At 39.9% G+C, this 144179-nt stretch overlaps 2 protein-coding genes across 3 annotated transcripts in view; both read right to left on the bottom strand.

Moving 5' to 3' along the window:
• Nucleotides 1-4461, bottom strand: part of LOC102793862 (histone deacetylase 2) — an 11048-nt gene extending 6587 nt beyond the window's left edge. Inside the window, exons 1-7 of the mRNA XM_006796239.3 lie at nt 4298-4461; nt 2769-2881; nt 2559-2676; nt 2312-2386; nt 1086-1224; nt 803-944; nt 458-550 (exon numbers count right to left, since the gene is read on the bottom strand). Coding sequence (XP_006796302.1) covers nt 458-550; nt 803-944; nt 1086-1224; nt 2312-2386; nt 2559-2676; nt 2769-2881; nt 4298-4352 — 735 coding nt within the window. The 5' untranslated portion in view covers nt 4353-4461. The remainder of the gene's footprint in view (nt 1-457; nt 551-802; nt 945-1085; nt 1225-2311; nt 2387-2558; nt 2677-2768; nt 2882-4297) is intronic.
• Nucleotides 4462-5939: 1478 nt separating this feature from the next.
• On the bottom strand, nt 5940-120527 carry LOC102794156 (heparan sulfate glucosamine 3-O-sulfotransferase 5). Of its 2 annotated transcripts, XM_006796241.3 has the most exons (5): nt 120145-120527; nt 115213-115279; nt 67885-67960; nt 12349-12490; nt 5940-8090 (listed from the first exon to the last, which is right to left on the bottom strand). In XM_006796241.3, exons 4-5 carry the CDS (start codon nt 12453-12455, stop codon nt 7160-7162), a joined length of 1038 nt encoding a protein of 345 aa, XP_006796304.1. In that variant the 5' UTR covers nt 12456-12490; nt 67885-67960; nt 115213-115279; nt 120145-120527; the 3' UTR covers nt 5940-7159. The 2 variants fall into 2 exon arrangements, with proteins under 2 accessions (XP_006796304.1, XP_006796303.1); XM_006796240.3 differs by lacking the exon at nt 115213-115279.
• Nucleotides 120528-144179: the final 23652 nt, after the last annotated feature.

A 144179-nucleotide genomic window follows, 5' to 3' on the forward strand; every position in this document is an offset into this window, starting at 1 on the left:
AATTTAAATGGCTAAAATACCTCCTCAAAATGTCTTGAAGTTCTCTAGAGGCCTGGTAGTGTGATTCAGGTGTGATCCAGGGTGATATCTAAAACCTGTAGGACACTGGCACTTGAGGCCTGGAGTTGCCTAACACTGGTCTAGATTGACAGATTCATGGCGTTTCCCAACAACAATCTGCCACCTGGTGGCAGATGGCAGCATTGGGCATCAATTAAAATTTTAACAAGTATAACAATTAGACTAGCAAGTCTGGTACTGACTAGTGACGACAGCAACGAGTAGTCAGCTGGGCAACTAGTTGTGGACATCCCTAAATTATATATATATTACTATTTAATCATTTCCTTCTGGATCAGACTTTTAGACCATTTGGGAAGAGCGAACAAACGAAGTGCTGTGACTTTTAAAGGGTCAGTTATATTTGCAGTGGAAAACAAGCGTTTGTGGAACTCACAGGCTTGAAGATTTGCTCATATGACTCGTCATCTATGCCATCCCGCATTGGGAAGTTGACAGCGTAATATTTGCCTTTTCCAGCTCCAATATCCTAAAGGTAAAAAAGACAAAAAAGTGCATACTGAATAATCTCCAAGTATAGACTCCTCAGCAGTGTACAAATGCATGTGTTAGCTGCACCAAATTAACAAAGCCCTTATATCTTTCCATGAACAAAAACAAAAAATAAATACTCACACAAATGCAAAACTATCCTATGATATCATCATACAGAGTTTTGCTGTTTTCAATTAAGAAATTATGACTTCTTAGTAACCAGCTGAAGGAAGAGTGTAAGGCTCACCCGAAGGTCACCAGTTCCAGGGAAGTACTCCCCATATTTATGGAAGGACACAGTCATAACTCTGTCTGTTGTGTAGAAGGCCTCCTCCACTCCATCTCCATGGTGGATGTCTATGTCGATGTACAGCACCCTCTGGTGGTACCTGATAAAGAGGGCCACAGACAGAGCTCGGATGAGTACAAACACTGCATAGAAACAATGCTGTGAGAAATGGGTCTTTCACCTGCTTTCATTTAATGAAATTTTATATGTAGATGGGAAACAAAGCGGGAAATATTCTCACTTGAGCAGCTCCAGGATGGCCAGCACAATGTCATTGACGTAACAGAACCCTGAGGCCTCCGATTTCTTTGCATGGTGGAGTCCTCCTGCCCAATTCACTGCAATGTCTGTCTGCTGTCGGTTCAGCTTCACTGAGCCAGCTGTACACAACAGGAAACATGTTTGATTATGCGGTTTGTAAAGAAACTGATATATATCTGATGAGTTAATCAATAAGTCACTTAGTCTAACTTTGTTGTCATAACCGGAAAAATGTTTAGTCAAGGCTGGCACTGAAACAGCTGGACGACTGAAAGCCAAGAACTTGTTCCTGTAACTGTGCTCTCCGGGAACAGGTGACAATAAAAAGAATTTGCTGCCTCAGTCTAATGACCACTGCACTGACTTCTCAAGGATTTGACTGACAGGTATGAGGTCCTACATGAGCAATTACAGCTTTCTGTCTGTTCTTTTATAGAGGACTATTTATAAAAATGGTTGGTGCTAACTATACAGATCATGTTTCATTCTACTCTGGTTGGTGACTTGTCAACAAACACAGTGCTTGTAACTTGTACCACAAAGCAGGGTTTGGGGTTTAGTGAGGGAACTTCAGGAGTCCCACCAAATCCTCAGGATTACAAAGGTGGTTCACAAAGCTACACAAGACAAGATTAGGATTCATTTTTGTAGGGGATTCAATCCTGACCTCTTATTCCAAAGACAGTCATGTAGACATGACTGAGAACCACAAGACTTTTTAGATACAAATAATTGTCTTATTCTGTTAAATTGGCAGTGTCTATTAATGTTACAGATAGGCAGGACTGTTGTTACAGATAGGTCTAATGTTGCTGAAACAAGAGCTCAATGACTTCCTGATATTTCACACAAAATATTGTGAGTGTTGTGAATGTCATCACGTGGTGCATGTTCCTGCTTGTCTGTTGTGGTTCTGTGGGAAGTAGTGTGTCAACTAGCAGAGGCAAAGACAGTACTGTGGGTACTGATACTGCTATAAATGAGTAACTAATCCAATCGTCAGTTTTAGTGTCAGTTAGGATCTGAGTATCTATTTTTTGACAACCCTACTACAGACTATTTAACACCTCCAGAGTTGCAACAGAATGAATAAAACTGTGTCACAGTATATCTTTAACATAAATATTCAGATTGCTTGACTCAACTGACTTATCAAGACCTTTTATATGACCGCTTAGCTTCTGATTCATCATTAGCACGACTTACCAGCTGAACCACCAGCAGACAGTTGGCAGAACTCAAACAAGCCATCGAATACTGGACAGTCCTCCCCAACATTGACTGCAGAGTAAATAAATACATAAATAAATAGGAAACCAAAAAACAGGAAGGTGTTCAAAATTTTGTTTGAGCAGTATGAATGGAAACAGAAGGGCAGAGGAGCTCCTTGTATTCCGTACTTGGAATAGTACACAAAATTCTGTAATGTCCCAAAGAGGACACAATGACTTACACCTCTGCATCTGTTTGCTGAACTCTGACATGTTGTCTGGTCGTATGGATCGGAGGAACTTGATGTAGTCATCACTGTGATATTTTGTCATCTCGTCTGCAGTGGCTTTGTGTGGCCTCTGAAACACAAGACATACAAGCTGGTTGGAAACTACAACAAGGAAGGCCAGAACCTATGGTATGCTTAGTGTCACATGCTTGGAAAACATACATAGACCTCCATCTTCCTGTACAGTCCATAGTTCAGAAGTAAGTTGTGGGTCATCCGTATACGATGTGGTTTCATGGGGTGCCCCTGTCCATAGTAATAATTTCCTATGTCACCTGCAAAGACAAAAGGAACAAGATGAGAAACACATTTCCATCCGATAATAATTATTAATTTAAGCTGCGAATGAAAATGAAAATGGATGCTTTTCAGGTTCTGTCTGAGCAACAAAAGAGATTTTACACTTATTTACACATTCTACAAAAACAGCACATTTTGTACTTTTCATCAAAATTGACAACCTGCCAATTGTGTACTGTGTCCCCCCCCTTCTTAATTCTTGGCTGTTCCTGCTCTAATCCTGACCACAAACAAAAAGACCAAATGAAACCCCCATATGTTAAGGTATTAACTGTTTTACATCTTTGAGGTATTCTGTGGCTGCTAACTTAGCAACTAGCATGACACAAACATAATGCTAGAACAGCAAGTAACAGAAAAGCAAAGGGAAAACCGAGTTTTTCTCAAAACAACAACAACAACAACAGCGGGGAACAACAGCAACATCATTCACGGTGTAATACCATAAGTATAATTCAAGCATTTTTAATGTAACTGAAAAACTATGGATGCTTACCAAGAAGTAGAACACAAGATTGTGCAGGTCAAACAGTGATATTTACTTCAATTTTACCTGCACATGCAGTTATCCTACAATAGCTCACTACACCTCCTTCAGACTATGAATGTACTGCTGATCTCAGTTGCCAATATTATTAAAAGGTATAAAGTTCATGGGGCTGTAGCCACCTTCCCAGGACATGGGTGCAAGAACAAGCAACGTAAAAACAACAATAACACAGCATTTGACTGTTAAATATTCAGATGAAAACTCATTCTAGTTCTAGTACATGTAAACTGAATACAGGGCTATGTGTGAACAAAGTTAGTTTTTACTGCAAGTCTCTGCAAACCTCTGACAAGATACTGTAACTATGTTCCTTGTACACGAGGAATACAAATAAGTGGTTTCTCTTATGAGAGTGTGATGTTGGACAACACGGTGATACGCTCTAATAAGGCCTGAGCACTTAATTGTGTAGCAGTGGCACATTTTGCTTTATTATTTTTACGAATGTAACTCTGACGACGACTCATCAGTTCCTAATCATTTTGATTTAACAGAGGTAACGCGGTGCACAAAGCCCGATCTACGTCTGCAACTATAAGTTATACAATCGTGACAATGAGTGCTTGTGTCGCTAATTCTCAACATCAATTTAACCGAAGCCCTCCTCTTTTCTCTGGCTCGGTTTAAGTAAGGTGATTTTTTTTTAACTTTTACTCATAACAGTTAACACACTTTGCACCGCGGAGACCTTTCAAACGATGGTCATTAGCGCCTACTCGTTAGCTTGCTAGTGTCAAAACAGTATACATTCACCAGCAGCTACACTGACTAGCTGGCTAGCGTTAGCCTGCCAGATGGCTCAGTTTGGGCTGCTCATTCTCACGCTCAGGATGTCCCATACCGTCGTAGTAGTAGCAGACCTTCTTCTTGGTCCCGCCTGTGGTCGTGTAAGCCATTTTAAAAGTACCTCTAGAAATAAAAAGTTGGTTTGAATTTACTTCAGCAGACAGAAGATGGGATGGACGGCATCAACACATAATTACACACGGCGGAAAGTCGCTGAATGGGAGGCGCAACTTCGGCGGGGAGGGGTGGGTCAGACAACTTCGATAGGCCACTTACCCCACCGCGAAGAGTCCCATTCAACCCAGAGGATGGGAAAAGTGGACTCATAAGGATGTGTGAAACATGGTAAAAACGTGCTTCATAAAATTCAGTTCCACTGCTTTATCCGTTACATTCTTTCATTTCTTACTACCATGCAATAGAATTAGATACATTTATGGCTGTAACAAATATGGATTTATTAACTCCATTACCTGAAGTATTGCCCAACAAACCTATATAACAACCTATATAACAACAACAACAAAAAACCCTGGGTTTTTTGTTGTTGTTGTTATTGTTGTTTAGGGGGGGGGGGGGGGGTTGTTTTTGTTTTTCGTCAGTTTTCACCTGGTTTGATATTTATATTTATATTTACCTCTGAGAGTCATTTTTGGGCAATGCCCTGATTTTATTCTGAGCTTTAAAGGGATTTTAAAAGGGTAATACCAAAAAAGCCAGTACAGATTTGCACATGGACAGAGCTGGGGCTGTTAACTTATCAGGTTGTACAAGAGTACTAATCAGTTCCTCCACAGTTATAGTGTTGTTATGGAGCTATATCTGAGTGGAAGACTTATGAGAACCAGACCACATTTTAACAAATCTGATGTCTGAACATTATATATGTATATAGTGAAAGTTGGGGAAATGTCCACTTAAAGAAAATCATGGCAGACAGAATCCTCTCATAGCTTGAGAGTGGTTCCAGATTCTTTGTGCGCCAGTAATCCTGTACAGTATTGTTCAGGTACGAGGCAAACTGTAAATGATGATGAAACATTTTTTACCAAAAACTATTTTGGTAGTCTCTTATTGTGTTCATGCCCCTTAATGTATTGATAGCCATATTGTGAACTTTGGACAGAACTGGGTTAGCTGTTTCTGAACCCTGTTTTCATGCTATGTTATTCTAAAGACAGGGTTATTTTGTTTTGGAACCAAATCAGACGTTAATGAAACTCGAAGTCTGTACTGTAGTAACTGTAGTGTCTAGACCTAGTCTTTGTCGTTTTTAGTGCCTTAATGTAACCAAATGAATTTTTGAAGAATTGATGCCAATGTAGAAATCTCTGATATATATGACTCAAACTTGGGTGTGTAGTGTGTAAATTCTTTGCTCTACTGCCCTTCCATTTTCCAAATGCAGACTTATTTGCTTTAAAAAATATTGATACTGTGTACAAAGCAAGATTAAACATTACATTCAGGGATATGAAAATAATGTAGGGACGCTTGTGTCCAGAAACATGAATCAATAGAACATTTCTTCAGGGAGACACCGATGGTGATTTTGGTTTGTACCCCACTAAGTTTCTTTCTTTCCCCCATTCAGAATTACAACCACGGCGTAAGTCTGCAAGTCAGTTATTTCTGATCTACTACCCTCAAAAAGAATATTAAAATACACCAATACACATGAAATCCTCTCACAAATGTTTACACATTCTATTCATTTAACAACACACTTATGATACAGAATGAATATTTGCACAGAACAGATTTCTTTTTAAAAAAAAAATCAGCATAGAACAAACAGCTGGTTTGACATGAGTCATCAGAGGACACCTTCTTTTCTTCACTAAGTGTTGGTAACCCAATGAGAAAGCAGTAGGGGAAAAGAACAGTATACTTACATTTAAAAACACAAGCTCAAGTCTTAAATGCTTTAAAGGTTTTGGACATGGTGACAGCCAAGCTTGCAACACTTATAACTATTCTGATAAGCCAGTCTGTTCTACAGACTAGGTATTATTTTAAAAACTAAACGAGGCCACCTTCTAAAGCAGCAGTCCCCAACCCCTGGGCCTCGGACCGGTACCGGTCCGTGAGTCGTTTGGCACCAGGCCGCGAGAGTTGAGGCTCAGGTGTGAAATGTATGGTTTTCAGGGTTTTTATCAGTTTTCAGTGTTATTTTGTTATCGTTTTTATCATTAACTCGGTTGTCCTGGGTCTTTTCACGTGTGTTATGAATAAATCTTCTTCTTTTCGGTACCGGTACTAGTTTTATTTTGTTGTATTTATCCGTGACACCTTAAAGGCCGGTCCCTGAAAATATTGTCGCGCATAAACCGGTCCGTGGCACAAAAAAGGTTGGGGACCGCTGTTCTAAAGGACTGATCACAGCAGGCGTTAAATAAAACACAATGAGCAAACACAAAAGTCTACTGTGTTATACCGGCAACTGGATTTTACATGCAGTTTTGGCCAGGTAAACACCACGATAAGGAATGATGAACTTTTTCTGTTCGGTTTTGAAGGTGTTTTTTCATGAAAAAAAGCATCACACTTATAGCTTATCTTAACAGCATGAATGTCAGTGTTTGATAGTCTCTTAAAAATAATCTCTTTAGTTAATCACACAGCTCAATACAGTTTTTTTCTCTACATGGGGAAAACATTGACAGACAAGTGAGTTCATTTGCAAGATCAAGTGCTTTGAACTGCAGCTTTTAGTCAAACCATGAAACTATTTTGTTCTTTTTTTCTTTCACACATTTGAAAACAAATTTACATCAAGTTCCTCTTATATTTGGTCACTCTGTCATCCTGGTATTAAATGCCATCAAAGTGCTACTAATGTCTTTCGAGGTCTCAGAATTTGGCATTTTTAAATAAACACCAATTCAAAGAATCTTATCAGAGGAGTTTGAGCTCATCATGGCCAGTTGAATGTCCTACCAGTGATCTGGTAAAACTTCTGATTGAAGGGATGAAAGAATTTTTGCAGTTTAGTCACTACTGATGGGTCCACCTCCGGATGGGTGCGGCCCTTGCTGCCTGCCAGGCACTTGTTGAAGACAATGTTAAATCGCAGACAATAAAATCCCCTGGTGGCATTGAAGTACAGGTTATACTGGCTGATCCTGGAGGGGAGGTTAAGGAAGCGCTCAACAAGCTGCAGCTCTGGCAGCGGGTCTGTAATAAGGCGATCCCCATCCACAATGTGAAACTGCTCCACGGGAAAGTACTTCAACCAACGCTCCAAATGTTTGGTGTAGATGCTGGTCCGGACTGCTTTGTATTTCGTGTTCACCTCGCAGGTGTTGGTGTCAATGACCAGCTTCTCAAACTTGTGGTAGGTCTTGTTTTTGCGCTCCTTGCCCTCCAGCACTTGGGTATAGTCCGACACAGCTCTGGTGGTAGGCTCGCGCACAATGATCAGCAACTTGATGGAAGAGTTCATCTTGAATATCCGTTCAGGGACTTCCTCTGTGATGAAGTAAGCGGGGCTCTTTTCAATGGTGATCTGATGAGGGAAGGAGAAGGGCATTTTCCCCCTGTACCAGTCGATGCCACGAGCGTAATTTTGGTCATTGTCAAAGAAGTGGATCTCTTGTGAAGCCTTGACAACTGCTGGATGCAGGTTGAGCATTTCCAGCAGGGCACGGGTGCCACCTTTACGCACCCCGATGATAATGGCCTGAGGCAGTTGCTGGACCAGGTTGTGCAGGCGAATTTGCTCTTTGGTGGCATTGCCCTTACGGATTTCATGTAGGAGGCCACGCTTAAACTGCAGAGTGCGGAGAGGAATTTGCTCTGGTTCAGGGGCGGGCAGTCTGCTGTCAACTGGGCAAATGGGCTGTAGCCTGAAACACAGGAAAAGAACGCATTTATCTTATTTTGTATCTCATTCTATAAGCAATTTTATCGCTCATAGAATACATTTATCACTTTAATCTTGACTAAATAAGCTACTTGAATGTAAAACTTATTATTAATGGAACAATTCTCTGAAGCTAATGCAAAGAAACATCCTGAAACATCTATGACCTTCTGAGACCTCTGAAAAGCCTGTGGTATGTTAAGACTAAGGCTTTTGCAGCAGATGTTTAAAGTACTGTGAGTTGCAAGTTAGAGCCACCACAACAGACTCGTCCTAGCACAAGGACACAGCAAGCATAAAGTCACCCACTGGTTTGTCCTGTTTCTGGGGTATTGAACTGAATATTCTCACTCGCTGTGTCCCAATTCAGGGTATGCACGCTTGAAGTACGCATTTCAAGTGCGATCACGTCACCGCCATGCGACGACGGCTGTCCCAATTCGAAGTGTACTTCAAATGCATACTCCAAATGCGCCGTCGATTTCCCCAAATATCAAGCGTGGTCCGGTGCACGCTTCGTGGTCCCATATATCCCACAATTCATAGCGCGGCGGTGGGTGTGGATAATTTTGCCGCAAAATACGGCAGAAGGGAGCTGCCGAAAAGTGAACTGTCAAAAGTAAGTACTGAATATGACGTTACTTATTCATGTGCGAATGTTTAATAACGAAGAACATTAAAACATTGCTGTTGGCCACATGTCGGCAAAGTTGTGTGACATTAGTGATGTTTATACTTTCAGCATTAACTTGGTTTTAAAGCCTCTACTTCTAAATATATATATAGTCGACCTTAATCTTACAGAGAATCTGATGATTTTATGGATAATTAAAGTCAGTCATATATCCACAAACACAACAAGCTGAAAGTCAGTGATATATATATATATATATATATATATATATATATATATATATTATATATATATATATATTAGGGGTGCAACGATACTCGTATCGATATTGAACCGTTCGATACAGTGCTTTCGGTTCGGTACGCATATGTATTGAACAATACAACATTTTTAATTTATTTTATCAACTTTCCTTCTGACGGTGCTGTCTGTGTTGAGCGCTCAGTGGATCTGCGCTCGACAGCGCAGCCTAGGTGGAGTAGTCGAACACAGATTCACTGAGCAGGCAAGCTAGCTAGACAGAAGTTAAGCTCGTTGCAACATGGCAAATTGAACCTCCCCCACCCTCATTCAGATCTGGCGTCTGGAACTATTTTGGTCTTCATGTGACGTATGACCTTGAAGGTAAGCGTGTCATGGACTAAAGTAAAACAGTATGTCAGATGTGCCAGGCAATGCTCAATTACATGAGTGGGAACTAGTGTGTTAGCGCAGTTAGCTCGTTAATGTGTTGACGCTGTCCAGCCCCACACACGGGGCAATCCGCGGTAGCTCGTTAACGGAGATTTGCCGTGTTGTGGCGTTAACCTCATTTCAGATTAAGGCTGACAGCACTAGTGGGAACACAACGAATATGACTGCACATTTACCCCATAGCATCCTAGTGCAAAGACAAGTGGAAGCAGACAAAAACAACAAGCACGCATACAAACTTTACCCGAGTCATTTAGACAGCCGTTAGCACATGATTCTCCTTATGGGGACCTGATATGTTTAATATGCTGCTGAGAATATAGCCCAGAAGAAGCGTATAGTATAGCTTTTATTTTGGAAAGAGACATTTCTCTGTAATAAACTCTCTTTTCCAAAGATGAGTGATTCCTCAATCAGATACAGGGCTCGCAAAATCGCTAGCCCGACGTCCCGGGGCTAGCGATTTTTCCAGTCGGGCTGCCCTGCTCTGCTCGTCGGCCTATCGTAGGAAGGAAAAATATATGTCAATGCTTTTGCATTCTTTCGGAAATGTAGCTGGGTAATTATGTCATTGGCATCGGTGAGCCACTGTCAATATGTGACATATTGAAATCGCGTTTGAATTTGCGCTTGTTTTTTGCTTTCACTTTGCAATCGCGCTAACTGTGTATAGAGAGCGACAGCACTGATTGGTGAGTGATGATAATTTGCGCACCAATTCCTCTGACATCGTCTTATCAATCGTTAGCTTACTATGCAAACAAGACAAGTGAAATCTCCCGCAGCAAGCTTAAACATGTGAGAGGTTGATCGCAGAGAATCGCTGAGTGTTATGTGAGTGCGTGTGTAAAAGCAGCAGGATATATATTTTAGTTCTGCTGAGCCAAATAAGACGGGTCAGGGTGAAGAAGTGACAGCCAAAGAAAAGCTTACCACAAAACGGAAAAGTTATGACAAATCAGACTATGAGGCAAAAAGAAAGTGCAGCTTTATGGTTTCATGGACAAAAGAATTTCTGTGGCTGCAATATGACGAGCTAAATAACCAGGGCTGCACATAAGTGGTCCGCAGGTGCGCATTCGCTGTCAAAATAAAAAACGCGCACAAGATAAGAAGTTGCAACGCGTGTTTGCATACATAAGATTTTCAGGAGGAGGACAGACATTTGTTTAGAACTCTTAAAGATGTCAAAGAAGCTCCTTTAAGCAATTACTTTGGTGTTCCTCCACCTCCAAAGAAATGTCAGGAGTCCGAACCACAAAAGAAGCGCGTATTCTCGGAAAAGTGGTTGCAGGAGGTGAGCTGGCTTCAAACAAATGATGAACGCACAGAGAGGTGGTGCAGAATGTGCCGTGAAAATTTAATAAATGACAAATTAATAAAAAGGCATGAACATTTTTTTGTGTATCGAAAAAATATCGAACCGTGACACCAAAGTATCGAACCGAACCGAACCGTGAATTTTGTGTATCGTTGCACCCCTAATATATATATATATATATATATATATATATATATATATATATATATATATATATATATATGTATCATAATAATCTGACAATACTATAATATTGGCCATATTATATTTACATTACCATAGTGAGATGACTTTAGTCTCATGAACAACATTCACTAATTATTATTTACTAGCTAATCTTTTGACTGTTCAGTACAGAAATGAAGCCCTTGAATCATGTTTTACAGTCCTGTGGTCTCAGCCTCAGATACTCAACTAATCAAAGTGATGTCATGACAAAAATGATTGACCAACAAAACAATTTTCTCCTTCATTTATGTCACACAAAGCTGTATGTAACGTGTCTCGCGGTTAGTATCATGGTTGCTAGGCAACCTGAACAGCGCGACGAAGCATATACCGTCCCATTTCACACGCCTCTCACTTCCGCACTTCTCGTACTTATAGTACGTAGTGCGCGTAGCGCGCGTACTTCAAGCGTGCAGACCCTGAAATTGGACACAGCCATTGTCACCAAAACCCCTTTTTTAAAACAAGGAAGTATAGCGATTTATCAGTCACTGAGTAGTAACCACAAACAGCCATAAACTGCCAAAGCTGCTGCCCCCTGCTGGCCATTATGCAGGTTTAAGGAACTGTCTCCACTTTTTAGACTTGAATGCTGCATTCATATTTTACATACAGTCTGTGTCTAACAGATCCCTCAACTGGTTCATGGTTAGTTCCTCATCAACTATGGTATTCATTTCTTTGGAATGCCATTTCTCTTATGCATAATTGCGAGCACCACATTTTTGTCAATAAAGATGACTACAGTAGTGCATATACCAGATATATGACTTGTTTGTTTTTAGAATAACTGATGGAACTAAGTAGTGTAAAAATTTCACCTCAAGAAATGAAAAATGCAGACGATGGTAAATGCCCAGAACTTATGCAAAAGCATAACAAGGTTGCACAGATTAGACTGAGCATATCAGAGAAGTCAATTGGCTCCAGGTCATTGTTTTTAATATTGATGGGGAAAAGAATTGTATTTTCTTTGAAGACCATCTGAAATTGTTGAAAGGTTTTCTTTTTTCTGTTTTTCAAAGTAAATAGTAGTTGCGCCTCCTTCTCTGGGGAAATGATGCCCAAAGTTGAACCTTTCAGGAAGAATTTCTCTCATTTAATCTAAAGCAGAAAATCTGCCTCAGTCAGGAGAACAACCTCCATTTTAGGATAAAAAATGATTTAAATGTGTACCTGTCAAAGCTACACATTGCCAAGTTGCATGTCTATGAATGCCTAAATACTTCAAGATTTTATAAAATACAGAAATGTTTCTGGAATACACTGTGATTGGTTTAAAAAGTATAGGACACTAAAGTTTGTAATGCAAGTTGCTTTAAATTAAGGCAATGTATGTTTTAAAATATACCCGCCATGACTTACCTATCCAAAGTCCCAACCCTGGCCACGAGATAGAGGACACTTCCGATAGCAAGGCTGCCCAAAACGAAGAGCTTCTGTCTCAGCAATGCCTGCTGTTTGAATAGCATGGCCCTCCATCAATCTTCAGGACTGTGACTTCAGCCTGCAGAGAGCCAAGCACATAAACCACTAATCACCGAGGGAAGAGAGACAGCCTAATGTTTATTAACACACACTCACTCAAGTTTTACAAGTGATTAAGCCGCGCTCACATAAGGCTGAAAAGTGCTGCATTGCCATTAAAGGAAACGCTTGCCCAACCACCACTTTGTTACATTTATTTATTTCAGACAAGTTGAGAATCTGATTTAATGGAATACACTGGCATGCTGAGAAAGATCAGTTACTGCTACGGTTTTAAAAAGTTGGCTTCAGCATTCCAAATGAACAGTTCTGTATGCACAAGTTGCAGTTCATTAATCGATACTTCTTGAGAACGACCACATAACGGTGAATATTCTGAAAGAGGTCCTTCTGTTGAATAACCCGCAGATAACTGCCAGTCCTGCAGTTACCCTGAGGTCTAAATAGCTTTTCAGCAACACTGCACTGCTGTTAAGGTTTTTCTCTTGCTTGATGTGAAGCCAAGAAGCAGCCTTGGAGAGCCTTCTATGTGTTACAATGACAAATTCACATGACTGAACTCAGCTTTTCGATCATGTCGTCAGTTGACCCATTGTTAATCAACAGTGTTTAATTATTGCATCCCGACTGTTACATAATGAATTTATTAAGAAACTGTGACTGTTTTATTTCAACTGTCTCAATAAATAAATAATGTTTCTTAGCTTCTTAGTGTCCTTAATGTCTGTCCTCACTTTAAAACTAAACGTCATATCTCTATTTGTAAAAACATTCAAAGAAAAGTTGAGAAAAAATCCCCCAAAAAGCTTAGTCACATTATGGTGATGCATATTGTACTGTTTACCTTCAAAATTGGAAGAAAATCTCATATTGAGCCAAGAGAGGGCACTCCATCCTTTCAGTGGAGTGCAGAAACACTGGTCTCACTGCCATTTCTGTTTCGCTCTCAGTGTCTGAACCTTTTGTGCGTCTGCAATCTTTGCACAGCATGAGCAGGTAAATTACATTATGAAATAGCAGTTCAATACAGAAGGCAGAGGCATTGTTAAAAAAGGGCCTCTGAAAGTGCAGTCTAATCGAGCCCTTAAAACAGGCCAGCATTCGCGACAGAGCGCTCCCCCAGTGCCTCATGAATAAATACGGATGGCTTTTGACCCCTCTATGACTGGAAAACATTTTGCTCATAATGCCTCATAGTGACTTCTGAATGGAGACCTGCAAAGCAACTGCAATTTCATCAGTCTGACAAAGCAGGAGAATAAAGCCACTTAGCCAAGGGCCAGCCCTGTGGCTGTGGAGTCCCATTTAGAAAATAAATGTTTTTCATTACAGCCTGTATCACTAAAACAAGTGGTACGTCAGTCAATTCCAATGAAGGGGGAAAAAAGTCAGTTTAATACTTTTTTGTGCAGAGACAGACCATTCCAAGTGCCAAGCAATCCACCTTCAGATTGTGTTATTTGTAAAAAACAACAACAAAAAACCCCCAACAAGAACTGAGATTATATTATCAAGGTAATTTTCTTTCCTTTTACTATAAACTGATTTACAATGAGCCTCTTATCTATTATTTGTGTATAATAACAACATTTCAGCATTTCTGCATTCAGTACACTCAGAGGTTTCTGTTTCCCCACCCTCCATATTGCTTGTCTTTTCTTTCTTCTACTTTTGAGTCAGATACTTTCTTTTTGAGAATAGTTTGGTGGTTTCATCCCGTCAAAGAAGAGTGTAAGACAAAGACTATACAATAATTTCAAAATACAAAACACTGGGTCACCTACCCAGGACCGCAACACTGTGTAATTTTTCTTTTTGCATGGTTGTAGAGTTGTGGTTACAGACTTTATTGTCTCGTCCATACACTTACATTTTGAGTTTAATTAATTTGCCAAAAACAGATTAAATACAGTTTCAAGTACTAAAATAATTTACACATTAGTAACACAGAGTGAAACGAGACTATGGAATTCACTTTAAAAATCATAAAAGGGATGAAAGTGTGTCGATATTATCCACTCATGTATCAAAAATATTTAGTTCCCGCAGAGAATATTTTGTCCAATAATCAAAGAGCTAATGAAAATGGTCACCCTGCTCAAAAGCTACACTTGTCTCATAAGCACATGTCTGAAAGCTAGAATATTTAGCAAAGGTCAAATGAGCTCGTTCTAAACTAGGGATGGGTACCGGTATCCGGTGCCATTATGGCACCAGTTCTGACATAAACGGTAGTAACCAGACCGAAAAGCAGCGCACATTTCGGTGCTTTATTTAGGTGCTTTTTTTCCCCTGAGATGTCATACACTTTGGATTCTAGCCAATCATTTTACCTTTCCAAGGATAGCAGGTGGGCCCAGGTACGTACATTCTTTTAGAGCAGAGCTACAGATTAAAAACGCCCAAGGCGAAGCGGCCAAAAGTGTGGCTGTACTTCTCAGCAAAAGATGCAAACTCAGCAGCCTGCAACAAGTGCTTTAAGGTGATACTGTGCAAAGGAGGTAACACCTCGAATCTGATGAAACACCTGACGACGCATAGCATTTTTTTAAAAGACGAGAAATGCACCGTATTTGATAGCTTGCTGCAAGACCTCACACTGAGCACATCTACTGCCGGTGTGGTGCCTGTTATCGGACCGGGAGTTAGCAACATCCCCCAAGAACCCGAAGAGGAGAGTCCTGGCCCCTAGCCATGTCAGTGTAGCAGAAATGATGACGCATGATGACGGCAGCAGCAGCCGTTCTTCTCTGCGTGAGTAGCTTAATGTTGTTCGTGTGTAATTTACATTGAGTACGCTAACCACGTTATTAAATTTATGCATGTAAAGTGAACTAGCAAACAACGTCGTAGTTACATGCGGCTGTCTTGTTGTTTGATGGCAGATACTCCCTTCACCCTGGCCAAAAAGGCTAAAATGACCAAAGAAAAAGTGGAAAACAGCTAAACATGAGAGGTTTTTGGACAAAGTTTGTGTTTTTTCCATTGTTTAAGCGCTGCTTCCAGCCACGAGTGATACCATATATGCCCTATAGTTGCAGAAAAGGCTAATATTGTTATCTTTTTACAATAAAACAGCTAAACATGAGAGGTTTTTGGACAAAGTTTGTGTTTTTTCCATTGTTTAAGCGCTGCTTCCAGCCACGAGTGATACCATATATGCCCTATAGTTGCAGAAAAGGCTAATATTGTTATCTTTTTACAATAAAACAGCTAAACATGAGAGGTCTTTGGACAAAGTTTGTGTTCTCCATTCTTTACGCACCGGTTTGAGCACCGTTTCAAAAGTACCGGTTTGGCACCGGTATTGGATAAAACCTAAAAGATACCCATCCCTATTCTAAACGCTAAAAAAATCAAACCCAATAAATATTAAGATCCAAACTGTTGGAGTGTAGGTCTTTTGACTTGCAAATACATACATGTAGTATCAGCTCTTAGCTGATACTACATTGTACTAATAAATACAGAACATTTACTCCAAGTTAATTATGATTTATTGATAAGCATACACAGCTTTCTGTCACTGAGTTACATCCTGAACACTGGTGGCTCTAGGTATCTGGACCTAACCTTACAGCTACAGAGAGAATTTTTAAAAATATATACATTTTTTTGTTACAGAGCATTGTGTTCTACGTCCTGATCGGCTTTAGACCATTGTCAATCAATCTCCTCCGTGCCATGTCTCCTGTACAGTACAGAATGCGTTCAGCTTGTCAAATTTACATAAATCTTAGATCGCTAGCAGTGTGACTCTGAAGTGCTGTATTGTATGTTTGTAAGTTTTCTCCCCAACATACACAACAATGTCGATGAAATGTTTTGCACCGTCAAAGGGACCTGCTGCAGCACCCAAAAGTCAGAGGAAGATGCTAACCATCAAAAAGTTGGACTTCTGGACATGCTAAAGGAAGGTAGATCCAAGGGATCATTAACACCGCCCAAAAGATCACTGGCTGCCCTCTCCCCACACTGGAAGTTCTACACAACATCCACTGTTTTAAAATGGCCCAAAACATCATAAAAGACACCTCACATCCTGGCCACTCCCTGTTTGAACTGTTGCCCTCAGGCAGACGGTAATGGGCAATCAGCGTAAGGACTAATAGACTCAAACACAGCTGTTATCCAACTGCAATAACACATCTGAATACTACAAAAAAAATGTCCATCACGCCACTCTTGTGTTAATCTATGCACGGTCTGAAGCATGTATGTGGGAATGTATGTGAATGTTTACTGTTACGTCTTATTAGTATTTTAAGTATTCTATCTATTTTATTTATTGAATTTTATTGTTTTATTTATATTTTGATATTGCTAGGGATGATGCAATGATTGGGGACCATTGTTAATTTCGTTGTACCTGTGACAATGACAATGAAGTTTCTGATTCTGATAGATCATAAGGCGCATTATGCGAAACAAAACAGTCAGATAAGGCAAACTTTACTCATTCTTCTTGCTTCCTCTACTTCCATACCATTGATTCATTAATGTTGAATTCTCGCGCAGATTCTGGGTCAGTTTGACCCAGTTTTTTTGAGTTCTCATGTTTTGGTTTGATTTTGGATTTTGTATTATTATTCTGAGTCTTGTGCTTTGTTGAGTGTTATTAGAATTCTATGTTTTTGTTTATTTGTGTTATGGGATTAGTTCTTAGGTTTTCTGTCTAATGTTTAGTGTAGATTTAGTTCTGTGTCTGGTCTGCGTTTTTTGTGTAGTTGTTTCTTGTTTCTTGTTTTATTGTAAATGTCTGCGAGTGCCTGTGCGTGGATCCTCATTTATTTCCCCACACGGCTCACTCCATTCGCCGTGACAGTACAGGCCAGCCAGATTATGGATCCAGCAGCATTCGCTCCACCCAAGGAGCTTCAGGAGGTCATTATCGACTCTGCTTCGAGATTAAATAACCTGTGGCTTGAGCATGAGGGAGAATCATTTCTCTACGCTGTGGAAGCCAGGCTACAGCAGCTTATTTCTGGTCACCCCTGGCTATTGGACTCACTGCACCCGCTTGTACAGGATTTCATTCTCCGTGAACTTCACCTTCACCCCCCGCCACTACCGCTCGCCTGCTCGCCTCAACGGAGGACATGCTGCCCAAACCGCCGGACGTGGAATTACCCGGCCCATCAGAGCCATCTCCGAGAAGGAGGCGACGTTCGATCGCCGTCGGCGCGTCACCCCACAGCCGGATGTCGGGACATGTAAACAGCTGGCTGATGTGAGTGAGAAGAAGTCTGACTCTGGCACAAGGACAATTTTTTCTGATTCAGTCTTCTGTGCAGTAAGTGAGGGAAATGGTGTTTTTCCTGGCTCCCCGATGACTGCTGTAAATGAGACTGGCTTTTTCCCCGTTTTTCCCTGTCACTGTCAAGCACCTCCCGGCTCCAACAGGAGTCCAGCTTCTCTCGTGGACGCCGAGCTGGGGTGAGTGAGAAAGACTCTGTTCCTCCGCCTTTTATGTCAGGGATTACACAGACTGTTGTCACCAAGGCATTATGAACCCCAGAGCTCCTGTTCTGAGAATACTGTTTGTTTGTTTCATCCTCATCGTTAGGTGTGTTGGAGAACACTTTCAGCCCTCTGAGGACTGCATCCCACTGTCGCTGCCTGCATCCCACTGTCGCTGCCTGCTCCAAGCCAATGTGCTGCTCAGCTCCAGCCAGTGTCCACACTGCCAGAGGTCTCCGTACCTGCTGGTTCAGTGACTGTCTCCGCTGGAGGGTCCAGGAGGCCCATTCAGCCGCCTGTCTCTGCTGGAGGGCCCGAGGGGCCCGTGCAGCATCAAGCCACGTCAGCTGGGGGTTCTGGAGAACCCAGCCAGCATTGTGTCAAGTTAGCTGGGGGTTCAGGAGAACCCAGCCAGCATCAAGTCTCGTCAACTGGGGGTTCAGGAGAGCATAGCCAGCATCAAGCTACATTAGCTGGGGGTTCAGGAGAGCCTGGCTAGCATCAAACTACATCAGCTGGGGGTTCTGGAGAGCCTGGCCAGCATCAAGCTATGTCAGCTGGAGGTTCTGGAGGACCCAGCCAGCACATCCTCGTGTCCACTGACGGCTCTGGGGAGCCTGTTCAGCCACCACCTGCTCCACCACCTACAACTTCCACACTGTCGCCTGCAGCGTCACCACCTACAACTTCCACACCGTCGCCTGCACCGTCACCACCTGCACCGTCACCACCTGCACCGTCACCACCTGCACCGTCACCACCTGCAACCTCCACACCGTCGCCTGCAGCGTCTGGTTCTGCAGCTACCACGCTGCCGTCTGGTTCCGCAGCTGCCACGCTGCCATCTGGTCCTGCCTCATCTGGTCCTGCCTCGTCTGGTCCTGCAGTTGCCACACCGCCGTCTGATCCAGCCCGGCCTGTACCACCTCGCTTTCGCCGGCCTCTTTCCAGGCCTCTAGTTGGACGTCGAGGGCAGCCTCCTGAATGAGTTTGTTGCCGCCGCTGGCTTAACGGCCAGCCTCCGGACCTGCTCTGTCGCCGCCACTGCCTTCCACGTAGCCAGCCTCCGGATCTGTTCTGTCGCCACCGCTGGCTTCACGGTCGGTCTCTTGACCTGCTCTGTTGCCGCCACTGCCTTCCGCATGGCCAGCCTCCTGATTTTTTTTTTTTTTTGCGAGAGTGTCTCATGACAATGACGTAAGCAAGTGCAACGTTCATGGCAACAGCTGTGTGCAGATCAAAAATGGATAATATAACGAGTGCGGGAGAGAGTATGAGCGTGCAGCGTTTAAGGCGTGGAAGTACTGACCTTACTTCGAGTTTGATTCCGTAAAAAGTGACAAAAACATTAGCGTCCACTGCTCACTGCGTGGGAAGAAAACTTTTCACAGCAAAAAAACCCCTAAATGTCCGAGCAAGCACCAAATACGCTGCCGCTGGAATGTGAAATTCACAGAGAAACTGCTGTATCCTTCCACTGACCGCTGCGGCACACTTGCACCAGGGCAAACCTCCGCCTGCCCCACTCCTGCTATACAGGTGAAAATAGAGCAACACGACCGCTGAATCTTTGATTTTATTTATTTTCTGCTGTGTTTTACGTGCATCTATTTGAAAGAGTGTAAACACAAAAAATTATTTTATTTTGTATGCTGAAATATGCAGAAAAAAAGGTTTAAATGTTAAACAAATTTCTTCCAGTCAGAGAATGTTGCATATAATTTAATGTTTGCTTGATGCATAAAGTTAAAAGATTAAAACTAATAAAACAAGTTTTAAAAAGAGACCTTCTCATTTGATTACATTTTATATGATGGATTATGCAGAAAAAGTAGAATTGGGCTGAAAGATCTATTGCTTTACTACCTATTTAGAGGATAAATCATGTTTTAAAAAGTAACTAAGTAACTAATTACTTTTGAAAATAAGTAATCAGTAAAGTAACGGGATTACTTTTTGGGGAAGTAATCAATAATTAGTTACTGATTACTTTTTTCAAGTAACTTGACCAACACTGGCTGCCACAAACGATTATTTTGATTGCCGACTAGTCACAGATTATTGTTGCGATTAGTCGACTAATCAGATTATGCATCCATTAGACATAAAACGTACAGCTTATCTTTAAGTGTTAAGGTATGTGCTAACTAGAAATAAAGAGCAGATGATAGTTTATTAAACTTTTAATGAAATTTCCTGAACTCAGCCGTCGGTTGTGTCCAAATTCATGGGCTGCATCCTCTACGTGGGCTGGGTCCTCAGAAGGTCCGGTAGGCCGGAAGTAAACGGCTGTGAAATTGGACTTCAGATTAGCTTTCAGATTTGTGTCACCGCTGTCTCGGTGGAGTTTAATAAACTCAGCTGTCTGCTCCTTGCTATCTAAAATATAACAGGACACTGGTGTAAATTCTCGGCCATCTCACACTTCTGTGTAATCAGTTTTCTGTTTGACGTTTATTCAACTGTGTGAAAACAAAGGAGGAACCCACCTGGAGGATTAATAAAGTTTTATTTTATCTATATCTAATCTAATAACTTTAATCTCAGCCAAACCGATTTACTCACGAACAAATAAAACACTAAAAGTTTTAGGTTATCTAAGTGACTTATATATTACGTTTAACCTGAGTAGCGAAAGACCGCGGTGATCTGAAAATGATGTGCTGGGAGTTTGTCGTTCTCGGCAGCTCTACTGACCCTTGAGCTCCCGGCTAGCTATCAAGCTGGTGGATAACAGACGTCTCCGAAAACGTTGGAGCACTTTTGCAAATATGTAATATCTTGATAAACCGAGCAGATATTTGAAGTTTACACAGCTACATTCTTGCCTGAAAATATGTTAAAAGTTTATTTTGTGACCCAGAAAGAGTAATAAGTGTAATATTAAAAAAAAGGAAAAGCACCTGCCACCATTGTTGGAAACGGAAATTGGCTGGGCCGCGCTATGAATCCTGGATAGGTTGGGCCACAAATGTTTTACACCAGACCCATCCTTCAAATCTGTGGAAAAGGAGTGTTACTACCCGATCCGTACTGGAAACCCGATCGGTACCACGCATGCGCCACTGTCCCAGAAACGATGTGGGCTTCATAGATAATTGGCAAACCTTCTGGAGGAAACCTGGTCTTGTTAGGAGAGATGGCATCCATCCCACTTTGGATGGAGCAGCTCTCATTTCTAGAAATATCGACAAATTTATTAAACCCCTCAAAACATGACTATCCAGAGTTGGGACCAGGAAGCAGAGTTGCAGTCTTACACGCCTCTCTGCAGCTTCTCTCCTCCTGCTACCCCCCCAAAAACCCATCTCCATAGAGACTGTGTCTGCTTCCAAAAAGACAAAAAACAAACTAAAAACCAGCAACAAACAACTTAAACATTTACAAAGAAAGAACAATACAGTATCCACATCTGAACCAAAGAGTAAAACAGTGAAATGTGGATTATTAAATATTAGGTCTCTCTCCTCCAAGTCTCTGTTAGTACATGACTTAATAATTGATCAACAAATTGATTTACTCTGCCTTACAGAAACCTGGTTGCAGCAGGATGATTATGTTAGTTTAAATGAATCAACACCCCCGAGTCATTCTAACTACCAGAAATCTCGAAGCACAGGTCGAGGGGGCGGTGTGGCAGCAATTTTTCACACCAGTCTATTAATTAATGAAAGACCAAGACAGACTGTTAATTCATTTGAAAGCCTGATGCTTAGCATTGTCCACCCCAGCTGTGAAACTCAGAAACCAGTCTTACTTGTTATCATCTATCGTCCACCTGGGCCTTACACAGAGTTTCTGTCTGATTTCTCAGACTTTATATCTAATTTAGTTCTGAGCTCAGATAAAATAATTATTGTGGGTGATTTTAACATCCATGTTGATGCTAAAAATGACAGCCTCAACATGGCATTTAATCTGTTGTTAGACTCAATTGGTTTCTCTCAAAATGTAACAGAACCCACCCACCACTTTAATCACACTCTAGATCTTGTTTTAACATATGGCATAGAAACTGAACATTTAACAGTGTTTCCTGAAAACCCTCTCCTGTCTGATCATTTCTTGATAACATTTACATTTACAATAATTGATTACGCAGCAGTGGAGAGTGGACTTTATCAAAGTAGATGTCTTTCTGAAAGCGCTGTAACTAAGTTTAAGAATATAATCCAGCCACTGTTATCATCGTCAATGCCCTGTACCAACACAGAGCAGAGCAGCTATCTGAACGCTACCCCAACAGAGGTCGATTATCTTGTTAATAATTTCACCTCCTCACTACGTACGACTCTGGATACTGTAGCTCCAGTGAAAACTAAGGTCTCTAATCAGAAGTACCTGACCCCGTGGTATAATTCTCAAACACGTACCCTAAAGCAGTTGACTCGTAATCTGGAGAGGAAATGGCATGTCACAAATTTAGAGGATCATCATTTAGCCTGGAGAAATAGTTTGTTGCTTTATAAGAAAGCCCTCCGCAAAGCCAGAACAGCTTACTACTCATCACTGATTGAAGAAAATAAGAACAACCCCAGGTTTCTCTTCAGCACTGTAGCCAGGCTGACAAAAAGTCAGAGCTCTTTTGAGCCAACCATCCCTTTAACGTTAACTAGTGATGACTTCATGAACTTCTTCACAAATAAAATTTTCATCATTAGAGAAAAAATTACCAATAATCATCCCACAGATGTAATATTATCTATAGCTACTCTTAGTACCATTGATGTTAAGTTAGACTCTTTTTCTCCAATTAATCTTTCTGAGTTAACTTCAGTAATTACTTCCTCCAAACCATCAACGTGTCTTTTAGACCCCATTCCTACAAAACTGCTCAAAGAAGTCCTGCCATTGATTAATTCTTCGATCTTATATATGATCAACCTATCTCTAATAATCGGCTATGTACCACAGGCCTTCAAGGTGGCTGCAGTTAAACCTTTACTCAAAAAGCCATCTCTAGACCCAGCAGTCTTAGCTAATTATAGGCCAATCTCCAACCTTCCTTTCATATCAAAAATCCTTGAAAGAGTAGTTGTCAAACAGCTAACAGATCATCTGCAGAGGAATGGTTTATTTGAAGATTTTCAGTCAGGTTTCAGAGTTCATCACAGCACAGAAACAGCTTTAGTGAAGGTTACAAATGATCTTCTTATGGCCTCTGACAGTGGACTCATCTCTGTGCTTGTCCTTCTTGACCTTAGTGCAGCATTCGATACTGTCGACCATAATATCCTATTAGAGCGATTAGAACATGCTGTAGGTATTACAGGTATTGCACTGCAGTGGTTTGTATCATATCTATCTAATAGACTCCAATTTGTGCATGTAAATGGAGAGTCCTCTTCACACACTGAGGTTAATTATGGAGTTCCACAGGGTTCAGTGCTAGGACCAATTCTGTTTACATTATACATGCTTCCCTTAGGCAGCATCATTAGAAGACATAGCATACATTTTCACTGCTATGCAGATGGCACCCAGCTCTATCTGTCCATGAAGCCAGATAACACACACCAATTAGTTAAACTGCAGGAATGTCTTAAAGACATAAAGACTTGGATGGCCACTAACTTTCTGCTTCTTAACTCAGATAAAACTGAGGTCATTGTAATCGGCGCTGAAAAGCTTAGAAATATGGTATCTAACCAGATTCTTACTCTGGATGGCATTACCTTGGCCTCCAGTAACACTGTGAGGAACCTTGGAGTCATTTTTGACCAGGATATGTCCTTCAACGCACATATTAAACAAATATGTAAGACTGCGTTCTTCCATTTGCGCAACATCTCTAAAATTAGAAATATCCTGTCTCAGAGTGACGCTGAAAAACTAGTTCATGCATTTATTACTTCCAGGCTGGACTACTGCAATTCATTATTATCAGGATGTCCAAAAAACTCACTGAAAAGCCTTCAGCTAATCCAAAATGCTGCAGCAAGAGTACTGACAGGGACTAGAAAGAGAGAGCATATTTCTCCTGTTTTGGCTTCCCTTCATTGGCTTCCTGTTAAATCCAGAATTGAATTCAAAATCCTGCTCCTCACATACAAGGTCTTAAATAATCAGGCCCCATCTTATCTTAATGACCTTGTAGTACCATATTACCCTATTTGAGCACTTCGCTCCCACTCTGCAGGCCTACTTGTTGTTCCTAGAGTATTTAAAAGTAGAATGGGAGGGAGAGCCTTCAGTTTTCAGGCCCCTCTTCTGTGGAACCAGCTTCCAGTTTGGATTCGGGAGACAGACACTATCTCTACTTTTAAGATTAGGCTTAAAACTTTCCTTTTTGCTAAAGCATATAGTTAGGGCTGGACCAGGTGACCCTGAATCCTCCCTTAGTTATGCTGCAATAGATGTAGGCTGCCGGGGGATTCCCATGATGCATTGAGTTTTTCCTTTCCAGTCACCTTTCTCACTCACTATGTGTTAACAGACCTCTCTGTATTGAATCATATCTGTTATTAATCTCTGTCTCTCTTCCACAGCATGTCTTTTATCCTGTCTTCCTTCTCTCACCCCAACCGGTCGCAGCAGATGGCCGCCCCTCCCTGAGCCTGGTTCTGCCGGAGGTTTCTTCCTGTTAAAAGGGAGTTTTTCCTTCCCACTGTCGCCAAAGTGCTTGCTCATAGGGGGTCATATGATTGTTGGGCTTTTCTCTGTATCTATGAAGCGCCTTGAGGCGACATTTGTTGTGATTTGGCGCTATATAAATAAAATTGAATTGAATTGAATTGAATCCTGTCAAAGCTGCACAATGGCGTTTCAATTCGAACCTTTTGTCAGATGAAAATTTTGTAAAGTTTATTCAGGATGAAATACGCTTTTACTTGCCACCAACTCTTCCCCAGAGACTTCCAGCCTTGTCGTATGGGATGCCTTTAAGAGGCCAGATTATTGCTTATTCAGCAAGAATTAAAAAAAACAAAACAGTCCACCCATGAAAGAAATAAGTTAATGCAACAAATTAATGAGATCGATGAACAGTATGCTCTCAGAGAAATATTTAAAAAGCGTGTAGAACTTAAAACAAGACTTGACCTACTCACAACGTACTCCACTGAACGTTTACTCTTACATGACAAATCCAAATTTTATATGCATGGTGACAAACCTGATAAATTACTGGCGAGCCTTCTAAAAGGTTCTAGGCAAGGCAAAGTATTCTTAAAATTCGACAACAAGATGGCAACATAGTCAAAGATCACAAAAAAATTAATGAAGTGTTCAGGGATTTTTACTCACAGCTTTACACCTCAGAGTTCCAAACTGACTGCAATGCAATTAATGAGTTCTTAGCTAAACTTGACATTCCTGAAATTCCACCAGAACTTAAAACAAGGCTGGATGAACCCATCTCTCAGTTAGAAGTTTCCTTGGCTATAACTTCAATGCAATCTGGCAAGTGTCCAGGTCCGGATGGCTTTCCGTCAGAATTTTTCTCTTCATTACTGTCCACACAGCTTAGTGCAACCCTCGCGGACTACATCAGACAAGTATCTCTTCCTCAGTCATTCTATGAAGCCTGTATTACACTTATTACAAAGAAGAGAAAAGATCCATTGGAATGTGCCTCCTATAGACCCATTTCTCTATTGAACACAGACGCTAAAATATTAGCCAAGATACTTGCCCGTAGACTAGAAATAGTTCTTCCAAAAATTATTTCAAAAGACTAGACAGGCTTCATTAAAGGTCGTCATTCATATTTTAACATAAGGAGGCTATTTAACATAGTTTACTCCAGCTCTACAGACTCTGTTGAATGTGTAGTCTGTCTTGACGCTGAAAAGGCCTTTGATCGAATTGAGTTCGATTATCTCATTGCAGTCCTTGATAGATTTGCCTTTGGAGCAAAATTTACTTCATGGATTAAATTACTCTATTCTCAACCATCTGCTACAATACGAACTAACCCCCAATTGTCAAAACCTTTCAAACTTCACAGAGGCACATGCCAGGGATGTCCTCTCAGCCCCCTGCTTTTTGATCTGCCATAGAACACCTTGCCATTGCGTTCCGCAGTTGCAAAGAGGTACACAGCATTTGGAGAAACAATACAGAACACAAGGTCTCGCTCTATGCAGATGATCTCTTGCTTTTTATTTCTAAGCCCTTAGCCTCACTATCATCTGCATTGAATCTGCTTAGTCAAGTTGGTCAGATTTCAGGGTATAAACTGAACCTTAATAAAAGTGAGCTCTTCCCGCTAAGTAGCAAAGCAAGTATGTTAGACTTCACCAGCTTGCCCTTCAGAGTTGAAAGGAAAAAAATTACATATTTGGGAGTCACAGTGACAAAAAAACATAAAAACCTTTTCAAAGAAAATGTGAGTGCATTGCTGAACCAAGTGAAGCAGTCCCTCACCCACTGGACACCACTTTCTAAGTCTCTGGTAGGACGTATCAATTCAATTAAAATGACCATTCTACCCAATTTTTTATACCTTTTTCAGGCCTTACCCATTTTCATTCCCAACACTTTTTTCAATGAGCTGGACTCTGTCATCATCTTATTTATGGCAGGGTAAACGCCCAAGGCTTGATAAGATGCATCTTCAAAAATGTCTGTGAAGGTTCTCAGTCATCCAGGTCATCGTAGTCAAAGGAGCTTGCAAAGAAAAGCATCTGGGTTTCTTTAAGTTAAAGACCATCTTCAAAAATTTAAAATTGAGGGTGGGTTTGCACTTCCCAACTTTCATTGTTTTTATTGGGCTACTAACATACAATGTTTGGTGTTCTGGTACTTTTACCAGAATCGGAGTGGTTGTCCTGACTGGGTGACTATGGAACTCCATCCCCAACCCTGTAGTGGTGCACTCATTAAAAATATGGGGCCAGTTTAGGAAATACTTTAAACTCTGTGACTTCTCCCTTCTCAGCCCCAATGCATCTAACCATCTCTTTAAACCTTCTATCCAGGATGGTGGGTTTGTGGAGTGGCACAGAAGTGGGATAACTTGCTTTAAGGACCTATTCATAGCCAACAAACTAGCATCATTTGAACAACTTGCTAATAAACATAGTCTTCCACCATCACACTTTTTCAGATACTTGCAAGTCAAGCACTTTATTTGTTCCCAGACCTCAGACTCAAGCCCTTCACCAGAGCCTACACTATTAGAAACTATCCTACAACTCAATCCAACCAGTAGAGGGCTGATTTCCTTGCTTTACAATAAAATGTTAAATTTGACACATCCCTCTTCATCCAAGCTCAAGACACAGTGGGAAGAAGTCTTAAACATGACAATCTCTGATAAAACATGGGCCTCTATACTCAAACATGTCAACACAACATCATTATGTGCCCGCCACTGTTTAATCCAGTTCAAAGTGGTGCATAGAGCCCATTTCTCAAAATCCAGACTATCCCGTATCTATCCTGAAATCACTCCATATTGTGACAGATGCAAAACTGCTGAAGCCTCACTGATCCACATGTACTGGTCTTCTCCCAATCTCTTTCAGTTCTGGACAGACGTTTTTCATACCCTGTCCAGGATTCTCAGTGTGACGCTGGCCCCCGGCCCCTTTCTTGCTCTGTTTGGCATCAGTGGGAATGAGGTGCTTCGACTGGCCTCTAAAAAACAGGCATTATCATTCTGTTCCCTGTTGGCCAGGAGGGCAATCCTACTGAGGTAGTGGGATGCTGCCCCTCCCACTCACAAACAGTGGTTATATGACCTCATGGCATGTCTAAAACTGGAAAAGATAAGACACTCACTCCAGAACTCCACTGGGAAATTTCAAAGCATGTGGGGTCCCTTCTTTGATGCATTTCAAAATCTATAAGAATTTTTCAGCAAACTCTTATGTCAGGTGTGGAAATACAGTGTGCAGGTCTAGGGCAGTGACCTGGGTGGGAATAAATGGGATTATTTTGCAGGGATTATGTTACTTTGGGATATATCATACATATGTTTATATTTTTCTTTCTTCTCTTTCTTTCCCTTTTTTTTCTTTTTTCCTTTTATTTCACAGCTGAAGATACATTTCTGAACTCATTTCACAGCCTAAATGTACTACTTAACCCGAATGTACATATCATCTGTAACCCTTTTCTTTTCTTTCTGTTTATATGTATAGTATATGTTTATATTTATATGTATAAAAGGAAAACCTCTTAATAAAAAGACATTGTTTAAAAAAATGTGCTAACTACATTCTAAAGGAAATGCTACATCAGCCATAAAAACCCTGCATTTCAGACTGATGCTAGAAAAACTCTGAGGATTGAGTCAGTCCTAACCTTCACCTGCATGTCTACAAGCAAGCTGAGAACTCGCATTGGTGAAGTAAACTGCCAATCCGTAGCTTCAAAGATTAACTCTTCAAATTCCAGCCAATAAAATCACATTTCTTCAAATGCTCCAACATAGCTGTTACCAATCAAATCTCATCAACCACTAAACATCAGTCATGCCCATCATCAAGTCCTGAAATGACATCTAAGTAAACACTGATGAAACTAAAATGATATACAAGTACAATTCACTTTACTGTGATGTCGAATGAGTGGCTACATAAGCAATCACTTCCGTCTTGGGTTTTTTCAAACTGGGCATTAAATGGTTAGCATTCCAGCTGTAGTATCTGAATAAATGCAGTGCAACTGCCTGACACTTTCAAAGCTCAACTTTTCTCAGTTCTTCACCTAAGGATATAGTCTTATTAGGTTGGAGACAATTTCATTTCCTTTCAAAGACCAGAAACCAGGCCTGAGACACTCACAGTCAGTTGATGTGGTCAAACCCACATTGGTGCATCAAGACGCAGATTCTGCAGTAGACCATGCAGAATCCCCACATCAGATGTGACTCTCTACGCCACAGGTGGGACAAATTTATAAATAAATTATATATAATTTTTTACATTTATCAACAAACAGTTGCAGCTAGTTTATTTAATTCGTCACCAGCATTCGACCAAAAGCAGAGCAAATTGATTTCTAAAAAACGAGTGGTTCATTCTGAAACAGTGTGTGACAGTTCAGATAATGAACGGCTACACACCCATCCCTTGTCCATGTCTATATAACTATAATTATTATATGTTCCAGTAAACAGGTAAAAAATAACTTGTGTCAGGGTCCAAATATATATGGACCTAACTGTATGTGTCGGTCAAATGCTGATTGCTTGACAAGTAGAACGGGGAAAGATGGGAAGACAGTGAAAGTTCATCAAAAAAATTGTGTTCAAAAAATTGTTAAATTTTTTAAAAATATTTTTAATTTATTTTTACTTTAGCTCTTTGTAGTTTGCAGCTTTTCACATATGTAATGGTATTTAACATATGTGGGTAAAAAAATTAAAAAGACAAAACAAACTGCAACCCCCCACGAGCGCGCGCTGGAGGGAAGCAGAAAAAAATCTGTCATAAAAGTAGGCTGGTTTTTATTACAGTGTATATTTATCCTTTCTTTAAACTGACAGCATGTTGTACTGATGCATTCTGACCTTATTTTGTATTGAACACTGAAGTTAAGCAGCACAGATGATCAAATAGGAAATACAGTTAAATGGTTGATTTAAAGCCGACAGGTTAAACCTTTGGTGTTGTTGTGTCTGTTGTCAGCATCTGAAGAGAAATGAAAGAGACTGAGAGTACTGCACATATTCATTTAACTAATCCTAATTCTAACAAACATTCAAGCATTAGTCTAAGATACTAACATAGTCCCATTAATAGCTTTAATGGGACTATGCTATTAACATAGTCCCATTAATAGCTTTATTTTGACAGATATGTTTTGTAATAGAGCCTATTAAGGGAAGTAAAAGGAAAAAGACGCATTAATGTTGTCCTGTGTGTGCACTGCTGGGAAAAGTCAAGAAGTTGTTGTTCTTCTATTTCAGTAAAATCCCATTTTTTTTTGCAAAGTAGGAATATGTGGGGCTCAGCTCTAAACACTGTGAGATAACACTACACTCGCTGATTTGATCCATCCAGCTCTGCCAGTTATGCACTTGTTCTGACAACCTCTCCACCTCTCATTCCAAATAAACTCTCCTAGTGGGAACTATCATTCATTTATTAGGTGTAAAAAAAAGACCTGCTTTTCATTGTTAAATTTAGCACAGTTTACCATGAACTGATTGCCACAAAGCTTTGAGTTTCATTATTTGACTGGACTTATCAGTACAGATTGACTGATTTTACCATGCCACGTGTCTGTGTAAATTTGATGGCCCTTTGATTGGTTGCAGTCAGTCCTTGTTGGACCATGACAGGTAATCTCCCACCTGAGGAGGTGCATACGGGACCCCAAACTTCCGTGTGACCAGTTGTTCGCTGTCACTGCTTGCAATCGGTCCCAGACATTAAAAAATTCAATGCAATCGTTAATTTTTTTCTTTGTTGCAAAGACGTTGCTCTCCTACTTTTCTTCTACTGTTACTGAGTCCTTAAGCAGGACAAGCAAAATGAAGCAATTATTCCACAATTGAGACCCATTCAAACTGAATTAGAGGCGGGAACACTGAAGCCTTAAATATAGGTGGCAACCTCACACATATTCATTCTTGCCGACAACTTGGCCGACTTGGATTGTAGCTTGTAACAACATTCTTTTTGTGTGGTAAGAAAACTTACTGCAAGCTTAAGGTCCACACCAACCAAAACCAGAACTGATGTGCTGCCATACTGAGCACACCACAGGAAAGTGGAAATAGTGTCTGTTCATAAAAATGAGGAACTACATGGAGATCCAGCTGATGACTGTCACATTAAAGAATTGAGCAATGCATTTATTAATATTTTAATATATGCCAGCAAACTCATCCTTGGAGACACAATGCTACAGTGCGCCAACTGTGCTTGTATCTTCAAGTGAACTTCAAAGAAGTATAACATTATTATAACACTATTTGTTTGTGTGCACAACAGAGTGTAATATCTGCTTAAGAATTAGAATTTATTTTCATCACATGTTAAATGTTGTAAGCATTTTGGCCTCACTGTCATGATAGGCTGTGTGACAGGCAGGCAGAAAAAGTGGACAACAGCAGGACTCAAACAGGGAGATTGAACTCAAAGCGCAGCTTTATTACTGGAAAAAAACCCCTCAAAATAAGACTCACAAAAAAAGAGCACAAAAACTCTGAACAGAGGAGCTGGAATTCTGGGCCACTGGAACACGACAGACACACAGCATGTAAAGGGTACAATGCAACAGAGAGCAAAGGAAAACACAGGGCTTATGTACACAGGGGAGTAATCAGGGAATGGGAAACAGGAGGGAGACACAGCTGGGAGACATTAGCCTAATGAGACAGGGGACGTAAAACTGAATACACTGACGTAAGACATGGACCTTCAAATTAAAACAGGAAACAAGAAAACAATTTACAAAATGCGGACTTGACACTGAGAGACACACTGAAGGAATAATAATAATAATCAAAATTAGCACAACTAAAGAATCAGAGCCTAAGTCATAAAAGACAAAAGTACCAAAATAAAAAAAACAAACAGAAAATGCTAGGTCAAAATGACCCAGAACTGTGACACTCGCAGATTTGCTGTTATTAAATTTCCATTTTTTTATGTAGATGTGAATCTAAACTTAACACTTCTTTCAAAAGTATTCTGGAAAAAAATTAAAGGAAAATCAGTTTTAATTTTTCTATTATCTTTTTATTTCTAAAAGGCACTAATTTAATAACTCAGTTCAAACCCTTGTGCTATTGCATATTTACAGTCTGTTGAAGCATATAAATATAATTCCTGTGGCAATTTAAAAGACTGCTAGCTGAAAGATGTGTGTTATTCATGGGGACGGAGATGGCAAACATCTAGTTTGAACAGATCACCATCCTCTATCGCTTTTTTTACTCGGATCACCCTGCTTTCCTGCTAAAGGACTGTGCCTTTTCTTCAGCTCTTCACTGTTTTGACTGACATGTGTCATTGGTGATCCATCATGCATGAGCTCACAGCATTACTGCACTAACCCTGACCCTAAGAAGCTGAAGAAACTCTAATAGAAAACCCTTAAAAAACACACACGTACACTGAGCGATTAGAAGAAAGCTGACTGGCCTATTTTTGTGTAATTAAAACACTGAAGAGCATTGCTGTTTACAGCCCAGATAACAAGTATAATTAATTTCCAAATACCAGAATGTGGAATTAAAAAAAGTGCCTATTTAGGATGTCATTGCAGAAAAAACAAAAAAAACGTGCTTACTTATAAAGGCCCTTGCTGTGCTGTGCTAATATTCTGCACTCTGTTCTCATTTTTGCAGGAGCACAGAAAGGCAATCGTAAAAATAGACCACAGCAGCTGAGCTCTTATTAGAATCCTTCCTTTTCTGTTTATTCTTTGTATTACTGAAACACTCCTGTTAGGTGAAGAACAGCACTCCCTTTAGTGTACCTGTCTCACACATTCACTACAAACTGTGGGGCTCTGAGACTGACTCAGAAGGATGGCAGCAGCAATAACAGCTGGATGGTGTGATGGAAGAGTATTCATGGGGACGTGCTAAGATCTATCAAGTCAATGTCATTTTCTCCACTTTACATAATACTCTGAGGCTCTACCCTTTTATTTTGGTGTTTCAACAGGGAAAGGACTGTGTAGACAGATGGAGAGGACATTAGTTACTTGACAAACAGTGGGACTGTTTTCATGTTCAAGGTATAAAAACCTTTTCCAATACAGTTTTTCTTTTGTTATCCTCATCTACATAAAAAAACTCTCTGTTATTGTTGTAGCTGAGTTCAGTATCAGTCTAAAAACAATAGTAATAAATAAGTCCCACTTACAGTCATAGTAAAAAGACAGCACACTCCATCTCATTTCCAAAGTTTTCTGTATCAGGAAATACTAAAACGTCATCCGGTTCTTCTTCGATCTTAAAATATTTAAACACAACCAGACGGACAACCAAACATGACATATTACACCACGCTATTCTTTATTTAACAGACACTAAGCCAAAATACAGAAGCAATGTGTGAAAAACTACGCTACATAACTTAGGACCTTGTAGAACCACCTTTAGCAGCAATAGCATTCAGTAATAACCTCTATAGCTTTATCATTATCTCAAATATTTGTTTTTTAATTTTTCTAATTCTCCTGTCATTTAACAAGCAAACTGAAGTCTATAGAGTCTGAAATGTAGATCTAGGATTGTTTGCATTTTCTCTGAGCACTGCATGGTCTGACCTTGGGGGGAATTTGCTGGGATATCCATACCTGTAAAAATTGGCAAATGTCTTGAATGTTTTCCACTTGTGAATAATCTTTCTCACTGTAGAATGATGGACTTTTGAAAATGGCCACATAACCCTTCCCAAATTAATTTGGGAAGGGTTATGTGGCCATTAACTAATTAATAATTAATTTATTTAAAGTGTCCACAGATGTCAGGACAGACCAGAGTGGTGTTGTTAAATGGTTCTGTATTATTGGGAAAGGCCCATTTCTATTGAGAAAACAAACCAGTACTTTCACTTTCCTGCATTTTTTTTAAACCTGTTAAGCATTTCATTACTTAACCTCTTAAGCCCCAACGCCCCCTGATACGGGGGCAAAAAGCAGGAGATCAGGTAGGCTTGGGGCTTAAGAGGTTAACTTAATTTTTACACAAAAGTGTAAAGACATAATTCCATTTATCTTTTCTGAGAACCACAAATGCAAAAGTTTACCAGTGATTTTAAAAAAATACTATTTAAAGGTAGCCGTACATCCATACTCCCCTCAGGTTTTCCATCAGCCAATTCCCCCTACTATTAAGCAGCCATCCAGTTCTCAAATACTTTGGTAAAATTGAAATGAATTTACAATAATAAATTATGTTCAATGAGTGGGCTCACTGAGTAGTTACTTTAGAATATGAAAACGGTGACAGTGCTAATACTTAAGACAATTACCAGAAGTAAATTTCCATTTCTTTGGTGGTGAAAATAATTTCTCCAAAATTAAATGAAGACAGGCAGCAGCAGCAGCAGCAGCAGCAGCCGTGTGTTGCTGTAGTACAGTCAGCTGAGGACATTGTGAGGAAAGAAGAGAGAGGGCAGAGCATTGATGAATTATTCACCACTGTGTGCTTTATTATTGTTATAGATCTTTGCCTTATGCACAAGGGAATGATTCTGCTGTTCAGCTTTGAGCTCCGCCCTCCTCCGACCTCAAGTCTACTCTTTCAAACCAGACGCCCATTTTGTGATATTACACTTACATTATTTATCACCCGTCGCTGCAGAAGCCGTTGTCTCCAACTCTACGCTGCCAGCATCTTATCCTCATTGTGATATGTGTATTTTAGAAGAAGCTTCAAGGCATGGAAATACACACAGGCTCATGAATGCATTTGCATATGTGCCAATATGCTCTGGAAAATATAATCGGCCTGCACCATCTCTGAATTCCTCTATCTGAAACAGAATAACTTGGAGAGTGTATTCATCTTTAAGAACACACACACACACACATCGTACAGTACACACCAGTCGACCAGTACACTGGACAGAACTCTTATAATCTGATACATTTAAAAAACGTTTCCCAAGTTAACCAAAGTATGTTTCTACTGCAGGGAGAGTAGCATCTAAATTAACTTCAAGGGTAATGATTTTATAACTGAAAACGTCACCGTTCAGGGGTTATTACTTTTAACTAATACCAAAATCGGTAAGTAACTATGGATATGCGAAATGTAAAAAAACAACTGAATGTTCCTGATTTTTTCATTATTTGCACATATGTCACAATGTTTCAGATCATCAAACAAATTTCATATATATATTCAAATTACTTCAAAACTACTTGAAAGAGTTGTTTCCAAACAGCTCAGTTTCAGTCAGGATTTAGAGTGCATCTTAGCACAGAAACCGAACTAGTGATGTCAGTGCAGCATTTGCAGAATTTAGATGATACCCAGGTTTAATATCCAGCTTTTGCTTTTGTTTTTTTTCTCTTTTATTTCCCACGAAGCCAGATAATACAAATCAACTATTTAATACAACAGTACTGTGGTTAATCCTTACCAATTCTTAAACTCTGGCTATCTCAAAAGTTTGCCTTTTGTCCTTTCACCTTCTTGCTCATATGGGATCAAATGACTGTTGAGGTTGAGGTGAACTATTACTATGTTACAGTTGAGGATATCTGGGACAAATATACTGCAGAGTGCAGAGAAGTGCTATGCTATCAGAATTCAGGAATTTCTTTAAGCATTCCAGATGATGCATCCCATATGGCTTCATAGAAACTGGCTGAGTGAATGGGATTTGTGGGAAGGTGTTCTCAAAAACCAATATTTCACAGTTTTGATGTCCTCATATGATGATAACCTGGATATTCTGACGAGTATAACTGTTGGGTCAAACACAGTCAATGGTGAGTTTTGCTATTCGACTATAAAGAGAGAATGAGATATGCCGATTTTAAAGCAAAGCATGAAACTAACATCAGTGAAATTTGTTAAAAATTAAGATATTGAGAGAAATTCTTAGATTGGCCAGTGGCTTTAGGTTGAGATCCTAGGTGAAACTGTCCATCACTGACAGAGGAGATAGTTCTAATTTGCTTGAGTTTCTGACAATAATCTAACAGTTGTTCGAAATCCTAAACCTGATTTGCTCTGTTGGCTGCATGCTCTCCAGCTGTGAGAAAAGTCAACCTTGGATGTAAACCCTTGGACAGCTGCAATGCTGGTGTTCATCTTTGAACATAAGCTGCTAATTATCAAACTTCAGATCAAGGTTTGACGTGGCAGGGGAGGAGTATAGCTGGACTGCTGTGTGACTGTCAAACAAGACAGCAATCATAAACATTGAGCTGCAAGACAAACAGGAGAAGAAGCTACAAAATGATCTCTGGCATGCCAGTGGTGTGACCATCTCTGACTAAACACTCAAGCAGACATCCTGAAGGTCATCTGAGATCCCAACGTCCTCTAGTGGGCCGTGTGTTCACTGCCCGGCACACTGGAACCCAATTGGAATTTGAATAGTAGGTCCACCACTGGTGCCCCGTGCTTTTTAAAGATGAGTGCAGGTTCACCCTGAGCACCTATGACAGATATGAAAAGATCTGTAGAAGCCGTGGAGAATGTAATGCTGCCTGTAACATTGTTCACCATGTTTGATGGTGGGGCAGTGATGGTCTGGAAATGCATATCAATGAGGGACCCACAGATCTCTACAGGTTATTGGGATGAAATCCTTGGACCCACTCTCAGATCCTATACTGGTGCATAGTTTATGTAAGACACCACTGTTGAATTGTCCATCCTGACTAAGACTGAACCCATCAGAAGGAGAAGATTTTGAAGCATGATGAGATGGACAGAATGCATCATTCTGCATGTTTAACATTCATTGTGTGGCAGTCTTTAAAATTGTGTTTGGACTGTACCTGGTGAGTAGATCATCTTTAAGCCTTTCTACCTGAAATCTTTCCTTTTCAAAAAATCCAAACCCTTTCCTTTTGTGTCCAGCAAAACCAAACAAGAATTCCACCAATCATCTAAGTCTTTATTTTCAACTTGCTTTTCTGTGATTTAGAGATGATGATGACAGATCAGCAAAGCTGGTCCACAAACATTCACTTAAAAAACAGTGGAAGTGCAAGAATTGATAATGTGTACACACTGTCAGTTGACACCTACAAGGGTCTAGTTCAGCCTCCACACCGAGGTAGCATGAGAAGCTTACCTGTTTGTTCAACAGCGAAAAATTCCCCTCAATTAAAAAAAAAGGCAAACTTGAAGTGTGCTTACGTTTTTACTCCCAAAGACTCCCCTTCTTCCTTTTCATTTGTACCCCTACTGGCAATCCTCAGGAATACCTTGCACACGTGTTGGTCGCATAAATGTCCCATTTAATCCTGAGATTAAATTATTATAAAGAATATTAATCATACCACTGGTTTAAAACTGGGCTAAATATCACCATATTGTAATAATGTAATCATGTATTGTAATCATTCTAATCATGCTACCTGAGATCTGAACCCTACAGTGTTTTTAGTGGGGTTTATAATGAAATAAGCATATGAAAGAACTGTCTCAAGAATTGGAACTTTACTGTACAGGAAAGGTTAAATCTTGGTTGTTAAGTTTATCAAGGTGCTTTTCTGTTTTTAGTTTCTAGAACCTATTAATCTTGAGGCTGACTAGCACGTGCCAGATTTCATCCTTTACTAAGCTTGAGTAGCAGGCTTGTGACTGCCTTGTATTTTGAGGCTGACATGCGAGCATGCTTCACGTCACATCTTTGCCTATATCACTGTACTTGACAAGTAACATGGTTAAGTGAGTCTGTTTTTATCATTTGAGCCAAGTGCACTGTGATTTGTGAGTGGAGGGCATATAAGGAATATCCAGAAGTGTGTGTGTGTGTGTGTGTTACTAAAGGGCTCTGGATTCTCTCTGTCTCTGGGGAAACCTACATCGCATAAGATACAAACACCTGCTAGCTGAGAGGTCTCAACAGCATCTGTGTACCTGCTGATGCTGAACAACCCCCTGAGAGGAGAGGCTGTGTCCTAACAACTGTCCACCTTCTGGTTTCGAAAGGACTAATGAGCTGTTAGTGGATGGTTTGGGTGATTTGCTGGGTTCTTTTATTAACTCCACAGCTTGAATAATTTTGTCGGTTCATAGGTTGGGTAGCTTTGATCAAATATTGGGTCAAAATTATACCCAAATGGTTGGGCTGAAGACAAGCTTACAAGAAGCCACATCATTCTTCACAAAAGACCATTTTCAATTAGACTGTGACCTGATCAGATATCACTGAACCTCTCCTCTAATATGAAATAAAACATGGTAAGTAAAAAGGGTTATTCTAGAATTTTACCTGCTCAGTAAAGGCTTTTTAACAGATAACACCAGCTAGCTTGTGATGAAGAAAGCTATATTTATTTCTATTTAAAAAGCCTGATGTCATATTTTAAAGTTATAACTTGAAATGAGACTTAATTTGCTTTGTTTGACAAAATATTCAGAGATCACTGTATCTAGAACAAAGAAAGTATAAGATTTGGTGTTGCTATGCAGCATTTGATAAAAAAAAAAAAGGGTAAAACAAATAAAGAAAAGAAAAAGGAGCACAGTTTAAACTATTTATTTAATTTAATTATTTAATTTATCCTAAATGATCTATGTTGGTAACCTAACATCTTTTCGTTTTAAAAGTTAAGTCAAGGATAATCAATCTCATTAAAAAAACGAATAGTTATGTCTATAACTTCTGTTCCCTGAAGGAGAGGAACGAGGTACAACACATAAGTATGGGATATCACGCCCCCGCGTGTCCTGGCTGAAGAAACCTTTATTCACGCCTTTAAGGCAGATGATGTGTGATGACACATGCGCGGCCCCGCCTGCACATATAGCCGCTGTCATCACAGTCATCCCCCAGTTCGATAGCTGCTCTTCACCGAGCCAAACTGCTCAGTGGGGCCACCTTGTGTTGTACCTCGTTCCTCTCCTTCAGGGAACAGAAGTTATAGACATAACTATTCGTTCCCTTTCAGTCAATTCACTTGGTACAACACATAAGTATGGGACATATATACACGCCCCGCAGAGCAGCCACCGAACCGGAATCGGACCACCACATCCTTAGTGAGTGGTAGACCCAGCAGAAAGGACAGCATGAGCCACCGAAGGGGCTATAACGTCCAACCGATAAAACCGCGCAAAAGTGTGCGGTGATGCCCAACTAGCTGCCGCACAAATATCAGCTACAGGCACTGCTTTAAAAAGAGCCCATGAGGTTGCCATCGCCCTGGTGGAATGAGCTCTCACCCCGTGGGGCAAAAAAAGACCTCTGGTGCCGTATACCAGTGAGATAGCTTCTATAATCCAGTGGGACAGCTTCTGTTTGGACAGAGCTCTACCTCTATTTGGATTAGCGAAGCAGACAAACAGCTGGTCACATAAATGCACATTCTGAGTGCGCTCAATGTAGGTGCGTAGCACATGCACTGGACAAAGAGAATGCATCCTCCTCTGCTCCTCAGATGCAAAAGGAGGGGAGCAGAAACTCAGCAACTCAAACTCCATTGAGCTATAAGATGCAGGCATGATCTGGGGAAAATAGGCAGCATTTGGACGCAATACGACCTTGTGGCCATCAGGAAAGAACTGTGTGCAGGAGGGATGCACAGACAGCGCATAAAGGTCACCCACTCGCTTTGCCGAAGCCAAAGTGAAAAGTAATGCAGTCTTATATTAAAGAAATTTCATAACCACAGACTCAATAGGTACAAACAGGGGGGCTACAAAGAGCCTCCAGCACCAAAGACAAGTCCCAAGCAGGGACACTGGACTTAAGCACGGGCCTCAGCCGGCGAACCCCTTTCAGAAAACGTATGTCGAGGGGATGTGCACCTAGTGTCACCCCGTCAAAGCCAATATGACAAGCAGATATAGCTGCTAAATAAACCTTAATTGTCGAAAATGAAAGGCCCTTATCCAGCAGCTCCTGCAGGAATGTCAAAACATCCACAATAGAGCACTGAAATGGGAGAGTGTGGCGGTCCTGGCACCATTGCTCGAAGGCTCGCCATTTGTAAGCATACAAGCTTCTAGTAGATGAGTCCCTAGCGCACTGAATCACACTAGGTGGCAAACTCTTAGCAATCAAGTTTAACCTCTCAGCAGGTAAGCATGAAGGCGCCACAGATCTGGGCGCGGATGAAACACTTCTCCTGAGAGAGGAGATCCCTGCGGAGAGGAGGCTGCCAAGGACTCGCTGCTAGCAGGCTGATTATCTCTGCATACCACGACCTTGTGGGCCACCAAGGGGCCACTAGAATCAGAGAGAGGGAATGCCGACGCACTCTATCTAGAACTGGAGATATCATTTCCACTGGGGGAAATGCATACAGGAGCACGTCTGGCCATTGGTGCGCTAGCGCGTCCAAGCCCAAGGGTGGATCATGGTTGATTATGGAGAAGAACAAGGGGCAGTGAGTATTTACCCTGGAAGCAAAAAGATCTAGTTGCGCCTTGCCAAATAGATCCCAAATCTGAGCCACTATTAAGGGTGCAACCCCCATTCTCTCACCAGAGGACCCCCCCGGAGAGAAGGTCCGGCCCCAGGTTCAGGTGGCCCGGGACATGGTGGCTCTTAGAGACAGAAAATGAACACTGCACCGTAACAGCTGTTTTCACCATGGTTGATGGTGGACCAGTGATGGTCTGGAGATGCATATCAATGGAGCGACGCACAGATCTCTACAGGTTATTGGGATGAAATCCTTGGACCCACTCTCAGATCCTATACTGCTGCATAGTTTATGTAAGACACCACTGTTGAATTGTCCGTCCTGACTAAGACATGCTCCCCCTCCAGGACTGGACCGAAATGCTTTAGAGCTAAGAACACTGCTAACAGCTGTAAGTGGTTGATGTGCGGCTGGCGCTGGGCTGCGGACCAGATCCCCCTCACTGATGCACCCTCGCACAGCGCTCCCCACCCTCTTAGGGAAGCATCTGGTACACCACCTTGCGAAACAACACCCTCCCAATCCGAGAGCCCTGATGCAGCAGCCTGGGCTTCCTCCAAGGACAGAGAGCTAGCATGCAAGACGGGGTTACCGGCAGCCTCCTCCGGAGGTGACGCGATGCACACAAATGGTGAGAGAGAGTCCAGCGTTGAAACGCTCTCATTTTTAACAGTCCAAGTGGCACTACGGCGATCATAGATGCTATCATGCCCAACAAGCTTAATATCGTCTGGAAACGCAGTCTGCGTCCCAGCTGAAACTGAGCGAGGCAGCAATGAAACGCGGCTACTCTGTGCTCCGACAAATGTGCACGGCTGGAAAGCGAGCATGTTTCCAAACCGAGGAAAGAAATCTGCTGACTCGGGATTAGTGAGCTCTTTTGAAAGTTCACAGAGAACCCCAGTGTCTGAATGTGTGACAGAACCAGCGACAGCTGTGTCTCTGCCTGCTCTCTGGAGCAAGCTACGAGGGCCCAGTCGTCCAGGTAGGCTAAGATGCGGATGCCTCTCTCTCTGAGGGGCGCTAGCGCTGCCTTGGCACATTTCGTAAAGGTGTGAGGAGCGAGCGACAGCCCGAACGGCAGCACTAGGTATTCGTAGGCTACGCCCTCGAATGTAAACCTCAGAAACTGCCTGTGTTTCGGGTGTATAGCCACATGAAAATAAGCATCTGTTAGATCGATTGTTGCAAACCAATCTCCCGGGCCGACTGCATTCAAGAGCTGTCTGAGTGTTAGCATCTTAAACCTGTACGTTCGTAGATACGTGTTCAAGACTCGCAGGTCGAGGATGGGACGAAGCCCTCCCCCTTTTTTCGGAACAAAAAAATAACGGCTGTACCAGCCTTTGTCTGTCTCTGAAGCGGGAACCACTCGCATTGCTCTTTTCTGCAATAGCACCTTTATTTCCCCTCTGAGTATCATGGCCGCTTCGGTGTTGACAGTCGTGTTTACGACTCTTTGGAAACTAGGCGGCTTGACCCGGAACTGCAACCGGTAACCCAGCGCGCCACTGAGGGAAGTGAGCAGCCAGCCGGCTGACCTGCAGCACCGTTGGCGGGGCGTTGTCGCCCCCCAGTGTGTTTGCAGGGGACTGCATCACCTGCCTAACCTGGCTCATTCTGCCTGCAGGCTGAGCATTTGTGATTGTTTGAGAATGAACAACACTCTTTATTGATTGTAACATGGAAACATGTACATTCATACATTTTGTTGGAGGCACCTTTTCTGGGGCACAACAATGAAAAACAGCTGGAACACTCGATGTGGTCACCTGAACATTTAACACACCTGAACGGGGAGTTACCTGAGGCATTGTTGTGTGCAGGGGTTTTGTGCTTGGGAGACAGTGTTAGGAAAGTGCAGCGCCTTCTGGGGCTGACAACCTGAACAGAACTTAAGCGGCACCTCTTGGGCGGCAACGGAGGGGTAAAAGCGGCGTCTCCCTGCTGCTGGACCCCTTCTCCACTCGAAACCACAGCTAGGGGGGCTGAGGCTTCTTCCTCCTGGGAGTCGGGTCCCGCCGGGGGCCCGAGGGTGGGCCTTTTTTTCTCCAGGCTGACTGGCGTGGCACTCGGGCCGGAGGATGTGCTCTCGCTGGCGGCACACCCACTTCAGCGGTGGGCCCCAGTCGGCAGAGGAACGGCGGGCCTGTGAGAGCTAGCTGCGGGCTTGGGCTTGGGCTGACGTCTGGGGATGATGTTGCGCAGAACTTCCATCTGCTTCTTCCTGAGATCAAATCTAGCCTGAATGGCTTCAACTGAATGTCCGAATAACCCAGCCGCCGACACTGGTGCGTCCAGATATACAGCTCTGTCCCTATCCGGGACGTCAGAGAGGGTCAGCCACAGGTGCCTCTGCGCCACTACTGTCGAAGCCATCCCTCTGCCCAGGGAGAGTGCTGCACAGATGACAGAGCTTATGGCGCGAGCAGTGCCGGCCTGAGCCTGATAAATCTTCTCCAGCTGCAAAGCAGAGAATCTGCAGTGCTTGGACGGCAGAGTTGCCGACACCATGGTTATGGGACGGGGCCAGATAAGCAGCCAGAGATGGCTCCATAGGGGGTGGGTTAGCTAAGCCAGCCCCCTTGGCGCCGTCCAATTCCATGTACTGTCCATAGCCGGGCACAGGGTAGACAGAGGTTTGTCCCATGACGCTGTTAGCTCGCAGAGAAAGTCTGGGAACATGGGAAGGCAGTTTTTGGCCGTTGCGGGCTCCGGTGGGAAGAAAAACCTGCGAACCGTGATGGCTTCTGAGCTGGCGGAGGAGAGGGCCAGTCCACCTGCAGCTTCTCAGCAGCATGGCGAAACAGGGAGAAAAGAGAGGTGTCATCGTGGCCGACTGGCGCAGCAGTGGCGGCACATTGGGCCGATAATGAGCTCTCCTGCTCATCCTCCGACAAACCATGGATGTCCAGGCCGATGTCCAGCATGTCATCGTCTTCCTGGGGAGCACTGGTGGGCTTCAGCCTGGGTTGAAGCCCACCTGCACTCCTGCATGGTTCCGGCTCGTCATCTGCTAATTTTTGCAGTCCATTAGCGCTCCGCGGGCAGCCTACACACCAACTGCTCAGTGGAGGCTAACACCAACAGGGGCAGTTAAGCTAAGTTCAAGTCGGCAGACAACGGAGCTAACTAGCAGTAGCTAGCTAGCCCAACTCAGCAGAGGTGTTCTCAGCGAGGTGAAGAGCGTAAGAACTGAGGGATGACTGTGATGACAGCGGCTATATGTGCAGGCAGGGCCGTGCACGTGTCATCACACGTCATCTGCCTTAAAGGCGTGAATAAAGGTTTCTTCAGTCAGGACACGTGAGGGTGTGATATCCCATACTTATGTGTTGTACCGAGTGAATAATAATAATAATACTAAAATTTTATTTTTTTATTTTTTGTTTTTTATTTTTTTATATTTTTAGCACCTTTCAAGACAGAATCACAAAGTGCTGCACATAAGATTACAAGTCATAAAAAGATTTTAAAAAGAGAAAATAAAACAGGCAAAAAATTAACCAAAAGCAGTTTTAAAAAGGTGAGTTTTGAGTTGTTTTTTAAAAACAGCTACTGAGTCCACAGTTCTTAATGTTTGGGGGAGAGAGTTACACAGTCTAGGGGCCACAGTGGCAAAAGCTCTATCACCCTTAGTTCTCCTCTTAGTATTTTTGATAGCAAGTAAGCCCTGATCAGATGACCTCAAGGACCTGCTAGGGACATAGGGCTGTAGCAGATCAAAGATGTAGGCTTGTGCCAGTCCGTGCACAGCTCTGTAGGTCAAGACCAGGATCTTAAAATTGACTCTAAATTTAACAGGAAGCCAGTGTAACTGAGATAACAACGGTGTCACATGTGAGTACTTGGAGGATTTTGTCAAAAGCCTAGCTGCAGTGTTTTGCACAACCTGCAGACGATCCAAAGAACCTTTGCTTAGACACATAAACAGCGAATTACAATAATCCAATCGTGAGGAAATAAATGCATGTATAGCAATCTCCAGCTCAGAGCGAGATAAAATAGGGCTTAGCTTAGCCACATTTCTTAAATGATAAAAACAAGATCAAACCAGAGATTTCACATGCCCATCCAATGTGAGAGTCGAGTCAAAAGTGACACCTAAATTCCTGATAGAGGATTTAACATAGAGTGAGAGAGGACCAAGGGCTTTCACTATCTGCGATAAAAATCTATCAGGGGCGCATACGAGGACTTCGGTTTTCCCCTCGTTGAGTTGGAGGAAATTTGCAGCCATCCAACATTTGATCAAATCTAAGCAATCATTCAGATGCTGAAGCTTAGATAATTACTCGGGCTTAAAAGAAACGTGCAACTGAATATCATCAGCATAACAGTGATATGAAATGTCCTCAAAAGAGCCCATTATATGCTGGAGGGGGAGAAGATATATTAAAAACAATAAAGGCCCCAAAACTGAACCTTGAGGGACACCATAAGTAAGGTAGAGGATGACCTAAAATTGGAGACTGCCACAGAAAAGGATCGGTGATGGAGATATGAGGAGAACCACTCCAAGGCAGTTCCAGATACACCAACCCAATTTTTCAGCCTTTCAATGAGGATGTGGTGGTCAACTGTGTTGAAAGCTGATGTGAGGTCCAACATGAGTAGAACAGAGCATTTTCCTGCATCATTATTCATCAAGATATCACTAGAGACCCTAAGAAGAGCTGTCTCTGTGGAGTGAAATCGACAAAAACCAGACTGAAACTTATTGTAAATGCCATGTTTATCTAGAGCTGCCATAAGTTGCTTAGCCACAACCTTTTCTAGAAGCTTAGCAATTAACGGTAATTTAGAGATAGGTCTGTAGCTGCTCCAAAGAGAGGGGTCTAGCTGAGGTTTTTTTTAAAAGTGGGAGAATAGCAGTGTTTTTAAAATAAACCAGAACTATACCAGATGCCAGTGAAGAGTTGATTAAAGTGAGCACACATGGGCCAGTAGACTGGAAGACATTTTTGAATAATGATGCAGGTACAATGTCAAATGAACAGAAGGATGCTTTCACTGAATTCACAAGTTTTACCAGCTCAGGTAGTGAAACAGGAGAGAAAGTATCCAAGATAATGGGCCGAGATGGGGTAGAGATCGAGATAACAGGTGCTGAATGTGAAAAATTCATTCTCACGTTATGAATTTTTGCAAGCAGAAAAGAAAGAAAATTTTCACAAAATAGGGGCCGCAGGTAGAGCAGAAGTAACAATGTCACTAATGGTGTTGAATAGCACCTTAGGATTGCCTCTGCTCTTTGTAACCAAGTGTGAGAAATGGGCAGCCCTCACATCTCTGATCGCATTATTAAAAGAAGCTAAAAGGTCCTTAAGATAGAGGAGGTGCACATTTAGATGAGTTTTCCTCCACCTGCGCTCCGCTTTACGACAATCACGTTTTAGACAACGAATACTGTCATTTAGCCAAGGAGGAGATTTGGAGGCAGAAACACTCCTCGACTTAACAGGACAAATTTCATCTAAAATAGAAAGGCAGTAATCATTAAAAAGACTGGTTGAGAAATCAACACTATTTTGAGGAGGTAGCTGTAAGTTAAAAGCATCCACAAATTTCTCCGCTGTGGAGTAGTTTAAGATGCGAGAGCTAACCATCCGTCTAACGGGGGACAAAGGCTCATTAAAAGACAAATTAAAAACAATAACATAGTGATCAGAAATAAAAATGTCCTCAGAGCAAATAAAATCAATATTTAAACCCAAAGTAAAAACAAGGTCCAGTGTGTGACCTTTGCTGTGTGTACGACCGGACACATGCTGAGCAAAATGAAAAGAATCCATAATGTTCATAAAGTCTCTGGTGAATGGGTTGGAGTCATCATCAACGTGTATGTTAAAGTCCCCAACTATAAGCACCCTAGACAGCTTCATAGTAGCGGATAAGAAGTCACTGAGCTCCGATAAAAATAACCTGTTATATCCAGGTGGACGATACACCACAGCACAGTAGAAAGGATCCTTGTTACCAATTTTAAGCAGCTGCAGCTCAAACGAACAAAAAAGTCCAGTTTTCACGGAGCGGCAGGAGAAACGGTCCTCGAAAGCCACGGCAAGCCCACCACCCCGACCAGATAACCGAGGCTGGGTAATAAAAGTATAGCCATCCGGGCAGAGTTCAATAAGTGACGAGTAGTCTACATCCCGCTGCCAGGTCTCAGCCAGGAATAAAAAATCCATTTTTTTAGATAATATAAAATAATTCAACAAGAATGATTTATTAGACAGAGATCGAGCGTTACAAAGCGCCATATTCAGTGAGCTAGAAGCCTCATTATTTGCAGAGGCTCGAGTTAAGGGACGTCAGGGCATCGATCACTAGACATCCCTGCGCTTAGCTAGCTTGCTAGTAATCAAAATGTGATGGCGACAGCGACACATGTGAGTTTATACTGCCAATACACCACCAATATTTAGCCACCATCTTTGATCCTCACTAAATAAACTACCTTTGTGGGTGGCAGAACCTGGATATCTGTCATTGTTGATCAACAGTGGTATTTGATCAATGGGATTTGATCAGTGGTCATGACAGTTTGCATATTAATGATCAAGGAACTGACCTCACAGCCCATTGTTCATTCAGTAAGCTGGTTTCAGTCATTGTGCAAATGTACTATTTATAAGATTGGGGAAACCTGCAGTCAGCTGAGACTGAAGAAATCACTTGGATGAGTGACGAAACCCTTTTGGGGTTCATGTTATTTAAATATCACTAAAGTTACTGTCACCATACAAGATCACCCAGTCACACATAGTCAGAGCATTTTTATCTAACACTCACACACTACATCGTATGCATCGCTGGAAACTTGGTGTTCAGAATCTTGCCCGAGGGTTAGGATTAGTTAGTTAGGTACTTTGACACATGGCCTAGTGGAGCCAGGGATCAATCCACTAATTATCTGGTTGGTAGATTCTACAACCTAAGCCACAGCCACTGAAAAACACCCCAGCACCATCCGCACTAAAAAAAACCTTGTGATGACATTCATACCTGGACTAGCAAAGGCCTCAGGGGATCGAGTAGTGACAATAAGGTGGGAGGACGAGGTTAAAGCTGAGTAATGTGTAAGTGATGAGAGTCTGAGTCATGACAACACTGCAGGGACTGCTGAGATATCTCCCTGCTGAATGACCAGCTTGTGCCATTCACCTTCTTGGCAATCAACTCAGTCTCTGATTGGTTTATCTTGAGTTGAAATGCAGCAACCTTGGGGGCATCCTAACCGTGCAGTTTCAGTCAGGCATCAGCAGTGAATGCTTTATGTGTATGCCCTTCGACAAACCGGGTCTGACAGCCTGCGTGAACATCCTGGGGATTGTTGAAGATGAGGTGAGGGAGGGAAGGTGGGGGAAGCAGAGGTAGCTGTAGGTGTAGGGGCAGCCCTGCAGTGAAGCTGACATGTGCACAGAGCTAATTGGCCATGCAGCACTTATGCAAAAGCCTTTTAACTGTTTCCAGCCATCAAGCACCCTCTGATTTACTCTGACAGACCCTCTGCTCCACTTTGCATAAAGACGCGTAGGTGTTTAAAATTTCATCTGTCTCTCTCAGCAGAGGCCTATCATCACTGTCCAGGATTATTTCTCCATCAGGCTGTCAGCAAGAAGCACAGCTCAGCAGGACATTAACCCTTTCAGCTCATCCACTCAGTTCATCCATCACATTTCTTTGTTTTACACAAGAACATAATCAAAAAATTTTGCAGCTGCTATGAATCATCTAAACATTGGCACAATCTAAATATGCTGATCAGAAGGAGTATATTGGTCCCCAGTGAACTCATCATCACCCACCTGTCTCCCCAGTTGATTGCTTGGCACAGTGCACCATTCACAGGGCATCAATAAATTATCTGACAAAGGAGAACTTGAGATGTAATATATATCAGGCTCTTAAAGCCAGGATGTCTCCAATACAGAATATACTTCAGTTTCAGGTGGTCTTTTATAGAGATCTCATCACTAACAGCACCATACTTAAGTTAATTGCTATTAATTTAGCAACACTGCTAAAGAAAGGTCAGAACAAGAAAGAATTTTGCCTGTTTTAATAAACATCCAGGAATTTTTGCTTTTTAGAACATTTTAGATCCTTTTCCAGCATAGCCAACAAAGTACTCATGTACAGATATTACTGTTTATAAGAAATAACAAGCAAAGACTCAATGTCATGACTAAAGGTTTTTAAAGCAGTGGGCTTCATCCTGCAGTTTGTTGTGTCAAAAACCGCTTTAAGGCTCTTGTCACTGTCTGCTGCCCTGCCAGGAGAAAGTTCCAAAGTCAGTGCTGGGTAACAAGACTGTGGTTTACATCCAATTTGAACATTTTATTTTATTTGGTAAATTATATATAGCACTTTTCTACTCTCCCAGAGCACTTTATACAACAACATGCTCATCAGCTAACATTCACACTCAGATGCATCGCAGAGCAACTTAGGGTTAATATCTTGGTATGCAGACAGGGATCGAACCACCAACCTTCCAAATAGTAGATGACCTGCTCTATCTTCTGAACTACAGCCACCTTTTTATGTCCACTTGTTTCATCAATGTTTTTCTTTTGCTTTTACTCGACTTGTTTTATTGTAGATTAAAACTGTGGTTTGTATGTATGGATTGATTGATTTTTTGGCATTTTTTATTTAATTTTTCTAAATATATTTTAGATTGGGCATCTGACAAGGATGCCTCCTGGGCGCCTCCTGGGTAAGCTGTTCCGGGCATGCCCCACCGGGAGGAGGTCCCAGGGCAGACCCAGGACACGCTGGAGAGATTATATCCCTCGGCTGGCCTGGGAACGCCTTGGCGTTCCCCCGGATAAGCTAGAAGAGGTGGCTGGAGAGGGAAGTCTGGGCTTCTCTGCTTAAGCTGCTGCCCCCGCGACCTGGCCCTGGATAAAGTGGAAGAAGATGGATGGAAGGATGGAAATATATTTTGCAGTATCTCATTCCCCTGCCTTACACACATAGTTAACCCAATGCAGTTCATTCTGGGCCAGGAAAAACCTTGATCTATAAGAGAAAATGACGATTAGTTAGAAAATTTCCCAAAGTGAGGACACCTATAACAGTTTAAAGGCCCACATGTATAAAAACACGTTTTGCATAATTTTGTTCAGCCAACATTGAGTAATTAAAATGCATAAATAGGATATTGTTAGTTGTTTGTTAATAGTAACGTTTTGACAATTAATTACATTGGGTGAAGATGAGCTGGTCTGTTACTCTAAAATAAAAGGAAACCTAACTATGCATAGTTATAAGTGGATTGTCAGATTTTCCCTGTTTTTACACGGATGAGACAAAAATGCTGATTACGTCAGTGCAACTCATAGATAGCTGTCATGTTCATATTTAAAAACATTTGCGCTGTTGTTCATGTCAATACTTAGATAAACATGTTTCCATGTTGAATTGACTCTGTCCCTATCACATTCTGTCATCATCGCATCATCATCGTCTAACATTAGTCATGCATTGTTTGGTTGCTGGGATTTTTCCTGGGTCAATCCACCTGTGTAAACTGGTTTGCCACATAATACGGAGTCAGTTTCACCATTTCTATACCTTTGTATTTTCACTAATTCATAATTATCCACAGTTACTGTTCTCTTCTTGATCTGAGGGCTACATTTGAAGCCCCGTAGCTGAACAATAGTTCAGTCAGGATAACTACAGTGAACAAAAAGACATTTATTTGCTACTGCAGTAACTTATAATGCAGTAACTCTTCTCTGTGAGAGGGTACACTACCTTACTACTCTCATCTACATACATGAAATTCATTAGTTAAAAAAAGTAGAACTGATACAAGGGGGGGGAGCTTAGAATTGTAAATGAACTTGGTTATCCTGGGCTCGCTTTGTACTCTACATTTAAAAGCCACAATAAAACGTTGCTGTAAAATTTCACTCACAGAATTTTAAATAGATTAACCCTGGAGAACCCAGAGCCAACCCCATTGGTTTACTAGGGAAACATTGGGGTCAAGCTAAAATGTTTCTATAACTGGTTAAACAACACTTCAGCAGTGGTAATCAAGACTTTAACAATAGTGAATCAGATCAGTTATAACTAATTATTGTTTGATTTGTTTTTTGGGTGGTTTTTTTTTGTATTTTTGTATATCTTTGCATATTATAAAGTCTTATGTGACTTGCCATTGGACTAAAAATGTAAATTAGAAGTTCTGCCATAATCTGGCATGTTTACTTTATATATTTATTAGCATTCGATGCTCATTAACATGCATAGTCTCTGTCAAAGAAAGAAAGATGAATGGATGGTTCTGTGACAATTGAGGGCAGACTAATATATATGTCCAATAGATTGTCCACTCAGCTGAGCCATCAGATCATGGGGGGTGGTAATCATGTACTGGCTTGAAGATGGTCGGTACTTTACATTTATTTTAATGCTCATTTATAGCTTGATCCTAGTCAAGAATAAAAGACTGTTTTGAGCGGTCCCATTATATAGAAGGACATTTTAATGTTTTGGGTTATGTGGACTTTGATGCTTATCTCCTGCATATCATCCTATCCTCTTTGCTAAATTTCACACAGAAAGATCTTTATAGTCTTTGCTGTTGGCAAACTGGCTCTTAGATTCCCATATGGGGTGGAGCACATTTGGATACAGATCTTTAAAGGCAAACTTTGCGCCAAGACATAAGGTGCGTACTTTTTGTGGCTGCTCTGCCAGTATGCACTCTGCATCAGTGAGTAGAAAATTGGTACTTGAGTGGCTCACTAGTCATAAATTCACCACAAATGTGTGAAGAAATAAGGTCCAAATTGCCAAGGGATAAAAACAGTTTTGTGTTGGCTAGAAGAGGCAGTTCGTCTGCCCATAAAGCTCTTGAAAATTTGACTGACTCTAGAAGTGCACTTGATGTCTAAAATGGTTTAAGTAGGAGGTGAAATGCAACGGTACACAAAAAAGAGAGTTTTTCTTTTTTCAAAGACTGCAGGATGCTGTTTTCACACTGTGAAAGAAAGCAGCAATGAGCTGCCCATCATCTGCTCAGGGAGCCAGTCAACTGTTGCCAGTCAGGGCAGGGAGCTCTGCTTGGTTAGGCAGATTCCGCTTCACATGTCCATTTAACTGTGTCTCCCTGCAAAGTTTCATCCTAGCATCAGTGAGCTGTGAACTGACATGGCCCAGCAGACAGCATTGAGAAGGAGAGTAACCACTGTAGCACAATATTCTTCATTCTAGGCATCACTTTATTCATTCTAAACATTGTGGGAATTAATATCTTTCATAACAATCTTAAACAAATGACAAGCTTTAATCTCTTAACATCTATCAAGTGGTTGGCAACCACCTGACTGACATCTGTAACTTGAGAGTTTCACATATTTGGACACCCAAATGGAATCGTATAGCAAAAGAATTGTGAGTCCAGAGGACTCGAAAGGTAAAAACTTCCAATTTTTGAAATTATGCTTATTAGCTACATCCACTTCTGAGTGGTTTAGACCTTTATGCAGAATTTCCATTTATTATTTATTTATTGTTATCCACAAATAGAAATCTTAGGAGAACTGTAAAGCCAAAATGGATCTTCGACTGTTGATATGAGGGTCAGCAACCTCTAGTTTCTGGAACTATGATTGCTTAGCATATGGCTAAAATGCAATGTACCCTTAAAACACTACCTTACCCCTAAGTGGTCTGCCTGTGGCTTGCTAAATGTTAAGAGGTCGGAAGAAAAGGTGGTGAGATGGTGTGAGACAGTGTGACTTTCACGAGTCATATTTGCCAGAATCTGAAACATCATCCCAGTCTCATAGTCCTTCAATCAAATCTGACTGAGGATGGGAAGTAATGCCAGAGTTTCCAGCGCAAACCACATTACAAAGATGGCTTAAGGGAGGCACTCTTGAGTGTTTCAAGGCTGAAAAGGAGCACTTAACTTATTTTGCACTGCCCCTGCGTTATTTCATGTTTGTGATGTTTCTTGCCAGATTTCATGGAATTGTGGAACTACAAGTTAAAGTAACTTAATATCTGTGTATAGGAATTTCTTTTACCTAGGTATTAATTACATTATGTTATTGTATTAACATGTCTGACACTCATACTTAAGACAAATGGTAGGGGGTGTAGTAAGGATGTTGGGGGGAAACAGGAACTCCAGAGGACCAGTGTTTTGTCTCTTCGAGGACTCTGGGAAGTAGCAAGGGAGTGTGAACCTTAAGGTGTGAAACAGCTGTGTACTGCCTTTTGTTCCTGGAGAAGGTATTTAACTGAGAGCCATGCTAGACTCAGAGAGACTCTGACCGTCTGTCCCGCGGCCATGCGGGGGCTCCACAAGCTTGTTTGTATGTTGTCTTTGTGTGCTTGGATTAAAGAATGTTAGCTACCGCTCACCGCTCGTCTGCAGGCTTTATTTAAGTGGAAAACTTCCACAACATCTGTCAGGGTCTTTTTGTTTGGTGTTGCCTACACTCAAGACCTACATCTCAGACAGCCTCATTTAAAGTTCATGACAGCATATTTAGTAAAAGACTGAACAAATATGGCTTGTTTGAAATATTTGCCAAAACCCCCTCTTCTGACTACAAGAAACATGGCAGCACAGCTAAAACTTGCTAAAGAACTACAAATTCTAGAAGAATGTTCTTGGGTGGGCAATAAAGCCTAAAAATTATACCATGATTTAACTTTTGCCACTTGCAGATTTATAAGTATAAATAAATGAAGGGCATTTACCATCCTTCTTTTTCAATGAGCCATTTTCATTGATGACACACTTCCTAATCTGAAGTGTGAATCTACTGAAACAAGGTGTCTACAGTGAGTGAGGGGAGAGTGGAGTGTGAGATTGACAGACAGCTTGTTATAGTGCCTGCAGTGATGTGTGTGCTGCTGTTGTAGTGAGGAGAGAGCTAAGCATTAAAGTGAAGCTGTTGATTTGCTGGTTGATCTACTTTCCTACCCTCACCTATGGTCAGGAGCTCTAGGTAGTGACCAAAAGAACAAGGCCATGACTACAAGGCAATTAGTTTTCATAGAAAGTTTGAAGGGTCCTCCCTTAGAGATATGGTAATAAGCTTGGTCATTTGAGAGCAAATTAAAGTAGAGCCACTCCTCCTCCACTTCGAAAGACACTAGTTGGCGTGGTTTGGGAAGTTGGTGGATGCCTCCTCCGTGATGTATTCCAGGTATATCAGACCAGGAGGAGGCCCTGAACAGACCTGGGACTCACTGGAGAGATTATATCTCTATTGGCTGGTTTAAGAATGCTTCAGTGTCCCCCAGATGAGCTGGAAGATGTGGCCAGGGCGAAGGAAGTCTGGACTTCTCTACTGAGATTGCTGCCCCCATGATTGGATGACTCAATGGATGGATTGATGAATGGTATGAAATAACTCCCTAGCATTTTAGCTTAACCACAAATAAAATACCATAACTTTGGGATGTTTCAGAAGCCTGCACAATGTTGTCACATAATGAAACCGTAAAATATTTTCTACCTGGGATCTTGTATCTGGTTAAAGCCCTTGCTTCCAACAATGCAACAGCATCAGTCATTTTTATCCACCATTTGCTCTGTCTGGGGTGCAGGTAGCAAATATAGCTTGTGAGTGGTCCAACAATGCTCAGTGAAGTCATTTGTTTACATGTGGGTTGCTTATCATCAGCTGTATCTACTTATTCATAGCCTGGTTGTACACACCCACCCCAACCCAAAGAGCTGCGCGAAGGGACGGAGCAGCGGACCTGCAAGGAGGACCCCAAAAACGCATCACACGGGCCAGGACAATGCATGGGAGGCAAAGCGAGGAAAAGGGAAAAGAAGGGAAGGGAAGGGAGCCAGAGAGCCAAGTCAGAAAGAACCAGCAGTTCCCCCCTCACCCCCTCACCCCGGTCCCATCAGCCTACATATCTAGTGCAACTCCCGCCCCACCCGGAGCCAAGAGATAACACAGGAGAGAGCCCCCGATGACCACCGAGGTACCCACATAGTCATAGGGACCTCTCTTAATCATGATTCCTTATGAAAAAGGATTAATCAAGATGACAATAAAGCAAAGAATTTATCTAAAAATCTGCTGCCTTCTTTATCTTCAAAGGATGATACCACAGCTGATAATGCACCCATTTAAAAAGCTGTGGTGGAGGTGACATGGTATCACAGACCTTGACAAATTTCCACTAGGTTAAGCTCTATACACTGTCTCTTTATTTGGTCCAAATAACCTTTGAGCTCTGCAAAGCATCCTCATTGTCCTTCAGTAAACAAGCCATAAGATTATAATGCAAGGGCTGGAGGAGAATCCATTAAAAGTCTCTTGATCCCCAACAGCCAGACACTGGAAGGCTCATTCAATTCAAGAAAGGCCTGGAGTCACAAAGGAAACAAAGCTCTGTTATTAATGGGCTCCGTCTGTCTTGGACACATTTGCCATTTCTGTAATGTCACAGAGTGGCGAATAAGGACGCAATAAAACTCAGAGCCTGGAAACTCCACTTATTACAATTAATAATTCATTTGACGGCATTAACTAGGCAAAACCCTACATTTTACATAGCTGGAATAGAGAGTGTGTGGTAAGTATGTGCAGGGGTACCACCAGGGACAGACCAAACCAAAGAGATTGTTACTGCCAAAAATGACTGCACCAAGAGCACGGATCATGAATAATAGATATGATTTTAGATGAACACAATGATCACCAAACATGGGTAAGAGACTGTTGCGTTTCTTCAAATTGGCAGATAATAGTCATCTTGAAAATGAGGTAGCTTTAAATTGGCAGAAAAAGGACACCTGGACATTCTTCTAAGTTCTGCACAAGATGGGTTGAGGATACTTCCAGAACACATTAAAGATGTAATCTAGAAAACCAAAGAACAACCATAGCACAAGAGTGACATACAGGCAACGCAATCTGATTGGTTTATATGTGAGCATATAAACATCAGCAGTATAAGCTACAATTACTTACAAACATTGATGAACACATGAAGAATCAGCGTACTAAAACTAAAGGAGGTGGATAATGTAATACACTAAACAGTGGGACTAGTTAATTTTAAGAACTCTTGGTCGACAAGTGTGAAACAATACCAGTTCAGGCTTCACAGTATTTCTGTTTGTTACAGCCAGAAAGTGCAATTTAACCAAAATTAGGGTGGAGGGACCAACTACTGCAAAACAAAAATGGAAATCAATGGGCTGTTTTCTGTTTTGTTCTGTTCTGTTTCTAGAATGAAAGAAAGACGTACAGGTGAGGCTGCTCTGGGCTTCTGCTTGTGAAAAACATGTTGTTCATGTGGAATATTGTGAAGCTTCTCAGACGATACAGTTCGGCTCATATATGAAAAAGCTGAGCTGATTTGAGTGGAACTAAATATATTTAGTTCTACTCAAATCAGTCTTAACAAAGACCCATCTGAATTATGTAAACGCTTTATTAAAACAGATTGAGACCTTCCGCCACTAGTGATTCAAAAATCTGCTTTGCTTTCTGCTTTGCTTAACTACAAAGAAAACCAAGTATTTGAATAATAGAAAGGCAAATAGGTGCCCACAACTTCAGTGAGGCAGATGATGTCAAGTCCAGCTGACTACACTGTGCGCTTTAAAGTGCTGCAAAGTGGAATAAAGCACAGCTGGAAATCTGATTACAGCAGACAGTCTGAGGCAATCTGGCAAAATTTTCACTTTAATCATATTTTAAACCCACCTACGGAATAAATGTGCACTGAATCAGATTTCAAAAACTGCTTTTAGCATTCCTAAGCAAATCAAGCTGTTACATTTTTAAGGGAAAAAAAACAATCATTAAGTGTTCCTACATGATATAATTTAATTCACAGAAAGCATCTGTATAGAGCATATTTTAAATCAAGCACTCATGCTTTGGGAGTTTGGGATCTCAGTGACATTAGTAGCTCAGTATAACAGATTACAAAGACCTCGCTGCACCTACGATCCTAGAAATAGACTGAGTCAGAGGACTTCTGTAGCACCTACAAAAATACATTAGGTAGCGCTTCATAATTTTACTTCACAGTCTGCAACTTTTGGTACAATTTCCCAACATTTAATTATGCAATGCAATTAAGGGTACAAATTCCAGTACCTAAAAATATCCACAGGTACCTAATTACACTTACAATGTAGATAAAATAGAACAAGTAAAAAATAAGAGTTTTAAAGGAAAAGAGAAACCAAGCACCCACTTCCCAATTTGTTACCAAGGAGGGCTTTTAATATCTGCTGTTTGATGAACTGACTTTTTATAGGCTTAGAATTTTATCATGGTGGATGGGGGTATGGTTCCATGCTTTAGTGTAAAAAAAAAAAAATACTAGTTTTCATACTCACATTTCTACAACATTCGCCTTCACTCCGTGTGAAAAATGCCTGTTTCCTTTCTCCAGAGAGTAGTCATCTTGAAAATGAGGTAGCTTTAATTAGGTGCGTAACCATACTGTTCTAAAGAACAACTAAGAACAAGCATCAGTAAATCTGCTAACACGAAGCTTTAGCCACATATGACTTCCAATTTCTTTCTGAAAGGCCATTTTACACATGAATATGGATGAAACACTGGAACATTCAAGTCTTTAACATTTGTGAAAAGAGCTTTCGTCTGATGAAAGGGCTTCAGCAGTGAAGAGAAGTATGCTGGAATATGTGTAGAAATTAAAGGCTGGTCACATTAGTCTTAATTGGTCAGAATTTGTTGCATTTCATGCCCCTACAGTCGTCTGACATGAAACAGAAAGTACAGAAACGTGAGTACAAAAAGTAAAACAGAAGCAAAAAGATGTAATATCAGCTGTGGATAACTGTTACAGTAAACACATACTGGTTTCTGTGTAGTTGTGGAAAGTTAAGTAAATCCAGTAGGTCCTCAGTTTCTCTGATACCAGAAGTATGTGATATTGACCTGCAATTCTGCTGAACCATGACACATGGGCATCTGTGACACAGGGGAGAGTGTGGCAAATCCTTTAACATACTACTGATAAAACTACCAGGTCAGTCTGGGCTGTAACCGAGAGCATTTCCTACACAGTGTTCAGACAGCATAAAAGTTGGATCCTGTCAAAACTAGAATGCTGCAGCTTAGCTGGCTGATCCAGCACCTGTGAAAATACAGCTGCTGCGTATGAGATCAGAGCTCCATACTGCAATTTCAGAATGCTTTGTTTATATTCTCAAATGTTTTTATTTTGACACTCAGGATTAAGCTTTGATAAGGGCTAAAACCACTTTTGGGGATCTCTATGCACATTTTCAGGCACTGAAAAGTTTTATGAATTGCAGCAACACATCATAAAGTCAAAGAGATGCTGAAGTATTCCTGTTGCTGCACACCTGTTGTTTAGTCTTTACTTGACCAAACGGTTTCCTGCCTTCTATCAGAATTATGTTGTCAGCACAATCTAGGCTGAAATGAGCATGGCCAAAAATTAATGTTGCTGAAAATTGATGGCTGTGGGCTATAATGCCCAGCAGGTGTTTCAGTAATGCAGCAGTTACCCTTCATGGAGCATACAAACAGCTTGAGCTAAGGTTGATGTCATTTTGCATTTTACTCTCTCCTTCATGTTACCGTCCTGTGACTACATCTTAAGTGGTGACGCTGCCACTATGCCAACGCAATGAAGTTAAGGGCTTGTGTGAAGGGCAGTAGTTTATGTGTCTGTTTTGCTCCCTGTGTAGCCCGGTGGCAGCAGTTTATCAAGTATACTGGAAAGGTGACTGCAGTTACACCGACGTGTCATTGAGCAGCAATGACCCCGGTCCCTTCCTCACAGGACTCAGCAATTGCTTCTATCTCTTAACATCCACTTCAATTACAGCTCATCACCAGCAGCTTGTTGGAGTCGCCAGCAGCAATATGCAACGATAAAAAGGCACAAAGCCTGAGCACACTGAACAGCCCTGAATGTTGCTCATCATTTTTATCACTACATTTCTGCCAGTCAGTTCACAAATTTGCAGAAAGTAAATCATTCTTTTCCCTGTAAGCCTTTGGATATAAATGCAAATATTTTCAAATACACCTAAGTAAATAAAGTAAAAGATATAAAAAGAAAGAAATACATAACAGGTATGCAACACGTTCGAATCCCAAAACATAACATACCAACGCAATGTGACAAATTGTTGCTATGTTATGCTTTCAGGCGCCCAACCCAACTGTATGTTACGCATGAGAGCGGGTTGGAGCGAATGTATAAATGTAAGGTTAGGGTTAAGGTTAGGTTGGTGCTGCAATAGAAAGCCGTGAAGCGAATAAAAAGGGAAGCAGGCAGCTTTCTATTCCGCTTCAATCAAGAATCCAGAGCATTTAATAAGGACGCGGAGGTGTACCTTTCGCGTTACTATGACACGCCTCGGGCCGTGACAAATCGCCAGTATGTTACGCGTTGGGCATGATAATGCTCTGTAGGTATGAAACTACCCAGCATAACAATAGACCTTCTGTTTACGTTAGATACAACTTCTTTTGTCACTTTAAGCTGCTGCCTCAATCAGGGAACATAAACAGCCGGTAGCTAACTGTTTGATTTTCGAGCTGAGATTTGTGTCTTCTCCCAGAACTGGACTGGTTATTATTTCCCACCTCCTCATTTTATCTATATTTATTTTATGTATCATTTTCTTTGATCTATCTCACATAAGAACTAGTTCTTAACTGGTTTCAGGTTCTGCTTAGATTGCTTAGATGTCGAAATGAATGACCACTTATTGTAAAGAAGTTGGAGTTAGTCCGACAGCAGGGCATGAGTCTCATTGAAGAAGCAGCTGAGTGAAGTCAAAGGCCTCTGGAGGAGAAACGTGGCCAGCAAGCCAGACAGTAGGGAAATAGAAGGGCAGATGCTGTTCAGCAGCCACTAAGCTAGCAAATCTAGCAAATCATCTGCTGATGTAGTCATTCAATCAGTCGAATTAAAAGATAAATTCAAATTCTAACATTTGTTGCTCAGTATAATTTGGTGAACATTAATGTACTCTTGATAGCCCACCCAAGTACAGCCTGTGTTGGAATCACTGAAGTCAGCATTATTTGACAGAGGAAGGCATTCATTTTCTATGAATAATTCAGCTGTCATGACATGAGCGGGGCGGGGTGAGGGGATTGAATAAGAAACAAAGAGTTGAAGTTCTTCTGACATGACTTGAAACAGAATCTCTAGCAAAAATAGGCCAGAGCTCCAGCAGATTAAAGACTTCCACATTTGCTCAGGCACCTAATTTCCATAAAAATGTACGATGAGGCACTTGAGTATTACAATATATGGAGCTGTTTAGTTTTATTAAGTAAATTGATGAAAAAATTAGATTTCTCAGTCTAAGTGGATATAATAACCTACAGTATTACTTTAAAAGTCTGTGCTGCTCCCAGCTTAGCTTTAAAACAGAATAATTGGACAGTAGAAAATACTTCTAAACCCTTCCTCTTTGCAATACCATAATAAACAGATTGGTGTGTGGTAAGGCCAGTTCAACCTCACTGTGGATTTGTCAAGGTAAATACTCGGACACATTCATTTTTACCTCATCAAGTACTACACTGAGGCCAAGGCAGTCGGCTGCAGAGAAGACATTAAATCTCTGTGCATTAACACTAACAAGGCCAGAAGAGACACATTACCCTGTGGACTAAAAGTACCTCGCTACTGGCTCGAGTAGGAGATAAGGCCAAGAAAAAGAAATACATTTAACCTACATTCAGACAAACTCTAATAAACAACTCCCCTCCAACCTTTAAACAGTCGTGTGTTATACACTGTAAAATACATTTAATGACTGGAGTCCTCTTTTGGGGCTGTTCTCTCGATTATGCTGTGAGCAGCTATTGATTTCAGGTTGTCTTCTGCCTCATTAGACCATGGCAGAGCACTGCCCTGCAAGCTAAAAGAGGATCCATAAATAAGCTGACTACACAAGATCTTTTGTAAAATTGTTAATCTTTTATGGTTACTGTGAAACAATAAAGCCACAAAAGTACAGGTACATTTGATGGCCTGAGAATGAATGAAGCACCAAAGGTTTGAGGTTTGTCGGGGTTCCAAGTTGCACTGAATTAGTCCTAACTGAGTCATTATACCTATTACCATTTCATTATGCCAGTAGCCTATGTATGAGGCAGAGGCTTGGGAAAGGAGAAACCAGAGTCAAAGCCACAAACAAGATCAAAATGATCCCTCTGAGGGTGTGTTGCAATTGATCTGCTTTCAACTCCAGAAATGCTGGGAATAGATGCAAACCTTGCTCACCACACAGCCAAAGACCAGTGGCCCTGGCTGCTCCTGGGTGTTTGATCACTTAATTAAAACACCAGTACAGCTGCAGGAAATGTAAAAGAATAAATGATGTCTATTTCATGGGAAACTCTTTGAATGATTAGAGGAGCAGACAAACAAACCCTTCTAACAGGTTTCACTTCTCTTGGCAAGGTTACATTGATTAGCAGGTATAATCCATCAGTCCTGTCCCATCTCCTATCTTCATTTGAGGGGTTTTTTTTGGTTATTGTTGGAATAATTGTCACAATTGTTCTGTTATTACAGCAATAAAGTCACTAAGCTAATTTCTACAACTCTTTCCAATATCTACGTGGTATAGCTCATCAACTTTATCTCTCTTTCATCACTACAGCTGCACATCCTTTCCAACTTGATCTCTCCATCTATCCAAGACAAGTCCTGAACTTCTTCTTCAGTGTCCAGCCTCACATACAACTCACTATAAACCTTTTCTTTTGCCTTTGCCATACACCAAGCCTTGCAGTACTCAGTATTTAATTTCTTCTTCACTTTCTTTACTTTTTTATTTCCTACTCCTTCCTTTGAATAGTCTCCTGCACTTTACGTTGTCTTCATTCCTCTGTTGAGATGATACTGCAAACACCTTGACAGTTTCACTTCAGCTGTACTTTCCCAGTCACCAGGTAACTCTCCCCTACCACAGAGAGCCTATGTCAACTCTTTCCTCAACTCAACACATTCTTCCTTCTTCAACTTCCACCATTTAATCCTTTCTCTCCCTAACGCCATACCCACCCAACACCTCATCATCTCTGTTCCCTTCACCTACATGTCCATTAAAGTCTGCTCCAATCACCACCCTCTGCCTATTGGAGAAACTATCTACCACTTCCTCCAACTTCCTCCAGAAATCTTATTTCTCTTCCAACTGACATCCAATGTCATTTCTTTCATTTGATATATGTAACTTCCTTCTCTCCATAATCACAACCAGCTCTCTCCCTTTACCAGTCATAGTTCCAAATTTAAAGACCCTACTCTCACCTCCACATTGCCTTTCCTTCTGTCTCACTGCCTTCTAACATGCCTTCCCTCTCTTCTCCTTTGTCTTATAACAGTGGCATGGTTTCCACTGCTGGTTTAACACCGCACTGATTGGAACGCCTGAACTCAATGATTTGAATGGGTGAGTGAATACTTTTGGTAATATAGTGTATAAAAGTAACAAAGCTGGTGGACACTGGTGACCCAAACAGTGTTGGTCAAGTTACTTGAAAAAAGTAATCAGTAACTAATTACCGATTATGTCCCCAAAAAAGTAATCCCGTTACTTTACTGATTACTTATTTTCAAAAGTAATTAATTACTTAGTTACTTAGTTACTTTTTAAAAACACGATTTACAACCTGAATAGGTGATAAGGCAATAGATCTTTCAGCCCAATTCTACTTTTTCTGCATAATCCATCATACAAAATGTAATCAAATGGAAAAGTCTCTTTTTAAAACTTGTTTTATTAGTTTTAACCTTTTAACTTTATGCATCAAGCAAAAATTTAATTATATGCAACATTCTCAGACTGGAAGAAATTTGTTTAACATTTAAACTTATTTTCTGCACATAAAATTATTATTATTTTTTTTGTGTTTACGCTCACTCTTTCAAATAGATGCAAGTAAAACACAGCAGAAAATAAATAAAATCAAAGACTAGCGGTCCTGTTGCTCTATTTTCACCTGTAAAGCAGGAGTGGCGTAGGCGGAGGTGTGCCCTTGTGCAGGTGTGCCGCAGCGGTCATTTGAAGAATCCGCGAGTTTCACTGTGAATTTCCCATTACGTCGTAGCGCACTCGGTGCTTGCTTGGAAGTTTAGGTGTTTTTTTTGCTGTCATGAGACATTCTCGCAAAAAAATCATGGTTTTAGTAACGCAGTAACGCAGCGTTCCTACGGGAAAGTAACGGTAATCTAATTACTGTTTTTGCAATAGTAATCCCTTACTTTACTCGTTACCTGAAAAAAGTAATCAGATTACAGTAATGCGTTACTGCCCATCTCTGGACCCAAATAAACGAATTGTCTGCTGACCCTTTGCGTGACACAAGAACGTCTACTCTGTCAAGAGCCAGAGTCTTGTGATACAGGATCAGTACTTACATGGAACCTTTTTAACCAACAAAGTGTTATATAGTACTTTTCTTTTATTTATTCAGAACTGTCATTCAAACTGATATGCAAACTCTGCACAAGTTAGCAGTACTCCAGCAACAGCTCTTTGTAAGTTCATGTAAGCTGCAAGCTGGTCTCACCCTGGACTTATTCCAGTGCATTGCATTGGCCACTGTCAATGTTATTCAGCTCCAACACAATGACTAAAAGCACCAAGAGTTTATATGCGGTCTAAGATATCCCAGATCTTAACATAGATTGTTATGATGCTATCTGCTTGAGCTGTGAGTGTATGGTGTATGGTGAGACTGTCCAGGGTAAACTACCTAGCAGCATTTACATAAACAGCGAGGCTAAAAGCTGGAAGTCTGTATGTATCTGAATGGAAAACTCACTTTAGGGAAGTGAATTTTATTCTTTTTTATTTCCCCCCCAAAAAACTGTACACAAGTAGAAAGAACACTCTTTCTTTTTTCTTCTTTTTTTATCTACACAGTTTGCATATGTTCGTTGGAAAAAGCTGCAGCTGACAAATGTTAGTGCTTTTTTGTGAGCTGAAGAAGGCCTACAAAAGAGTCAAATATGAAGGCGAAAATGTCTTATGATAAATGTATTATTTATCTAGAAGATAAAAGCATGCCTTTATTGATTTTCCATGTTTCTAATAATTTGGCTGCCTTACAGCACATTTTAGTCTCTAAAAGTCTTTACATTTCCCTACTCCCTGTTTGGTCGCTATGCAGAGCTGCCAGAGAAAGACTGAGCTAAATTCCTGTGATCTTAAAAGGAAACGAGGGAAATTAATGGCTAGCCCTTCACTGCCTGCACTTTATGATGGATAACAGCAGAAGGAGGGTGGTGGGTGATTTCAACAGTATGGCAAATTTTGAATTCCAGCTCCTTCAGAATCAGGGTAAATTTGTGCTGACAGGTGATAATTTAAACACACTGGAACAGCTGGTTCTCAGTAACAGGGCATCTGTATGCGCGTGTGCATGTGCGCTACATTCAGCTGGCTCCATGCACGCTTGTATGAAGACTGGTTGTCATATTTCCTTTGAGTGAATTCCATTCGTTCACAACATTTAACTTCATGCATATGCAGGTGTGTTGGTCTCAGAGGCCAAGAAAGTCTTTTTTACAGAATACTGCCTGCTCAATCCACAGCTCTAGAGATATAATTTTCCTTCGTTTTCTCCCTTATCAAATGTCTCCCTTCTTATATAAACCTGCAGAACTTTCTGTGACTTCAGACTAACAAGAGGTTTCATTTCAGCACCCTTGTAGGACATTTTTATAAATATATCCTGTCTAGAAAGTGCTTCTGTTGACTTGCATTCTTATATAATTCAGTTGCAGTGATTTTGGTGGGACCACACTCATTCTTCCCTAAAAGAGTCAACAGTATTTCTCACTGAATGTATCTGGATCTTCTTGATGAGTCTTTAGTTTCACAGACTATGCAATAAACTTTATAACACATATACATTTAGATGTGTGTCACTGAGATGGATAACCATTGCGCTCTACTCTTTTATTCCTTCATGTATGCATTTATGTAAATGGCTGCGTAATGTACCATCACAAATATGTAAATTATAGTGCTTGTGCGTAATCTCCCAGAATCCAGGAAATCTTTTGAACACTTCAGCTATTTTACACTGCCATCAAAAATGGACATAGCACACCATGAATAGGTTGGTTAAATGCAACAATGTACATTTACTCATGTACTTTACTAATATATAGCAGTGTTTTGGATGCAAATTTTGTACTTCATACATTGTACTTGCTTGAAAGCTTTAGTTGCTTCCTGTTTTCCTGCACTTGTCAACATCCACCAGGTGGAGGTCAGTAAAAAACACTTAGCAAGCATAGTTTCAGAAACTAGAAGATATCACCTTCCAAATCTGTTCTTTTGTTATTCAGATAAATGTTCTATATAAAGAAGTCCATTAGATGGGATTTATATTATTATCTGGCACATGCAACACAAATGGCTCCTAACATTTCCCACATGCCCATGTTTATTTGGGACCTATAAATCTACTTGTGACTTATGAATGCAATTTTTCAAGAAGGAATGCATCCAGCATCACAAAGAGTCAGCTGAGACATGACTAATGTTGAACCAACCTAGAACAGCTGAACCACACAAAACAACCTTTAAATATTACAGGGTCAACAAAGTTTTAATAGAAGAGTTAGACATTGCCCTCCATTTGATTTGTGGGTTTTGGTGTATATTTCCGTTGTTTACACATGCCAGCAGTCTTAATTTGGTGATATTTCAGAGTAGAGCTGTCACTTCATCTCAGAATAAGCCTATAAAGCACTGAAGGTGCTGACACATGAAAAGAGATATGAGAGGTGGGATTAATCATGTGCCACAGAATGTGTATAAGGAGGGACGTACCTCAGCTAAGCTGCAGGAAATATGATGCAGGGAGAAGGAGGAAAGATGGGGCACACTGATGGATGAGTGTGGTGTGGATTTAGTTCTCTGCCTACCTACACTCAACTCCACCCCCACCCACCTGAGGTTGGTTTAAAGTAACAGCATGTGCCATGAGAAGCAGCAGCAGGTTCCATCAGCCATCTAAGCAACACAGGTGGACAGGAAAAAGTCAAAAGCCAAGGTCAGGCAGGGAAGTACTATTTGCGGCTGTGTTCATAAGAGCAGAGATGATAGCAGACTAATATAATGTTCAGCCAGTATATAAAAACACCTAATACCACCTAATATTGCGTATAATGTGTAATCAGAAGCTAGGATGACGGTAGTGGATCGTTTGAGACCTGTATGTTGTAGCTTGGGACCTCTATGGATCAAGTTTTTCATGCACATCCCACAGGTGCACAGTAAGACTGGAAGTGGGAAGTCTGGAGACCAGGTTGTGTTCCTTGAGCAGTTTTTGCAGTATGACAATGTGCATTTTCCTATACAGGGAGACTACAGCCATGGGGGTGTGTAACCTTTGGTGTTATGTGTTAAAACACCACATTCTTCTCACTAAAAATTGCATTTCTGTATTGATTTAATGTTTATTAAAACATTATATGAGCTAAAACATAGGAAAACTAAGTAACTGGTCCTTCTCCTGCTATTACAGCCTCTCTGGACATCTGGCAAATCTTTGCCAAATCAAACGTGCAAATAATCAAGATTCAGAGCTTTGGTAATGACAGAGGGATACAAATGATTTAAGCCGTACTATTAACATACTGGAAAGAGTTAGTAAAGCTATAAGCAGAGCGGTGATAATCAATGAGCGGCATTATGAGTCCATGCTGAGAAGGAGCAGTACAGATGTGTTCACGGGATGGTGGGTTGGACTGTTGCTGTTGCTGTTGCTACACCGATGCTTTTGGAATAACCTCCCTCTCCATATTAGACAGGCTACATCAGTGCAAGTCTTTATTAAAAACCTATTTTTATTCCCTGGCTTTTAACTCTGTGGGTAACTGATATTTTTATTTTTATTTTTTTTTTAATTTTATTGCTATGTCTGGTTTTATTACTTTGTGCATATTAGTATTGTACAGCACTTTGGTCTACCAGGTGTGTTTTTAAAGTGCTATATAAATAAATAAATGATGATGATGATGATGACTGTGGCACTGACAAAAAGACATGAAAACAAATTTTTCATATTTTAAGCTTTTTAAAACAGCACAATGATGTTGAACTTGGCCCATGCTGTTAGTCATATTACCTACAATGGTGTGAAAAAGCGATGGCCCTCTTCCTAATTTCCTTTTTTTATTAATGTTTGTCACACTTAAACATTTCAGATTACCAAACAAATTTAAATGTAAGACAAAGACAATAGAATTACATTTCTAAATGAAGGTGTTTATTATTAAGAGGAAAAATGTTATATTTCATCTTCCTTTGCAGAGCTTGTTCAATAATGTGATTTTTAATGTTGATACTGATACCAGCATTTGGAGATTTAAAAATCTGATATATTAGCTAATCTAACTTCCCTAGCATTTGTTATATGTAGTTATTGGAGTTATATGGAGTTACTAAGAAAAACTGACAATGCCGTTTTAAAAAAGTAAGTCGTGGATTATTCGAATCCACTCTGTTTGGATCAGCTGGTTGTTGAGTTTGTGACATTCCAAACACGCAATGCCAACAAGTGCAACGTGCCCTCTGGTGGTTAAACTATGTGACACCAACACTCATATCATGGTTGGAGGGTGTTTCACCCATCTCTATTTTACTTTTGTTCATTTGGATTTATCAGCTGTTATAAATGCCAATAATTTGACATCAATTAGAGATGAGCCATCATCCAGGCAAACATGTCGAACTACAATTGTGGTAACATAGAGTAGTCACACAGACAGTACTACAGTACATGTACATGTAGAGTGCCAACAACACATTAGCAGCAAATCCTTTCATTATAAAATGCTTTAACACAGAGCCAGTGGAATTCTAACTCGTTCAGCAAGTTTCTGTTTGCATTCTAATGGCAAGAGGTGACAGTTTGTTTCTGGACGTGTAGTTAGCACAAATCCATCTTCACACAAAAACTGTAGCCCAGTAATGTTTTGTAAATTTCTATATTTTTTTTATAATAAACCAAAGAATGGTGCATGTGGTAGGTGTATTTCTGGTAGTGTGCTGGATGATTAATGATTGTCATGGTTCTGGGCCATTTGACCCAGCATTTGGAGTTTGTGTTTTTGGTGACTATTATGTCTTATTATCATGTCTGGTTTAAGGTTAATTTCATTAGTTTTTATTCTGTGTCTCTGAGCTAGGTTCCCCTTGTGATTTTGTCTTCTGTACCCCCTCTGTGTTTGTGTCCTTGTGTCTTGTTTCCCTTTTCTGTTCCTGTGTTTCTGTTGTCAAGCTTGCGTGTCTTTGCCTGGTTATCACTGTGTATATAACTTCCTGTCTTACTTTGAAGGTACCTTGTCTCATGTCATGTTCAGTTTTGCTTCCCCTTTCTCATCGTGTCTGATTAGCCCCGGCTGTGTTTCCCTCCTGTTTCTCATCCCCTCATGATTCGTTGTGTATTTAAGCCCTCTGTTTCCCTTTGTCCGTTGTCGCAATCTCCCTCATGGTTGTGTTTCTCCTGGTTTAGTTTGTATTATTTCCTGTCTAGCAATAAGTCAGTGACTTTTGAGTTAAAGTCCTGTCTGCGAGTCTGCGTTTGGGTACAACCCCGCCTGCTTGTCACAGCTAGTTTATGACAAATGACACCTTTGGAAAATATTAAACTATGATTTATCTCATTCTCTTGTTGTGCCTCGCCTGGTGTGAAGCTACACTTATAGCACATGTCATAAATCTGAGTTTATAAATGTATTTATTTCTAAATATGAATTAAATGCATTTTAGAATACTGACTGTGCAGTACATAAATAAGATCACTGAGTATGTTTATGTGTTATACTTCTTAAAAGAGGAACACAGTTACGCAGGTAACACATCTCCATTGCATTTAAACCCAGAAAGTTTCTCTGTTCACTCAGCATGGATGAGTGGAGTGATGTGATGTGAGAAGGAGAGCTCATACATACCCTCTATTCCTCATGACTGCCAGAGCGGGTGTATTGCACCTGGATACTTCTTTATGTACTCACGTTGCTGCAGTATCTAAAATAGAGAAACTGAAATTCACTCTTCACCAAATGGACAATCACTAATTTCTATTCCAGCACACAAGCAGAGGGTTAAATGAAAAATATCCTCCCACCATCTGTCTTGAATTACAAACCATCACATCATGGAAATGTGTAAGCAAACTCAGCTCCTGAGCCCAGGGAGAGGTTCATCTACTTTCTAGTTTGCATGACAAATGGGAAGCTACATTTGGCATGCAGTTGGGAGACCGTGTGCATAGTTCAACTATACTCACAGAATGAAATAAAAACACAACTCATGGGTCTAAAATTGCTCCCCTCTTCAGTTAATTAAAAAAGCAGCCCAAAAGATTTTAATATTTCAAAGGCAGAAAACAGGTGATGTAAACATGACCACCACTGTGTAAAACCTAGCTGAATGTTTGGTGCACAGCAGTGAATGCCCAGAAAAATCCGGTCTTAAAGAACTCTCTTCAGCTACAAGAGGAACTGGTGACAGGTTCCACAAAGCCCTGATATCGGCATCAGAGTCCAGAATTTTAAAACAGGAGGAACTGAGACATCACAAGTAGTTTTTCCACCTTTTTCTTTACAACCTGCTCTTTATATCTGCATCTCAGAGGCCAACTGAAACCAAATCCACCTATATAAAAACACCCCATCAGACACAGCGGTGTGAGGTAGTTAGCATACAATTTGGCCATGTAGAAAGCATCGTTTGTTTGGAACACATCAGCCAAGAGGTAGAATTCATCGCTGTTCATAAGAGTTTAATTTAATCAAACCTCATTTTACGGATCTACGTTGCTCCTCATCACTAGCAGATTCATCATTTTATTTAAATATCTGAATTTTCGGAATGGTGATCCAAGCGGGACACAGAGGCTGCTAGTTTTAACGCACCAGAATGCCTCAAATATAAATAAAAGCCTGACTATCCCAAGAGCCTAGCCGCAGCGACACTTTTCTTTCAAACGGATGCCTGCAGGTGTGTTGGAGCCGACTTTGCTACCCGCACAGTGCGTTTCTGACAGTCGGGATTCGTTTATGCAATAGAGAAAAACAACAATACAGCGTGTTTCTCTGCTCCAAGACATCCGTGGTCCTTTCACACGGTAAGCATATCTGTTATACCCAGCGCATAAATGTCTCTGTGTTAGCACTGATTATTCAAACCCTGTTTAAAATGTGACACATGTGTTGTCCAAAAACATTTCCTCTAAATTTGCAAAGTTACTGATTTAAAAAATATATTTTCGAATTTTTAGTTGCATGTCAAACATATGATAGACTCTTGAGCATATTTATATAGCTAAATCCACAATGGTATAACCATGCTGAATAAAAGATGTCCAAGCACCAATGCACTCTAATGCAAGCCTCTGAACTGTATGTTGATAAGTACATGAAGCGTACCTCTACCTCTATAGCTGAAAACAGTTTGTATCCGCACTCTGAGGGTTTGCTGAATTGTTTTTAATATGGCACTTTTTGATGAACTGCAGATGATGAAATCCCATTTATTGGAGAAAGTGTCCTTCAGCTACTGTTGCTCATACTTACTGAGTTCCCTAGCTACTTCTTTACTGTGTCAGTAAATCTTTTGAAAAGGAAGGTGTTGTAGATTTAAAGAAACATCTTAATTGAAGTAAAGGCAAAAAATTGTAATGAATTTTATGTGACTATTCATATTAAATCCAACAACAAGTGAAAATCCAAATCTGGCTCCAATCCTTTGTATTAATGATCTCCCCCTCTCTCTCTCTCTGTCTGTGTGTGTGTGTGTGTGTGTGTGTGTGTGTGTGTGTGTGCGGGCGGGCGCTCACAGAAGGAAGGTCACGGCAGGAGCTTTTCTCAAATGCATCTCCAATCAGTTTTTTTTACAAGAAGTGTAGCTCATACAATGGTATAAATGTATTCTTTGCAATACTTTATAAATATATGCATGAACTCAAACTCTAAAGATTTTCAGTTCATGCACATTGTGAAACAAGAATCTAAATATTTGTGTCACAATAATTTCTATAAAAACATGTTGTTTATGGGGATAATGTGACAAATCTATTGTGGGCCCTAATAATGATCAATGGCAATTGAAGAGGAAGCTTGAACCCTAACTCTGGACATTTTCATGACAAGTGACAGCGCAGACATGTGCTAACGAGAGAACATGTTTTTCATCATAAAGACTGTGATGTGAATCATCGTTAAAGTGTGACTTCAGTAATGTTGACTCATGTTTTTAATAGATGACTTAAAAACACTAAACTCTAATTTCAGTGGTTTATTTTAAGTTTACAGAATATAACATCTGGTAAGACGGTGAGTTTTACTTCTCACTGTTCGTGTTATGTGTATCTATTTATCATATAGATACACACACACATAACATGTTGCTTTGCTCTGTAAACTGTAAAATGTTTCATTGTATTCATGAAATAAACCAGACTTTCACTGTCGGCATCTTTTAGTGTTTTTCTGCTTTTGTTCACTCCAAGTTAACAAAACCCACAGACATCCAGAGTTAACTCACTAACAGCGTGGAGCAATCTCAGTGTATTTAGCTGCTTTTTCCCTAAACACAATCAACTGAGTTGATGTAGTCATCCACTTGGGTCATATTGAGAATGCTGAAGGAGATTTGTTCCATAGACACCTTATACTAGTGTTTCCTACACTTAATCCAACACTACTATGTTCTATTTAAACCCAGATTCCTTTTATAGATTGCAGTGAAATTTGTTAAACCATTCCTTAATGGGACAGAAGTACAAGTCACTCTTTTACTAACACACTGTAGATAAGTTTATTGCTGGACAACACAGCTAACAGCCTCACACACTCTTTAGATTTTTGAAGTATTGTGTGTAACGGTTTTAGTCTATCAAACCTTACCCTTTTCTCCCCAGTATCACAACAGTATGACTCCCAAAGTACGGCTCAGTAAACGAACAAGGACTCTAAAGTCAGAACAGAAAGATACAGTTGGAAGTTTTTTATGATGCGTAGTAAACTACACCCTCTTCTTCTTCTCTTTGTTGTTGTTCTTTGTGTGTGTGTGTGTGTGTGTGTGTGTGTGTGTGTGTGTGTGCCTTAGAAGTCAAATAATACATTAGCCATACTTAAAAAAACATCTGAATTTCATTTAGAACTGAGATTCTAAGTTGCAAGCAGAAATCTTATGCACAGCCAGAAGCAGTTTTCCCCACTTTCACAATGCTAAGGTGTCAAATCCACAACCCCCAACAGATGGTTTGTTACACACGGGCGAGAAGAGCAAGCTTTACTTACATAGCCTCACAAACTATAGATTTTTAAAGTTTTTGGGTACAATGGTTTAGCCACAGATGTAACTTCTACTTTTGATAAAGACCACTCCACCTGCATATTTCTTAAGAAATGAATCGTCTTTATTAAGCTCTTATTTATAAATGTCTACACAATAATAGACACCGTGTGCTCTGTGACATTATAGTCTTCTACTTCTGCTTCCATTGGTTTGCATTTTAAACTCCCAACCTTTCAGGTTGTTATGAATGGCTTATATAACATTTTGTGATGTAATAAGTTTTTATTTTCTGTGTGATGGAATGAGTTAAGACATGAGTTATTTAAACAATTATAAACGACAGTGTGATGGCCATAGTACTTAGTGCGGGTCAAATATGTTAAGGATAATGTTTATCAATGTAAAATTGCAAAGAACTTTTGGATAGGATACAACATCTTGTAAACAGTTACCTCAGAACCTATACTGTCAGATCTATGTACAGTGGGGCAAAAAAGTATTTAGTCAGCCACCGATTGTGCAAGTTCCCCCACTTAAAATGATGACAGAGGTCAGTAATTTGCACCAGAGGTACACTTCAACTGTGAGAGACAGAATGTGAAAAAAAAATCCATGAATTCACATGGTAGGATTTGTAAAGAATTTATTCGTAAATCAGGGTGTATTTGGTCAATAACAAAAATACAACTCAATACTTTGTAACATAACCTTTGTTGGCAATAACAGAGGTCAAACGTTTACTATAGGTCTTTACCAGGTTTGCACACACAGTAGCTGGTATTTTGGCCCATTCCTCCATGCAGATCTTCTCAAGAGCAGTGATGTTTTGGGGCTGGCGCCGAGCAACACGGACTTTCAACTCCCGCCACAGATTTTCTATGGGGTTGAGGTCTGGAGACTGGCTAGGCCACTCCAGGACTTTCAAATGCTTCTTACGGAGCCACTCCTTTGTTGCCCGGGCGGTGTGTTTTGGATCATTGTCATGTTGGAAGACCCAGCCTCGTTTCATCTTCAAAGTTCTCACTGATGGAAGGAGGTTTTGGCTCAAAATCTCACGATACTTGGCCCCATTCATTCTGTCCTTAACACGGATCAGTCGTCCTGTCCCCTTGGCAGAAAAACAGCCCCATAGCATGATGTTTCCACCCCCATGCTTCACAGTAGGTATGGTGTTCGTGGGATGCAACTCAGTATTCTTCTTCCTCCAAACACGACGAGTTGAGTTTATACCAAAAGGTTCTACTTTGGTTTCATCTGACCACATGACAGTCTCCCAATCCTCTGCTGTATCATCCATGTGCTCTCTGGCAAACTTCAGACGGGCCTGGACATGCACTGGCTTCAGCAGCGGAACACGTCTGGCACTGCGGGATTTGATTCCCTGCCGTTGTAGTGTGTTACTGATGGTGACCTTTGTTACTTTGGTCCCAGCTCTCTGCAGGTCATTCACCAGGTCCCCCCGTGTGGTTCTGGGATCTTTGCTCACCGTTCTAATGATCATTTTGACCCCACGGGATGAGATCTTGCGTGGAGCCCCAGATCGAGGGAGATTATCAGTGGTCTTGTATGTCTTCCATTTTCTGATGATTGCTCCCACAGTTGATTTTTTCACACCAAGCTGCTTGCCTATTGTAGATTCACTCTTCCCAGTCTGGTGCAGGTCTACAATTCTTTTCCTGGTGTCCTTCGAAAGCTCTTTGGTCTTGGCCATGGCGGAGTTTGGAGTCTGACTGGTTGAGGCTGTGGACAGGTGTCTTTTATACAGATGATGAGGTCAAACAGGTGCCATTCATACAAGTAACGAGTGGGGGACAGAAAAGCTTCTTACAGAAGACGTTACAGGTCTGTGAGAGCCAGGGATTTTCCTTGTTTGAGGTGACCAAATACTTATTTTTACTTATTTTGTCTTGTGAGTGTGGATCTTTCAAAGGAAATCTTCATCAGTTTGATTTTGTTACCACAAACTTTGTGTGAAGCTTACAACAGAGGTAAAGAGATTTAAACACACCGGTTTAATGAGGCAGGCAGTGGTTGGACCTGTTGCACAGGACAGGTGAAGCAGAAAGTGTCAGGGGAGATGTGCAACAGAAGCAGAACATTTTACAAGATGATAAATGGCAGATTTTGTTGACAAGATTAAAAGACACGTCCATCAGACTTCAGCAACATTTCAGTTTGATTAAATTAAAGTTTTTAAACTACACAGGGTTTATTTTCTCCTCTGATATAGTTATCATATTGAACATGTCAGTGATGGAAGAAAGAAAGAGTATAAAGAAAAATTGTAAACGTGTGTCTAATTAAACTGTTCCTGTGAACCTTGAATCATCCTTTAATATGTTCAGTGTTACAAACTTGAAGAAGCAGAGAAAAGATCATCAGACATTAATCTAATCAGTTTTCAGCCTTCATTCATATTGAAAAGTTGAAATCTTTCCTGCTAAGTGCAGCATTTGATACCGTTGGCCATAACATTTTATTACAGTTATTATTAAATGGAGAGTCCTCTTCACTCACACTGAGGTTAATTATGAAGCTCCACAGGCTTCTGTGCTAAGACCAGTTCTGTTTACATTATACATGCTTTAGAAGGCATAGCATACATTTTCACTGCTATGCAGATGATACCCACTTTTATTGGTTAAACTGCCGGGATGTCTTCTTAGATACATGAGCTTTAATTTTCTGCTTCTAAGTTCAGATAAAACTGAGGTTATTGTAATGGGGCGTAAAAATCTTAGAAACACTGTCTAACAAGATCCTTACTCTGGACGGCATTGCCTTGAGTCGTCTGTTGCAATGATTTGGCACATTATAAGTAAAATTGAAGCACACAATCCCGTCGCACAACATCATCATATATAAAAAATAAAAATGCTTTTTTACAGAAAATAATTGTAACTTCATATTTTACTTAATGCTAAATGGCTTGTATTTGTATAGCGCTTTACTAGTCCCTAAGGACCCCAAAGCGCTTTACACATCCAGTCATCCACCCATTCACACACTGGCAAGCTACGTTGTAACCACAGCCACCCTGGGGCGCACTGACAGAGGCGAGGCTGCCGGACACTGGCGCCACCGGGCCCTCTGACAACCACCAGTAGGCAACGGGTAAAGTGTCTTGCCTAAGGACACAACGACCGGACACGGTTGCCAGGATCTGTTCCGATTATAACGCTGAAGGCTAACCCAGGAGGTCGGGGGCTCCAAAAAAACCCAAAAAAAACCCAAAACATGCAAAAGAATAACTGTATGGAGAGGAAGTTCAGTAAATCACACATTACTATGTCACACATATAGCAGTGAAGCCCTTCTGCGTCACTGCCGCAGTGTGCAGATTGCAGAAGCTGTAGACCCTGACTCAGACTCTGACAATCATGACCATACTAACAAATTGTGATGAAAAGATTGTGTTTGCCAAGCCTTGTGGGACAAATATTAATTTAATTTATCCAAATATGAACAAGAGTAGATTCATTTTAATTATTTAAATGAGACAGCTCTGTGTGCAGCAGATTGTTCTGCTGGTGAATCTGCGGCATCTTACACCTACTCTCTAATTACTAACAGCAGTGTTGTACATGGATGAAACAGAACAGAGCTGGGAGGGAGCAGGATTCCCTGTGGCCGGAACACAATGTGAGTCAAAAGGAGATAACGTATCTTTCACACTCTGATGCTATGTTGATATCTAGCTTTCTCTCTGGCCCATCTGTCTCTTTCCCAACTCTCTTTGTCTCTCTCCATCTTAAACTCCCCAAGCTGAACTTTGATTAAAACTGGTGCACTTTAACTTGTTGGATAATTTTACTTCATTATAGGCATTTCTTTCACCCACTGATGAGATCTGGGAATGTGGCTGCTTTGACAAAAAAAATGGTGCATAGAGCAGGTTTCAATTGCCGTTTGAAACTGCATGAAAAAAGGTCACTCGTAATGACAGTATGACAAAAAAGCATCATCTTTCTCTGCAGTGCCTGTCAGCACAGAGTCTTTAAGTATGTTGTTTGATGGGTAGCAAATGTAATGTTCAATTCAGTTTTCATCAGCTTTATTTTCAAAATGCAGCTGTTCTCGCAAAGAACTATGATTAAAAAGACACCAAATAGCAAATACAGTTAACAGCTTTGCATTTGATTGCTAGAAGACTCAAAAAGACCTGAAAGGCGAAAATATTTCATCTGCATTCCAAATGAGTGCTTATGTTAAGCTGGCAAAAATAAATACAACATGCCAATCCCAAAAACTGCAGTTCCTCTAATGGCCACTTGAGGCTAGCTTTAAAATGGAGTCAGTCTGCATAGAGTCCCATGTTTAAATAGTAGGCTTTACAACAGAAATTAAACTATTTACAGTATCTTATAAATAGGCATCCTCTACCCATAGTAAGCAGGGCTGCTTTAGTTAGCATCTATCTTGTATCTTAATAAGATACAGATAAGCCATTGTAGTCTAAAGCTGTCTGCTTGGTATAATCATGGCTTATTCCACTCACAGCATTGGTACTGTTGGTGCCTTTTAGAAGATTTTGGATCTTTATGCATCCCAACTGTCCTTTTTTTTTTCTTTTCTTTTGCCTGACCCGTTTGGTTCTTTAGCCATCAGAATTATTGTCTGAAGGCCAAGAAAGATGCACAACAGATTTACTTTACCAAGTGGATCATCACGGCCTTGCCGTATTGGTCCATTTGATTGACCTTTGTTATTATTATTTATTTATTCTACTTTATTTTCAGTTGTTACAGACGTGACAGACATGACTTGGGGATAGGAAAGGGAGAAAGAAAGAAAGAAAGAAAGAAAGAAAGAAAGAAAGAAAGAAAAACAGAGGGGAAGAAGGACCAGTCCAAAGCCAAAAAGCATTAGACATATCAGATTGGAAAAAAGTTGGATCAGAGCATCCCTAATTATTTAAGAAGATAGTATTATCAAAGCAGATAGAAATACTATGCAGAACTATGAAAGACCCAAACCTCTGCCATAGAAGAGAGTCTAAAAACTCAAATCTGAATGCTCTGATGCTCTGAATAAAAGTACAACGTTTCATTGTCACTGATTATACAGCACCATGCATGAAGGACACAGCGGTTAAAAGATATAAAGTTGTACATCGTGAGAAAATGGGAACATTGAATAGTTTTGTCACTGCAATATTGGAAAGTATCTGCAAGCACCACTCCTCACTCTCAATGCTTGCTTACTTTTAAAGCATACAATAATAAGAAGAAATGCATCCCTGCTATTATGATAACAACCATTAGCAAGATTAATTTGACAAACACATTTCCCAGCTTTACAATAGTATTTTAATGCATAAAGTATCATTCAACAGAACCTATAGGGCTGATGAGGCTCTTGGATAATGATAAAAGGTTCCCACTGGTGAAATGGAAAACTTTATTGCACGCAATAACATCAAGTATCAGAGAAACTATCCTGAGAATGTGGGTTAGAAAAGTGTAATTTGCTTCACACTAAATGGACATGAGCTGGTGCGCTACATTAGTGTTACCTGGTAAAATGAAACACAAAAAACATTTCTACATACTCTGAGTTTCCTTTGTTATGTCTGGTCCCCCTAGTATTTTTTAATACCCTGAAGAATTCAACTGATGTATCTAATACTTGGTGGATTATACTCAGGCAAAACTAACTCTAAGCCTACTCCTAAGTGGTCGACTAGCAACCTGGTGGAAGTTAAGAGGTTAAATCTACCTGATATGAATAATATACTTATTCAAACACCTACAATATGACTCTGCACAGTGATTGGTAGTTCTGGAGTATGTAACAAAAGTGTGTCCCATGTGTGAGGTTTTTTGTGCACTTCTGTTTGGCTATCATTTTGGTGAACTCTAGGCACCACACCTGGGTGCTGTGGTTTTGGAAAACAGCATGGTTTTGGTCCTGAATAAGCATTTGTATGTGGTGTCCACATGTGGAAGTTTAAAACAATAATAATAACCTCATTAGTCAATCTCTTTCATTTCTAGCAAAGTATTTAGCCTTTTTAATATTAGAAACATGATTTTAAGTAAGAAAATTCTGTACCCTGAGTACTTGAAAGTGAATTAGATAGTCAGTTCATTAAAGTTGCCTAAAACAATCCCCTGTGTTAACCTGTTCACAATGTCCCCTGCTACGCTCCTGCTGCTCTTCTGCTTATGGTTGTTAATTAGTTTGGATGTCAAATGATGTCAAATAATTAACAAAGACAAATAGCTTTTGTGTCCACTTGCTCCTATCCCACCTCCACAGCTGTGGAAATCTTGCTCTTCTTTAGCTTGTGTTTATCAGGCTAGAGAAGCCAAACCAAAACTGCTAATGCATTAATTTATAACACAAGCTGGCAAGACAGCAAGACAGCTGCTGAAAGGGAAATATAGGCAGGCTGATCGGGTGAAAAACTGCAGTGTAACCACATGAGTCCACTATTAGCCCTCTTGCATCAAGTTACTTTGTATGTGCTGATACAGCCTTGGGTAACAGATGTCCTTGTGTGACTGATTGCAATTATTATTGTGCAAGACTTGCCAGTTTTCATCAAAGCCAGAGCTGTGCAGTGGCTTACACTTTTATTTACTGTCAGTAGGATTGCTTGTGTTGTTTACAATAATTTAGGTGGACTGAAAAGCAGGATGGAAATGGGGAAAAGCAGTATCACTTAATTAAATACATTTTTACATTTTGAGGGATATAAGGCCTTCCAAAGTAACATACTATTGTAATCACATTACATTTGTATGCAAATGCAATAATAACCTATTAGTGTAAAAATGCTTACCGCACATATATTACAGGGTATGTATAACAGATTTTGGATAGACTCGCTTACTTAATAAATATGATTAACTTGATTGCTGATTATTACTTTCCCAGGAAACATGCCCCCTTGAAACCCATTCAGGGGAACTGTGGGTAAATCCACACTGCACAGTGTGTGATTTTACACAACATGCCCACTCTTTAGCTTCCCTACTTGCACCCCATGTTGCGAGCACAGATGTGTAAAACATTTCCTCGGCTACTGACCAAGGCCTACATGTGCCCCACTGTACAATACCACCAGCAATTGGTAAGGAATGTCGACCAGAATGCTGCTCTAAAAGAAAAAAGAATCTTTATTCACAAAGGGTCACCATCAGTGTTGGGGAGTAATGGAATACATGTACCGCCGTTACATACAGTAGGGTGGCTGTAGCTCAGGAGGTAGAGCAGGTCACCTACTGATCGGAAGGTTGGAGGTTCGATCCCAGGCTCCTCCAGTCTGCGTGCCAAGTATCCTTGGGCAAGATACTAACCCCAAGTTGCTCTCCGATGCGTCCATCGGAGTATGAATGTGTGTGAATGTAGTTAGAAAAAAGCACTAAAAGTATAGATAAAGTGCTTGTGTGACTGGGTGAATGTGGCATGTTGTATAGAGCGCTTTGAGTACTCCGGGAGAGTAGAAAAGCGCTATATAAGAATCAGTCCATTTACCATTTACATATTTAAAATACAAAATATGAGTAACTGTATTCCGTTACAGTTACCGTTTAAAAAGGTGGTATTTAGAATACAGTTACTTTGTTGAAATAAATGGATTACACAGCAGTACTTCCCTGTTTCATGTTGTGGCGGGTCAGGACTGTTTGGGTTTTGTTTGTTGTTTGTTTGGTTACAGGGTGACGCTCTCTCTCTGCGTATTTCCTGGGTGAGAGAGCACCTGTTGTTGTTGTTGTGCTAAGCTAATAGGCAGAATGCTACCGGTATAGCTCTAAAGAATGTAGCATCATAGGCAGTGTAGTCCGTGCTGCAGGGAGAGTAGACTGCCATACTCGTTATGTGTCTGTGAGCGAGGGAGGGAGAGAAAGGAAAAGTATGAGCTGTCATCGAGCAGAAACGGGAGCTGGAAGCATGTAAATATAATAACAACCACTGCAGCCAAGAAAAGTGCCTGACGAGCCCAGTTGTAAGTAAGCTATTAAGACTCGACTGTACGCTGTGTTCGTGTTTTCCTCCAAAAACAATAAGTTATGTTGGAGCAGCCTTTCAACGCCTCTCTCTGTCTCTCGCTAGCAAAGTTGACCCAGACAACAAAGTAGAGCTAGTTTTCGGCTACGAGCCCGACACAGAACCCACCGTATTAGCCAGAGGTGCCTTTACTACGGTTCGTAGCCGCGGACCTTCAGTAACAGTAATAAATCACAGCAATAGTACATTCATGTAGTTGTAAACAGCATGATAATATATTAAGTAATCCAAAGTATTCACAATACGTTACCACCTCGCCTCTGTCAGTGCGCCCCAGGGTGGCTGTGGTTACATTGTAGCTTACCATCACCAGTGTGTGAATGTGTGTGTGAATGGGTAGATGACTGGATATGTAAAGCGCTTTGGGGTCCTTAGGGACTAGTAAAGTGCTATGTAAATACAGGCCATTTACCATTTACCATTTACCATTGAGTAACGTAACGGAATACGCTACAGAATACATTTTGGGGCATGTATTCTGTATTCTGTAATGGAATACATTTTAAAAGTAATCTTCCCAACACTGGTCACCACATGGGTCTTGATACGACCAGGATCTTTTGTCTGTAAACAAAACAAATCATGGAAGTCTGCCTGAAACAATTCAGGGACTACATGCTTGAATTATTATGGATTAATATGACCTTATATCTTTTGCATGACAACAGGCAGTTAACCTTCTATTTTATTGAGGGTTTGAATCAGTCCTTAATATAAATAATGTGCCAGAAAACCATGTGAGCCCACAGTATGTAGGGTTGGCTGAACTGCAGAGTTATGTGGGTAGGGAAACCCCATACTTAGCCCACCCAAATTGGTGTGTCCACAGAGGGCAGTTTTGCCCTTTGACACCCCCTTACGTGACTACACACCCTCACAAGTCACCCAGAGCTACCTGCTTGGGCATGTTTGCTGGGTCTGGGGTCTTTTTAGTCACAATATTAATTATAAATTAGCCAATCTTTATAAGGGAACTGTCCTCATGAGTTCAAATCGTGAGAAAGTGAAAATAAGAAGAGTGACAGGAGTAGCAGTCAAAAAAGAAATCCTAATTGGTAGCAGACAAAATACAATGACCTCAGTTCAAATTTTGAACAAATATGTGGGGTCATTACAGAGACTTCTTTCATCTAAGGAGCTAATGTGTATGTGATACGTCATTTCTGTCACATGGCCAATATGTGCAGCGCTAAAAGTGAGCCTACTTCTGTTTGTGACTCCACCAAAGTCACCGGACTTTAACTTAGGCTCAGACTATCCCATCTGTCATGGAACAAGAGGTGGGGTACACCCTTGACAGGTCGCTGGTCTATTGCAAGGCTAACACAGAAAGACAGACAACCATTTGTATTGATAAAAACGATCTGCTTTTAAAAGCATTGATTCTATCTTCATATAATTGGAAAGGACTGCAAGCTGGCTAGTATAATATTTTATAAGACTGTGTTGTCAGGAGAGGTGATTGTCTTTTAAGACAAGGTGACGGTTGTGTAAAAAGTGACAGTGAATCTTTGAAATGGGACTCAGAACGTTATTTGCTATAAATTACTGGGAGGATCTCTTCTCAAGGTCAGCTGTAAATATGACAAGCTTCAAACAAAGGCCAGTCAAGCTCGCCATCATCACTTGATGCTTCATCAAGGGGCCACATATCCTGCTGCTTGTACTGCCAGGGCCAGTTGAACAGGGGGCATGACCCAGTTCTATGGGAAGGCCTTTTAAAGTGCTTCTAGTAAAAGATAGTCAGCCTTCAAGAATATATACGTAGAAAACTCATAACTGGAGACAGCCAATTACTTGGCAGCTTCCATAAAGACTGAAAAGGATGAGGTTTGGGACTGATTTGCTCTTCCGTGGCACTTGATGAAAAAGATGCCCGAGTTTACTGATCCCTTAAGAGATTACAGTCCAACAGCTGCAGTATATAGAACTCAATATACATTGTTTTGTAATATAGAGGTTGCTTTGTATTAATTCCAAATATTTGCAGATAACAGTAGAATTACTAGTTCCATCAGAGGCTACTTCATTGACACATTTTAAAAAAGCATTGCTTACATTGCTTAAAGAGAATTGTTTGTTAGATTTTTACAAGCTGTTTCCATCAGTTGCATGGCACCAGTGATCAGAGACTGGCCTAAAAGGGATAAACCAACTTCGGCTGTACAACTTAATTTATGGAACAGATCTACTGAGTAGACTTTAAAGACTAAGCCGGCTGTCAAAAAAGTTAAAAATATTCAGTCAAAGAAGTGTTCTTTTTGTTGTATATATAATTTGTGTGTATTAAAGAAAATCCAAAATGAATTTAATCGAGTGCAGGTATGCTGTACAATTAGTCCACCCTGGAAAAAAGTCAGCTAAAAGACACCATTAAGGCTGTTTGGCAGCACTTAGTAAATGTTAGCATGCTAATATGCTAAACTAAAAGCTAAACTAAGAATTTAGCTACGCTAAGCTAAATTCTTATAAAATGTATAGCATAATTGTTCCAAAGTACAGAGATACAGAGATTCTTTAAGAAATTGGTAGTTTTTCATTGTTATAAGTTTTTCATTGTTATAATTGTTATATATCTAACAATTGTAAGATATCTCTATAATCTGAAATTGAGATTAAAGCTGTGTTTGTACTAACACGAGAGATCTCACACTGTACCAGGATTTCTACTTTGAGAAATACTGAAGATACAACAAGCCGATGTTTTATGTTTGTGTAGACCGGTTTAAATTGATTTTCAAGAAAAAAATCTGAACTGCTGACAAGACTTTTGTCTGTTATACTTTGCCAGCGCAACACTGAAAAATAGTGCATAAAACCATAGTGGATAAGCATAGTGGATATGGCTGTTTTTAATTTCTGACTCCTTATATAAAGGTTCTCCAGCTACATTAAGGAAAAGCTGTGGTCTGAAAGAGCTGTGACCTTTGACCCTTATTGTCCTTTTGAACATTTTGTTGTGCAGCTTGCTTTGTAAACGTGAGCATTCTCAGTGCATTTTACTTACATCACAGTACATGACGTGACCTCTTACTGATGAGTTGCTGCTAACATTCAAGACTGCCTTGTGTAGCTTCAATGAAAAATGTAAGCGCTTGCTATCGCAGACACCACAGTAACATTTCCTTAGACGGTCCGTTGGTCTCTCGTGACTGGTGGCGGTGGCGGATGGAGACATGTGATAGCGCTGGCCTTATTCTGCTTTATTCCTCCGCTTCCAGTGATCATTTCCACAGGGTGTGTAGCCCTCTGCATTGCTTTTATACAGAGTTAATACCACTGGCTCTCGTTTTCCTTGCTGGCTCCTGTGCTGGCTGGTCTTATGATAGCGCAGTAATCATCAGTGTGTGTGCCAGAGATAGGGCTGCTCTGAGAATTTCCTGTAATGATCACCTACTCATCCCCTCTGTCTCAGCCTTTCATTTTGCTATGTCAGGCTTTCATACTAATCCATGCTCATTATCTTATCTGATGTAATTTGTAAAGCACATAGACAAAACCATTCAACTAGGAGCGAGGTTAATGTGTTTCTCTTTTCTTTCTTGAGGATTCTTGAGTGCTCAAGTGTCTTATTTGCCGATTGAGCCTGACATTTGACAGTCAGTGAGTGTATACATACAAGTGTGTAAGCACAAGCAAAGTCAGGATCTGGTAGATGACAAGATTAAGACACACATTGTTTGGGATCAATAGTTCTCGAATCTACCAAGCAACTGACTCACAGGCAACCTGCTCAACGTGTCTGTTTTATTAGACCGGAGATGGAGTTGCCATCCCCTCCGTGCAATCGCAAAAAATTTTCTGCTTAATTTACTAAAGCATTCTAGCATTCTAAGTCACTTTGGTATGTTTTCTGGCTAATACTAGTAGTAAAAGCTGCAGTATGCAGTTCGAGGCGGTGCTAAACATGGGCAAATGTTAAAAGTAAAGAAGCAGTTTATTAGTTACCGTATTCTTTGGACCATAAGCCGCACTATCGATGAACGGGTCTGTTTTCATACATAAAGCGTGCCAGATTATAAGGCGCATTAAGCGAAACAAAACAGTTAGATAAGTCAAACTTTACTCAAATCATTCTTCTTGCTTCCTCCACTTCCGTACCATTGATTCATTTATGTTGAATTCTCTCGCAGCTGCTCTATTTATATGTTGTTGCAGTATATTAATGACTAACCTCATGTTGTGGATGGATTATCTCAGTTGTTCTCCTGACTGAAGTTTGGTCCATTTACAGCATCCTGCCATGCGATTGCATTTGTCCCTAACCATCGGAAACCCTCCCGTTAACTTTTATCGAGTGGAAAAAAGTTAGCATTCATCTTCCAGCTTCACTGCGTTTATGTTATGCTAACATAGCTGTGTCGCTAGCGATCTCGTAGCACATCATTATATACCAGCTGTCCAACTTGAGTAACCCTACAAACGTCACTGCTGTTTAGTTTTCTGTCTTCATTTATGTCGGACGTGACAGCAGGGCTGTACATTTTAATTTTTTCAGAAATCTCTCAGTCAGAACATGGTATATCATGTTTAGGTGGAAACTAGAGAGCTAACTTCCTGCTAACTTCTAACTCCGTTAAATTTAATAAATTCTGTTTTTATGGATGCCTGGATGTTAAACTTAATTGTTAAACCCGGTAAAGCAGCAACACTGATTATTTTATTAAAGATGAAAGAATTTAGACAGATTCTCTGATGCCGCACTGCTCGTTTGACTTTGGGACCTGAAGCGGATCCAGATTACTCCGCGAGGCTGCTGACTATGGTAGCCGTAATGCTCCGACAATCCATCAAGCGGTGCGGCTTCGTAGCTTACCAAAGTTGTACCAAAACATTTTTTTGACAGAGTTTTGAATGCCATGTACCACATAAAATTGGTTCGAGGTCAGTAAGCATACATAAGGTCAGTATTGATACATAAGGCGCACCGGATGATAAGGCACACTGTCGATTTTTTTATCAAATTAAAGGATTTTAAGTGCGCCTTATAGTGCGGAAAATACAGTAGTTGACATTTTTACAATCCATAGTTTTTTCCATGCTGCCTATATTTTCTTTAAGTATAACACAAAATTACCCTGGTTGGCCATGACATGTGTTTTTATGTGCACATGCTGAATTTCTTTTATACATTACATTATATGTGTAAGGAGACATTACAGTAAGGAGATCAGAGACTGAAGTGATGCTTGTGCATCTGAACAATGAGCATTCGAATATGGCTTTATTCATTTTTTTTAAAATACAGAAAAACTCACAATTGCCTCACTTTAATAACTTCAGCATGTCTCGGAATCAAACTGGGAACTAAAACAGAACATAAATATTTTCTTCAGTTCTACAAAGTCCCTCAGGCCATCAGGCATTTGCAGCTGTTCAACTGCCCTCATGCAGTCTTCCCCATCCAGTTGAATGTAGCAGCAGATGGGCGGAGTCAAACATTTGAGCCAAACTACGTTGAGCCTCTCCCTGAATTGCACACTGCAGTCAGGGACTTCTCGTTTGCCTTGCACCTTGCTCTCCCATCAGTTTACCATCAAAGACCTGTGGTTTATCCACAATGTGCATTCACAAACTACAAAGAAAAAAGGTGGTGGCCTCTCATCTTGCCCAGCTTCAGTCACTGTTCATGGCAACCAAGGCAAACTGTGTGTCTTGATTGTCCTAAAAGACACAGATAAAAACATACTACAGACTGGAGCCCAATGAAATTTAAGACCTTTTACAATATGTGATTTAAAAATCTGACTTAAACAAGGTGATGTGTCTGTCAGTGCGCCCCAGGGTGGCTGTGGCAACAATGTAGCTTGCCATAACCAGTGTGTGAATGTGTGTGTGAATGGGTGGATGACTGAATGTAGTGTAAAGCGCTTTGGGGTCCTTAGGGACTACAATACAGGCCATTTACCATTAATGTGTTTTTTCTCTTTCAGACAATTTTTAAGTTTTATTCACTGGCTGTTATCAATGCTGATAAAAAACAGATTAAAATAGCTAATATTAGCTGATAATATCCTTCCACCAATAAATTATTATTATTTAAATCAACCAATTATATAAATCAACACAGATGTCCACCAGTGAGGCATTGTTGGCCAACCACTTCCTTGGTCAACTCTGCCCATGTCCAACACTTATGTGGCACCATATTTGAGCTTGCAACATGGAGTGATTTCTTTTATTCCCTGTGTTTCTCTACATGATGCTGCATACTCAATACTGGAAAATTTTGTAAAATTTCTATAACCACATGTATTACTGAGCTTAATATAATAAATCCCTTAACAAATTTGAGATGTTGAAACTAAAACATATATTAATGGTGGGATGACTTCAATTCAATTCAATTCAATTCAATTTTATTTATATAGCGCCAAATCACAACAAAAGTCACCTCAAGGCACTTCTACTGACTCTATTCATGTGCTTGGGTAGAGGAATGCATGTTTCCTTTTAAGCTGTGTGCAGTTATTGCACATGGCCCATGGCTATATAGCACTACAAGGATGAGAATTAATTGCTTGCTGAAGTTCATTTAAACATTTTTTGGTACATGGAGCAGGAGAAACTGCTCGATCAGCAGGCTGTTGTATGAATAGAATGCGCTAGGAATGAAAAGGGAACCTTAAGAGACCAGACACCAAGATTAGGGCTTGGTGCCCAAACTTTCTGTTCAACCTTTAAATAACCCTCAAGAGTAATGATCAACTCCCCACTTTCTCTCAAAAGACAGATTACTGAAGCAGTTCAGAGGAGACTGCATGATGGTGAAAGACATCTAGAACTCCTCTCCCCACCCTCTCCACCCAACCACCCTCTTTGCTAGGACAGATGTGAAAGCTTTTAAGACTACTGCAAGTGTTCATTAGAGATAAGGGAGTTTGTCTGCACACATAATTGCCCAGCTCCCATGGCAGCCTGTATGTGCCAGTCAACTATTACTACTATGACAGGGGTCTGCCAGGCTCCCGCCACTGTTCTTGTTCCATGACATTTAGACCCATTTAGGCTCATTAGAATTAAGAAGCCAGATTGTGTTTGCCTGTTTTGCTCACACAGAGGATAAATGAGTGGCAGCTTCAAGTATTTTCTTTACTTTTCCTGCCCTGTGGTTCAATAAGGCACTTAGACATCAGAATATCATTGTATTTTACTTCTCATTAATGTTTAGTACTTATTAGTAGTTTGTTGTCCAATTGTCATTTATAATTTTAATTGTAATTTTAACTGTAAGTACATCTGATCCCACAAAACAGCTCTTGTTATTAACTACCCTTCTTAAAACTTGAAAGGCAGGCAATTGAAATCAATGAATTAAACCTTGTTATGGATGGTGAGATCAATGGATGACTACAAGGAAGGCAGGTTTCTATCAAACTGTGGCATGAACTCCAGAAAACTCAGCTAAATTTGAATACATGCTCATTTCTACCCATGTCTAATTGAAACTAAGACGTTGGTACATTGAGGTACAGAAATAAAATGACAAATGATAAAGACTCTGCACACACCACTATTTTGTTAGAGGCACACAGTCTGAGCAGGACTGATGACTAAATGCAGTGTGCTGAAATTGGCTGATTTTAAACAAGTAGACAATCATGTTTCTAAAATGTATGCCTTAATAACGATAAGGTTTGACACATTTATCAGAATGTGTGTCACTTCTTTTAGGTGCACTTTTGTTAAAATAGGATTATTATTCCATTTGCAGTCGGGAGTATTTGGCAGCATGTCTCTGCATGCAGAAAGATAGTCCACATCAGCTGACGACTGTCATTGACTTTAGCTGATCTGTTGGGATTGCTGCTGAATTTGATTCTGTAGCCTGCTAAGATAATGCTCCACAAAGAGTAATGTAGCCTTCACTGTAGTGCACTTAATTGCTAAACTGCTAAGCCTAAACATCTTTAAAGTATTAAAACTAGAAAAACATAAATATCTTTATAGAATCAGAAATTAAATCAAAATCTAAAACAACTTTTCTTAGTAATGACCTGACATCTGGAAATATTTAGTAAAATTAGGTAAATATGGCTAACTAAGAATTGTGCTATTGATTTTTTTGGGGTCTAGTAGGGACATGAAGCACCTTATGTTTGATAATGCAATTATGTCAATTTGTGCCTATGAAAAGCCTATAGAGAGGAGTTGTCAATTGTTGGGGGGTCATAACCCCCCTAATCCCCCTGGAAATTACGCCCCTGACTATACTTAGATTACAACTGAACTACATACTAAAGACATTTAGCTGTCTTTACTGAGCTTTGTCAGACTTGTGCTTTTGTCACAGGATAATGTGGCACCTATTATTATGGGCAACGAACCTGGGAGTGCCTTGGACCTTGTGCTGTGCCAGAGTCAGATAAAATCCTCAGAAAGGGTGGCATGGCTGAAACCATTACGGTAATTGAAATGGAGGAAAACTGATGTTTGTGTATCTATCTAGTGGCTATAGGCCAAATAGTTTATAATATTATATTTACATTACAAGTCAATTATATAGATATTTGGATCAATCCAACCACCCCTAGTGTGAAGTGGCCAAACTTTAGTTTGTGATTGCCATGCCCCGCCCCCTGAACAAAGTCTGGCTCAGCTTATGGGCTCAGTTGGCTTTAACGGATCCGGCATGATCCACGTCTGGCTGCTGCCAGAGTGGATTCTATAAATGATTGATTTAAGGATTGAAACTTAAATTAATTTTGAGCTTCTGATTTTTAATTTGTAAAAACTGCTCTCACGTTATTAATCTGTTATTCAAATAAAAGAGTTTTGTCAAAGCCATGTCTCAGCTGGACACAAGCTGTCCTTTGGTGTCAAAGTGAAGCAAAGCTGAAACTGTGTTCATTTTAAACATGCAGAGTAGCTTTGTACAGGGACAGATTTCAATGTGAATTATGTTGTTTTCCTAAAATTAACCAAATGGTCATTTCTAGGTCCTTTTTTAGTAGCCAAATTGATGTAGTTCCTAACTCTAGTACCTTTGAAAATATTTTTCAAATCCTTTGCAAAGACTATTCCCGACCACAGGGTGAGGTGAAACTAAGTAAACATAACATGGAACACAAAGACACAGTCTCCACCAACTTTATGACAACTGCCACTCTACTGTCCTACCACAGACTTTGTACAAACACTGAGATACTGAGCATAATGAAGATATGCAGCCGGCACCACATGATTAGAACATTTTGAAAAACAGTAAAAAACTGACGAACTAAAATTTAAATTGAATGTACAGAAAGTAAAGAATTCTGAATACTTTTTGAATGGAATTTATGGAAGATTTATTTACTGCAGATTTGTTTTAGGCTAACAAGACAGAGCCCAGGTTTGATGAGTGAAACCTTTAGCTCTGTAATGTGCCAGTTCAGTAAAAACTTTGGACAACAACAAAATATTTTAGAGTCCTGTCTGGTTTCAACTTTAAACAGCCTGTCTGAATGACATACTGTACAAACTTTTTTGCTGCATAATTTCAAAGAGAATATTTTTACTGTTTGCAGACAGGCTGCTTCTATCCTCCAGCTCAGAGTCTCAGGGGAGTGCCAATTAACTTGTTTTTCTTTTCTTTGATCATTCAGTCTGAGATGGTGCAACATTGTGCCAGATTTAGGTAAAGATGAGATTATCTCCTTTTTGTCTTTGTAAAAGTATTCAGGGAAACTGGATCACATCTGCTCTGTCCAGGTGTTTGTATTACAACACTGCAGATAAACACGATTCAAGAAATGACAGACACAGACTTCTGAGGTGTTTTGAAGTGGATTAAACAGAGGAGTAAGTGTGTTACAGAAACACAGACTGACACTACTGAGCTGGCATTCAGCCATTTTTGGATCTTTAAGGGAGGGATTCACATAATTTGGCCCTGGCACTAAGCCTCCTCTAGAGAACTCCTTAACAAACGCCATGGCAAACATGGATGCTGTGTTTGTGAACGAGTGGCATCCATAAAGATGACAGCGGGCCTTCATGGGATACCGAAGCAGAGGTCTGTCCTAAAATAAAGCAAGCTGTTCAGGGTAGATGACAATGGCGAATGTGGTCCTGTTGGTTGGCACTAGGCCAGTTTGGCATAATGACACTTGCTGTTGAGCAGGTGATAACCTTAGATTTCTAAAATCATCAGCTGTGAAGCTCTGTAAATGGACGCCAACACCGAAGATATGTGGTGATGAACGAGCGAGCCAAAGCTGATGTCCTGCCTGCCCAGATGACTGATGAAAGCACACCTGTTAAGTTACACAGTCTCCTCTAAGATGGCCAGCACACATCATCAAGTTTTGCTTTTGGCAAGCAGCTCCATCCTTTAAAGTTTGATCTAACTTCCTCTGGGCTCTGTGATCAGTGGCATGTCACATCCCGGGAACAAAATGCAGTAAATATGAGAAATAAACAACTTCAGGTTTCAGCTTGACAGAGTTATTTTTCACCAGCGGGAGGAGGATGAGCGGACTCCCTGCCTGGTCCCTGATGAGGTGTTATGACAGTAAGTTTAATAAAGTATGAAGAACTCATTAATAAGTAATGCTTGGCTGTGTTGACAAATAATGCAGAGATCATCAGCTGGAGGCCTGGAGTAAATCACATCAACTGAGGCAGTGAAAGTCACCAAAGCCAAACCAGGAGTTATTCCAGTGAAGGGAGCTCAGCTTGTGAATGATCTACAGAGATGCATCGCTAGACGGGGAAAATGCATATAATTCTCTTGAGGCCTGGAGTGAAGACGGCACTATTTCCTGCTGTGACATCTATCAATATGTAAATATAATACTGAAATGTCATTTACAGTAATATTAAAAGAATAGTTCCAGATTTTAAGAAAATATAAAGACATGTCCATACATGAAATTCATCTTCTGTTACAATTTCTGCTCACATCAGAAAAAAAGTGGTAATCTTAGTGGTTAATTTTTTTTTAAAAAACTAAAAAAAAAAATGCAATTCCTCTAACTCCAGGCTGGCTCCAAAATTGCTTCAGTTTCTACAGAGCACTATGACCAAGATGGTGCAGTCCTATGGTGGTGTTGCTTTCCCTGTTTGTTGTGTGTTTCTGGGTCCCTGGAATGAACCAATTCTGAATGTGTCCATTAACGGGACAGTTTTTTCTGGGCACTTCTGCCTAATTTATCACTGATCTTCCCATGATCAAAACAAAGGCCACAGAAGAGGGGCAAGAGAGGGGGAGCATTAGTTCGGTTAAGACGTTAGGGAAACCGTATAGTCTGATCCTCTCCAATATTCACTTTCTGGCAGGCAGGATGAGCCTACTGATCTCTGCACTTAGAAACAGCATAAAAAAGTGCTCGTGTGAATGGGTGAATAAGGTAAGTTGTGTAAAGGGAGTGTCCTTCATATTTGGATTCTGCACTCTCTGCAGCAGTTAGAGGTTAACATGTTTCTTCTCAGCAGCATCATCATCCTCAGAAACTCAGTATATATAAAGTATATATTGATTTTGACCAACATATATGAGTATTTTAAACCTGACCTCATGTGAAATTGTGTTTATGTGACACTGTTTGGCTTGATGTAATGTTCTATTTGTTATAGTCTGCCACTGGTCGATGAATGTTTTGATTCCTTTGAGTGTTGGAGGTGTGCGGCAGATGTTGGAGTCTTTCCACTCCCTGGCTAAACCACCTGGGATTCATCAGCCTAATCAGCCGCAGTACAAAGAGACCAGCGCTGCCATCCAGACCTTGCCAGATCATCATCTTAGTGTGGTAAACAGGCCAGCATTAAAGTCTGCTCTGTATACTAACAACATAGTCCTCATCTCTAACATATGCCTTGCCTAGTTCCTTTTTGACTCGTGAAAATCTCCTTGACAATATAAACTCTGCCTGGACTAATTCCTGTCTCTTCTCCCTTTGACCATGCCCAACCCCTGTTGTTCACCATCCCCTAGCAAGAAATCTCCCGTTTGTCACAATTAGCTGTTTTGTATGTTCATATGTTCCCTATTCTTGCTTGGGTTTTGCTTTTGAGTCCACCAATCCTCCGTTTAGCCAGTCAAAACTCTATCCTGTTCTGTTTTGTTAGGTTTTTTGTCTGATTTGGAGCACATTGCAACTATTTTTCCTAGCCCCGAAGAGTGTCTCCACTAGGGGTGGGGGGAAAAATCGATCCTGCGTAGAATCGCGATATTTTGTTTGCTAATAATGTATCGATACAGGGACAGCAGACATTGATATTTTGTCACACAAACATCCAGTCCACCAGATGGTGCGGTTGAGCTTTTTCTCTAGTGAGGTCACCAGAGGTTAGGTCAGCACATGGGAAAGTTGATCAAACAAAGATGGAGGAAGAGAAAGAACTCAGGAAAGCGCCATCTGCGTTTAAATCAAACGTCTGGATGTATTTTGGATTTTTTTAACAAGAATGGAACAAAAGAGATGGATATGACACACGGGATTTGCAAGGTGTGTCGTATGAAAATAAAGTACTCCGGGTATACTACGAACATGAGGGCCCATCTTACACGGCACCATCCAAAAATAGCATTAACCGAGGACGGCAAAGCTAGCTTTAAATTAGCTCAACTGAAAAATCAACCAACGCTGGACACTCTCAGCTTAACAAAGCTATCTCCCAATTCAGAGCGAGCTAAGAAAATAACACAATCTATCACGTAGTTCATCTGCAAAGACCTGGGGTCCTTACAACATTGTGGAACACGAGGGCTTACATGCTCAAGACGCTGGAACCCAGGTATGTGATACCATCACAACGTTTTTTCGTGGACACAGCCGTTATGGAAAGTTTGAGCACAGCAGAAAGGGTTGCATTAACTTGCAACGCATGGACCTCACGGGCTGTGGATTTATATGTGACTATAACAGCTCATTATCTCACAGCGGACTGGTGACTGCTGTCTTACGTTCTCCAAACTCGAACATTACATGAAAGTCACACCAGAGCGAACATTGCCGATCTCCTGGAAAATGCAGCACAGGAATGGGCGATTGCCGACAAAAATCTGGTGGTTGTCACCGACAATGCTTCTAGTATGACAATTGCCACTCAGCTAGCAGGATACCTGCATGTGAAGTGTTTTGCCCATACGCTCAATCTGGCATTACAACGAGCCTTAAACCTGCCTGCAGTCTTGGGGAGAGTGCGGCGCATAACTGGTTTTTCAATAGAAGCACAGTGGCAAACCACACTCTGGAGCAAAAACAGAAAATGTTACAGCTCCTAACTCACAAGCTTAAGACTGATGTCTGCACGAGATGGAACAGTGCTTATGACATACTCCAGCATTTCCTTGAACAACAACCTGCAATTTGTGCGGCGCTGCTGTCTCCCGAAGTCAGAAAGAGTAGCACAGATATCTTTACTCTAAATGAGACAGATATTGGGAACACTGAAGAAATTGTCTGGGCCTTGAAGTCAATTCAAGTTGCGACCACTGTGATGTCTGAGGAAAAGAATCCTACTCCGTCTCTCGTAGCACCGCTGCTAGCACAGCTGTTGCATGACACCCAAGACAACATTGGTGACACAGCACTGGTCAGAAACATCAAGCAAAGTATCAGTCAACATCTTAAGAAGAGATATGCCAGCACTGTTGAGAGGAATTCGATCTACACAGCATCAGCTCTCGGCCCACGCTTTAAAACCCTGCAGTTCCTGTCACCAGAGGAAAGACAGGAAACCTATGCCAGAGTGGTTGCTGAGGCTATAACCCTTCAGGTAAGCAAACATTCTGGTGTTATAATTTAAATAACTTACTTACAATATTAGTAGATCACTAATATTTTTGTCATATTGGTAAGGTTCTATTTAACAATTAAATACATTAATTATAATTTGCTAAAGGAAAAACAACATATTACTGCATACTAAAAGATATAAAATATTTATTTTCTCCCTCTCTCTGTATGTGTGTGGGTTTTCTACAGGAAGAAAAGAGGCAGCAGCTCATCTCTGAGCCCATGAACATCATGAGGAACCTGATGAGACTGAACAAAATCCCAGACCCCTTCTCATACCAGCCAAGATGAGGAAGTCCTGTGGGTTAGAAGACTTGCTTGGTCAGACTTATGGTGATGTTGGAGCCCCACCAAAATCATTGTCTGCTATAGCTGAGGAGGAGGTGAAAAGATACCAGGAGGTCACGCCACTGGCACTCACAGAAGACCCACTAAGCCGGTGGAAATCCCATGAGCAAGTCTATCCTTTCCTGGCCATGCTGGCAAAAAGATACCTTTGTATCCCAGGTACTAGTGTCTCGGCTGAAACAGTCTTCTTGACCGCTGGAGACATCGTCACAGCAAAACGGAGCACTCTGACTTCAGAGCATGTTGATCAGCTCCTTTTTTTATTCAATTCAATTCAATTCAATTTTATTTATATAGCGCCAAATCACAACAAATGTCGCCTCAAGGCGCTTCATAGATACAGAGAAAAGCCCAACAATCATATGACCCCCTATGAGCAAGCACTTTGGCGACAGTGGGAAGGAAAAACTCCCTTTTAACAGGAAGAAACCTCCGGCAGAACCAGGCTCAGGGAGGGGCGGCCATCTGCTGCGACCGGTTGGGGTGAGAGAAGGAAGACAGGATAAAAGACATGCTGTGGAAGAGAGACAGAGATTAATAACAGATATGATTCAATACAGAGAGGTCTATTAACACATAGTGAGTGAGAAAGGTGACTGGAAAGGAAAAACTCAATGCATCATGGGAATCCCCCAGCAGCCTACGTCTATTGCAGCATAACTAAGGGAGGATTCAGGGTCACCTGGTCCAGCCCTAACTATATGCTTTAGCAAAAAGGAAAGTTTTAAGCCTAATCTTAAAAGTAGAGATAGTGTCTGTCTCCCGAATCCAAACTGGAAGCTGGTTCCACAGAAGAGGGGCCTGAAAACTGAAGGCTCTCCCTCCCATTCTACTTTTAAATACTCTAGGAACAACAAGTAGGCCTGCAGAGTGGGAGCGAAGTGCTCTAATAGGGTGATATGGTACTACAAGGTCATTAAGATAAGATGGGGCCTGATTATTTAAGACCTTGTATGTGAGGAGCAGGATTTTGAATTCAATTCTGGATTTAACAGGAAGCCAATGAAGGGAAGCCAAAACAGGAGAAATATGCTCTCTCTTTCTAGTCCCTGTCAGTACTCTTGCTGCAGCATTTTGGATTAACTGAAGGCTTTTCAATGAGTTTTTTGGACATCCTGATAATAATGAATTGCAGTAGTCCAGCCTGGAAGTAATAAATGCATGAACTAGTTTTTCAGCATCACTCTGAGACAGGATATTTCTAATTTTAGAGATGTTGCGCAAATGGAAGAACGCAGTCTTACATATTTGTTTAATATGTGCGTTGAAGGACATATCCTGGTCAAAAATGACTCCAAGGTTCCTCACAGTGTTACTGGAGGCCAAGGTAATGCCATCCAGAGTAAGAATCTGGTTAGATACCATATTTCTAAGCTTTTCAGCACCGAGTACAATGACCTCAGTTTTATCTGAGTTAAGAAGCAGAAAGTTAGTGGCCATCCAAGTCTTTATGTCTTTAAGACATTCCTGCAGTTTAACTAATTGGTGTGTGTTATCTGGCTTTATGGACAGATAGAGCTGGGTGTCATCTGCATAGCAGTGAAAATGTATGCTATGTCTTCTAATGATGCTGCCTAGGGGAAGCATGTATAATGTAAACAGAATTGGTCCTAGCACTGAACCCTGTGGAACTCCATAATTAACCTCAGTGTGTGAAGAGGACTCTCCATTTACATGCACAAATTGGCACTGCGGTGCAATACCTGTAATACCTACAGCATGTTCTAATCGCTCTAACAGGATATTATGGTCAACAGTATCGAATGCTGCACTAAGGTCAAGAAGGACAAGCACAGAGATGAGTCCACTGTCAGAGGCCATAAGAAGATCATTTGTAACCTTCACTAAAGCTGTTTCTGTGCTGTGATGAACTCTGAAACCTGACTGAAACTCTTCAAATAAACCATTCCTCTGCAGATGATCTGTTAGCTGTTTGACAACTACTCTTTCAAGGATTTTTGATATGAAAGGAAGGTTGGAGATTGGCCTATAATTAGCTAAGACTGCTGGGTCTAGAGATGGCTTTTTGAGTAAAGGTTTAACTGCAGCCACCTTGAAGGCCTGTGGTACATAGCCGATTATTAGAGATAGGTTGATCATATATAAGATCGAAGAATTAATCAATGGCAGGACTTCTTTGAGCAGTTTTGTAGGAATGGGGTCTAAAAGACACGTTGATGGTTTGGAGGAAGTAATTATTGAAGTTAACTCAGAAAGATCGATTGGAGAAAAAGAGTCTAACTTAACATCAATGGAACTAAGAGTAGCTGTAGATAATATTACATCTGTGGGATGATTATTGGTAATTTTTTCTCTAATGATAAAAATTTTATTTGTGAAGAAGTTCATGAAGTCATCACTAGTTAACGTTAAAGGGATGGTTGGCTCAAAAGAGCTCTGACTTTTTGTCAGCCTGGCTACAGTGCTGAAGAGAAACCTGGGGTTGTTCTTATTTTCTTCAATCAGTGATGAGTAGTAAGCTGTTCTGGCTTTGCGGAGGGCTTTCTTATAAAGCAACAAACTATTTCTCCAGGCTAAATGATGATCCTCTAAATTTGTGACACGCCATTTCCTCTCCAGATTACGAGTCATCTGCTTTAGGGTACGTGTTTGAGAATTATACCACGGGGTCAGGTACTTCTGATTAGAGACCTTAGTTTTCACCGGAGCTACAGTATCCAGAGTCGTACGTAGTGAGGAGGTGAAATTATTAACAAGATAATCGACCTCTGTTGGGGTAGCGTTCAGATAGCTGCTCTGCTCTGTGTTGGTACAGGGCATTGACGATGATAACAGTGGCTGGATTATATTCTTAAACTTAGTTACAGCGCTTTCAGAAATACATCTACTTTGATAAAGTCCACTCTCCACTGCTGCGTAATCAATTATTGTAAATGTAAATGTTATCAAGAAATGATCAGACAGGAGAGGGTTTTCAGGAAACACTGTTAAATGTTCAGTTTCTATGCCATATGTTAAAACAAGATCTAGAGTGTGATTAAAGTGGTGGGTGGGTTCTTTTACATTTTGAGAGAAACCAATTGAGTCTAACAACAGATTAAATACCATGTTGAGGCTGTCATTTTTAGCATCAACATGGATGTTAAAATCACCCACAATAATTATTTTATCTGAGCTCAGAACTAAATTAGATATAAAGTCTGAGAAATCAGACAGAAACTCTGTGTAAGGCCCAGGTGGACGATAGATGATAACAAGTAAGACTGGTTTCTGAGTTTCACAGCTGGAGTGGACAATGTTAAGCATCAGGCTTTCAAATGAATTAAAAGTCTGTCTTGATCTTTCATTAATTAATAGACTGGTGTGAAAAATTGCTGCCAAACCGCCCCCTCGACCTGTGCTTCGAGATTTCTGGTAGTTAGAATGACTCGGGGGTGTTGATTCATTTAAACTAACATAATCATCCTGCTGCAACCAGGTTTCTGTAAGGCAGAGTAAATCAATTTGTTGATCAATTATTAAGTCATGTACTAACAGAGACTTGGAGGAGAGAGACCTAATATTTAATAATTTTTCTGAGCAAGAATGCTAACATTCCTTCACTGTTCAAATGTGTTTAACTTTTTTTTAGGGCAGCAACAAACATGACAGTTTACTTATTTTAATTTAAGACATGTTTTATTTTATTTAAATTTAAAACTTTTTTATTCAATGTAAAATTATATTTTGTTTTAATTTACTGCATAGTTTTTACAAATTGCATAGTTCAGAATAGCTATAATCGTACCAGATGGTTGCATTCAGTTAAGTTGGACTAGACTGTACTGTCAGTTTTATTGCTCAGTTTGTCAGCAATAAAACTGACTGAAAAGAGAGAAAGACTGAGTGTGAGACTTTGTTATTAGATAAAATTAATATTGATAAAGTTTACCTTTATGGACAGAATCAGCAGTAGAAAAAAATGTGATAAATTGCAAAATATCGTATTGCAATACTCAGAATATCGCAAAATATAAAGAAAATTGCAATAATATCATATCGTGAGTTAAGTATTGTGATAATATCGTATCGTCGGGTGTATGGTGATTCCCACCTCTAGTCTCCACCATAAACCTATACCACTAACTATACCAACAGAGTGCACGGTGTGTAGCCCAAGAGGCAAAGAGTTGCAGAAACAGTAAATATTAGATTAAGATTATAATGACTAAGGACTTTAAAAGGACATTTCTGTAAAAAGAAAATAAAAAGTATTGCAAAAAGGCAGGTTGACAATGACAAATAATAGAAAAAATTACAACACAGCTTGTGTTAAACTAGAACTACCTTTTAAATGTCTTGAGTGCTAACAACTCTACTGACACTAGCATAGGCTTTACAAGCAATAAGAAATGGCAAGCAGACATGAAGAACTAAAATGTTGTGGATTATGTCTCTAAAGGTACACTGTTTGGCTGAACTATATATATTATCCAAAAAAGAGAGATTGAGCTGCCTGCTTATAAACCTTGGTATGCAGTAAATGATTATAGGCTAAAGGCACAGACCTTGGTCACCACAGAGAAGGTGTGTTTATATATACATGCATTTTTTATACAGGGAAAAGTGCAAAGGCAGATAAAGAGCGAATCAACCTTGCTCTGAAGGTAACATCTGTGATACCTCTCCTGTAACGTAACAAAGTAGCAGTCACACCACTAAATGCAAAGTTAGCATGGTGTAATTAGTGTAAATGATGCAACGGAACACATACTTCCCACTCACATCTAAAGAATGAGGTCGCATAAGTTAGCAAAGTCACAGGTGGGTTCATTATGTGGAGCGTGAAGGTGTCAGCCTCATTAAACCTAAGTCAGATCAGTGGAGTGGAAAATGATCATACCACTGGGACTCTAAGTGTTCACTGGGCAACATATTTATTACGGTGGCAAAAAAAAGAGATGCAAGTCAGCCTTAGAGAGAATCAAGATCTGCATGAATATGTGGACATTAAAACTGGTAATAAACAAAAGCACATTACAACAACCTCTGACTGAATAAATTAAAGTCTTGCCTGTTGTCATTTGTTTTGACCGCAGCTTTAATGCATCGTGCTTTGCATACATACGCAGGTACAGTGCCAATTACAATTACCGATGTGCAAATCATTTCCATTTAATTTGTTTATTAAGTTAATATTCTAAGCTGCTCAATAATAATCTTCTCAACCTTCAATGGGGAAAAATGATCAAATGGCTGTCGCTTGTCAAAGAAGGGAGCAATGTGCTAGATCAGTGATCTCTACTTAAGATAACCACTAAAAGTCTAGGCATTCATCCACATTTTAGATGTAGCTGCCAGTTCAGAATGGATGGCCCTACTGTATGTGACTCTTGTCCTAGTTTTAGGTGTATCAGTCCACCAGCGTTTCCCCCATTTCAGAGTGCTTGTGTAGGAGAAGCCCCACCCAATCATGAAATAATACAGGCACACCCTCAGCTTCACTGGTTAAGTCAGTTCCATTTTTTTGCCCATTTCCTTCATTCCTTTTGGTTTAACAATTTATCCAGGGTAGGCTGATTAAGCAAAAATAGCACTGTCCTTGTTCCTACTTGCAGCCAGTCACAATCATAACTGATGGTTACCCAGTATAGCTTGAAGAGACTCAGACTTCACAGCTATTCAAAAAAATACACAAGCTTTAAAGGAATGGTGTGTATTAGCAGTACTTGGTGACAGTAGAAAGGAAAAAGTATCTTTTAATTATTAATGTGAGGTTTTGATTTAGACAACTAAAGGGTATGGGTCAGTTTCAAAGCATTTTCAAAGCAAAACTAAAAAGGTGCAAACTTATTAAAGAACCAATCTTTAGACACTTTATTGTTACCACTCTCTCAACAAAGCACATCATTTGTTGCAGTTTCCTAAGATGAATCAAGAAATGCCAAAGATAACACCCTTTTAAGGTATCAGGTAGTAACCTGGTGAAATGTAGCAACAAGGTGAAATACTTGTAGTGTGTCCTTACAAACTCTTTCCTGTTGACCGAAACCTCCTTAACCTAGTCTTAGAAAATGCTGAAGTATGCCAAATTTTCAGCATGAAAACAATCCCAAGCACAATGGCCAAGTAATAAAAATATACTTGGAAAGAATAAACTCAGTCATGGAATGGCCTCTAACTGTCAAAATTGTTTCATCTTTAATAAAATGATCAGTGTGGCTTCTGTACCAGGTGTAACATTTAAGTTTAACATGCAGGCATCCATGAAAACAGGATTTATGAAATTTAACTGAGTTTGAAGTTAGCAGGGAGTTAGCTCGCTAGTTAAACATAACATACCATGTTCTGACTGAGGGATTTCTGAAAAATGAAAACCTACAGCTCTGCTGTCACTTCTGACATAAATGAAGACAGAAAACTAAACAGCAGTGACGTTCGTAGGGTTACTGAAATTGGGCTAGCTGATATATATTGATGTTCTATGTGGTGGCTAGCGACACAGCTATGGTTAGCATAATATAAACACATTAGCACAGTGAAGCTGGAGGATGACTGATAACTTTTTTCCACTCAATAAAAGTTAATGCAAGGGTTAGGGACAAATGCAATTGCATGGCAGGATGCTGTGAACGCACCAAACTTCAGTCAAAAGAACAACTGAGATTATCCATCCACAATACGAGGTTAGTCATTAATATATTGCTGCATGGGTTGGGCTGTATCTAAATCAGAAGGTTTTAAAAACTGAGCTTTAAAATCAATAGTGGTAATAAAAACAGAGACAGGCTGACAGTGGTCACTGACTGTTTTTAGGAGGTTTTTCAGAATAAATAGAACAAGATACAAACTATTAAAACATGTTAAAAACACAGACTTAATAAAGAGTTTGGGCCTGGGAGCAGGGCTCATACATTATCACTTAACGACAGTGTTAGAAAGCAGTGTTAGATCATCTTGACAGAGAACGGAAGAAAAGACAGCCAACATCTAAAGAAGAGCTTTGGAATGTCCTTTAAGAATCCTGGAGATGTATTCCTGAAGACTATTTAAAGAAATTACAAGAAAACTTGACTGTGTTGAAGAATCAAGGTGGTCATGACCACCTCATTACATTCGTACAAACTCTGTTTTTGCCTGGTATTCTGTATCTCCGTGTACGTTTCAATAAATTGCTGCCCTTATTTCCCAGTGACTGGTGGTTCAAGACTTCTACATGCACACACACACACACACACACACACACACACACACACACACACACACACAGAGAGAGAAGGTGATAATGTGCAATGTTTGTGCTGAAGGAGCAAAAGTGAAGGAAATGCTCATTCATTGCTGTACTATGTGCAGGTGAGAGGAAAGTGAAAGGGAAGACTCAGCAGAACAGGGTTGAAGAATGGGACCTCTGGCCTGGGATGTGTTTCTTTCAGCACTTCTAATTGCAGCCTCAGAGATTTTACACAATCTATCTACTTCCTCAACAGGAACACCATCCAGACACTCTGTCTGCAGTTGCTTGTGTAAATGTTCTTCCCATGTGTGAGCAAATACAATCTGAAACAAACTGGCTCAGAGGTTAGCAGATTTCTTTTTTGCAGGGTAATAAACTATAGATCCTATTTTCTCTGCCAGCCCCCCAAGGTCAACAGAGCAACAGTATTGAATCAGAGACACAGCAGGTATGGCAGCAGATCTGAGCAGATAAAAACATCTAGGTTACATCCCAGTGGATGTTCTGTACCCTGACTTGAAACAAATTTCCGCCTCATTCTATCCTGTGACAAAAACTCTTGATGTATTGTAGGAGAAAGCTTTGTCCTGAGGGGACACAGAAACACTTCCCACCTGTTTCTCGATTCTGAATTCTAACAGGTTGCATAATGTTGTCTTTTCTTACTACTGAAGGTTTTGTGGAGTTGTGACAGAAGGTGTTATAAACTTGTTACTTATTTAAACTTGTTATAGTAAATGCTGACAGCTGTTGCACCTTTTGGGCTGTGGCTTTTCCATATTTTAAAAATGTGAATTCCATCTGGAGTTGGAAGTGTTTTTAAAAAATTGATTTAGTGTTGTTGACTTGTTTGAGAACCAGGAAAAGAAGGAAAGGTGAGTTGTAACTTGAAAATTCAATGCCTACATCAAAGTTAGATCTTTAATTGATTAATTAATTATTTGATTGACTGTAGTGTGTGTGGCATATGGGCACACAATCAGTCTGTGGGAGTCAGAAATCTGTCTGGGATCAAATAGTTTCAAACTGACAGTGAGAGGTAATCTGCAGTAGACTGGACTAATCAACGTAAAGGACCTGAGATAGTTTACTACTGTGTGATCTCCAAGCTAATCAGTCCTTAATTAGACTTAGGAAACACGGTCCAGAATGTAGCTAAATCTAAAGGAGTGGTTTGGTTTAAACTAGATTAAAACCAACAATGGTCAACATTTTAAAATTAAACATACTAACCGAAAATGGATTTAGCTACACTTTGGACCATGTTTCCGGAATGCAGTAGCTAGCGAGCTGATTGGAGACCAAAACAGCCAATCAGAGTTTTTGCATCTAAGTCTGTGATTGGTTTGTTTTGTGGCACATTTATAATGGTGTACAGAAAGAGTTGAGCGTGCAGGGAGCAGAGATGTTGAGAGCGGGAGCAACACACTGAGAGCAGGTCTGCAATGTCTATCAGCACACAGAGCAGAGATCTGAGCAAGAGCAAATGCCAACAACTGAGCAAGAGGGCTGTTATTGTGGGTGTATATGGATGATAGCAAATGCTGAAATACATTTCTTGCACACAGCAATGAATTTCGTTCGCTCAAATTAAGCTTTTCTTCGCTCAAAATAATTTTATCCTAGAAATGCAACATTTGCACTTGCAAAAATTATTTGCGTGCGCTCAGAATTGAGGCACAGAAATAACGCCATAGAAGTGAGGTTCAGTCATTTTGCTGGCAGATTGATTTATGACTCCATCTTAAGCTTTGGGTTTGTACACAACGTCAATATCACTGCTGTGCCAGTTTACAATTTAATAAGACAATTTTAAAACTTTAAAACTTTCAAATTCAAGCGTTTCAAAGAATTTTCTTATTTCTTTGCATCAATCCACTGTTGGTTTCTAATGAACAATAACACTAAAAAGACAGGTTTGAGGGATTTGAGTCTCTGTCGTCTGACTTCTAGAGTTTGACTCGTGTTTCATCTCTCGTTCTAATTTTTCTGTCTTCACTAAAACAAAATAAAATAAAGCCATAATTAAGCTAGTCTTAAAACATGTGTAGGTTTTCAGGGGGGGCTACTGACTGTTTTTATCAAAAGAAAAACCCACGCTGATAACAGCCAGACATCACTAATTCTAAAGTAAGTGTTTGATTCACTCTTATCGTATGAATAATTCAGCATGGCATTAAATGAAAGTAGCTCAGCCACTATCTGAAATAGCCCACATACAAGCAGCACAAATGGCTCTTTCCCATGGTTTTATTATCCCATGTGACAGCCAATCTAAAGGGATTCACTGACCTTTGACATTAACTTGATAAAAGTCGAAAAGATCACTTATCTACGCTGCTTTTTTCCCCCCTCCACACACATTTGACAGTTTAAGAACAGATCGCTAAGAGCACAGGGAGTCTTTTCATTATGCAATAATGTCACATCCTGTTTTGTCAAATTACTTTATTAATGAGTGTGAAAACCCCTTCAGTCCAACCAGAGACCTCTGCATTAGGCCTTTCATCATATATTCCCAACAGACTTCATGGAAAAATGAAAACAGAATGAATTAAGAAGCCTGGTGTTGGCCATTAATTTCAGTAAATGATTATGCTGCCACTTGTACAGCAGTATTTTATCTCGCCATCAGTTTAAAGAAAACATTAATCACCCCAGGCGACAGAAACCAGTGCAGCATTAATACTTTTAAACCGTGCTTAACATTTCTTCTTCAGCAGCATGCATGCAAAGGCTATTTATAATTGAGTTTTGGCTTCAACCCACTTCTCAAACTCCATCTACTTGAGCCTTAATTACAGGAGTCTGCCTGTGAAAGAAGGCAAGGTAACAGAGAATGGCCGCAGGTCATCACATTTAATAGTATGACTCATCATTAACACTTGGCAACAGTGATCGATCGGGTGTAAGTGAAAAGAATACTTGAAAACAAGGCAGGGCTAGCGACTTAAGTGCTCCATCAGATAAAGAGGAGCCATAACTCACAGTGGAGATAAATGGAGGCTAGTGGTTTTTTTCTTACTCCAGAGACGGTTTAGATTACATCTCATCAGTGTCACCTTCCACAGACAGGTAGCCACACATTTTAATGCTTCCTTCCTCTAACAGGAAGGCTGACCACTCATTACTGGCTGACACCTTATAAAGTCATAGTCAGAACATTTCATTTTATATCTCAATTACCTTTCACAACATGTTTTTTTTCTTCTAAACACTGAAACAACTTGGACCCACTCCCAGGCAGTAATTCTTTTTGAAGACTGTGAGAGCTTTTTGCCTTGAAAACAATACAACATTTACATTAACCAATGAAACACTTAGGGTCTGGGTTACAGTGTCCTTATATTTACCATATTCTGAACAACCATAGTTTGATTAACAGAAGATGTTAGTTTTTAGGTCAAGTTTTTCTTCCTTAGAATTCTTCTGTTTTATAATTTCCATTTGGAAAAAAAAGATATAAAAGGGTTGATATGAACATGACCGTAACCATATCTAACTCTAAACAAGTCACCAGGGACTTGATAGTTTTTCAGAACAGTTAAATGTCAGAATAAGGTTTAAAAACATTTATAGCCAAAACTATTATAGCCAGATTTTCAATACTGAAACCAACAATTTGATCGTTTGCAAACATTTTAAATGAAAAACAAGTATGTGGCCTGGTCTGCCAGGAAATAAAGAAAAAAGAAAGCAAAACACTACAGTCGGGGTCCTTCCTGCATTCCAGGCAAACAAAATATGCCAAGATGATGATCCTGTCTGCTCTTCCAGAAATACATGTCTGCACCATCATTCAGCCATTTTATTAACACTAAAATCTTTTTGAAATGTCAAATATTTTATGTTGAGTTATTTACACAAGCATTAAAATATATTATTATATTTATCATTATGATATATAACCAAGGTTATTATCGTTAACGAAAACTAACGAAATAACAAAAACTAGAAGTGAAAAAACATTTTCGTTAACGGAAATAAAAATAAAAACAAAAAAAGGAAAACTAACTAAAACTGGAATGAGTGTTCACAAAACTAACTAAAATTAACTGAATTTATAGCAAAAATGTGTTTAGTTTTCATTGATGTGTGCGTGTCATACAAGAGTCAAGGGTGAAAATGAAGTTTAGTTTCCAGATTTTTTTTCTTGCTGTGTCTCATTATGCCAGCAGGTGGCAGCACGTTAGTCGAGTCGTCTGTGTTGCTGCTCCATCCACGCGCAGAATCATGTCAGGAAAAGTTGGAAGAAAGCGCCAGAGTCCAATTTGGGATTACTTTGAATATGACTGTGTTTTGGATAAAGCAAGTGTCTTGTAGTGGAAACAGACAAATTATGAGGGACATTTCTAAAGGGAAAAAAATCCCACAAACCTTAAAGTGCACTTGAAAAGCTCACACAAGAAGGCTAACCTAGCTTACCTTGAGAAGGTAAGGGAGCACACTCAACCCTCATCCCCAGAAAACAGAAACTTCAAGGCAGCATGATGCATCCCGAGACAACAGGACTGGGATATCTACACAACTGTGTGAGTCAATTACCTTCAAAAAGTTTATCAATTCACTTGAACCAAAATTACGAACACCCGGTGCTGCAAGAGTTAATAGTCTCATTGGGGCCAAGATATACATTTTATAGTTGCCTGGTATCAATGGTTGTTCATCTGCCTTCATTTATTTATTTATTTATTTATTTAAAGAACCCATAGGTGGGAATGTGAGTTGTCTGTCTCTGCATGTTAGCCCTGCGACAGACAGGCGACCTGTCCAGGGTGGAGGGTATGGTAGCTGGAATAGCAACATACCCAAGGATAAGCAGAAGAGAATGACTGATATGATGAAACTGGGATTTTGTTACACTTAATTATTGCAAACACAACTAAAACTATAACTAAAACTAATCAAAACTAAACTGAAACTCCATCCATCCATCCATTCGCTTCCGCTTATCCTTTTCAGGGTCGCGGGGGGCGCTGGAGCCTATCCCAGCTGTCATAAGGCGAGAGGCGGGGTACACCCTGGACAGGTCGCCAGTCTGTCGCAGGGCCAACACACAGGGACAGACAACCATTCGCACTCACATTCACTCGCACATTCACACCTAGTGACAATTTGGATTTTCCAATTAACCTATCCCCACAAGCTGCATGTCTTTGGACGGTGGGAGGAAGCCGGAGTACCCGGAGGGAACCCACGCAAACACGGGGAGAACATGCAAACTCCACACAGAAAGACCCCGGCCTGATGTTGGAATTGAACTCAGGACCTTCTTGCTGTGCGGCAACAGTGCTAACCACCGTGCCACCGTGCTGCCCGTGTTTATTCGTGTTTATTCTAATTAGGCCTTCATGAAATCAGCAAAGAGGCACAGAAAAGAAGGTCAGACACCAACTAGGGAAAAACAGAACAACATCATCATCCCTTAAGTAACAGGTTTGTCAGAAACTCAGTAGAGTCTTCTCCAAGCATGATATCCCAGTGTACTTCAGACCCAGCCACACAGTCAGACATAAACTGGTTCATCCCAAACACAACGTAGTGTGTGCTGTGCAATGCTTAACCTCTACATTGGAGAGACCAAATAGCCAGTTCATAAATGCATGGCACAACATAGAAGAGCCACCTGGACAGGACAAGACTCAGCTGTACATCTGCATCTAAAGGACAAAGGTCACTCTTTATAGGATGCCAATGTTCACATTTTGGACAGAGATGACAGCTGGTTTGAAAGAGGACTGAAAGAAGTAATCTATGTCCACTGTGAACGACCATCTTTGAACAGAGGCAGTGGTCTACGACACCAACTGTCTGCCGTCAATAATCCAGTTTTGGGATCCCTTCCCAGACGCCTTAACGCCCACTCACATCCTGGGCCATTTGACCTCAGTAAATCACATGATATGGTGGGGCTAAGCTTCACAGTGGATTCACCCGAAAACTTGGCTGATTGTGACCCACACCCATTTTCACACCTTGGCTTGTGAGATTAGGTAGAGGATCAATAGGGGGTAACATGGTAATGATGGATTGGACACTGAAATATTATTAACATTAGTAATTAACACCTCACCATCATAATATTTGAAAACATTGCATCGCAGCACAGGGCAAACCGTAGTTCTGAGACTGTTAACATGCTCACTTTTCTTCATTGTAGCCACAACATGCTCCTTTAAAGGCTTAAAAAACAATATTATCAGATATCAGATCAGACTAGTGCATTGATGCTAGCAGTATCGTCTTCACCTTCTCTGGCTGATACAGCTACACACAGTTGCACTGCTCATAGGAAGGCCATCCTATGAACAACAGGTGATATTCACCACACTGAACGACACTTCATGGGGAAGTTCCCTTTCGAAAACATGGAAGTATCAAGCAGGTACTATAAATGTTTACCTGGCCAACGCTCACATTAATGTTAGCTATTAGAAATGACCCAAAAGCAGTTGTCATTAAGGAACGCAGCAAACATCCAGCCCATCTCTAACAGTAACATAGTTATTTTGGTCTAAATATGATATATTTCTCTTAAAGTCCCAGATCAAAGCTGAAGAAAGCCTACCAGCAACTACACATAAACAGTAGCAGCCTACAGTACAAACACTATTTGATCATCATAAAAATATAGTTCCATGTCACCAGACCATAGACAAACCTAAAAATATTGTTGTCTTTTTGTCACTGATATTACTGTTTGTGTTATTCTAATCCTTTATTTTACCAGGATTTTTTTTTTTTTTTTTAACTTTTTTACCCTTGTGTACGGAAGAGGATAAGGGCCACTGGGGTGGGGTGGGCTTTTTTTTTTTTCACTGTCCCTAATCCTCTTCCGTACTTGTGATATCAAAAATGGTATGGAGTATTTTTCAATGTATTGTTATCCACTTTTAATATCATGACACATTTCGTGTGCGTACATGGATGCATGTACATGCTCACACCTCAAGTTTGTTAGTGTACAGTTCTATTGAACATAAGATGAAATATACTCTAATAAGATCAAACAAGCTTCTGGCATTTAAACAGTCTAATAGGGAGACGCACACAACCCTATGGTTGTGTGCGTCTCCCTATGAATACTACTGAATACTACTACTGAATACTTTTTCAAAGCCAATTAGAAACGTCCTAAACACAGACCAAAGTTACAAAACTCTTCTTGTTAAATGTAAACTCGCTCCAAGTCCCTAAAATGCCAAATTGTGCGACTACGTAGTGGAAATGTGACCTCTGCATTCGGAAAGGCAGCTCTGGTTCTGATTCTGGAGACTCAAAATTCTCTTAGCATTTCTTGTCATAAAGTGTGTTACAGAATAATAGCCTGTTGTAAAGTCAGACAGTTTCATTTGACACAATCCTAAAGCAGCTTGTAAAAGTGTGGGAGCAGGTAATTCATAAGTATATGCCATATAATTCCAGGCTTGCTCCCAGTAAACTAGCGCTTCTGCCTCCTAGACACTTTTGGAATATCTTATAACTTGTCAGAGCTCTTTATCAACATTTATAATTGCCTTCACAACTTTTAAAGATCAGAAATTGAGGAAAATGGGTCGACATATAGCACAAGTCTGCCAACACGACTAAGTATTTCATACTTCTTGTCTCTATCCCCAAGTGGTAAAGATTCTGAATCTTTAAAATACACGGTGCAGTGATACTTGCAAGTGCTCCATCCATGGGCCTGCAGGGGATGCAATGCACTGCCAATGACATTAGTTGCCATGGTAACTCTGACAGCACCTTCCCATAAACACTCTAATTGATAGCAGCAGATAGCTAGAGAGAATTAAGCATCATGCACCGATCGCTGGCTATATGTACAGACAAAGGTGCTGATGGTCAGACAAAACCTGTCTGCATACACATGCATGGCCTCAAGAAAGTGATCGGGAAGCTATATATAACCAACGTGTGAATCCTCGTTCTCTCTTTAAGAAGGCCTACAATAAACTAATTCATTTCCATGTGTACAGCGAAAACTGCATCTGAACACATTCTCTAAATTAACACCTGTTCTGTCTTCTGCTTCCTGCACCAAGGGAAAAAAGCACCTCATTTTGTTTACAGAAGCCATCCCTTTGTTAAAATGACTTAACTCATTGTAACTCATCGTGCCACAGAAAATATGATTATGAATGATTTTTGCATTTAGTGTGACAGTGTTATCCTTGCTTGTCAATAAAGCTTAAGCTTCAGTCTTTTTTATGGCTGCTTTTCAGCAGCAGCAGCAGCAGGACTAAAGCTGAGTGAGAAGGTATTGAGGCATGATGCAATAGAAGCCAAAGTTTAGAGGGAAAAAAGATTGTGTCTCCTCCTTTCAGTCTGCCTGTTTGCAGACAGCTGGAGCAGATAGACATCAGCTTTTTTGTCAACACAGTGGGCTGCATGAAAAAGCTCACACAGACAGAGGATGGCAGGTTTTTTGTCTATAGTTTCTTTTTAGACATTTATATAAGGCTTAGCGCAGACACGACAGATGGACCAGCAGAAATGCAACCTATGAAATCTGACTCAGACTATAATAGCGATGAAATATTTCCAAGTACAATGAATTTCAGGCATGTTAACTCAAATCCACTGGCCTTGATGCACAGAGTCAACAGACAATTTTAGTGAAATTTGTCACTATAGTCACATTATTCAGCACCAAAATGCCTGACAGTGCTATCAGTGTCATCTTTTTCATGAGTGTTCTAATTAAAGACATGTTTCTCTTTTAATTAATTCAGCTGTCTGCACAGCTGTAAGTCAAATATGAATCTAATCTTAGCCTTTAATCGCCATCAATGAATGTAAAAGAAAAGCCTTAAAACAACCAGTCATCATCAGTGATGATGGGTGGCCTAACAATGTCATTTTTGGCTTTTGGAAATTATTTTTTTTACCTTCTGGCAATTTGGGGTTAATAAAGATTTTATTTCAGCTACTGACAAAGTTGTACTCTGCTTCCTCTGTACCTGACAGCTGCCTCCAGAGTCCCACAAGCTAACTTGCAAGTTAACTTAACCCAATAGGACTCATTCTTGCATCAGTTGGCTCCCTTCACTTTGAGTGTCAACCTCCTGCCTTGTGGCTTTAGCTCTGTACAGCCCACTCACCAACAGAGGTGGGAAACATGGTCCATTTGGACTCCATTTGCATGAAACATTCCTTTTTGATAACCATATCATTAGGGCTTGATCATGTGACCTTGAATGCTGCCTTGGTTACACTGCAATAGGTGTACACTGCTGTGGGTTTCCCTTGAACAGCTTTTTTCACTTACTATGTGTTTACACACCACTCACTGTTAAATAGATAAATCTGAACTGATATCGAATTGAACTGAACTAAATGTATCCATGTGAACTGAAGAGATTGTATACTGTACATAGCAATGTTCAGCCAAAATGTGTTCCTTATCAACAGTTTTGAGCCATATTTGCCCTGAGCCACATGACCACCTTACATAGGCCATGTATAAGATGTGTCAACATCAGACCCACCAACCCTGTTAATAGGCTGCTACCCATGGAAAGCTATAATATATGGCTCATATAATTCTCAGTGACATAGCAGAACTATACGTGTCAAAAGTAGCTTCAATTAGGCGCTGATGTATCAGCTATGTAGCCCTTTGAATACACTCTGTACCATTTAGCATAGTGTTTCAACCTGTGGGGTTAATGTGAATGAGCGTTTTTAAGCCAATTTTACCATAGATAAGAAAAGAAAATTAAACAGAGGGTTCACTTACAGGATTTTGACCAAGACAATAGTTTAATATTTATTGTTTCTTTTAGTTATGTTATCAAAATTCTTATTTGTATTCATACTCATTTAATTTCTACAGATGCTTATAGGTGAATGATGTGCAGTTCTATAATTTACGTAGCAGTTACAAAATAAGCAAACATTTGTGTTTAATCCACATTGAAATATGTGTTTGACCAGTCTTTATCAGCCAAAATCATTTTAAGCAATCTGATGTTAAAGCTCTGCATTTTATTTTATTTTATTTTATTTACTGAAACTGGCTTGGGATGGGTGCTGATGTGCCACTTTTACAAGAACAACTTAGACCATATGACTGGCACTTTCAGTCATATGGTCTATAGCTAACATGAGCACAAAGTGAAAAGAGCCAGTTGAACATGATTACATTTTACGCACAAGTGACCCCTTAAGGGAATTTAACCGCTCGTCCTCATTCCAGTGAGCAACACAGGCCTTTACACAATCTTCACTGCTAGATGGGATATAACGTATTTTCAGATACCTGGAAATAACATCTGTGGTCCACCTTGACTACAGGTTTGTTTGTTCTATGTGTCAAACTTAATGTGCTTTGTTGGGCTATAGCTGCTATGCTGCAGAGGTCAGTCCGAGAGAAAGAGACTGAAATGGAGCAAGAACAAGTTGGATGGAAGTTCTCACTGCTGTCGTTATTTATGTGTTCAGAAGCCAATTAGACTGCAAACACAGCAGTGGTAATAAATAACTATCCATGCAAAACACCAGCGCAACTTCAAATTAACAGTTTTAAAATGCAAGCACAGCAGTAATTGAATCTAGTGACTCAGATAAAATGAAAAATAAACAAATCATACACATTACAAGCCTTCTGATACTATCATTTCCTATTGTTCTGGCATTCTTAAAAATTAGCTTTATATAATCATTTCTTCAATTTTTCTTAACTCATTCTTAAAATTAACCCTGGCTATTTCACCTTGCAAGTCTCCCATGTTGCTATTGTTAACAGCTCAAAGCATACAAACTCTGAAAAGCGTTACAGTTTTGCTGTTAATAAGAAGACATTGAAGTGAAATAATACTTCTGGTAAGAACTAAGAGAAAAGACCTGAAACTGTGTTCTCAGCAAGTGATGACTAAAATCAAAAGCTATGCCTAGAATTTTCATAAGGAGACTAAATGCTTTTACGCTTCAGAGGCTTAAAATAAATGTAATTTACTTTCTAAGTAATTACTGGGGATAACCCTATTCCCAACACTATCCCTATATTTTTTTCAATCACTTTTAAAAGTCTTGGCAATCAAGAAAAAAATATTTCTAAACAAAATGCATCATCTTCAGCTTGTCTCTAAAACATATGGTTAGGATTCAACTACGGTTGGAGTTCTTGTTGAGAAACAATGAAGAAGGGACATATTAGATGGTAGTTAGGTAGTAAACTATCTGCTGTCTCTGAGAATAGCACTACATGGCTCTAGATAATGGACAATGGACAATGGAGGAACTAGACAATCTGGTATGTCAGTTCAACAATTTGTGTTCAGTGTTCTCGAGCTAAGACTGGTGCAGCTACTTGGATGAAAACAGACATGTCAGATGCAGCTGTACAGAAACCAGCAAATATTCTGTAACTCTGTTTACAGATACAGCCATGTCTTTGAATGTGAACAGAAAAGCGATTAAAAAAAAATAAGGGATGACTATCTTATAGCAGTCAGTGGTAGTTTCTGATGTCACTGAATATGTTTGAACTGAAAACATCAGTTTGAACAGAGGCATGCAGTGAAATGCAAACAGAGATGATTGCCCACCCACCACCAGAAACACAGAAACAAAAACATCTTGGATCACATTAAAAAATACCTTTTCGCTGACTATCTGCACTTCAGATGGATGTCTTCACTTTTAGGCACTTAGGCACTCCTGGCTGAAGAATTCTAGAATAAAATAATTATAAAATATATAACCAAACATTTTTTTACTGTGCGCTGACAATGACAAGTGATGGAAGAGTTTTTCAAACCATTAATTTCGGAAGAAATGCAATCAAAAACCATGAAAATTCCTCGCTATACCTCAAACAAATTGTTATAGAGTATCCATCCATAAAGTATCCATTTGTTTCTCTTATCAGGGGCATTATCGTCTGGAAGGAATGCAGCCTAAACAGCCTAAGCAGAGAACCTCAGATTTCCTTCTTCCCAACCACGTCCTCCAGCTCATCTTGGGGAACACAGAAGAATTCCCAGGACAGACAAGAAATATAATCTCTCCAGGGGTGTCCTGGGTCACCCACAGGGTTCCACAGGATATCTTGAAGGATGTGGTTCAATGACTTCTTCAGTTCCACAAAATGCATGTAGACTGGTTGGGCAAACTCTGACACACACTCACATACTCTTGAAAAGATAAAGACCTGGTCTAGCATTCTGTGACCAGGACAAAAACCATGTTGTTCCTCTTGAAACCAAGGTTAGACTAATGGATGAACTGTACTTTCCAATACCCTGACATAGACCTTCTCAGGAAGCCGAAGTAGCGTGACCCCTGGTGCTGGAGCACACACTGTCCAGTTCCTCTTCTTAAAGATGAGAACCACCACCCTAGTCAGCCACTACTGGCACTACTGCAGATCTCCAAGTTACATTGCAGAGGCATGTCAGCCGAGACAGCCCTACAACATTCAGTGTGTCAGATGATGGTCAAGGGCGCAAACTCTGGCAGTAATGTTGGATAATTCCTCCCACCCACTCCATGACATGCTGGCTAGCCACAGGAGCAGGTCCAGTGAGAGACTGAGATTACCAAAACGCACCTGAACGACACAGGAAATCATCCTTGCCTGGGGCCATCTCCCTGTACAACTCATCCACCTAACACACTGTATACTGCTATAGCTACACAATTTTTGCACGTGCTCTTCTTTCTTATCCAGATATTCATCAGTAACTGACTTATATATATGTATATATTCTATATATTGTGTTATTTCTTACTTCTTGTATTGTCTGTTTTTGTTACTGTTTGTACTGGAGCACTGAAACCAACTTAATTTCCCCTGGGGATCAATAAAGTATTCTGATTCTGATTCTGAGTTCAATCCCTGGCTTTCGAGACATAAGGTATCAAAAGTAAAAACAGTTGCAGGTCTACATCTTGATTTTTTTTTAAGTGTATTAAAATATAATAATTAAAAAAAAAATTGAATTAAAAGGCTTGAGCTGTGTGTCACATCATTAACTATCAATATCCAAAATATTGAAAAAAAATATTAATGAAAAATGAAGGTGCAGTGTTCACAGACAGCTGGTTAAATTTGTTACATTCAGTCAACCAAGTGCTTTTTCAAAGACGCTAATCTGAGAGTGCTGCTGAGCCTGCACATGGTCAGTTTGCTTTTGTTTTATTACACTGGAGATGGTCAGAGGTGCTGTCCCTCTCCATCATCATTAGACCTTTTCAACAACTTTTTCACACTCCATCACACATTGGCCAAGGTAGTTAAGTTGTTAGGTAGTAAGAGGAAACTCATCTGTTACAATGATAAATCACTGATACTGATTTACTTGCTTATGCTAGCTGTGTTTTCACACAAAGCACAGATTGCAACTGATCTCAGAGCAATGAAAGTAGGGCCTGCAGCAGTTTGCCACACACACTGGTCATCAGTTTCCTGTGAAAGACCAGAGGTTTATCCACAATGTGCATGAGCAAACCAAAAAAAAAAAGCTGCTGCACTCTCAACTCAGCTCAGGAGACAGACACACCTGCTTTCTGCAATTTTCAAGAGTACGAAACAAGCAGGGCTTTCAGTATAATAGTCAACTGCAGCCAAAGACACAAGATAGAAGTAATGCATGGGATGAATGCAAATAGGCGAGGAGCTTTATGACAGCACTGTGTTTGAATTTATGGTTGTTTGTATGTTTTAATTTATGTATCTTTTTAAATTTGATGAGGCAAGCACTGCCTGGCTAAGACCATGGCAAGCACTGTTTGGCTTGCTTGTTCTCATGTAATACCAATCAGTTTGAACCACAAGCTTAGTTCAAACAATTGATAACAGAAATGGGAGCTCTTCATAACAAATCTCCTTACTTTCATTTGTCCTAAAGGACAATTTGTTGGAAAAGTCAGCAATAATTCTGACCCATGTTCACCACCTGTGATCGTGTTCCATTTTCATGGACATTCTGAATAAATTTTATTTATACAGCACCAAAACACATCAACAGTTGCTTCGAGGCGCTTTATATTTTAAGGTAGACCCTACAAAAATACATACAGAGAAAAACACAAAAATCATATGACCCCCCCATGAGCAAGTACTTTGGTGACAGAGAAAAGGATAAACGTCCTTTTAACAGGAAGAAAGCTCTGACAGAACCAGGCTCAGGGTTGGCGGCCATCTGCCACGACCGGTCGTGGTGAGAGAAGGAAGGCACAGTGTCTGGGATGTTTTCCTCATCAGTTACATTACACTGAAATTAAAAAGGATGAACAGAAAACATTTTTTTCTTCCTGTAGTGTAGAGAGATACCTATTAAGTCCATTTCAATCATTTGATGTAACTACCAAGACTCACTGCAACGTAAACCATAGAGACAAAATATTTTTATAACATTTTATGAAGACAAATATTGTTTTTTTCCCACACTGTTGTTTGCTAATGATGCAAAATTTATAGGAACATTCTACTATTCTAATGGAAAACTAGGGCGTGTGTTGGAGGAACACAGAGCTTGTGTTTCAAAATTTCTTTGAAAATTTAGAACTGTTCAAGCTTAACCCTACCCATGCTAAAGTCCACCCATGAAATGCAGCCTTTATTAGTGGTTTATAATCAGAAAGCAGTAGGTTTCTAAGGTAAACTACAATTTAATATTGTTATTTTTTCAGTATTGGAGTTTTCTCTTTATACACTGCAGAAAGAGGAAGAATAATGTGTCTGTGTGTCCCTGGCAAAAATTTACCTGTTGTGGTAATTTGATAAAATGCCATTTCATTCTGCAGTATATGACGTATCAGCAAATCACTCCCCTGAAAGAGAGCAAGAAAAAAAGCAATTACTGCAGGACCTTAGCTGATGTTGTAATTATGTGGTTGAGGTTCATGTCCAAGTACAAGAATAGTCCAATACTGCAAACCTCCATCAGTGCTTTAAACAGCATACATAAAATGAGTCCCTGGATCTAAAAGAAAATCTACATTGGGATTAGTTTGTAATATCTAATAGAGAATTTTAAAACAATGTCCACTTTTCTTATTTCAATTTGTCATGTATTTGTCAAGATATGATGCAGCATATCCCATACGCCATATTGATGGAGTTTTTGACCATTACAATCAATACAGAAAAAGAAGTAGTAATTTAATAAACTGTGGTAGCCTTGTTTTTGCTAAATTCACTGATTAAATGTTTAATGAATAAAGTAATCTCAAAGAAAATCATCAGCTTTTTCCATAGGACATACAAAGTGGAAATCACCATTTAAAGTAGGGTATAAAAGCTAGAAAAAGAAAACAATACCGTCTAATTAATTGAATCCTAGGCGTGTCACATGGGTCTACTGTGCGAGGACACCTAAATTGCATCAAGCAAATCTGGGGAATGGAACCCATATGGCTAATGGATATGGGTTATGATATTGTTTTGGAAAGCTCTGCAACACACCGTCCTTCAAATGCTACAGCAACACAGACCTCCACAAATCATTACAGCAGCATAATGGAACACAGTTGATCAGACCCGGGATGAAGGGATGCCAGGGAAAAGAAGAAGAAGACTGTTCTGTGAATAATGATTATGGTCACCTTAGTCATATATCACCATCCGTGAGAAGTTGTCTTGGATAATGGTGTCAGTGGCGAGGGCTGACAAATTTCTGCACCATCCTCAGGTTTCAATCCTATAGTTACCCTCCTCTTCTCTCTTTGTGTCTGCCACCATAATTGCTTAGTAAGCAAGAAATTAATCCATGTTGCAGTAACCCAAACATATTTTCTAAATTAGAAATAGGAGATTGACCATCATGAATGTGGAGTGATGACACAGCAGGCCTCACTTTGACGCAAGTTGTTAGCAACTCTTAGCCAAGGTCAAGTTGGTATAGTATGTGGGTCCTTTCCTTAATATTGGATGAATTCAATTAGTGCTTCTACAAAGACAAACGTGAGCGAAATATAATGTGTGGTTGAGTAAGAGGTCAAACCAATGTAGTGTAGAAGGTTCTGTAAAATCAGACCGATAGACTAATTCTCTCTTTTTCGCTTTTCTTTTCACAGTTTTACTGCAGTTGGCAGCTCAACTGGATCGACAGCCATGTGCTGCTCCATTTGTTTCTCTCAGAAGGTCACAGGAGAGAGTTTTCAGGCCCTTCCTCAACTTTCGCGGCCACCCTGCCCACAGGAGTTATTAAGATGAATAGAGCAATATGCTGTCCTGGCTGCTGCTAGCTTTGTGCCATCATGACCTCTGATAACTCAAATCAGACCTTCGGGAACACATCTACAGTTACCCACTGATGAGATCCATGCTCAAGAATATGATATATGGGTGTCATTTTAAGGTGAAACAGAAATTGTAGGTTGCAGTAAATACAGACTATGCAAGTCATTAAACCAATACAGTGTTTGACATTACCCAGTGTGGACACTGAGATCAAATCCAGGAGGAAGTTTAGCATTTAGTATTTTACAGACTTTTTACTTTACAATTTTAAATCAAGTTAAAAGAACCAGTTACAGTATGAGAACCAGTTGTTCAATGCCATTCAATGTAATTGACAACATGTTTGAGGGATTTTAATGGCAATCATTTTAAGTAATTAAATCAGAAATTGTTTAATGAACTCTATGCCGTAGAGCCTTACACCTGTGCTTCTTTCATGGCCAGCAGGGGTACCTCCTGTGGTTACTCCTGGTTATATAGATGCCTAAGAAAATAACCCCTCAGTTTTCTTGGTCTAAGACCTTGTTAAAATTCTTGAAATACATTTAGAAAGCCCTTTTCAATTCTCTATTTCTATTTGACAATATTTTACTTTGTTTGATTTCCTTTGCTTGTTAGGCTAATTGATGGTTCTAAATTGGCCATGTCTCTCACTGTGTTAAGAGTTATAATGGACTGGTAACCTGTCCAGAGTGTACTCTACCTTTTACCCTATGAAAGCTGGGATATAATACGCCCCTTCATGAACCTGAAGTGGATAACCAGTTAAGAAAAAAGATTAATTTACTGAATCTGAAAACAAGGATAAAACAATACTATACTATACTTGTTATCCAATGAGCATGCAACATTGTTGGATGTCTCAGCCAGCTTCGCACTGCGCTCTTAACACCTGGTATGAAAAAAGCCAAGGTGGCTAGGACGAAAACACTCAGCTTGAGGCTTCACAAAATTACTTATATGTCCAGTGGATGACATCATGCTGCCTACATCCAAGTCTTATATAAAGGTGGAAATATTACAAACTTATCATTTAAAATGTACTTTCTATTTCAGCTGCATATGAGTGTACATTGAGGTGTGGATCTATTGATATGTTATACTGTATAATGATGGAAGAAAAGAATAACATTCAAGAAAAAAGTAATCTTTGTGCAGTCATAACAGCATTTGATTCATGCAGCTCATTGGCACTGCCTTTTTTTTTAGAATTTAGACAAAAGCTACAACAGTTAATTAATGCATTTCGTTAGCCTTTACTGAGTTAAAACTAGAAATATATGGTCTTGTTATTAGTGGTACTACTGCAATTTACAAGCAAACCCAGTTTTTAAGTCATAGAGAATGACAGATAACTTATTTATTGGTCTGTTTTGTTTTTTGGGGTTTTTTTGTTTTGTTTTTTTGGGTGGGATCCTGCATAGCCAGAATATTTTCACTTATAATCGGCAGATTAAAATTGGGGAGTGCAAAACAATATATTTGCACTGTGACTGCATAATTTGCTCTCTCTTCTTAATGGGCATAATGAAGAAAAAGTCCTCAGAGGAAACAAACACAACAGAGCACTTTTTACGTATTTCGACAGTTTGACGGATCAGACAAATTATTCCTGCACCCACATGCTACAGTACTGTGAAAACATTACCAATGATTTCTATAAACATTACTAATACACACTGATTATAAGATCGCTGTTGACCAACAGCAGGACTGCATAAATGGTAGCCATGTATCACAACAGACAGTGTCGATTCAGTTATTCATTCTGAACTGAAACAGACCAAAATTCTTTGAAACTGAGTGGAACACATGACAAGAATTTCTCTACATTTCGCTTTGTACATACTCTGATAGTGTGGTTGGATCAATTTTGCTTAACTAATAGTGTTATTGCTTAAAGACTTCCCGTGTACCCGTCAGCAAGCACATAATAGTATTCACAATGTCATAAAAAATATATTCCATTTAAAGGGTTAGAATCATATCCCTGTGAATGTTTCCCTTCACTTGTTACCTTGTCTTTTGTTAACTTTAGCAACTGATGCTAGTTTGAAGAATGGGACAGACAATTAATCAAAACTGAATAAAAACTGACATTCAGAACCTTTTCAATTAAATTAATACTTCCCCCATTATTATACATACTACTGTGTGTGTTGTAACAGGACTGCCTTATCTAATCTGTGACTAGAAACACCAAGGAGGAAAAGTCAAACACCAAGCCGATTGCCCAACTTGCGTACTTTGTACCAAATAAAAAAACAACGTCCATTGTTTGACTTTAGTAAAGACAACATCAAACAAAGACAACCAACAACTGTAAAAATAAATAAATAAATAAATAAATGTTTTGTGATACCAATATGTTAAATTTGGAGCTCAATCATATTACAGGAAAAAATATCTCAGCTTCAGTAAAAACCTAGTGAACTATGAGCGCAAGAACGCTCTATGTATATGTATTAATGGTGATTTGATCTGAGGTCATATTGCCCAGCCCTACTAATAAATACCAATTCAGTAAATTTATAATCTTGTTTCTTAAACAAAATGGAACAAACAAACACAAAGTTATGACAGTAATATTAAAGCATAGCCTAGAAAAATGATTTGTCTTCCTCAAATCATTCCTTAAATGAATCAAGGTGATTCATTTAACCACGGCACTCAGATCTGCAAAGCTAACATATCGACTTGTACCGGTACAAGTTACAAAACAACTTAATTTGTGAGAAAAACCACAGCAACAACAGATATTGCTGGTACTTCCTAATTTCTTTTTTTTTTATTCATAACATTATGAATAAAAGACATGCATGTTAGGTAAACTGTCAGTGTGAGATGACATGCTTAAAATGCATAGAATTAAGTGCTTTATATAGGAGAATTGGGCTTGTACTGTAATTTTAGTGAAGTGCTATGTAAATGACTTTTTCCATTTCCAGTCTCAGAGCTGCTGAATGGTGTGAAGTCCAACACTGCAAGCAATGGATGTTCAAGCCTGTAATACAGTTGGCTGAGCCAAGACAAGCAAGGATACTGAAGAGCTTCCACAGGCAGCAGTATTTTCCTGTTGACATCAAACCTAAGCCCTTAACCTAATGTCACTGGCTGCTCCACACTCTACCTTTCATCTTCATTCTCACAAACTGCCACAGAGCTTTAAGCACTTAGCTACTAACAAAAGCCCTATAAGATGGTAAATGTAGAGTAATGATGACAAGCAGCAGCAATGAAAATAGCACCTGCCGCCTGAGACAATAATAAATCACCTGCGATGAGAGTGACTGTGCACAGATACAAGCAAACAAGTTCAGGAAGGTCGAGAGGCAGAAGAAGAGCTAATCTGGACTAACCCTCTCCACCTCCTACAGCTCCAGCAAGGCTGAGGATAAATAACGGGCAAAGTGTTAATATAAGAACGTTTTTTTTTTCCTTAGCTTGTGTTTACCTGTTCAGCATCCTCCCCAGGACACGCCAGCTACCCTTCCAGCCCGGCGCTCAGCAGGAGCAGTAACGGAGATCAGAAACCCTCTCAGCATCCCCCGTAAGCTCGCAGGTTCGGCTCCTTATGGGACAACTACCGGCAAGTGCGGTAGTGCAAGTTGGCTCCGACTCGGGATGTTCCGCTCAGCGCGCGTGAGCAGGTGCGAGATTAAAAATAATAATCATAAAAACACGCAGAACGGAACTCTCAGCCTGCGCCCGCCGGTGAGCACAGCGTCAGCTCTCGTCTCGTTTTACGCGGATCCCTGTTAGTTGAAGCCTTTTCTGAAGTCCACGTTCATCGCGGTGCCCTTCACTAGAAATTCCGCCGCGGAGACGCGTGGATCTCACCCCGTACCGCTGCTGACTGGTGGAGGCGGCACGGACGGAGCCGGGGCGTATTTCTGAAAAAGGAGGAGGGCGAGGGAGGGCGGATGCGCAACGATGCTGGATGCAAGGACGTCACAAAAGTTTCTAAAGGCGCAGAAGTGATTCCGAGAGCACGAAGGGATTATTTTTCCTGCGTCCATCTGTTAGATAGAAAGATTACATATTCTAATTATATTCTATTTATTTTATGTGTTGTTTTAAAAATGATATGATATGATAATGGGGAAAAAATCTTAGGGTAAAACCAAATTTGGAGCAACTTGAAGCAAATTTAAAGAGTATGGCGTTACGCGTTAGGGGTAAATAACTTTTTCCTGCCAAGATAACATGATAGGCTGTCTGTCTATCTCATGCTGACAAGACATTTAACTAAAGGGCATAAAGGAAGAGACTGTCTATTACATATATCCGTTTTGTTGTTGCTTTTAATCATTATTTTTACTTTTTTTTTTTAAACCTTTTTCTTTTATAAATTTTTGTGACTCACATAGGCTTGTTTTATGTGACCCTAAATTACTTGTGAACTGTTGCTAAATGTAATACTACCTTAAATGTTGATAAACCGGTAAGAGAATTGTAACTTAAATAACTGGCTGTGATCTTACAGCATGAATAGATAGTGAATGTAGACAAAAAGGTCCTGCTTGAAAACTCATTGTTACTCTATAACCTTTAAGCTGGTGTTACGTTTAGGTTGGTAAACGGTATTATATGATGATTTTCTATTCTAACTGAGAATTCAAAGCCTAGAGGCCTCATTCAATCATTCATAAACTCATTGCATTGTGCTTTTACATTATGCATAAACAATTTATCTAACATTCATGCACATTCACACACACTGCCAGTTAGTGTACTGGGTGAAAATTGAAGTTCAGCATCTTACACAAGGATACTTACACATAAGGACTGAACGGGCCAGGGATCAAAATCTAACCTTCCGATTAGTAGACCCCTCCCTATCCCATCTGAGCCACAGCCACTTGTAAGTTGCTATTTCTAAAATCTTAAAACTATATTAGCTATGCATGGTACTGGCTTGCAATTGACTGAAGTATATATATTCCTACCTTACTTCATAATAGGCTTCTTCAAGCAACTTATAGGACAAAATTTTGGGTACCTTTTTTGTTGGAAGGTGCTCATTCCTATACCCAGCACATGTAGGTGCTGCATTTTGTATGCACACATCTGTTGCGTAGATTTTTATGCAGCAGTGTAGCCCACACTGTGGGCTAGTGCAAATGTGTCTGTTGTTCAAAATGATATCTTTATTCCCGATATTCTGCAAACTCTGCAGGGTGTGAGAAATTGAGATATATTTGACATCTCAGCTGATGCACAGCCTGAGGGCAAAGTGAAAATGGGCTTTATGTCCTATCAACAATATTTGATCTTAATTGCCTTGATTGCCTATATGCTCACAAATTAGCCATCAGTCTGACGCAGCATATTTCTTTTTGCTGGTAAGCAGCTCAGTCTGCTCGTGCAGCGGTCCTGCTGGTTCACCCAACACAAGCTTTACAAAAGCTATTTGAGGAAGGCTGGTGTCTTTGGCCTGCCAGATGGTCCTGTGTAAGAACTTTGAATTATTCAGCCATCCCACAGCAGACTGAAGCTGTCATGTGTAAGATAACTTCGCTGGCTTCTGCCTGTGCTGGGGGAAACACTGGTGGATCAGTGCATAGAACTACTGCAGAGGCACCACCAGCTTATGCAGCTCCACATTCAAATTTCAGCAGTGCACAATTAAGGCCTGCCTTGTAGTTTACTGCAGCAATAGAACATATTTTTTCTTTCTTTTTTTTATATCAGACTCAGACTGTGTAATGCTCTCACAGAGAGGAACGAGAATCATAAATTATTCACCTGATCCAGCTTTTATGTGTGAATGCTGAGCTTACAGTGGCAGTAGCATATCTAGAAACAAGCAGTTAAGCGTTTTAATAGATACACAGAATCTGTTTGTGCCACTCTTTAATGCATCACATTAAGCCAAAGTGTGTCAAACACAATTATGGAAATTACTAAAGTTGGACAAGAATGTGTAAGAACTCATAAACCAAAACATTGTCATAAATTTTCCCAAAGACATCATCTGAGTCCTTTAATGTGGTACAATTACCATATTGGCCATTAGTGATATTAGAGTGAAGCTTTACTGATGGCAGGGATTAGAGCTATAATTTAACAGGATAACTCCTGTCACTTTAACAGAGCCATTGACACTATGAATACATGCCATTACAAAATACTGCTGTATAACATATCACCACATTAGGGATGATATATGCCTCACATTTTATTTCCTCCTCACACCTCCCTCCTTTGCTTTTAACTAAAACCAGCCTCACTTTGTCAAGGTTGAGAAAATCTGAACCGCGGAGGTGGTCTCATCCCTATTTTTATTTGCCTTTGGTGTGTGAGGGCGCGTGCATATGTGTGTTGGGGTAATCCTTTTTAAAAAAAGAACAAGAAATCCACTTCACATCGAGGGTCGCTGTGCGTATACCTGAGTGTGTGAGGTGTGATCACCCCGGGAGCAGCCGTTAATCCACTTGGGGGTTGGCACTTTGATCTCTGGCTGAGTAGCTCTACAGCGAAGCTCTCAACCTCACCTCCTCCACTAAGAATTACTCAAAATTAGAAAGGAGACTTCTTAGTATGTGAAATTGGTTAATAGCACTTCTTCAGTCAAGAGGCCTGTCCCATCCGTACACAGTACTTAGATGTGGGGCTCATTTTGGGTAAGTGTTCCCATTTCAGATGAAGGGCTCTCCACAAGAGGGAAATAGGGTAGTTATGTACTCTACAGAACAACCTGGGTGAAAAAATCGAAGCCATCTGAGATCCTTATCTTCTGATTGCTCGCCATAAGGTCTCATAGGAAGTGTCTGCTAATTGCTTCTGACTAATATATGTATGGATACACCACAACTGTCCCCAAAACATGGGATGCTGTGAAATATGTAAATAAAAACAGAATGCAATGGTTTGCAAATAACTGTAATGTGTTTGTCCAACTCCTTGCTGTTTTTATTCCTGCTAGCCAGCACATGTAGGTGCTGCATTTTGTATGCCTTATCGGTTATGTAGATTTATACAATGAATGTTGTGTAACAGTAAGTAAAAACAAAGAAGTATCAAAAACACAGCGGTAAATGAGTACTACAAATTCTAAAATAAGACAATATTGAATGAGTTCATAATCACAACTCATATTTGGTTAATGTACACCTCTCTGTATTTAATTATTGGTTTCTTTCACAGCATGTCTTTTGTCCTTTCTTCCCCCCCTTACCCCAACCCCTCCCTGAACCTGGTTCTGCTGTTTCTTCCTGTCAAAAGGGAGTTTTTCCTTCCCACTGTCACTAAAGTGCTTACTCATGATTGTTCGGGTTTTCTATGTTTTCTTTGTATAATGGTTGGGTCTTTAACTTACCAACATAAAGCCCCTTGAAGGAACTGCTGTTGCCATTTGGGGCTATAGAAATAAAATAAAATTGAATTAATGTTAGGGCGTCAGTTCTGTCCAGACTTAACTTGGACTTAACTGGCATTGTCAGCGTATACAATTATCCATGTGAGCTTTGCTGTGAGCATCGACTTCTTCTCTTTCTTCTTTTTTTTAATATTTGTGCAATGTCTTTGTAAACACATATCCCTAACCTGGTCATCACAGCAACACAGCCCTGGCTGTGAGAACACAAGCCACTGCATCTGCTATTGACAGCTGTATTTATGGAGGCAACCAATCAGAAAGAAAAAGAAGTCTAAAGCACCTGGTTTCACACAGTCAGTAAATTGCAGGGTTGTAATTATAACATAATTAAGAATTATTTTGAACTGAATCCTGCAACACTACTTTAGTAGAGCAGAGAGAGCATATTAAATTATTACATTGAGAAATATGTGAAAAATTAAAACTGGCTTTGAATTTTATGCCAGCAAAATGTTTCAAAAAATTAGGGAGAGGGCTAAAGGGAGTTTGTAATGCTTAAAAAACATCTTTTACTCTTACGATAACTGGCATCATGACCTGGCATCAGAGGAACATCCTAGGGAAATGTCATCATCTACAGTACCAAATTCAGAGGCACTCTACTAAAAATAGAAAATTTTACAAATAATTTTACAAAGGAAATTAATATGTGTGCTCAGGAGAACACGTCATCACAGCAAATGCAAGTTAAAATAATAACAAAAAAACCCATAAAACACCAAACACAATCCAGAAAAACTGCTGCCTGTTTCTGTAATTATAATCCTTTGCTATTTAACTATATGCATCAATACTACAGGCAGTTTAAAATACCTCCAAAAGGAATTTGACCAAAGTTATGAATGGAATGGAAACTGTGTTTCTGCTCTGCATTTCCAATTAAGCCATGTGTAACTGTGAACTTTTTTAATTAGCTTCAGTTAGGTGTGTGACAATGACTATCAACTGAATATTACATGGTAAAATAACTAAAAACACTAAGAATTTTAAAGGCCTCCAAAAGGAGGCAGAGGATCTGCTCTCGCAACAGCTAAGGACAGCAGTGCAAAGAAAACCACAGTAACTGTAAATTTATGATCCAGGTGACTTTAAAATCAGAAACATACTTTTTATATGTTTTTATCCATTTATGGTCTCTATCATTACTTTGCAATTTTATTTTGAGTTTAATAAATGAATCAAAAAATACCACAACAATGAAAATGCAGTTAACTGGTTGCATTTTTGCTTTTTAGGTGTGTCATTACATCTGCACAGTGATGCACTGGGTTACTCACAGTACTGTATTAGCCAACAGAGCACTTTGCTCTCGGGATGCTGGCTTACTTGTGGCTCCTAGGTTATTTAAAAGTAAAATAGGAGGCAGAGCTTTCTTCTGCTTCTGTAGAACTAGCTTCCAGTTTGGATTGAGGAGACAGAGACCCTCTCTACTTTTTAAGGTTAGGCTTAAAAGTTTCCGTTTTGATAAAGAATATAGTTAGGGCTGGATTAGGTGACCCTGGATCTTCCCTTAGTTATGCTTTGTAAGGCATTGGCTGTTGGGGGATTCCTATGTTTCTTCTTTACGCACCTTTCAGTCTCTGTGCCACTTTGTGTTTATTCCTTAGTTATTATTAATCTCTGGCTCTCCTCCAAAGGCTGTTGTGAGGTGAAGTCATGATTCATTGTGGTTTCTCATATATCATAAAGTGTCTTGAGGCAACTGTTTGTTTGAATTGGCCTCTATAAAAATAAAACTGAATTGAATATATTGAACAGCTAATATTAGCAATAGTACTACTCACTGACTGATATAATCACTTGTTCCTTCTCCTGCTTGTAACATTCAATTGTTGCATTCAATTGTCTTCTCTCACCCCAACCGGTCGCAGCAGATGGCCGCCCCTCCCTGAGCCTGGTTCTGCCGGAGGTTTCTTCCTGTTAAAAGGGAGTTTTTCCTTCCCACTGTCGCCAAAGTGCTTGCTCATAGGGGGTCATATGATTGTTGGGCTTTTCTCTGTATCTATGAAGCGCCTTGAGGCGACATTTGTTGTGATTTGGCGCTATATAAATAAAATTGAATTGAATTGAATAGACCACCTCGTCTGGTTAAATCACATCAAAACTAAAAATCCACAAATTGCACTGCATCCCGTAAGTAACACAGTTTAGAGGAAGCTAGACACATTTCAAAAAAGGAAACAGCAACTGTTGAACCAACAAAGTAAAAAAAAAGGTTTACACTTTAAATACACCAAAAATCTTTTGTTACTTCATGAATTATAAACAACATGCACCTCACTAGAACACATACAGTGGGGCAAAAAAGTATTTAGTCAGCCACCGATTGTGCAAGTTCCCCCACTTAAAATGATGACAGAGGTCAGTAATTTGCACCAGAGGTACACTTCAACTGTGAGAGACAGAATGTGAAAAAAAAATCCATGAATTCACATGGTAGGATTTGTAAAGAATTTATTCGTAAATCAGGGTGGAAAATAAGTATTTGGTCAATAACAAAAATACAACTCAATACTTTGTAACATAACCTTTGTTGGCAATAACAGAGGTCAAACGTTTACTATAGGTCTTTACCAGGTTTGCACACACAGTAGCTGGTATTTTGGCCCATTCCTCCATGCAGATCTTCTCAAGAGCAGTGATGTTTTGGGGCTGTCGCCGAGCAACACGGACTTTCAACTCCCGCCACAGATTTTCTATGGGGTTGAGGTCTGGAGACTGGCTAGGCCACTCCAGGACTTTCAAATGCTTCTTACGGAGCCACTCCTTTGTTGCCCGGGCGGTGTGTTTTGGATCATTGTCATGCTGGAAGACCCAGCCTCGTTTCATCTTCAAAGTTCTCACTGATGGAAGGAGGTTTTGGCTCAAAATCTCACGATACTTGGCCCCATTCATTCTGTCCTTAACACGGATCAGTCGTCCTGTCCCCTTGGCAGAAAAACAGCCCCATAGCATGATGTTTCCACCCCCATGCTTCACAGTAGGTATGGTGTTCTTGGGATGCAACTCAGTATTCTTCTTCCTCCAAACACGACGAGTTGAGTTTATACCAAAAAGTTCTACTTTGGTTTCATCTGACCACATGACATTCTCCCAATCCTCTGCTGTATCATCCATGTGCTCTCTGGCAAACTTCAGACGGGCCTGGACATGCACTGGCTTCAGCAGCGGAACACGTCTGGCACTGCGGGATTTGATTCCCTGCCGTTGTAGTGTGTTACTGATGGTGACCTTTGTTACTTTGGTCCCAGCTCTCTGCAGGTCATTCACCAGGTCCCCCCGTGTGGTTCTGGGATCTTTGCTCACCGTTCTCATGATCATTTTGACCCCACGGGATGAGATCTTGCGTGGAGCCCCAGATCGAGGGAGATTATCAGTGGTCTTGTATGTCTTCCATTTTCTGATGATTGCTCCCACAGTTGATTTTTTCACACCAAGCTGCTTGCCTATTGTAGATTCACTCTTCCCAGTCTGGTGCAGGTCTACAATTCTTTTCCTGGTGTCCTTCGAAAGCTCTTTGGTCTTGGCCATGGCGGAGTTTGGAGTCTGACTGGTTGAGGCTGTGGACAGGTGTCTTTTATACAGATGATGAGGTCAAACAGGTGCCATTCATACAGGTAACGAGTGGGAGACAGAAAAGCTTCTTACAGAAGACGTTACAGGTCTGTGAGAGCCAGGGATTTTCCTTGTTTGAGGTGACCAAATACTTATTTTCCACCCTGATTTACGAATAAATTCTTTACAAATCCTACCATGTGAATTCATGGATTTTTTTTTCACATTCTGTCTCTCACAGTTGAAGTGTACCTCTGGTGCAAATTACTGACCTCTGTCATCATTTTAAGTGGGGGAACTTGCACAATCGGTGGCTGACTAAATACTTTTTTGCCCCACTGTATATTGACATTTGCATACATAACATGCTGCATCTGTCAAACTCAAAGAGGGGAGGGTGAACTGTGCTCCCACAGACACAGGCTGTAAATTTCCATGGCAGAGCTGTCAGCCCTCCATGCCTCTCTGCTGGCTTCTGCCACTCCATTGATCTCTCATACATGACATTCATGTCCAATGACTGCCCCACCTCACCTCAATCATGTGGGAAGAAGTGCCCTTTCTTCCACCTGTTTGATGTCAGCTCCTGTAGAAGGCAGGAGCATGCTGCTCACCCATACATTTCAGACTCTCACGTCTCCTTTGTCATTACTGTATACATGTTGGAAGCTATATCTCTGTAATGTCATATATCATCGGCTCAACATATATGTATTCTTTTCTGCTTAAGTGTCCTTAAGAAGACCACATCAATAATGTTGCACATGTAAGCCAAATGAATACAGTCTACTCACACAATCTATTAGTCTCATTTATTTCCCCCAATTTAATTTAATAAATTACCCAATTTAATCTAATTAATTAAATTAAATTAATTTAATTTCTGTCCTGTCTGGCAGCTTTTGCAATCAGAAATGATTTGAATGCACTGATGTGCCAAACACATTTTTGGTTTTCCAAGATGAGCTCTATACATTCTCTATAGGCTCCTCTTATTGAATTTTTTCTTCTACCTGTTTTTCTTTATTAATTTCTATTAGTTTTATTTCAGTTATTACATCATATATGTAGTGTGACGATGTTTGAGCTGACAGGCAGGAGGGAACAAAAGGGAAGAGGAGAGAAAATCTAAGAAAATCTAATAAAAGGATAGAGCACAAATGGAAAAGTGTGATGTAGAATCCCCCAGGAGCCAGAGGCAGACAAAGGTAGATGCAGGAGATCCGGGTCATCTGCATCCCCTGTGAGTACCAAAGACCTGAGGCTGTTAAAAGCTATATCACGGAAACAAGACGCCATATATGAATACAGTCCAGAAAGCCGCCGTCTTCTCAAAGCTCTTTTAAAATGGACTTAGGCAAGGAAGGAAATTTTTCTGTGGTCAGAAAAAAAATCACATTTAAAATCCTTTTATGAAAAATAGGGACTATTCATAAAAATTGCTGTATTTTCTAAAATGTTAATGCAATTATTGAGTTACACTGACGACTGAACTTCTTGTTTGGTTGTTTGATTAACATTAATTGTTTGGTTTAAAATCCACTTTGGTGGTTTACAAAGGCAAAAATACAACAATTGTGTGATTTACTAAAGGGTTATGATCCTAACTATAACCAGTAGGAGCAAAACATAAACCCTGAACAGGACAGAATGAGATTCACAATTCCTACATCATTGACAGTCTTCTCTGAGGTAAAAGCATTGTTTCATGCAATTCATTAATTTCTTTATTGGCAGCAAAAATATTACATGAAAAAAATGAACTGAACTGAAAAAAAATGTGTGTGTGTGACCAAAGATGAACATAATGGTTTGCCACTCAACAATTCTCTTCACTTCCATTTGTCAATGTCACAAAGTTGAAAAAAAAGAACTATCAAATGCAAACTATGCATTTCTGACTACTTCTTCAGTGCCCATTGTTTCAAACTGACTGCAAGAGAACTGACCCACTCAAAGACAGAGCCCCCACCAAATCTCACGATTTGGCAGCAAACCAAGCAGAACAACACACACGTGCCACACGCAAATATAAATGCTAGCAACGGCGTTGACCACTTAAATATCCTATACTGTAGGCACTACATCGATTCATAGAAGTATAAATCAAGCTTGACACTACTTCATCACAACACAACTGATGCTATTTACAGAATTAGGAAGATGGAAAATCCAACAGTTAAATCTTTAAAAAGGTTCACCTGTAAGCTCTGTCAGGTTTAACAGGGATAGGATTAGATCTAGCTCTCTAGGATGCCAGTATGAGAAACAACAGCTACTAGTCAAGAATATAAAAAGAAAACGCTTTGGGATTTGTGTAATGCTTTTTCATATTAGATAATTCAGTGTGTGTTTCATAGTTTTGGTGTTTTCGGTCTTACTCTTGGACCAACAACTACAAAATCACTTTCAGTGATGTGGAATTTCAATTTTTCACCCTCAGTGTAGCTATCAGCTCAATCTTGTACTAAAACCAGACAAAAACATCCGTTCCATTTGATTTATATAGCACCAGTTCACAACAACAGCCACAACAAGGTGCCTTATATTGTAAAGTAAAATGGTGACAGTAGGAAGAAACCTCTGGTAAAACCAGGCTCAGGGTGGGGCAACCACCTATTTGCTTCACCTGGTTGGGGGTGAAGAAACAGAGAAGACAGCAGAGAGAGATAGGACAACAGACAAAGAATAGGAGAGAGAGACACAGAGCTTTATCATTGGTAATGATTAAATGGTGCTAGTGGTGTATAAACCCACAGAATCTGAAGAAATATCTATGAAGAAGAAACACTCAGTGCATCATGGGAGGTCCCCCAGCAGCCTAAGCCTACTACAGCATACTAACTAAGGGCTGGTTCAGGGGCATCTGATCCAGCTCTAACTAAACTATATAGGAAAAAATAAAACGAACTAACGTAAAATAAAATCTTTTAAGCCTAGTCACAAAAGTATAAAAAGTGGAAATAGAGAACCAGAATATGATTAAGATATAGTTTGAAACATCAATATGTCAGTGTTGTATATGCCCTTGAGGTACTTTTCAAAATGTCCACTCTGTAGCTACAGTAGAGGAGATGCTGCTGATTTATACTTTAATAAGACTTAGATTACATTATATATACAGTATGCAACTACATTTCAGTTAGCTTAGGATCTTATTGACATTGATTTCTAGTGCACCATGCTGCTTTTCAGGCAATAATCCACCATCCATAATGGAAGGTACCAGGCCCACATAATTGCTTTCATAAGACGTTTATGCAGTCTCTTTCAATTTGCCTTCACACTTACAATCAATACATTGATAGAGAAGAAAGTGTACTTACTGCAACTTGGCAAAGATTTTAAAGAAACTTGCTCACAGAGCTGGACTTTGTTTGCATTCAGCATGCAGAAGTAGAGTCTGAAACAGTTTGTTCATCCTGATGTTCCTCCTCTATCCCCTCTGGCTCCTGTTCTGGTCATGCTTCATGAACCCTGGCTGATGTACAGGTGGATGTCAGAGATGGTGGCGTGGTGGGGAGGGCTGAGCAGACATGGGCCATGGCCTGTTTGCTGATAGGATGAAGAAATCCATCATTATCCTCTGCTAGTCATTCCTCTCACGCTACCCAGGACCTGGCTGTTAATTGCCCCAAGAATTTGTCCAAACAGAGATGCTGAGAGGAAATACCGGTGACAGGGACTGTCAATCAATCTGTTTTCAAAGAGGATCTTCTTTTCTTTATGAAACAAATTTTTAGGTGTGATTTACCACTAGGTGTTTTTGGTATTAGGAAAGCTAGTAACCTACCTGTGGGGTAGTTAGTTCTAAACAGAAGTGGAAGTACTTGTGGTAAAAAATCAGTCAGTCACCACGTGCTAAACTTAAGGCTAAACTTTGTCAATGGTTCTCAAGTGAATTTGTATATCTCTTAATTTTTATAACTGCCAATTACTTTGGTACTGGCTCTTTGTTCTAAGTAAAGCTTTGGCTTTAGCTATGATAACTCAGCTGTAATTAGCTCATGCCACATCCACTGTAAGTTTAAATTTATCTGTTTAATTATCAGTTATATGGTTTAAAATATTTTAAGGTGTTCTTGGATGCTTTGAAATACATAAATACAATAAATACATGATTATAATGCATATGAGAAGGTATTTATTTGTTGCATCCATCAGATACTGATGATTTTGAAAGGCCTATCAATCCAGCTGGGGTCCAGAACTTCCTCTTTAACTGTCACAAATGACTTCCTGAGCAGTTAGGGATTCCTATGAGATTGCTAATCTAAATTTCCTGGCTTGGCTCTTGACTTGTTTATTAAGATGCTGTGAAGTAGCCTTTTCCCAGTCTAATATGTTCAAATATGAATGAACATTTTGTTGATTACTCCATGCAATCCAAGAATTCACTTAAAAAACACTAATGGAAAAAAATAACATTAAATCTCATGTTTACCAAAAAACATCTTGTCAATCCCCCAGACATTTGGAAAATATTCTCTGACAAAAGTGGAAAGACTGCATTTCATTACATCTGGCAATGCTCTCCATCAGAAAAGCCCGAAGCAGCAGGACAATGATCCATGACACACCAGCAGGTCACCTCTGAATGGCTCAGAAAACAAAATGAAGGTTTTAGCCTAGCCTTGTGAAATTCCAGATTGAGATTTAGCTGGTTTGAAATGACCTTAAAGAGACCATTCATGCCCAAAAATGCTCCACTGTGTTGATTAAAACAGTTCTGAAAAACCAGAGTTGTCCAAAATTCCTCCACCAAGATTCACTGCCAGTTATTGCAAACGCTTGATTGCAGTTCTTGCTGCCAAGTGGGGCTCAACAATTATGAAGTGTATGGAGGCATCTACTTTTCCCCTTTATAAATAAAACCATAATTTAAAAACTGTATTTTACTTTGGTTATTGTATTAAAATTAGTTTGATGATCTGAAACATTTAAGTGTGATAAATATGTAAAAAGCCAAGAAATCAGGAAGGAGCAAAATACTTTGTGTCTTTTTAAAATGAAGCTACTTAGTAGTCTGAATTACTACACGAAAAATTAATTTTATTGCGAGTGCAACAAAACCAGCAGAGCTCTGAGATGAGCAGAACGAAACTTAATGGAGTCGAGCAGCTCTGTCGGGGAGGGAAAGATGGCTGTGCAGCAAATCCATCAGCATCAGGAGAAAACAGTAAGGAAATCCAAGAGCACAGTTTCTGAATCAAACCAGGTCACAGGATGAAGAAGGAAAGTGTGGTGAGGAAAAATCTTGCATAGCTGCAGGGAACTTTTAGTCAGTCTGTGGGTTCAAAGCTTTATATTGAACTAGAGGAAAACTGAATTTGATTGTTGCTATCTAATTACTATACATGATGCCTTTAGCCTAACCTAACATCCACTAAGTCACTTGTAACCAGTTAAGGGGTAGGGTAAGTGCTAGTTTAACATCTCACCTAAATAGAATAGAATAGAATCTCTGGCATGCTCAAATCAAAATCTTATAATAGAAGAATTCTATGGTCAAACTGCTGTGAGAGACATGATTTGGAAGGAAACATCTTTCTGAAACTATGCTTGTTAAACATGCGGCTATGATCTAACTTAATTCTAACCCTATTGTTAAGTGGTTTGGTTGATGTTAGAGTTTATGGGTAAAATATAAAAAAAAAAATTCTATGAAGTAAAGGTTTGCTCCTGAAAAAAGGAGATTTAAGATCATCTGATTAGCTGCACTGAATAGCTATGCAGATTGTTTAGTCACTTTGATGGACTTATAGACATTCAGCCTAAAAGCTAAGACAGCAGGAAGAAAATGAATCAGAAGAAATGATAAGAACAAACGAAACAAAACAAAAACATGTTTGGCTTATGTACGTATGTGAGTGTCTGTGTGTTTTCTTACTTACTTGGAGGGTGTCGTTCTTCCTCAAAAACGACACCCTCCAACCTTTGAATACAAACTTAACCTAAAAGAGCACAGATTTCAGAATTTACCGTGACCAGTGCAACAGTGGCAAAGGACACCTTGTGGGACTCGCTCCTTATGGCTGTTGTGACAAAATGACAGCTGGCTACTTGATACCTTGGCATGAGAACATGTTAGAAAATCTAAACACATTGTCCAAGTCTACAGAGGATCTGCGCTGGAAGAAATACATATCTGCATCTTTGGTGAGGAATTTCCTTCACATAACCTTTATGTATTTGGTAATTTAATGTGGTTATAGTCTTAAAACGTATCGGAACTTTGAAAAATACAATACACTGTCCACTATTGCATTTCTGACAGTGACTGAATAATTAGTAGGTTCTACTGTAATTGCTATACCATGAACATAAAATAAGAAACTAAGTGTACGTCTGAACAGACTGTGGTGGGCTTTTGATCTCTGCCTGACTCTTTTTCGTTTATCTCTGTTAGATCAAAATGTCTTTGATCCACGCTCTTCCATTCTGCATCTGGAAGTTCTGTTGGGCAGGATACTGAACCCCAAATTACCCCTGATGAATCCTCATGTGTGGGCACGATGGCATGTGAGTGTGTGCTTGATGGGTAAAACACATTCAAAGGTGCTGAATTAACATATGTGTGAATGGCTGAATCTAGTAAATTGTGTAAAAGTTGTTTGACTGTAAGAGTAGAAAAAAATTATATAAGTAAAAATCCATTTAATACCTTCATTCTTCAGTAGCCGTGCATTTTTTTTTACGTTGTGTTTAGATAATAATGATCATAACCACTACAAATGAAGACGCCTCATGGAAAGTATTATCATTTTGAAATATTTAGAAAAGCAAACATTCGATTCTCTTTAAATTAGTGCCTCTTATAGTGATATACTCAGATAAATTGCATAAAAATTACAATTGTGTAATACATACAGCTGCCTTTTTTTACAACCTATGTATCTACACTAAACTATCTAAACTACATTTTATTTAGTATTGCACACCCATGCAAATAGTATTCTGCAAAAAGAACCCCAAACTTTTATGTTCATTGCATATCAGTGCTAAGTTACAGGCTAAAATTAGTTGAGAATTTCACTCAGCAAAACTGCGGCACAAATTTCTTGTATGTTACGTACCACACAGATAATTCCATCCAGAGAAGCTTATTTTAGTAAATTGACTTGGGAGGTGGGACATATTAGAACTATGATCCACAGCACTAAGCTATTAAAGGAAGAATTTAACTATTGAGATCATATTTTATCAATGAAATTGAACTTTTCAAATATGGAATTCAAGGAAACTGACTGAAGTTTATGTTTGGGGTATTATAATGGCTGAGTCAAAGCTTAGTCTATATAATATACAGAGTAATTAGACCTACAAATTCTTCTAAGTGTGTTTCAAGCTCGGGTCCTCTACCAGAGGCCTTGGACCTTGAAGGTTCTGCGCACTATCTTAACTGTTCCCAGGACTGCACTCTTCTGGACAGAGATCTTCGATGTTCTTCCTGGGATCTGCTGAATCAGTGTCTCATTCACTCTTGGCATACAGCTTGATGTCATCCATGTACAAGAGGTGGCTGACAGCTGCCCCATTCTGTAGTCACTATCCAGTCTTGTTAATGATCTCACTGAGAGTGTTCAGGCCTATGCAGAACAGCAGTGGGGACAGATCATCTCATTGGTAGATCAACCTCTCAATGGTGACTTGGGTTAATGGCTTGAATTTGGCCTCTAGTGTTGTCGGCCACATCCCCATTGAATTCCTGATGAAGGCTCTTAGTCTCCTGTTGATCTTGTATAGTACTTTGGACTCATTATGAATTCACAGTGAAAGGAAGAAGCTCAGCATGTGAAGGGATATTTGCTTGAGATCAAATATAAGGACCTCATGAAAGTGTCATTATGATTTATGGATGTCAAATGCACATTAGTAACATATGGCTTTGGTGAATTTAGGTTGTCAAGATCTCATTTTCCATGTGCCGTATCTTTGAATAGAGATTTTAGCTCAGTGATATTAATAACATTCATGAATGGATGGTTAGGCTTTTTTTTTTTAGAAAGAAAGAAAAAAATTTGTTGCAATGATTTCTTCCTTCCCCTCCTCTTTCTGCTATTAGCAAGCAATCAATGTTCAATTGCCTTTTTAATGCCTTCTTCAGGATCTTGTTGAAAGTTAGACACACTTCAAGGTATCCGCCTCAACTTCTTCCACTACTGCCCCTTCATTTCTGCTCATAAGTGGGCACAAATAATAAAGATAATGTTCCCTGAGTAATGATTTTACATTTTCTCCTTACTTGTACCTCGTTATTAGTTAGAGCAGTACAGCAGTGAAAATTAATTTTCTTTTCATTTAGAGTGGACATTAACATGATTAATTTCAGCATGAAGTGGAGGAAACTGGAGGATTGCTGCAATATGAGAAGTGAAATCAATTTGCTGTGATGTGAGAAGAGCTGGGAAATGTGGGGTACAAACAAGTATGAAATTACCTCTCTGTCTTTTCCTCTAATAGGAATAGAGTATCATTTGGCACAGCCCCTTTGTGCCAGAAATGTGACCCTCTCTGTGGGATGAAAAGAACTTGAAAATGAAATCCTCTCTATCTATCAGCCATTATTTCAATATTCCACACATCACTTGTGCAGTTAGCAAGTAGAAAATTCTATTTAAAAGTAAAGATAAGAGCAAACCATTTAATTCAGTATTTCATCTTTTATTTTGCACCACTGAGTCTGTGCATTCACTGCAAACAGAGAATCTTCATTTTCTGAATCACAACCACCTGATTTTAGTAATGGCCAAACGATACCACGACATCACAACTATGTGAGGAAACCATTAATATACAACTCTTCAGCACAACAGAAGAATAAGGGAGGTCCAAAACTGATTTGGACCTTTCAGTCTTTTACCAAAGGATGGATGACCAGGGTTATCAGAAAACAAATTCTTTACAGGGCTTTGCACATTTGTACAAATGGCCAAGGCAAACCAGGAAAACCAGCCCCAGACCAAAACCGTGCAAAACGATGCTTTTAGCAATCTTTTGTCAAATAGAGCTGATGTTGGTGCAATCTATCTCTACTGGTTGAAGAAAAAACGTTCTGCCAAACAGATGCCAAACAGAGATGTAGCTGGTTCCAACCAGTCTATGTAGAAAGTTTGGCTCTTGAGTTAGTAACAGAAAAAGCATATGGTAATAGATCCTTCAATTGGCAGTGACTTTTGACAAATTAAATTTTTGCTGTAAAGGCTGGATTTGTCAAATTCATCTATTCCACTGCATTCTGAATAGGTCACAAATGTTTTTTGGCAGTAACATAAGGTGAATCCTATCCCGTACTGTATTATTATTAACTTATGCTGTATATTGTCCTTAAAATGGGCATATTAAAAATTGGTCTAGAACAGCAGGAACTGTAATTTTTGTTAACTGGCTGGTACTTATAGTAGTTTTCTACTCTAACTGAGCACTCAAAACATTTTACCACAAGCCTTACTTATCTAACCACACACACATTCTTATACCTAAGTATATTCCCTCAAATTTATCCACACATTTGCCAACTGATGCACTGGGAGAAACCCAGGGTTTGGTATCTTACCCAAGGACACGTGCAGACCTGAACACCCAGTAAGCAAATCACCGACCTTCTGATTAATAGATGGCTCTCTCTACCAACCAAGCCACAGCTACAAGAGCAACTTTGATGGACACCTTGAGGTCAGAGGTCAAATGTGACATTATATTTTAAAACTTTCTGCGGTACTTTTAATATGTTAACAATACACACCACAACTGTAAGAATCATAGTTTGTTGTAAGGCCTCCTTAAACACACTACACTCACTCCTATACGCCCCTTGGTTAAATTATTGCTTTCCTGTCTGTATTTATAAGTCATGCCCTTGTCCTGAATATGTCTTTTTTTAAGTTGCTATCCTGTTTTGATCATAAATAAAGTTGAAAAAAATCACATTGTTGTGTTTATAGACAGAAAGAATGTCACGCACGCACACACGCACACACACGCACACACGCACACACGCACACACGCACACACGCACACAAATGGTAAAAACCGGAACCTCCTTGGCTAAGGAATTATTTCTAACCAGACTATGCACAGTAATAATGAAACTTCTAGCTCCCAAGTTATCCAGTCATTTTTAAACGTTCTATTATTTTTTATTAAAATGTGATTTCTTTAATAGTAGGTACCCACTGAGTGAAATTCTGTATCTTTGCATTAATTGACCTCTGCTATTATTTTGTCTCTTCTCTGAGGTTTAACAGATGTTAAACTTATATTAATAAATGGTTGGTTTATTTATTTGTTTGTCTTGTCTCTCCAATGGGAAACTGAAAACCTTTATTTCTGAGTTGTTTTATATTTACACGTGTATGAGACCATGATAAAAAAAAGTATATCAAACCACAAACTCAGATCTATCAGACATTCATTCTATCCTAAGAATGAATGTCTAGCATAGGAATGCTAGGAACTAGCAAAGTTAACTGAAGGCAGAGTGTGAGGCATGTGAATTATTTGGCCTGCTGAATGTGTAACACGCCTGGCAGAGTGATAAGGGAGAGATGCTGGAGGCCTCTTACCCCTGATGGTCTCCCATTAGTCACTGACTTTGACATTGACATATGCTCCTTCAGCCTTTTAGTACTTTTTCCCCTTTCGAATACTAGCCTGTACCTCATTGTTTGCTGAGTTTTCATGCTTTGTTCATGTTTAACTAAAATTTGGAAGCATTAGCGTTTCTCTCATTCGTACAAGGAAGAATATAAAAGCATAGTTTCGTCTTAAATGGAGCCACAAGGGTGTAATTTTTTGTTCTGTTGTTCTCCATTCAGCTGAAAGTTAATGATAATGCAACTGATATTTAAGGGCAATGATTACAAAAACATTAAAACCATGCTAAAGCAAGCTTGTCACAAATCACTGAGACAAAATGAAGGGCTGTAAATCCTCAAGGCCAAGTTGGAGTCCAGAGACTGGACATCAAGGTTGATCAGAATGAAGCAATTGTCATCCGTCACACTGCCGCTAAGAGGCGTGAAGGCCAGAGAGGAGGCTCTGTCCTTGGTACCATCTGGATGCTGAAAGTCATCACACTCAACAGATCAAGATGGATTGCTAAAATCTTCGTCTTATCTCTGCATGCTGAGGATCTCTGCTGGGAGCCCAATGAAGACAGATGGGCACTAATGTGGGTTGATTTTTTGGGCACTCTGTGCCATTCCTCTGGCTGCAGCGACAGGATGGATAAGTTGATGTCCTTGACTGCTGGGATGACTCAAATTCTGAGGTAGCACTGGGAAAGAACCTGTGAATGATTAGAGGGGTAAAGGTGAGATGGGCTGCCAATGTTTTTCATCAGCTGGTCTGAGGCAGAGCATTGATATATGATGGTAGTTTGCCTCTAGCTCTCAGTCTGGTGGATCAATAGGGTGAGAGGGAAGGGAGAGATCTCATGAAGCTGCTTTGGACTGAAAATGATGGCAGGTCTTTCTTCCAAACCCTCAGACACCAGTGAGTGACTGAGACTGTGATTATATGCGGAACACTACACAGCAACCACAGAAAATCATCACTCCTCAGTGGGCTGAGCTACTTTCTGCAAGTATATGAAAATACTTCTGAAGTTGCCCTCGCTGGCTGTCAGCTCATTTAGTCTGTTCTTCTTTTCTTCGAGTTTTCAGTTTTGATTATGTTTTGTAACCTCAGAGACATTAAAAACAGGGGTGTAACCTGAAGTAGTAAAGAGAGCAGTGAAAGGCCTTACCACTGCTTCCGCTTTTCAGGGTCACAGAGGGTGCAGGAGCCTGTCGCAACTGTCTTAGGGCAAGTGGTAGGGTACACACTGGACAGGTCACCAGTCTGCCGCAGGACTAACACATAGAGAAAGACAACCATACAGACAGACAGACCACACAGAGAATTGGTGGAATTGGACCTTCTTGCTGTGAGGCAACAGTGCTAGCCACCATGCCACCACGCGGCCCTTCAATGCAGCATTATACAACAATTTTAAATTAAGACTACTACTAACTCTAGATCTAGGTATAAGAAGAATGTAGTTTGGCATTCAAAAGTAAAGCGAAGAGACACATGTCAGATTAGCTTTTAGTTGTTGGCAAAAGCTTTGTGGAATAAAGGAAAGAGACCGATGCTGAGCTGGCCCTGCTGTTGCTGGACTAAGGACCAAGGAGCTTGGAAAGGAAAGCATCTGAACTTCTGAAGACATTTCACCTCTCATCCAAGAAGCTTCTTCAGTTCTAAGGTCAAATGATGGACATTTCATGCCTCCCAACTCAAGCCTGTGTTTTTCTCACCTGCCTCCCTTACTCCAGCCTGCCTCATTTCCTCTACCACCAGGTAGTTCCTCTTAGTTTGTTTCTTTCTGGATATTGGTCACCATTATCTGCCTGCGCTGTCACCAGCCCGCACTCTACTCACCTCAGCCACCATCTCCTCAAACCCCCTGCCCAAGCCTATAACCAAACTTGTGACAACTAAGTTTTCCAACTCTCTCACCACACGTAATCCTCGTCTTCCTCTCAGAGTGTGCATTCACTAATCTCTGCTCTCTTTCCTTCCCTGTAGACACCAGTTATCCCCATGATAGCAGAACTGTGTTGTTGTTACTCTGTCACTGTAAATAAATCATCTACACTGTAGCTAAACGTGTCTGTGTGGTCTGCTACCGGGGTCCACACAAGGTGTTCCATGACTGGGATGGAAACCACATTGCTCCTACCGAATCTGAGGAGGAAAGAAAGTTTCATAGTCAACGTTTTACTTATAAGTATTCAATTCCTTTCTATTGAATACTCTGCATGTAAGAAAGAAATACTTACATCTTGTACTTTACACTATCAAGTTTTTGTAAAAAGATCTGCTGAAAATACAATTTCTGTCTAAAATCATCTAGATAATTCTATAAAAATGACAGATATTTATAGCACACTATTGCATTCTGTAAGTATCTATTGCTAAGTTTACTTTCTTTTGCGTGCCAGTTGTAATTAAACACTATTCTCTAATATTGTGCCATGAACTTAAAATGAACTGAATATGACTGCAATCATACAATAACTCCACCAACAGCAAGAGAAACACTGTATTCTCTTGGTCATGGTATTAGCCAGACAGAGTCTGCTCACTAACTGCTTCTTCACTGCTCAATAGTGAGCTGCTAACCTGGCAGAGCTCACTTGAACCCTGACACAGACAGGGCGGAAACAGCAAGGCACCGAGGACCAGTGAACCATTTAAACTTGCTGACTTGTATCATTTTTAGTGGAATGTTATGAACGGCTTTAATAAATCAATTTGATTAAAAGAAGCATATCTGTCATGTTAATTTAATAGCATATTGGACACTGTTAGTGTTCGGCGTGGGTGGCATAACAAAGATTGATAGAGCTGAAACACATTCAGGTGGATTGATGGGGTTCCATTTGATTTCATTACTATGGTTCAGTGTTCAAACAGCCAAATGATATGGAAGTGCCAGTGAGTGAGATTATGTGCTTTTAGTCATTTTTCAAGTAGGCTGACTTAATGACAGCTAGAGCTGTATTTTGTTCTTGTAAGGTATAAAAGAGGGGAAATAAGTAATGGAAGATTTTTCTGATGGAATGCAACATGAAGCTAAAGTGTGTTAAAAACATCACAGCATGCAAGTTTAAACTTTCGTTTTCACTTTGCTGCTTTACATGTCCCGAGAAGACAAACAGTATTCTTTAAACATATAATTTTTTCTTGTGCCATAGCGACTTGAATGATATTTTTAGACTAAATGCCAAAAACACTATAGAGGAACTATATTATAAAGTCAATTCTGGGATATAACAGAACACAATTTAGCTTCGGATAACAAATGAAGGACAAAACATGACTCTGCTTGTTACGCATGATGATCTTCTAAATTTGTGAAATGGCGTATCACAAATTTAGAAGATCATCATTTTGCCTTGAGAAATAGTTTCCTGCTTTGTAAGAAAGCCCTCCGTAAAGTTAGAACATCTTACTCTTGATCATTTATTGAATAAAATAAAAACAACCCTAGGTTTCTCTTCCGCACTGTAGCCAAGCTGACAAAAAGTCAGAGCACTGTTGAACCAACTATTCCTTTAACATTAACAATTAATGACTTCATTATTGTAGGGTCTACCTTACAATATAAAGCGTCTTGAGGCAACTGTTTGTAATTTGGTAAATGGACTGGTTCTTATATAGCGCTTTTCTACTCATCTGAGCACTCAAAGCGCTTTACACAACTTGTGCATTCACCCATTCAGACCCATTCGCACAAGCACATCTTTCTAAGTGCTTTATAGCTAACATTCACACACATTCATACTCCGATGGATGCATCGGAGAGCAATTTGGGGTTAGCATCTTGCCCAAGGATATTTGGCATGCCGACTAGGGGAAGCCAGGAATCGAACCACCAACCTTCCGATCAGTAGATGACCTGCTCTACCGCCTGAGCTACAGCCACCCATTTGGCGCTGTATAAAAAAAGAAAACATTTTAAGTGAAAAATTGTATCCACTTTCACTGCATGTCCAATTTAATTTTCTCCAGATTTAATGCAATAGCAAAATTATGTAGATTAAGTAACCTTCTAGAAGTCCACGGGGTAATGACTCTCTGTGGTTATTTTGAAGCCAATTGTTGATAGGATAATATAAATATAGAGAATGACTATTCAAATGTGATTTAAAAAGTTTTGACTTTTCTCAATAATGAACTTTAAAAAGTTTTTCTTACTAGAGTGAAAATCCTACTCAATGACATGAAAGCTTCAAAACTAGCTACGCTGATGAAACTGAACAGATCATCATTGGCTGAAATGTCACTGCTTTCACATGGTGATTTGCTCTCTGGGACAGGGGTGGGACTAACTTCATCTTTTCATGTGCATAATGTCTCCCCTTCATAATATCTTTGGTATGTATATATTAAAGTCAAGCAAGCTGCTATAATTGCTCAAAATGAAGCTAGTGCTACCAGTGTCTGCTGGATACTAATTTCCCTTCATGGCTCTCAAATTGAATTCCATTCAAAAACGTATTTAGTCATTGTTTTTTCAATGGCTCATTATGGCCTAAATTGCCTCAATGTGTGCTGCAGGTCATTTGGGAAAGTACTGCACCGCTAATATGGTCTGAAGTCTCACAAAAGGCTTTCACGTCTGATGCTGCGACAGCTTCCTTTGGCTCACTGTCACACTGTTAAAATGCAAGCTTACACTATGCTGATTATTAGTTAACCCAGTGCATTTAGTCAGCAGCAGCTGGCTGGTACTTACATGTCTTGATTTCCATGGACGAGGAAATAATGTACTTACACTGTAAAAAAAAAAAAATCCTAAAAAAACAGTAATATTCAGGCAACTGGGGCACCAAAATAATACCAGAAAATAACTTTCTCATGAAAATACGGTTATTTTCAGTAATGACAATACAGTTTGTTGCCCTAATTTTACATGGGATTTTGCCTTTTTCAAGTGCTTTTAAACATTAAATTAGGAACATTTTAATGTCATTAAACAATGAAATTACCTATAAACAAAGTCAATGAATGCGGCAATATGAATAATAATACTTAAATGTACAGAAATATACGGTTGACTTAAATAATAATGGATTGCATTCATATAGCGCTTTTTGAGACCCTCAAAGCGCTTTACAATTGCACTTTATAATTCCCCTCTGGCCATCACCTGTAGGTGGTAGGTGAAGTGTCTTGCCCAAGGACACAACGACCGAGAGTGTCGAACCGGCAACCTTCTGATTACAAGGCGAAAAGCCAACTCTTGAGCCACGATCGCCCAAAATAACAATAATAATAATTATTATTTGATGTAAAAAAAGTTTATAAGAATCATTTTATATATTTTTCCATAGCATTACATTTGAATTTAACAGTTCAATCTTTCAAATAACGGACAGATATTTGTGAAGTTATGATACATTTGTGTATTTTAACATCTAAATATGCATATGTACAGACAAATACATTTAAAAAGCAAGAAAATTATGTTTATTACATTTACAGTGATTTTACGTTAATTTACATTTGAAATGTAAAATCACAGTCTATTTATGTAAATTTAATGATATTCTAGAAGAACAGTACAAAACTGTAAAATACACAGTAAAATACTTTTATATTACAATTTTTTTACAGTGTAGCTTTTTACACAGTGCTTCTGTAGTTTGGCTTAATTTTTGTCAAATAAATCATAAAAAGTGCAATATGTCATGCTTTGTAGTTTGGTTGAGGTTGTATTTACCTGCTAAAGATCATGTTATTTACATGCTTGGCCAAACCCATCAGGTTTTCAAAACACGTCATATATCATTGAATCTCAGGCGTATTACAGTGTCTCAGTTTGTTGGACTGCATTCACTGTAATAATAAAAATGCAGTTCATCTGATAATTGTCTACAGGTGAATTAAGGATAGACATTAATTCCAAGCATGAGTGATTTCAATAATTTTCTGGTATCCTTTTTGATGTATCATGTTCCACACCAGCAGGCCCTGTCACTTTCGAGAGTTACTGGTGTCCA

Source organism: Neolamprologus brichardi, chromosome 15 (genome assembly GCF_056152115.1).
Source record: "Neolamprologus brichardi isolate AB-2024 chromosome 15, ASM5615211v1, whole genome shotgun sequence".
Lineage (NCBI taxonomy): Eukaryota > Metazoa > Chordata > Actinopteri > Cichliformes > Cichlidae > Neolamprologus > Neolamprologus brichardi.

Bases quoted from the DNA above. Each gene is read 5' to 3' on its own strand.
- LOC102794156 (XM_006796240.3), bottom strand. From the start codon at position 12,455: ATGCTATTCAAACAGCAGGCATTGCTGAGACAGAAGCTCTTCGTTTTG. The intron at 8,091-12,348 runs GTAAGTCATGGC...CCTGTGTTTCAG, and splicing joins AGGGTTGGGACTTTGGATAG to GCTACAGCCCATTTGCCCAG.